At 46.2% G+C, this 132930-nt stretch overlaps 2 protein-coding genes, 1 non-coding gene and 3 pseudogenes across 3 annotated transcripts in view; 3 read left to right on the forward strand and 3 right to left on the reverse strand.

The window, feature by feature from the left end:
* Positions 1-8547, forward strand: part of EPCAM (epithelial cell adhesion molecule) — a 14134-nt gene extending 5587 nt beyond the window's left edge. Inside the window, exons 5-9 of the mRNA XM_062210198.1 lie at positions 2724-2787; positions 3603-3704; positions 4446-4649; positions 6368-6412; positions 8121-8547. Coding sequence (XP_062066182.1) covers positions 2724-2787; positions 3603-3704; positions 4446-4649; positions 6368-6412; positions 8121-8162 — 457 coding nt within the window. The 3' untranslated portion in view covers positions 8163-8547. The remainder of the gene's footprint in view (positions 1-2723; positions 2788-3602; positions 3705-4445; positions 4650-6367; positions 6413-8120) is intronic.
* A 4975-nt stretch (positions 8548-13522) lies between these two features.
* On the forward strand, positions 13523-95071 carry MSH2 (mutS homolog 2). Its single transcript, XM_062209401.1, has 16 exons — positions 13523-13793; positions 22674-22828; positions 27971-28249; positions 29327-29473; positions 33590-33739; positions 35929-36062; positions 46400-46599; positions 61585-61694; positions 75938-76061; positions 78052-78202; positions 80975-81072; positions 85076-85321; positions 86346-86550; positions 89352-89599; positions 92828-93003; positions 94632-95071. The coding sequence occupies exons 1-16, from the start codon at positions 13583-13585 to the stop codon at positions 94797-94799; spliced, it is 2802 nt and encodes a 933-aa protein (XP_062065385.1). The 5' UTR covers positions 13523-13582; the 3' UTR covers positions 94800-95071.
* Positions 40523-40626, forward strand: LOC133773075 (U6 spliceosomal RNA). The gene has a single exon (XR_009867861.1). It is a non-coding gene; the product is annotated as a U6 spliceosomal RNA (small nuclear RNA).
* LOC133773071 (U6 spliceosomal RNA) lies at positions 60519-60618 on the reverse strand (annotated as a pseudogene).
* A 19639-nt stretch (positions 95072-114710) lies between the features above and the next one.
* On the reverse strand, positions 114711-114927 carry LOC133772316 (phosphatidylinositol N-acetylglucosaminyltransferase subunit Y-like; annotated as a pseudogene).
* Positions 114928-115217: 290 nt separating this feature from the next.
* LOC133772317 (protein preY, mitochondrial-like) lies at positions 115218-115546 on the reverse strand (annotated as a pseudogene).
* Positions 115547-132930: the final 17384 nt, after the last annotated feature.

A 132930-nucleotide genomic window follows, 5' to 3' on the forward strand; every position in this document is an offset into this window, starting at 1 on the left:
TTTTAAAGATTTATTTATTTAATTATTTTGAAAGGCAAAGTTACAGAGAGGCAGAGAGAGAGAGGAGTCTTCCATCTGCTGGTTTACTCCCCACTTGTCCACAACAGCAGGAGCTGTGCCAATTGGAAGCCAGGATCTTGGAGCTTCCTCTGGGTCACCCACATGGGTGCAGGGGCCCGGGGACTTGGGCCATCTTCTGCTTTCCCAGGCCATAGCAAAGGGTAGATTGGAAGTGGAGCAGCCGGGACTTTAACTGGTGCCTATATACGATGATGGCACTGCAGGCAACAGCTTTACCCGCTATGCCACAGCGCTGGCCCTGGTACATTTTCTTTTTATATGTGTATGTGTATGTGTGTGCTATCTCTATGTATAAATAGTCAAAGATCAAAAAGCTTTCTCTTATATAACCACTGTGCAATGATCAAATTTAGGAAATTTAATATATTGTGCCAGTTTTCTGATTGTTATCCTTTGTGGCAGTTTTCTCCCCTTTGATCCAGACCCCAATCCAAGATCACATATGACACTTAGTTGTCTTGATTCTTGAGTCTCTTAATATGGAGTAGTTTCTTGGCTTTTGTCTTTCATGACATTGCCATATATATATATATGTGTGTGTGTGTGTGTGTGTGTGTGTATGTATATAGTTATTTATTTTCATTTACTTTAAAGGTAGAGGAACAGAAAGAGAGATCCCTCCATCCATTGGGTCATTCCCTAAATGGCCACAATGGCTGGGCCAGGTCAAAGCCAGAAACCTGGACCTCTATCCAGGTCTCCCACATGGGTGGCAGGGGCCCAAGGACCTGGGTCATAATCTACTGCCTCTTAGGCTGCATTAGCAGGAAGCTGGTCAGAAGTGGAGTGGCTGGGACTGAAACCAGCTCTTCTTTTTTGTTTGTTTGTTTGACAGGCAGAGTGGACAGTGAGAGAGAGAGAGACAGAGAGAAAGGTCTTCCTTTGCTGTTGGTTCACCCTCCAATGGCTGCCGCGGCTGGCGCGCTGCGGCCAGTGCACTGCGCTGATCCTAAGGCAGGAGCCAGGTGCTTCTCCTGGTCTCCCATGGGGTGCAGGGCTCAAGCACTTGGGCCATGCTCCACTGCACTCCCGGGCCACAGCAGAGAGCTGGCCTGGAAGAGGAGCAAACCAGGACAGAACCCGGCGCCCCAACCGGGAATAGAACCCGGTGTGCGAACCCGGTGTGCTGGCGCCGCAGGTGGAGGATTAGCCTAGTGAGCCGTGGTGCCGGCCCACCAGCACTTCTATAAGGGATATGCAGGCACCCCAAGCAGCCCCTTAACCTGAAGCTCCACAGCATGCTGCCCTGACAGTTATTTTTGAACAGCATGGGAATTGTTTTATGGGATATCCCTCAGATTTGAATGTGTCTGATTTCTTAACTGAAAGCTGATTTTTGACAGAGATCTCTCCCAAGTGGTCTTGTGTGTGTCCCTCCTTGTACTTTCCATCAGGAGGTGCGTGTGTCCCCTTGTCCCTTTACTAAAAAATTAACTTTGGTTAAAGTGGTGTCCACCAATTCCCTCCATTATAGAGTTATCATTTTCCTCTTTGTAGTCAATAAATCTGTTGGCAGATACGTGGATATCACGTAAATGTTCTGTTTCAAATCAACCGTTTCCCTCAACAGTTTTGTCACTGATGGATGATTCTGGACTGTACCAATTATTAGGATAGTAACAAAATGGCATAAAAGTTTTAACTTCAGTTAATGACAGTTCTAGACCTTGAACTAACTGCTTACTTAAGAAGTAGAGCTTTAGGGTCAGGCGTTTGGCCTGGTGGTTAAGACATCAAAGTCCCCTATCAGAGTCCCGGGCTCTGTAGCAGGCTTCAGCTCCTGATTCCAACTTCCCACAGTGTAGCCCCTGGGAGGCAGCAGTAATGACTCAAGTAGTTAGGTTCTTTTCACCCACATGGAAGGCCTGGATTGAACCCCTGGCTCCCAGGTTTGGCCTGGCTTAGTCCCAGTCCCTATGGGCATTTGGGGAGTGAACCAGAAGTTGAGACTTCCCTGTCTCTCTCTGCCTGTCAAATAAATAATTAAACAGTAGTGCTTCTTGGGAAGGCATTTAGCCTAGCCATTAGCATGTTGGTTAAGACACCTGTATCTCATGTAAGACCCAGGTTTGATTTCTGGTTCCTGATCCTGATTCTGCCTAGCTAACACCCCGGGAGGCATCAGATGGTTCAAGTAATTGGGTTCCTGCCACCCAATTTGGAGAATGAGTTCCTTGGCCTTTTGGGGGCAGGTTGAAGTTGCCTGTGTGTCACTCTGTGATTCAAATTAAAAGGAAAAGAAGGGGCTGGTGCTGTGGCATAACAGGTAATACCAACACCTGCAGTGCCGGCATCCCATATGGGTGCTGGTTCACTTCCCGATCCAGCTCTCTGCTATGGCCTGAGAAAGCAGGAGAAGATGGCCAAGTCCTTGGGCCCCTGCACCCACATGGGAGACCCGGAAGAAGCTCCTGGTTCCTGGCTTCAGATCAGCCCAATTCTGGCCGTTGCAGCCATCTGGGGAGTGAACCAGAGGGTAGAAGAGCTCTCTCTCTGCCTCTGTGTCTGCCTCTCTGTAACTCTGCCTTTCAAATAAATAATAAATATTAAAAAAAAGGGAAAAGAAAAAGGAAAAGTAGTTCTTCTTATTGTTGGGTGTACAAATTTCTTTTTCTAAAACATAGACTTCTAATTATTTACAGTGCACTTCAGGAGCTCATCTCATCTCGTTATCTGCTGGATCCTAAATTTATCACAAATATTCTGGTATGTTCCACCCTACCCTCTGGTAAATGAGCTTTAGCAGAAAGTAGTGGGAGAGTATAGTTTGAATATAAATGACAGTTTAAGTCCTGGGCACTTAATGTGAAATTCCTGTTATTTTTTTTCCCCATAGTCAAGGAAAATTCCAGTTTTACCATTAAAGAAAATGTAGTGCCTCTTAGCATCCCTAAAATGTGCCAGTCTCCTTACGCTGGGGACCCTTTCCACATTTCCTTGTAGCACACACTTGCTTCATAATGCTATTCTGCTCCTGTTTAGTCTGGGTTAAGGAACTAGTCCTTCCCACTTACCTTTCCTTAAAGCTTCCAGCTCTGCTAAAACAGAAAAAAATACTTGAATAGTGTGATGGAACTCCTTCAAGGTGATGCGAATTTGTTCTTAAATTCCTCTGGATTAAAACTGATACCATTTTTTAAAAAGCACTTTAAAGGAAATATACTTTCCCTCTAAAATGAGACCACAGTAAAGGCATGCTGGATTGATTATAAAATAGTTCTAATACAAAATGGCTACCTTGGTATCTTGTTTTAAAATCTTTTCAAAACAGAAAATTCTCGTAAAAAAGTTGCATTGTAATTATGTTTGGTTTCATTCCTGAGTTGTCTCCCTTGGACAGACTTGGAGACCTCCCAGAGATTTTTCAGAGAGCAGTGAATCTAATTATCCACTATGGAAAGGAGCACTGATGCATGTAGATTACAGAAAGACAACACTGAGTATTCTGTTTACTGAATGAGGATATTGTCTTATAATTTTGATAGTATTAATGTTAATTTATATTTTCCATTTTTCCGCAGTATGAAAATAATGTTATCACTATTGATCTGGTGCAAAATTCTTCTCAGAAAACTCAGAATGATGTGGACATAGCTGATGTGGCTTATTATTTTGAAAAAGATGTGGGTATACCTTTGCTTTATTCCTATATTCAGAAATATAATACCGTTTGTCACGCTGCAGTGGGTTTAAGATCTTTTGTCACCTTTTTCTCTGCATACAGAGATGAACCATACCTCCAAGTGGTTCTTCTGCTGTATTTACATCTTTAAATAAATTAACTGTGTCCTGCTTGTCACTCACGTACCTTTCTTACTTATGTATCTGTTCCTTCTTTCAAATTGTTCTGTCTAGACTATCTTCTCTTCCTTATATTTTTATTTATTACCTCCTTGGTAGTTTGAGTGTGTGTCCTCCTCCTGTTATAACATACGTAAACAAGAGTCTGCGTTGAAAACAGTGGTGTCACTGATGTGATTAAAGTGTGTTATTTATACTTTAGTGTTTCCTGATAAAATGTGAGATTTGCTTGAAAGTAATTTGGACTGGGTGGAGGGTGGGGGAGACAGAAGGAAGAACAGATGAAGGACGATGGTCCATGTGTTGTGTTGTCACATCTGCGTGATGGGTACTTGGGCTTCATTGCACAACTCTTTTTTAGATGGTCAAAGATTTCCTGAAATAAGCAGGTTTTTGTTTTGTTTGTTTGTTTTGGTTTATTTATTTATTTATTTTACATTTCAGAGGATCATATTGTTAACACCGAAACATTTTTGGTAGTAGTTCTTTGGGTAAACAGTTGAGTAACTATATGTGGCCACGGTTAGATTTCTTTTTTAATGTTTTTCTCCTTTTCCATGCAGGTTAAAGGTGAATCCTTGATCCAGTCTTCCAACAAAATGGAGCTGAAAGTGAATGGGGAACAAGTGGAACTTGATCCTGGTCAAACTCTAATTTACTACGTTGATGAAAAGGCCCCTGAGTTTTCCATGCAGGGCCTGAAAGCTGGTATCATTGCTGTCATTGTTGTTGTGGCACTCGCGATCATTGCCGGGGTCGTTGTGCTGGTGAGTGCCGGGAATGACAAGGCATGGTTAAGGGGTTCTTCAAAGAACAGGGCATAGAAGGAAGTTGCAACCATGCTCCAGAAGCATGCGAATGAAGCAAATGTTTCCTTTCTTAGAGTGCTATGGAGTGAGACGATCCTTTGCATTTCTGGTCCCTTTTTGACAAAAACCCCCTTTTTTGAAGAAAGAGGAGGTCCTGATCTGAGAAAAGCTGGCTGCTGAGCACCTCACAGGCCGCCATCAATTGTATAAGGCTGCAAATGACCAATGTTCTTCATCCTGCAAACAGCTCAGCACCTCTGCCAGGATTAGTGCAAAGTTCTCAAACTCCCAAGCCCTTCCATGACATGTAACAGCAGAACAGTGAAAGTTAGCATCGAAGAGCTGGAAGTGGTAAATATGCAGCAACAGGTCCAATTGCAGATTAGCAAAGTGAACTTAGGGCTTCTGAGGAAGAAAGGGCACCTGAAGGTGAGGCGCGTTCTCGGCAGGTGAGGATGATTCAGCGTCAGGAAGTCTTACAGCACAAGGGCAGGCAGAAGTAGATTGGAGGGTTTAGGAGTCTCCACACTGTCCACACTGGCTGTCCATCTGGAGGCAGACAAAATTGGACTCCACTTCACCCTTCTAGAGCTGGCCAGCTCCCGAAGTGTCTGGGAATGGCATGTCCAGAGCACGGTGGTGTGGAAGGAATCAGGCAGTACCCCCACACTCGATCAGACAAGTTCCAGATGGATTCCAGTTTAATGTGAAAAACTAAAACAGGTCTCAAGAAAATTAATTTAGCAAATTAATGACCTGAATGACCTATAGTGTGGGAAACCATGAAAGGCAAGAAATCTAGACTCCATAAGAGGAAAAATATATGCATGAAAGTACTTCAAAAAGTTCATGGGAAATGGCATTTAAAAAGATAAATTTATTTTGGTACAATAAAATTTTGAAATCCATACATAATTTTTTCAATGTATTCATTTTCCAAAAACTTTGAAGACCCTGTGTGTGTATATATACACTGTTATTTCATTAAAATTAAACATTCTGTACGGTGAAGACACTGCAATGTATAAAATACTAGTGGTAGGCTGGGCAAAGTGTTCATGATGCATAAAACAAACATGGATATTATACATAATGTCCAAAGAGTTGTCACAAATTGGGAAAACCTAAAGTATGGCAACAGATCTGGATGGATAAGTTATGGAAGAGGAATTTCAGATGGCAGATAAACACTTGAAGATAAATCACAGAAACCTAATTATCCCATAGAAATGAAAGTGCAGGTGCAATAAGGAAACATTCAGGATACAAGCACTGCAGTGTTTGCTTGGTGATTCTGAAAAGCAAGTCATATCTGTCCTATCAAGTAAACGGTGGGAATGAATTCAATCTGTATCTTTTGAACTAGAAGGGTCCATGGTGTTGATAACAGGCTGTACAAAGGATGACATTACGTAATTCCCTGCATTCATATAGTTGTACATCAAACTTAAATTTCAGTGAAGATTATTAATTGTTTTCTTGGTTGTGTGTGTGTGTTTTGGTTCATCTTATTGGTTTATAGTAGACATTTTTTGGTTTAATAGCATTTATGAATATATTTTTAAATCAAATTTATTCAGATTGGAATCATGTCCATTAAAAGCATATATGTCAATTTAGACCAACCTCTGTTTTAAGAGCAATCCTAAAATAGTAATACTTTTTCTTCCATTCAGGTTATTTCCAGAAAGAAGAGAATGGCAAAGTATGAGAAGGCTGAGGTAAATGGATTATTTAAGTAATTAAAAGGCCCTGCTCTTACTCCTCCTCACTACTGAGGTTTCTTGAGAGAAACTCACTAGCTAACAACCTGATCGACTGATTTGATGTTTTAGTGTGTTTCAGTCAGAAGATTTGGATGTGAACACATTTGTCCTTGAACCATATCCTTCTTTTCTGGATACTCCCCAATTTTATTTATGTACCAGTTACCAGCTGCCTAATTTTGGGGGCACTGTCTGAGAAATGTGTGCAGACTTCAGAGTGTATTTGTATAAATGAGAGGTGTGAGGCTGCCACTGGCATAACATGGCATATTTTACAGTAAGCTTTTTTTTTTTAAAATCAGTAGAAGGGATACACTCTTAAAATTACAATAAAAGTATAGTCAATACAGTAATCAGTAATAGCTGCTTGTCAGTATCTAGCATCCTGTACTGTGCATAATTGTGGGATTGTGCTATATTTTTATGTGAGCGGCAGCACAGGAGGTTGTCTATACCACCACAGCCACTAGCACATGAGTTGTGTGTTGCACCACAGTGATAGGGTGGCTGTGATGCCACACTGCTGTGTATGCAGTCCGTGGTTGACTGAAACAACCTTCTGCAGGGCATGACTATAATCTATTTTTTTAGATTGCTTTTTTAATTTGAGAGGTAGAGTTATAGACACAGAGAGGGAGAGATAGAGAGAAAGGTCTTCCATTTGCTGGTTCACTCCTCAAATGGCCACAGCGGCAGGAGATGGACCAATCTGAAGCCAGGAGCCAGGAGTGTCTTATGGTTCTCCCATGAAGGTGTAGGGGCCTAAGCACTTGGACCATCTTCCACTGCTTTCCCAGGCCATAGCAGAGCTGGATTGGAAGAGGAGCAGCCAGGACATTAAAGAGCACCTAGATGGGATGCCAGTGCCACAGGTGGAGACTCAGCCTACTACACGACAGCACTGGCCATATATATTTGATTTTTATTTATTTAATTGTATATGTGCCACTCACTGGTATTTTAGCAAATAACAAAGGAATAATGAAAAACCCAATAGAACCAGGGTGTTCTAATGTTTTCTTCTCATTCCGTAGCAGATCATCTGTTTTTTTCTTGGTAGATGACGGCAGTTCTAGGGTGCTAGTCCTGAATTGAACTGGAAATAGGCAAACAGGATAGCTTTGTGGTGTTGTAGTTAACCACAATACAGGCTCGGGTTTGATGACTTCTTAGCTGGGAACGGCCTAACTTCTGTGTCTCCACATTTCCTCATCTGTACAATAGGAAAGATAGTACAGACCTCTTACAGGGATCCAGTAAAGCTGTCTGCGGAGTGCTGGTCCCACATTTGCCACATGGCAAGATGTTTGGGAACAGCGGCAGGAGTCGCTGCTCAGTTCTACCTGTAACTCACTGTATGACTGGGCACATGTTGCTTAACTGAGCTTTTGTAAAATGAAACACTGGTAATAGAGAATGAATTGATTCTTCCTAGCTGTAAAATTAAGTATACAGTTAGTAAAAACAACAACAACAACAACAACAAAACTTATCTTAAATACTTAGTTTAAGTGCTTCTTTCCTTGGTTACATTGGCCACTTTGTCTCAAATAGTATCCTGGATCGTGCATTGAGTATGTGCTTCCTTGTAATAAGGTTTTCTCCTTTTTTATTTAAATGAACTTACATGTTTTAAAATTTCTAATTCTTCCTTCTGTTTCAGATCAAAGAGATGGGTGAGATGCATAGGGAATATGATGGATAATGACTAATTTGAAGATTAACTGCAAGAAGGAAGATTAGCAAATGGACTCAGATGACAAATGTGTGAGCATGGGACGAGGAATGATCTTTGAGGGTTGCTATTTGGTTAGTTAACATCACATATTTGTGATAGTGAAACCTGTACTCAAAATATAAGCAGCTTGAAATTGGCATTACCAATCTTAAAATTTGACCACAAGTGTTTTGTAGGTGAAGATCTGATAGGAAACCCAGAACCGGTACGACATAGTTATTTATGTGTAACATTCAGGGGTGTGCATGAAATACACTTCCACAGAGAGAGTGCAATGACCACCTCACCATTTGTGATTCAAAGCTGCCTTTCTGTTTACTTTGAGTCTTGTACATACAAACTTTTTTTATGAACTATGAAATAAAACATTTTTAAATTGAATTTCCTAACTGAATCACATTGAATGCTGTTCACTGCAGATGTAGAACCAAGTGATGGAGCAGCCCTGGGTAATGCAGGGAGCTGCCAAGCCAGCCACCAGAGCTAGGAAACAGTCCTTCCTCCTGCGGTGCCTCTCCTGCGCCCTCTGCTGACAGTCCTTCACATCAATCTTCACAGAGCAGGAGAAAAGGAATTTGGGACCAAGAGGCAATAAATCAAAACTGATACACTCTTCAACCCATCGCCTTTAGTCTCCATCCTACATACTCTTTTTTATTTTAAGATTTATTTATTTATTTTAAAGTCAGAGTTACACAGAGAGGAGAGGCAGAGAGAGAAAGAGAGGTCTTCCATCCGATGGTTCATTCCCCAATTGGTCTCAATGGTCAGAGCTGGGCCGATCAGAAGCCAGGAGCCAAGAGCTTCCTCTGGGTCTCCCAGACGGGTGCAGGGGCCCAAGGACTTGGGCCATCTTCCACTGCTTTCCTAGGCCACAGCAGAGAGCTGGATCGGAAGTGGAGCAGCCAAGCCTCGAACCAGTGCCCATATGGGATGCCAGAGCTTTAGGCCAGGGTGTTAACCCACTGTGCCACAGTGCCGGCCCCTATTGTATATATTCTGAGGCAGCTATTTTTTGAAAAAATATTTATGTGAAGGGCAGAGATACAGAAAGAGGCGGAGGTTTCCTATCTGCTGGTTCACTTCCCAAATGCCTTTAACAACTGAGGCTGGGCTAGGCCTAAGCCAGGAGCCTGAAGCTCCATCTGGATCTCCCATGAGGGTGGCGGGGGTCCACATATTTGAGTCATTCCTGACTGCCTTCCCAGGCACTTTAGCAGGAAGCTGGAATGGAAGTGGAACAGCCAGAATTTGAACCAGTGCTCCAATGTGGGAAGCCAGGCTGACAGGCAACAACCCAGCCCACTGGGCAACAACACCAGCACCTTGCTCCAGGTTCCATGGCCTGGCTGTGGCGTAATGGGTAAAGCCACTGCCTGCAGTGCAGTTACGGGTGCTGGTTTGAGTCCCGGCTGCTCCACCTCTGATCCAGCTCTCTGCTATGGCCTGGGAAAGCAGAAGATGGCCCAAGTGCTTGGGTTCCTGCACCCAGTGGAGGAGACCCGGAGGAAGTTCTTGGCTCCTGGCTTCGGATTGGCTCAGTTCCAGCAGTTGCGGCCATTTGGGGTGTGAACCAGCAGAAGGAAGATCTCTCTCTCTCTCAGCCTCTCTCTAGCTCTGCCTTTAAGTAAATACATAAATCTTTAAAAAAAAAAAATAAAAACCTCTGCTTTGCTTGCTATCATTCTCCATGTGGAAATTCTTCTTAGGGTAGGACTAGAACTGGCATTGTCTTCCTCCTGTAACACTAGCACTGTGGTCAGGGACAAGTTATTCCACTTCTACACATTTTGGTTTTCTCATTGTAAAACAATAATAATAACAATAGTGTCTGTGAACTACTCTATTGGACTCTCAAATTGGGTTTGGTCGCTGGATGTGCAGAAAGCCCATCACTGACATCGGGGTGGTGGAAGAAAGTAGGTATTTAGTGACAGAGCACAGAGCCTGGCAGATGCTGCTTAACTCCTGAGCTCCCCAAGGGGTTAGAGGTGAAGGTTCTTAAGGGCCGAAGTTGGGGTTTGAGAGGTGCATGACCGGCTTGTGTCCGCATTCCTGGTTGGTCAGTGATGCTGGTGGCCTCCCTCTGATAGCTCAGCAATGCCATGTTCTTCAGGGAACTTTTTAATTTTTTTTTAAAGATTTATTTGTTTATTTGAAAGAGTTACACAGAGAGAGGAGAGACAGAGAGGGAGCGATCATCCATCCGCTGGTTCACTCCCCAGATGACTGCAATGACCAGGGCTGGGCCAAGCCAAAGTCAGGAGCTTCAGTTGGGGCTCCCATGTGGGTGGCAAGGGTCCAATCACTTGGACCATCTTCTACTGCTTTTCCCAGGCCACATGCAGGGAGCTGGATCAGAAATGGAGCAACTGAGACCGGAACCTGCACCCGTAGGGGATGTTGGCTTTAACTGCTATGCCACAACACTCCCTAGGGAATTTTTATAATGGCCAGGTAGTCCTTCGGTTGGTCTCGGGAACAGGCAGGTGGTGGTTACATTCAGCCCCAGACATGGAATTCTCTAAAACAAAATCCCTTCACATGTCAAATGACTTCTTGAGTCCAGTGATTACAAGCCTGTAGGGCTGGCTGCACCACTTCCTTAGTTCATTGGTTAATCCTAAGGAGTGGACAAGGATATGCTGGACTAAGGGGGACAGGTGACAGGCTGGGTCCTGCTTATATCTTGCCTCTACATTAGGGACATTTGTACAGGGGTTCTGTCTCAATAGTTCATAACACCTAAGGTTGCCAGATTAACACAGGAAGCATATGTAAAACCAAATAAATATGTAAATATTCACACCAGTCTTTCCGGAGCTTAGTAAGAGAGATGAACAGATGCACTCCTAAAACACTGTAAGTTTTATAATAAATGTATCATTAAGCACCTCAGAAGACAATGCTACTAAGACTGGCCAGGCTTTCCCCAGGAGACACCTGAGTTGAGGACTTAAGGAGGATGACTTGGAGTTTGCAATACAAAGGACTGGGCATGGCTCTGCTGCTGCTGAGTCAAATCTGTGTAGCAGCCCTCAAGACGAAGGGGAAGGAAGTTCACTGCTCCAGATCTACGGCTGGGGAGTGGAAGGAATGCTGCTGAGCTGTAGACGATGTTGCTGGGAAGGTAGTCTGCAGTCACATAATGCAGACTTTCTCAGCTTCCCCAAGGCATTTGAAATTTTAAAAATATTTTTTTATTTTACTTGAAAGGCAGAATTACAGAGATACAGAGGAAGAGAGAAAGAGAGATATTCCGCCTGCTGGTTCACTCCCCAAATGGCCGCAATGGCTGGAGCTATGCAGATTGGAAGCCAGGAGCCTGGAGCTTCTTCTGGGTCTCCCATGTGGGTGCAGGGGCCCATGGACCTGGGCCATCTTCCACTGCCTTCCCAGGCCGTAGCAGAGAGCTGGATTGGAAGTGGAGCAGATGGCACTCAAACCTGTACCCATATGGGATGCCAGCACTGCAGGTGGCAGCTTTACCCGCTATGTGGCTTGGCATTTGGATCTTAACCAGCAGGCCAGTGGTTTCTAAATTGGGCTGATGGTCAGGAATACTCAAGCTGTTTTGAAAAGTGGAGCGGGGTGGGTGGGTGGGGGCGGCATGGTGGCACAGCTGGTTAAGCTGCTGCCTCTGATCTGTATCTGACTGCAGGCTGGAGTTCTGGCTGCTCTGCTTCTGATCCAGCTTCCTGCTAACACTGGGAAAGCAGTGCAAGACAGAACAAATCCCTGCGCCTCTGCGCAAGACCCAGGTGGAGCTCCCAGCCCCAGCCTGGCCCATCACGGGCTACTGTGGCCATTTGAGAAGTGATCCAGTGGATGGAATATCTCCTCTGTCACTCTGCCTTTCAAATAAATGTCTTAAAAAAAGATTAAGGGGCCGCCACCTGCAGTGCTGGCATCCCATATTGGCGTCGGTTGAGTCCCAGCTGCTCCACTGTTGAGCCACTTCCCTGCTATGGCTTGGAAAAGCAGGGAGGATGGCTCAAGTCCTTGGGCCCCTGCACCCACATGGGAGACCTGGAAGAAGCTCCTGGCTCCTGCCACTGCAGCCATTTGGGGAGTGGACCAGCATACCGAAGACCTCTCTCTCTCTGCCTCTGATAAATAAATAAATCTTTTTAAAAAGATTAAAAGATGTTGGAGGGCCCCTCCCTCAGAAATTACAACCCATTTTACGGGAGCGGGGATCAGGAATGTGAATGAAAAGTCTCTAAGGCAACTCTGCTGAGTTAAGTTTTGGGGCCATTTCCACAGGGCGTGTGAGCCAAACAGGAATGTGTAATACCCTTCTTAAAGGAATTACCTCAGGATGGATCCCGACCTCCCTCAGCTCTTTCCCTCAACGTTTTAAAAAAGTTCAACTCCCCTTCTGCATGTTTGGTAAACACTTATCTTCTAAAGCACCATTCTGGCTACCTACAACATTCATTATCTGAACCCATGCATTAGAATGGAGACGGGACCACCCAGTGACGCGTTTTATTGGTGATCCTCAGAGCCAAGGACAGTGGGGCACATAGCAGGCCACTACAACAGGTTTTTTTTTTTTTTAAAAGACTTGTTTATTTGAGAAGCAGATTTCCAAAGAGGGAGACGGGGGGGGGGGGGGAGGGGGGGTGTTTCATTCCCCAAATTGCACCGATGTCTAGGGCTGGGCCAGGCCAAAGCAGAGCCAGAAGCTTCTTCCAGGCCTCCTCCGCTGCTTTCCCAGGCCATTAGCGGGGGCTGGATGGGAGTGGAGCAGCCGACTCCAGTGGGCTCCCAGCAGACGGCTGCTTTACCGGCCGCGCCACAACGCCGGCCCCCAGAAACAGAACGGACTAAACAGCCAATGAAAGAATTCGGTTGCCGGGGAACAGTAGGTAGACCGGAGACTAAACACGTAATCCCGACGCTGGCAGTCTACTCAGGGCACAGCTTAAGAACAGACTGGGATGAGGACGAAGGCGAGCTTTTGTTTTCAAGTTTCTTCCTGATTTCATTCCGGCCACTTAATAAACTCGCTACCTGCCGGGAAAGTCCCACCTGGTCGCCGCCTAGCCTGGCCATCAACCACCTGCGTTCCAAGCTAGCAGCGGCGAAACTGCGGGCAGCGCCATCCTGCCACGGCTTGGCGTCTGCGGGTCTGCGCGTGACTTAGCCGCAAGCATGCGCAGTAGGCAGAGTCCCCAGCGTGCGCGGGAAGCTGGACCGCGTCCGCTAGCGATTGGAGGCCGCGGCGGACGCCCGCCCACCGAGACTCAGCGCTGGATGCTGATTGGGTGTATCCGCAGAGGTCGCACGCCGCGCTGGGGGCGAGGGAGGGGAGGCGGGAAACAGCTTGGTGGGTGCAGGCTCGCGCGGTTCCCTAAGCCGGGAGGCGGAGAGCTTCCGAAATGGCGGTGCAGCCGAAGGACACGCTGCAGCTGGAGAGCGCGGCCGAAGTCGGCTTCGTGCGCTTCTTCCAGGGCATGCCGGAGAAGCCGACCACTACCGTGCGCCTTTTCGACCGGGGCGACTTCTACACGGCGCACGGCGAGGACGCGCTGCTGGCCGCCCGGGAGGTGTTCAAGACCCAGGGGGTGGTCAAGTACATGGGGCCGGCAGGTGAGGCTCGGAAGGGGCCCGGGGGCAGCGCCAGCGCCCCCTCAGGGAATGGGCTGCGGGCTGCCTCTCCCGGGCGGAGGCTGGGCCCGGGGCGGGGACGTGGGCGCCGGGCGGAGGATTCCGCTTCCTCTCTGGCCAGCCTGGCGGGGCAGGGACAGTCCCCTCAGCCCCGCGGCCCCTGGCGCTCCGGCTGCCCGCAGCGCTCGCAGGTGTTCATACTCCGCTCTAGTCGGTTCTGCAGCACCAGGAGGCAGCGTCGTGCTTTTCTGTCACCCACATCAGTGTGCCCCCACGACGCTCGGTGCGCGCAGACTGGCGCGGAGGGAGGTGTGGCCCGCGGGCGCTGAACTCGGCTCCGGTTACTAGCTGTGCCCTGGGGCCGGGCTGGGAAGCAGCATCCGGTGCTGTTTGCCCCCGGGCGGCTCTCTTCCTGGAAAGCTGCTGAATGATCAGAGGACCCTGGGTGGGCTGGGTGTTCCTGCGAGTGAGTGTTGATCTGTGACACCGCGAAGAGCCTTCTCGGGGAAGGGAGGAGTTGGGGGGAAGAGGGGTTCCAGGCCCGACGTGTAGGTGGAGCGCTACCGACAGGTGTTTCTGGTTCGCACCTTAGGTTCACGCAGGGTCATGGGCACAGGAAAAAAAGGCGCCGCCTCCGCTTTCTTTAAAGAGCTCACCTTAGTGGACGGCAAGGCAGAAAGAGTTAAAGGTGAAGATTCTGTGGAGGTGAGCGCCACACGCAGTTGGCCAAGAGGCGTAGAGGCAGGATCGCCAGATTTCATTTGCGCCCTGGAGGAGTAGGAGTTTGGGGGCGTGGAGAGAGCCCTGAACGAGGTGGATTGGTACTGCTGGTGTGCAAAATGATGAGTGAGGATGCGAACCCAGATAGGTGGACTTAGGTGGCATAAAGCTTTTTATGTTGTGCTGACGTGTTGGATTTTTACGCTGTAGACAGTGAGCGGGCTGAAGACTTCTCAGTAAACAACATTTGGGCTGCAGGGTGGCAGAGGGTTTAGAAGGGGGCAGGAGTGGAGGTGTAGGATCATTTGAGACTAGCTTCACAGTTGATGATGATCTTAGCTGTTTTCCAAAATATTTTTTAAAATCTTAACTTACTTTCATCTACTTGAAAGGCAGAACTACGGACTGATTGTGGATGGGGGGCGGGATCATCCATCTGCTGATTCACTCCCCAAGGCTGCAACAACCAGGGCTGGGCCACGCTGAAGCCGGGAGCCAAGAACTCCTTCCAGGCCTCCCATATGGGTGGCAGGGGCCCACATGGGCCATCATCTGCTGTCTCCCAGGATGCATTAGCAGGAAGCTGGTCAGGACTCTGATATGAGATGTGGGTGAGGCAAGCATGGACCAGCTGTATCAGAGCCCTCACCCCTGCTTTTCAGTTTTCAGAGATTATATGAAACCTGTTAAAGGATAGTTCACATAGCTGTCTTGTCTTTGTATTCAGTTTAGAATAGTTTTAGCATTTAAAGCTAGGTGAAAAGCTCCAAACATACTTGTATGGTTTGGATTACTGATTTTTTTCTAAGCACCATTGAATTTAATATTTTTTGTCTAATTTGGGGTATAGAAGGAATAGTAGATATTAAGTATAACATCTGCTTATTGGGAAGGGAATTTCGTATGAACATCCAGGTATCTTTTTATATTGGAGCATAGATTTTTTAAAAAAATGGTTTTGTGACTTGAAGATGAAAATGTAAGAGTTTACTAGGGATACTTTTTTTTTTTAAATTCAAGAGTATTTCTTTTTTTAAATATTTATTTATTTATGTTTTGACAGGCAGAGTGGACAGTGAGAGAGAGAGACAGAGAGAAATGTCTTCCTTTGCCGTTGGTTCACCCTCCAATGGCCACCGCGGTTGGTGCACTGCGGCCGGCGCACCGCGCTGATCTGATGGCAGGAGCCAGGTGCTTCTCCTGGTCTCCCATGGGGTGCAGGGCCCAAGCACTTGGGCCATCCTCCACTGCACTCCCTGGCCATAGCAGAGAGTTGGCCTGGAAGAGGGGCATCCGGGACAGGACCGGTGCCCCAACCGGGACTAGAACCCCGTGTGCCGGCGCCACAAGGCGGAGGATTAGCCTAGTGAGCCGCGGCGCCGGCCTAATTCAAGAGTATTTCTAATACAGTAATCTAAACAGGTATCTCATCTTATGGGTTGAGAATGTAGTTGTAGGTGAATTTTACTTTTTTAAAGATTTATTTATTTATTAGAAAGGCAGAGTTAGAGACCTTGCATCACTCCTCAAATGGCCTCAACAGTGGGGCTGTTCCTAGCCAAAGCAGGGATCCTGGAACTCCATCTGTGTCTCCCACGTGGATGGCAGGGTCCCAGCACTCATCCACCATCTGCTTCTTTCCCAGCCACATTATCAGGGAGCTGGATTGAAAGTGGAGCAACTGGGACTTGAACCAGTATTGCAGGTGGTAGTTTAATCTGCGCTGAAAGGCAGGCCCTGAGTTTTACTTTTCAAAGAGATTAGGAAGTAAATATGTTTCTCCCAAGGATCTATTTTTTTTTTTAAGATTTATTTATTTATTTGAAAGGCAGAGTTACAGAGAGGCAGAGAGAGAGTGAGAGAGAGAGAGAGAGAGAGAGAGAGAGAGAGATAGTCTTCCATCCGCTGGTTCCCTCCCCAAATGGCCACAACAGCTGGAGTTACACCAGTCAGGAGCCAGGAGCTTCTTCCCTGTCTCCCACATGGGTGCAGGGGCCCAAGGACTTGGACCATTTCCACTGCTTTCCCAGACCATAACAGAGAGCTGGATCAGAAGTGGAGCAGTCCGGCACCGCGGCTCTCTTGGCTAATCCTCCCCTGCGGCACCGGCACCCCAGATTCTAATCCTGGATTGTTCCTCTTCCAGTCCAGCTCTCTGCTGTGGCCCGGGAAGGCAGTGGAGGATGGCCCAAGTGCTTGGGCCCTGCACCTGTATGGGAGACCAGGAGGAAGCACCTGGCTCCTGGCTTTGGTTTGGCACATAGCGCCGGCTGCAGCACACCAGCCATGGTGGCCATCTGGGGGGTGAACCAACGGAAAAGGAAGACCTTTCTCTCTCTCTCTCTCTCTCTCTCTCTCTAACTCTGCCTGTCAAAAAAAAAAAAAAAAAAAAAAAAGTCGAGCAACCAGGACTTGAACCGGCACCCAAATGGGATGCTGGCACCTCAGGCAGTAGCTTTACCTGCTACGTCACATCGCCGGCCCCTCCAAGGATCTATTTCTAACATTGGAGAAATGCTAAGGGTACTGTTTATCTGAGTATATAATGGCTGTGAAAGATGGGTAATTTGTTACTAGACATTGATGGAAATACTGAAGAAGAGAGAGTGAAAACAGAAGTGCGTGACAGTTTGATGAAGGATGCCACTTGGACCGCCTTCATCCCATGTTAGAGAGCTTGAGTTTGAGTCCTGGCTCTCTGCCTGCTCCTCATCGCAGAGTCTTGGCAATGTGCAGCCTGAGAGACAGCAGGTGATGGCTTACAGGCTGAGTCCCTGCTACTCACACCGTACATCCCCACTGAGCCCCGCCCTCCTCGCCCAGCTCTGGCTGTGGTGGGCATTTGGACAGTGAAGCAGTTGGATGGTGGATCTCTTTAATGTCTCACTGGCTCTGTCCTTCAAATAAATAAATAAAAACTTGGAAAATGTACCATGGTTCTTAAAAGCTGGGGAACCACCCAAGGTGCAATGTAACCGAAGAGTTTTTATAATGTGTGCTGATGTAAGGCTGCTAATACTTTGTTGGGAGGAATCTTTCGTTTGACTGTCATGTTGGTAAAGTGTTAACAAAACTTCCTTTGCTGCCTGTCCCCCACGCCCCAAAGAAGGCTTTTATTTAAGGAATACAATTAGGTTTAGGATGTCTGCTGTTTCTGGTTAGCATTGCTTATTGCAAAAATGACCCCAATTGGTAAATTACATAAATACTAGATAAGGACTCCATACTTCAGGCTCTGAATGAGGTGTCTCTGATGACTGTCAGGTCCCTTATGGGGCTCCTGGCAGCCATGCATACACTAAGGTGGCCTCTCCTTGCACCTGAGCTGTCCTGGGAGAAGGGTGGTGTGGATTGCCATGCAGCCTGGTGCTGTGCGCTGAGAGGAATGGGTGGTGCTGCCCAGCTGGCAAGTGGTCGCTCCCAGTGGGTTGATGCCACGAGTGTGGTTCTTGTGAGCCTGAATGCTTAGTTGAACCTGGAGGTGTTGCATTCACTTACTAGTTTTTTGTTTTTTTTGTTTTTAATGTTAATCATCTTATGAAATGATTTATATCAAATGGTGGCTGGACAAAAAAAAATGTAACCTTTAGTTGGCACCCAACTTTTTTTGGTTTGTGTTTGAGATTCTGCTGGTCTGTGAGATGCCTGGCAACTATTGTTAACTCTGGATTTGAGCTTAAAACAGGCAAGATGATAAAGTTACAGTGCTGGTGAGAGTATGGTGAGGTAATATTCTTACATACTACTGGAATGTGTTCTGACTTTCTGGATTGCAGTTTGTATTAGTCCTTAGAAATCTTCACAGGTGGGGCCAGCACTGTGGCACAGCGGGTAAAGCCCTGGCTGCAGCGCCTGCATCCCTTGTGGGCACTGGTTTGCATCTCAGCTGCTCCACTTCTAATCCAGCTCCCTGCTAATGTGTCTAGGAGAGCAGCAGAGGATGGCCCAAGTGCTTGGACCCATGTGGGAGACCCAGAAGAAGCTCCTGGCTCCTGGCTTTGGATTGGCCCAGCTCCGGCCTTTGTGGCCATTTGGGAATGAACCAGTGGATGGAAGACCTCTCTCTTTCTGTCTCTGCCTCTCTGTAACTCTCTTTCAAATAAATAAGTCTTCAAAAAAAAAGACATCTTAGTTTAAAAAAATCTTCACAGGTATATGAAGAATTCCTTCAGTTTAGTATTTATTTCAGTTTATTCAGTATATTCAGTTTAGAGGAAACACCAATACAAGACTTTATAGAAGAGATTTAGATGTCTGATAAATGTGTGACAATGTCCTCGATTCTATTAGTCATCACTGAGATACAAGTTGAAACTACAGTACGATTACACTACCTTATCACCAGAATGATTAAATCACAATCAGCTAAGTGCTGAGGGTTAACAGGGAGGTGAAGCCCCTAGAACACTCCTGCACACCTGGTGGGAGTACAAGGTACTGTTTCAAATACCTTGGCAAACTGTTCGGCAGTGTCTACTAAAGCTGAGTGTACACATAGCCCTGGCTCAGAAGTTTTTTGTTTTGTTTTGTTTTTTAGATTTATTTATTTATTTGAAAGAGTTGAGAGAGAGAGAGAGGGGTCTTCCATCTGATGGTTCACTCTCCAGTTGGCCGATGTCAGGAGTCAGGAACTTCCTCTGGGCCTTCCCACACTGGTGCAGGGGCCCAAGAACTTGGGCTGTCTTTCACTGCTTTCCCAGGCTATAGCAGAGCTGGGTTGGAAGTGGAGCAGCCAGGACTTGAACTTGCACACATGGGGGATGCCAGCACTGCAGGTGGCAGCTTTACCCCGCTATGCCACAGAGCTGGTACTCCCTCCACCCCCAGCAGTTTGTGTTAGCAGTGGAAAATAGACCTAGCAGAAAGCATACATAGATATTTACTAAAAGATAAGTACAACAGTGTCCACAGCCCTAAATTAGAAACCACTCAAATGCCAGTCAACACTAAGACACATAAGTAAATTTTATTTATTTATTTATTTATTTTTTTAACAGGCAGAGTGGACAGTGAGAGAGAGAGACAGAGAGAAAGGTCTTCCTTTTTGCCGTTGGTTCACCCTCCAATGGCCGCCGCGGCCAGTGCGCTGCGGCCGGTACACCGCGCTGATCCGATGGCAGGAGCCAGGTGCTTATCCTGGTCTCCCATGGGGTGCAGGGCCCAAGCACATGGGCCATCCTCCACTGCACTCCCTGGCCACAGCAGAGAGCTGGCCTGGAAGAGGGGCAGCCGGGACAGGATCGGTGCCCCGACCGGGACTAGAACCCGGTGTGCCGGCGCTGCGAGGCGGAGGATTAGCCTGTTGAGCCGCGGCGCTGGCCAGTAAATTTTATTTATTCACACAGTAAAATACGCTGTGCAATGAGAATGAACAATACTGCATGCAAAAAATATGAATGACTCATAAAAATTATGTTTGTGAGAAATCCAGGCATAAAAGAAAGCTTACGGTTTGGTGCCTTTCATATCAATACAAGGATAGCAGAAGTAATTTACATATGCTATGACAGGTCTGTGCAGTACGTGCCCTTGCTGGGGAAGGGGTAAGTGACAATCTGGGAAGGGGAACAGAAAGAAAAGCCAGGGGCAGCTATTGCAGTGCAGCAGATTAAGCCCTGTTTGGGATGCCCAAATTCCCTGTCGGCGTGCCAGTTCAAGGCCTGGCTACTCTGCTTCCTATGCAACTTCCTGCTGCCGAATCCTGGAGACCTCATGTGATGGCCCAGCTGTTTGGGCCCCTGCCATGCATGCAGGAGATCCAAATGGAGTTTCGCCTGACCTAGCCATGCCTGTTGCAGCCATCTGGGGAGTGAACCAGTGAGTGGAAGATCCCTTTCTTTCTTTTTTTTTTTTTTTTTTTTTTTTTGACAGGCAGAGTGGATAGTGAGAGAGAGAGACAGAGAGAAAGGTCTTCCTTTTTGCTGTTGGTTCACCCTCCAATGGCCGCTGCGGCTGGCGCATCTCGCTGATCCGAAGCCAGGAGCCAGGTGCTTCTCCTGGTCTCCCTTGCGGGTGCAGGGCCCAAGCACTTGGGCCATCCTCCACTGCCTTCCCGGGCCATAGCAGAGAGCTGGCCTGGAAGAGGGGCAACCGGGATAGAGTCCGGCGCCCCAACTGGGACTAGAACCCAGTGTGCCGGCGCCACAAGGCGGAGGATTAGCCTGTTAAGCCACAGCGCCGGCCCGTATGTGCCATCTTAAAAAAGTCAAATACACAGTGAGTAGAGCTGGTTGCTAGGGACGGGGGGGGGGGGGGGGAAGAGGAGGGGAGATAGGGGTCAGTTGCAGTTATGTAGGATGAGTAAGGCTAGGGAGCTCATGTACAGTGCAATATTACATACTGGGATTTTAGTAGATTTTAGGTGCTCTTACCTCAAAAAAAGGTATCTGTGAGGTAATGTGTTAACCCGCTTGGCGAGGGTAATCATTTCACTATATGGCTATCAGAATATGCCATGTACCATAAATACGTACAATCTAAAAATGACCAGAGGTGAATCCCGTAAATTATGGCAGCAGACACTTGAACAGCGTTCTCTGTCTGTCTACCCGGATACTAACTTCGGATATTCCTTCTGCAACCTTCAGTTCAGCTCATCTCTCTGCTCAGTGTCTTCCTCATAGCTTTTTGTTTTGGCTCTCTGACCCAAACAGTTGTTGCGCTCTTCCTAAACCTTTATGCTGTCCATCCTCAGTCCCCACTCCATGTATAAAGTTGACCTGTGTGTTTGACCGCCTCACCTGCCTGTGCCTGAAGCCGGGTGCTCCTTAGAGCCTTGCTGCTCCAGATGGGACATAGACCAAAAGCATCAGCGTCACCTGGGAGTGTGTTAGAACCTCAGGACCCAAGGCCCCCCTGCAGATTTGCTGCCTTGGAATCTTGACTTAAGGACAGGCTGAGGTGTGATTCATACATACATTCATACTTCTTGAGAAGTCTTTTTTATTTATTTATTTATTTATTTATTTTTTGACAGGCAGAGTGGACAGTGAGAGACAGAGAGAAAGGTCTTCCTTTTCCGTTGGTTTACCCCACAATGGCCGCTGCGGCCGGCGCACCGCGCTGATCCAAAGCCAGGAGCCAGGTGCTTCTCCTGGTCTCCCATGCAGGTGCAGGGCCCAAGTACTTGGGCCATCCTCCTCTGCACTCCTGGGCCATAGCAGAGAGCTGGACTGGAAGAGGGGCAACTGGGACAGAATCCGGTGCCCTGACTGGGACTAGAACCTGGGTTGCTGGCGCTGCAGATGGAGGATTAGCCTATCGAGCCGTGGTGCTGGCAAGATTTATTTTTTATTGGAAAGTCAGAATTACAGAGAGAGGGAGAGACATAGAGAAAAAGATCTTCCATCTGCTGGTTCACTTCCCAAATGGCTGCAATGGCCAGGGCTAGGCCAGGCCAGAGCCAGGAGCTTCATCCAGGTCTCCCATGTGGGTGCAGAGGCGTCCATCTCCCGCTAGTGTCCCAGGAGCATTAGCAGGGGGCTGGATTGGAAGTGGAGCAGCCGGCCGGGACTTGAACCTGTATCATTGCAGATGGCAGCTTAACCTGCTGTGTCACAGCACTGGCCTTGCCTGCAGAGTCTTGAAGAGCACTGTGATTGCTCCCACTCTTCACATATTGGGCCTCATCACTTTTCCCAACAGTTTTTTACCAGTCGACCTTGTCTCTTATTATAGAAATCATTCGTAAAGAACTCCCTCAGTTTCCTGCCTTCCAGCCTGTCTCAGAGTTTAAGAAATATACCAGGTTTATTGAAATATGGTTAAGGTAAAATACAGTTGACCTACTTCAAGTCTGTTTGCAGTGGTTTTTAGTGTATTCTCAGAGTTGAGCAGCCATCACCACAGTAAACTTGAGTACGTCACTCCAAGGAGAAACCTTAGATACCAGTCGCAATTTCTCATTCTTTTATTTTCATATGTTTTCCAGAATTTATTTTGCTGTGTAATCTCCACAGGAGCAGGGGCATAAGTCTGGTCACTGTTTTATACCCTTCACCTTCCAGAGTCCCTGGAGTTGAAGACCCAGCTTTTGACTGAATGAATGGTTGGGAGGATACTGTAACTTGGAGAAGCATTATGTTAGAGTTATGAACACTTACTTTGAATTATCAAATGTATAAAATGTATTTTTTTTTTTAGGAGCAAAGACTCTGCAGAGTGTTGTGCTTAGTAAAATGAATTTTGAGTCCTTTGTAAAAGATCTCCTTCTAGTTCGTCAATATAGAGTTGAAGTTTATAAAAATAGAGCTGGAAATAAGGCCTCCAAGGATAATGATTGGTATTTGGCATTTAAGGTAATTACCTTCCTTCTTAATGGATTTATTAGAAGTAGAAAAAAGTAGAAATGTGAATGATTCAGCTGTGTGTTAATTCGCAGTAAATATTGGAATAAATTAATGGTTCAAGTGTTAGAGAGGTGAGATTTATTCTTGAAAGGGATTAAATGTGGCTTGTAGTCAGCAGATTTTGTTTCTTTTTACCTCTGTTCCTAATGGGTGACCTTGGCATATTCTCCAGTTTTGTCCTCTTTTTGTATCTGTTTCTCAGGAACAGTAAAATTAGATTTTTAAGAACCTTTCTGACTTTAAAGTCCCTTCAGTTTTTTTATTGTGAGGTTTAGTATAATATTTAAACATTTGGTATTGGAGCTGCTTCAAATTAACTATTATTCAATCTTTAGTCCATATTCCTTTCCCGACTGCCTTGTAAATATAGATATTTCTGTGGATTATATCTGGGAGAATTTAGCATACTACATTATAGAATTTCCAGAAATTTTCAATACTGCTTTCATGGCCTATGTCTTGAAAGATTTTAATGGAGACTTGAGGGTACCACAGATGGATGTTTTCTATTCCCCTAAAAGAATTTATTAAGTAGGGGCTGGCGCCGTGGCTCACTTGGTTAATCCTCCACCTGTGGTGCCGGCATCCCATATGGGCCCCAGGTTCTAGTCCCAGGTGCTCCTCTTCCAGTCCAGCTCTCTGCTGTGGCCCGGGAGTGCAGTGGAGGATGGCCCAAGTGCTTGGGCCCTGCACCCGCATGGGAGACCAGGAGAAGCACCTGGCTCCTGGCTTCGGATCGGCACAGCGCGTCGACCGTGGCAGCCATCTTGGGGGTGAATCAACAGAAGGAAGACCTTTCTGTCTCTCTCTCTCACTGTCTAACTCTATCTGTCAAATAAATAAATAAATAAAAGAATTTATTAAGTAACAAAGTGTGGAATTACAAGTTCAAGGTATTGTCATCGTTGTTAACTGATCACACTTTACTCTCTTATGTCCTGTGAGAAGTTTTCTGGCAAAAAGAATTCTTACAGGTGATATTTTTAAAAGATTTATTTATTTATTTGAGAGGGAGAGAAAGAGAGATATTCCATCCACTGGTTTACTCCCCAAATGGCCGCAACGGCTAGAGCTGCGCCAATCCGAAGCCAGGAGCCAGGAGCTTCTTCCGGGTCTCCCTCATGGGCATAGGGGCCCAAGGATTTGAACCATCCTCCACTGCTTTCCCAGGCCATCAGCAGGGAGCTGGTTCAGAATTGGAGCAGTTGGGACTTAAACTGGTGCCCATATGGGATACTGGTGCCACAGGTGGAAGCTTAGCCCACTAAACAGCCCCGGCCCCAGGTGATTTTTTTTTTTTTCTTTTTTTTTTGACAGGCAGAGTTAGACTGTGAGAGAGAGAGAGAGAGAGAGAGACAGAGAGAAAGGTCTTCCTTCTGTTGGTTCACCCCCTAGATGGCTGCTACGGCTGGTGCGCTGCACCGATCCGAAGCCAGGAGTCAGGTGCTTTCTCCTGGTTTCCCATGCGGGTGCAGGGCCCAAGCACTTGGGCCATCCTCCACTGCACTCCCGGGCCACAGCAGAGAGCTGGACTGGAAGAGGAGCAACCGGGACTAGAACCTGGGGCCCATATGGGATGCCAGCGCCACAGGTGGAGGATTAACCAAGTGAGCCACGGCGCCGGCCCCCAGGTATTTTTTAATTTTCACCATTTAAATCAGAGGGAAAAGAATATTAAGATACTTTTTAAAAATGTTTTATTTATTTATTTATTTGAGAGGTAGAGTTACGGTTAGTGGGAGAGACAGAGAGAAAAGTCTTCAACCTGCTGGTTCACTCCCCAAATGGCCACAACGTCCTGAGCTGCGCCAGTCCGAAGCCAGGATCCAAGAGCTTCTTCCAGGTCTCCCAGGTGGATGCAGGGGCCCAAGCACTTAGGCCAATTTCTACTGTTTTCCCAGTCCATAGCAGAAAGCTGGATTGGAAGAGAAGCAACTGGGACTAGAACCAGCGCCCATATGGGATGCCAGCGATGCAGGAAGAGGATTAACCCACTGTGCCACAGCGCCGGCCCCCCATGTTTTTTTAAAATTTATTTGAGAGAGAGAGTTACAGAGAGAGGTCTGCTGGTTCACTTCCCAAATGGCTGCAGCGGTCGGAGCTACGCTGATCTGAAACCAGGAGCTTCTTCTGGGTCTCCCATGTGGGTGCAGGGGCTCAAGGACTTGGGCCATCTTCTGCTATCCCAGGCCCCTAGCAGAGAGCTGGATTGGAAGAGGAGCAGCCGGGACCAGAACTGGCGCCCATATGGGCGCTTTAGTCCAGGGGTTTAATGCACTGTGCCACAGCGCCAGCCCCAGGCTGCTCCTCTTCTCATCCAGTTCTGCACCTGGGAAATCGGTGAAGGATGGCCAAGTCCTTGGACCCCTGCACCCACATGGAGACCTGAAAGAAGCTCCTGGCTTCCTATCGGCTCATCTATGGCCGTTGCAGCTATTTGGGGGAGTGAACCAGCAGATGGAATATCTTTCTCTCTGTTGCTACCTCTCTCTATAACTCTTTCAAATAATAAAATAAACCTAAAAAACGTGCATTTCTACACACTTTGAAAATCCTTCATGTGTGTTAGAAAATTGTGTTTGTGATTGAATCTTTGCTTTTTTGATTTGATAGCGATACCACTTATTTTTCTATCTCAGTTTACATCAATATATCATTTAATTTTTTTTTTCATTTTTTTATTTTTGACAGGCAGAGTGGACAGTAGAGGGAGACAGAGAGAAAGGTCTTCCTTTTTGCCGTTGGTTCACCCTCCAATGGCTGCCACGGTAGGCGCGCTGCGGCCGGCGCACCGCACTGATCCGATGGCAGGAGCCAGGTGCTTATCCTGGTCTCCCATGGGGTGCAGGGCCCAACTTGGGCCATCCTCCACTGCACTCCCTGGCCACAGCAGAGAGCTGGCCTGGAAGAGGGGCAACTGGGACAGGATTGGTGCCCCGACCGGGACTAGAACCCAGTGTGCCGGCGCCGCAAGGCGTAGGATTAGCCTACTGAGCCACAGCGCCGGCCTACATATCATTTAATTTTTAAAAAATTTATTTGTTGGAAGGCAGAGTTACAGACAGAGAGGAAGAAAGAGAGAGAGATTGAGAGATCCTCCATCTACTTGTTCACTACCCAAATGGCCACAATTGTTAGGCCAAAGCCAGGAGCCTGGAGTTCAGTCTGGGTCTTACACATGGGTAGCAGGGGCCTAAGCATTTGGGTCATCTTTTGTTTCCCAGGTGCATTAGCAGGGAGATGGATCAGAAATGGAGAAGCTGGGAGTAGAACCAACACTCATTTGGGATGCTAACGTCACAAGTGGTGGCTTAACCTGCTGTGCCACAACACTGGCCCTGATCAAGATTTTAATCAACAGTTCTGAGAGACTTGGAATCATGAGAATATAAGTAATTATCATGATTATGGATGCTAAGGTCTATTAGTGGTTGCTGGTTGATTAAATTTGGTTCTTAGTATGCTCATTTGGAGAGCTATTCATGTCCTATGACTTGAAATACTTGGGATCAGAAATATTTAGAGTGCAGGTTTTTTTTGATTTTGGAATTTTTCTGGGGTTGGAACCAAGTTTAAGCATGAAATTCATTGTTTCATATATATCTTACACACAAAACCTGAAAGTAATTACATAAGTCTGTACCTGAAACAGTTTTCATGGTTTGGAATTTTCCACTTGTGTATTACATCAGCACTCAGAAGGTTATGGGTTTTGGAGCATTTGTGATTTTGTGTTTTGGGGTTAGGGTATCATAATCCATCAGTTGCTTCAGAAATGCCTGATGTTAACAGCACCCTCCCAGCTTCTCAGTGGGTTGAAGTATGTAGTTTCACCCACTGTTTGATACAGGTCAGTCAGAAGCAAAGAAATTTGACTGTTTAGTTAGCATATTAAATCTTAAGAGATTTCTAATTTTTTAAAAATTTATTTATTTGAAAGGCAGAGTTAGAGAAAGAGACCTTCCATCCACTGGTTCACTCCCCAGATGACTGCAATGGCCAGGGCTGGGCCAGGCCAAAGCCAGAAGCTTCATCCGGGTCTCTCCTATGGGTGCGGAGGCCCAAGCACTTGGACCATCTTCTGTTGCTTTCCCAGGCACATTAGCAGAGAGCTGCAAGTGGAACAGCCAGGACTTGAACCGATGACCATATGAGATGTTTGTGTTGCAGTAGGCAGCTTAACTTGCTGTGCCACAGTGACAGCCCCAGGGTTTCTAATGTTTTTGAAATATTGAAAATAGATCAGGAGTGCTGGTGCTGTAGCATAGCGGGTAAAGCCACTGCCTGCAGTGCTGGCATCCCAAATGGGCACCAGTTTGAGACCCGGCTGCTCCACTTCCAATCTAGCTCTCTGCTATGGCCTGGGAAAGCAGTGGAAGATGGCCCAAGTCCTTGGGCCCCTGCATCAGTGTGGGAGACCTGGAAGAAGCTCCTGGTTCCTGGCTTTGGATCGGTGTAGCTCTGGCTGTTGCAGCCAGTTGGGGAGTAAACCAGTGGATGGAAGACCTCTCTCTCTCTGCATCTCCTCTCTGTGTCACTCTGACTTTCAAATAAGTAATAAATAAATCTTTAAAAAGAAAATAGATCAGGGTTCCTTTACTTGGAAATCATGATCCAGATCAGTCGGAAATCATGATCCAGATCAGTCTCGGCATTTTACAAATAAACATGTTGATTTAGGGAGATGAAAGGTTAATATTGAAGCCAATAATACTGTTCTAGTGATACAGCTACTCTGTGAATGAATAGGTAGTTTGACAGATGTAGAAATGCAAGCATAGCATTAACAAGATCACTGGTTTGGATAACTTAATGATTTTGTGTGTATAAACCTACTTGCTAAATTTCAACTGAAAATCACCTCTGATAAGAATTATTTTAAAATAATGCGCCAGTGTTCTGAAAATAATTGGTAAAGGGAGAATACTCTTGTAGAAAGTACTATAACAAGTAAGGTATATAATTACAAGAAATTATTTTAAGAAATCATTTCATTAATAAAATTCATCATTGTTGGCTGATACTTGTTTGCTTGTAAAACTTTAAAGTATGTTCAGCAGTTTCTTAGAAATTTTCTGTGTTTTTGCTTAGGCTTCTCCTGGCAATCTTTCCCAGTTTGAAGATATTCTCTTTGGTAACAATGATATGTCCTCTTCCATTGGTGTTGTGGGTGTTAAAATGTCCACAGTTGATGGTCAAAGGCAAGTTGGAGTTGGATATGTTGATTCCATCCAGAGGAAGCTAGGACTGTGCGAGTTCCCGGATAATGACCAGTTCTCCAATCTTGAGGCTCTCCTGATTCAGATTGGACCAAAGGAATGTGTTTTACCGGGAGGAGAGACTGCTGGAGACATGGGAAAACTGAGACAGGTAAGAACACCAAGCCTAGTGATCTAGGAGACTCCAAGCCTAGGAAAGTTTCTTTAATTAACATGATACTCTTGAAGGGAAAAAATAATTTAAGTCATTTTTTTTGTATCTAATCAAAATTTTTTTTGGGGGGATTTATTTATTTACTTGAGAGGCAGAGTTGCAGACAAGAGAGTGAGAGATGGAGAGAGAGGTCTTCCATATGCTGGTTCACTCCTCAAATGGCTGTAATGGCCAAAGCTGGGCCGATCCAGAGCCAGGAGCTTCTGGTCTCCCACATGAGTGCAGGAGCCCAAGCACTTCAGCCACCTTCCACTGCTTTCCCAGGCCATCAGCAGGGAGCTGGATCGGAAGTGGAGCAGCCGGGACTAGAACTGGCACCCATGTGGGATACTGGTGCAGCAGGCAGTTGCTTAACCTACTAAGCCACAGCTCCAGCCCCTAATAAAATGTTATATTGTGGAGAATGTCTTATCTTTTGAAGAAACTTTCTATCTTTAGCAGAATATCAGAAGCAGTTTCTTGTCTAAGACTTAATCTACCTCTTGTTCTTTCTTCCTCCTTTATGAAAGAATAATTATTACACAAAAATTACTGTAGTTAGCATGCATTTATCAATAAGATGTAGTGCTGTAGAATTATTTTTTGATTAGTTTGAATGGACCTTTGGCTGCTTCTTTTGCTGAGTCTTTTAGCCAGATTTTGATTCTGCCATTTACAGATTCATAGTTTCTTATTTAGGTGTTGCCTAAGGGATGCTGTGCCCCCAAGGACACCTCCTTTTGTGGGCCTCAGATACCATAAGAGGTAGCAAAAATATGATGGCAGTTTTATGTAGATGGTGTCCAAAGCAATTTTCCTTTTTTTTCTGAAGAGTTTTACTGTTGAGACTTTAAAAAATCCTTTTTGTACATAGAACTGCAAATTTCAGTGAAAATTTAGCTTATAGATTTAAAAAATTTGTTAATACATGGTGCATGTTGTATAAAGATTTAATGTGGGTTAACTTGTTGTCACTTTGTCAGTGTTACAGTTTTCCTGTTCTCATAGTCATTGAAAATATTTCTTGTAAAACAGGTTATTCAGAGAGGAGGAATTCTGATCACAGAAAGAAAAAAAGCTGACTTTTCTTCAAAAGACATTTATCAGGATCTCAACCGGTTGTTGAAAGGCAAAAAAGGAGAACAAATGAATAGTGCTGTGTTGCCAGAAATGGAGAATCAGGTATGTGGATTACAAATGTGCATTTATTCATAAATTATAATAGTGATATTTTAGAAGGCAACTTCTGCAGCATCTTAGAACTTATGCTGTATTTATGATGAAATTTGTGGAAAACTGAAGGAAATGATTAGAAAGATATAATCTTAAATATGGTTTCACTGTATTTACACCACGTGTATCCCTGGGGTATGGAAAGGTTTTCATAATTTGACCAGGTAAGCTAGATTACCTGGCACTGAAGTAGATGAGAAAGCTCCTTGGCTAGAGGGGAAGGAAGACCTGTTTCCTATCTCAGCTTTATTATGTGCCAGCCGTGGGGATCCCTAGTAAATGACTTCACGCTTCTGTTAAATAAGGCTAAAAGTGCTTCCCTTAAAGCATTGTTATGAATATTATAGTAAGGGTGAAAGTACATACAGGACATAGTAATTTTATATTGCTACATCTAAGTCATTTGGCTCAAAATTGGCCTTGGTTGTGAACCCTCAGTGGTATAAATGAATGTGCACACAGTGTAACTTTTGTCAGATTTTCAGTTGGTCAAACCTTAAAGGTGGATATGGCTTGACCTATGTGTTATTATGGCAAAATATTGAAAACTATTGACTAGGTATTTGTGGATTACTGGTCAGTAAAATGAAAAAAAATTGTACTTCTAATTATTTAAATAAGAGAACAGGCTTCATAACTGCATATCATTTTCTTTTTTTTTTTTTTCAGAGAATATAAATGTAGTTTTATTAAGACAAAAACCGACAGTGTGGTATGAAGTTTACATTTAAACAAAGTTTTCGCAGAAACCTAGCACATGCCTGCAGAGATTTTACAGTGCAGCTCTAGATGCAGGTCTAGACCTTGTCAAGAACTGATGGATCTTAGGGATCAAGACGGAACATCTTGGGTCTCAGTTCATTCTTAGGATGAAAAAAACGATTTGGTGTTTTAAAGTAAACCACTGCCCCAGTATGAATGATTAGTTGTCTTCTGAGACCAGGGCTTCTGAAATCATTCAACCCTTGAATAGTTTCAATGAAACTTGTGCTGTCAGTGACTGAACCCTGCGATCCATGGTTTCAGAGTTCAAAATTCAAAACAAACAGAGGCTTCAAGAATTCACTACCTTAAAAGCATGGGTCCTTGTCTTTCCCTACTCTACCATCTCCTGTACCACTCTCTTCCCCTCTTCCAATACCTCAGCCAGTGTTTGGCTGGATAAGCTGATACAGCTTCATAATTGGAAAAGAAAGGGTCTTGTCTAATTTCAAGAATTAGTGCCTTTAAGACAGAGTGATCTGTCTGCCTGTGTACACTCTCCCTCCCCAGTCAGTCTCCATCTCCAAAACGGCAGCTTTGGTAACTTTTTTTTTTAAGTTCATTTTCATGAACTTTTCTTTATTTTTTTTAAAGATTTATTTATTTATTAGAAAGTCAGAGTTACACAGGGAGAAGGAGAGGCAGAGAGAGAGAGAGAGTCTAACATCCACTGGTTCACTTCCCACATGGCCAGATGGCTGCAACGGCTGGAGCTGCGCCGACCCAAACCCAGGAGCCAGGAGTTTCTTTTGGGTCTCGACAATAAAGAACTCTTTTCACCACATATTCCTCTTCCTCCTCTTCTAGCACCTCCTCCACTTTCTTCTTGTTTGTTTTTTCCCCATAGTGCCTGTCAGCTTTCTGGTGTAAAGGGTGACGCTGCTCAAAGCGGTGCCCAAGAGCTCGAGAAGAATTGAAGTCACACTCTGGGCCGGCCCAGGGGAGTGCCGCCCAGAAAGCAACAAGCTGGGTGGCCACAATCAAGCCCCTCACTGAAGTGGCACACCGCAGGCCCCGCAACTGCATATCATTTTCAAAGTAGTTTAAAGCTAGAATGAGCTGAAACAACCGTGGTTTGTTTTTTTTTTAACTTTATTTGAAAGCCAGAGCAGGGGCCAGTACTGTGTCAAAGCAGCAGTGCCAGCATCCTATGTTGGTGTCAGTTCAAGTCCTGGCTTGTTCCACTTCCAGTCCAGTGCTCTGCTGTGGCCCAAGTCCCTGGGCCCCTGCACCTGGGTGGGAGACCCAGAAGAAGCTCCTACCTCTGTGTAACTCTGACTTACAAATAAATAAATCTTCACAAAAAAAAAAAAAGTGGAGCAGCTGCTGGGACTTGGACCAGCCTGCATACAGGATTATGGGATGTTGGCACTGTGGATGGCAGCTCAGCCCAGTGCAACACAGCACAGGCCCCGTAAGTAAGTCTTTTTTAAAATATTTATTTATTTATTTGAAAGTCAGTTACACAGAGAGGAGAGGCAGAGAGAGAGAGAGAGGTCTTCCATCCACTGATTCACTCCCCAAATGGCCAGATGGCCACAATGGCCAGAGCTGCGCCAATCCGAACCCAGGAGCCAGGAGTTTCTTATGGGTCTCCCTGCCTTCCAGGCGCTTCAGCAGGAAGCTAGATTGAAAACAGAGGTGCAGGGACCGGCACTGTGGCGTAGTGGGTAAAGCTGCCACCTGCAGTGCTGGCATCCCATATGGGTGCCTGTTTGGGTCCTGGCTGCTCCACTTCCGATCCAGCGCTCTGCTGTAGCCTGAGAGCAGTAGAAGATGGCCCAAGTCCTTGGGCCCCTGCACCCACATGGGAGACCCAGAGGAATCTCCTGGCTCCTGGCTTTGGATTGACCTACCTCCGGCTGTTGTGACCATTTTGGGGGTAAACCAGCAGATGGAAGACCTCTGTTTCTCTCATTGCTTCTGCCTCTCTCTCTCTCTCTCTTTCAAATAAATAAAAATGTTTAAAAAGAAAAGGAAAACAAGCCGGTGCCACGGCTCACTAGGTTAATCCTCCGCCTTGTGGCGCCGGCACACCAGGTTCTAGTCCCGGTCGGGGCACCAATCCTGTCCCTGTTGCCCCTCTTCCAGGCCAGCTCTCTGCTGTGGCCCGGGAGTGCAGTGGAGGATGGCCCAAGTCCTTGGGTCCTGCACCCCATGGGAGACCAGGAGAAGCACCTGGCTCCTGCCATCGGATCAGCGCGGTGCGCCGGCCGCAGCGCGCTACCGCGGCGGCCATTGGAGGGTGAACCAACGGCAAAAGGAAGACCTTTCTCTCTGTCTCTCTCTCACTGTCCACTCTGCCTGTCAAAAAAAAAAAGAAAAAAAAAAAAAAGAAAAGGAAAACAAAAACTGAACATAGCCCACCCAGCCAGCATGTGTGAAGCAGAGTATTACTAGGACCCTAGCGGCCCCCTCATGCTTCATCATAGTCATTACCCCAGCGGGTGTAATCCTGGTTCTGACCTCTGCTGGTGTCAATCACCTTGCCTGTTTCTGTAATTTTATATAAGTGGAAAAGAGAGTATACAGTCTCTTGTCTAGTTTCTTTATTCAGTATTCTATTTTAAGATTTCCCAGTGTTTGAATTTAGTTGTGGATTGATTGTGGTCAGATGCATTGTCGCAAAATATTCTAGTGTAGCTGTACCAGAATTTATCTATTTTATTCTTTTTTTTAAAATCCATGGCCGGCGCTGCGGCTCACTAGGCTAATCCTCCGCCTTGCGGCGCCGACACACTGGGTTCTAGTCCCGGTCGGGGCACCAATCCTGTCCCGGTTGCCCCTCTTCCAGGCCAGCTCTCTGCTGTGGCCAGGGAGTGCAGTGGAGGATGGCCCAAGTGCTTGGGCCCTGCACCCCATGGGAGACCAGGAGAAGCACCTGGCTCCTGCCTTAGGATCAGCGCGGTGCGCCGGCCGCAGCGCGCCTATCGCGGCGGCCATTGGAGGGTGAACCAACGGCAAAAAGAAGACCTTTCTCTCTGTCTCTCTCTCACTGTCCACTCTGCCTGTCAAAAATTTAAAAAAAAAAAAAAAAAAAGTCCATTTTGTTCTTGATGAGCATTGAGTGATTGCATTTTGACTATCATACGTTATGTTGCTGTTAGAGGTATTTTTCTTTCTAAACTTCATTTTCTAACCATCAGACATTTATTTAAATTTTTATTTTTTTGGTTTGGATTGGGAAGAAGTACCAAGGAAAATGATAGTGTTCAGAAATCATTTTTATTTTGCATACATTTTTTAAAAACCTTGAGTTAATCTTGTGATGATAGGAATCTTATTTTCTATTCTTAATTTTAGGTTGCAGTTTCATCGTTATCTGCAGTAATCAAGTTTTTAGAACTCTTATCTGATGATTCAAATTTTGGACAATTTGAACTGACAACTTTTGACTTCAGCCAGTACATGAAATTGGATATTGCAGCTGTCAGAGCCCTTAACCTGTTTCAGGTAAAAAAAGAAGTGAATATTGAGTTGTTAAATGTTTTCTTAAATACATACTGAAGACTCTTATGAAGGAACTTAAATATTTTGAAATATTGTTATGTTTAGTATAGAAACTAGTAGATTTTTAAAAATTATTTATTTTATTTATTTGAAAGGGAGAGTTACAGGGAGAGAGGGGGAGAGAGAGTTTTTCCATCCATTGGTTTACTCCCCAAATGGCAACAACTGCTGGGGCTGGGCCAGGCCAAAGCCTGGAGTTCCATCTACTTCTATCTGGTGGCAGAGGCTCAAACTCTCGAGCTATCTGTTGCTGCTCTCCCCAGGAAGCTGGATTGGAAACAGTAAATGGGACTTGACTCTCCACTTCCTATGGGATGGCAGTGTTGTAAGGCAGCTTAACCCACTGTGTCACAAAAACTGGCTCCCGGTGCTGTGGCTTAGGAGGTTAAGCCACCGCCTGTAGTGCCAGCATCCCATATGGGCACTGGTTTGAGACCCGGCTGTTCCACTTCCAATCCAGCTTTCTGCTATGGCCTGGGAAAGCAGTAGAAGATGGCCCAAGTCTTTGGGCCCCTGTACCCGCATGGGAGACCCGGAAGAAGCTCCTGGCTCCTGGCTTCAGATCGGCACAGCTCCAGCAGTTGTGGCCGATTGGGGAGTGAACCAGCGGATGGCAGACCACTCTCTCTACCTCTTCTCTCTCTGTGTAACTCTGGCTTTCAAATAAATTAATTAATTAAAAAAACAAAAAAACAAAAAACTGGCCCCTAGGGAGGTAGTTTTGAATTGTTATATTCTGTTTGTGTAATTCCAAATATATGCATAGTATTTGTCCTTGTTTGTGAAGCATTTCTTTCTTTCTTTATTTTATTTTTAATTTTAACACCTTATTTGAGAAGCAGAGATACAGATAGACACAAATAGGAAGTTCTCATTTGCTGGTTTTCTCCTCAAATGTCTGTAATGGCTAGGGCTAAATTGGGCTGAAGCCAGGAGCCAGGAACTGAATTTAAGTCTCCCATGTGGGTGGCAGAGACTCAAGCACTTGAGGCATCCCAGAGTGCACATGAGCAGGAAGCTAGAGTCAGGAGTCGAGCTGGGACTTGAAGACAGGTACTTTGATATGGGACATGGTTACCCAACTGTTTGCTTAACTGCATTGTCGAACACCTATGCTGAATTTTATATAGTAACAACAGTTCTTTAAAATTACATTTGGAGGGGTCTAGCATTTGACTTAGTAGTTACAGTGCCAGTTTAAGACAACCACGTGTAGCCCGTGTTGGTAAAGCTGTAACCCCAGCATTCTGTGTGGGTGTCAATTTGAGTCCCAGTTGCTCCACTTCAGATCCAGCTCCCTGCTGAATGTCCTGGGAAAAGCAGCGGAGGATGGCCCAAGTGCCTGGATCCCTGCCACCCACGTAGGAGACCTAGAAGAAGCTCTGGGCTCCTGGCTTCTGTGTGGCCCAGCCCTGGGCCATTGTGGCCACCTGGGGACTGCATCACAGCAGATGGAAGATCTGTCTCTTCCTCTCTGTAACTCTGCCTTTCAAATAAATAAATCTTAATCTTAAAAAAAAGAAAAAAAAAAAAAAAACCCTACCACATGCCTGTGGGAGTACATGAGTTTGGTTCCTGGCTGTGGAACTCAGTTCCAGCTTCCTGCAAGGACAGACCTGAGAAGCAGCAGGCTGGCTTGAGTAGGCAGGTCCCTACCCCTGCGTGGGAGATCTGAGTTCAGTTCCTAGCTCCAGACCCCTGCTTTGGCCCAGCCAGACCTGACAATTTTAGTTCTTTGGGGCGTTAACCAGCAGATGGGAGCGCTGTCTGCCTCCTGCCTCTGTCTCACTTATCTCCTCTTCCTCAAATTTAAGCAATAAAAAAGGAAAAAAACTTTAATAAATTAACATTTAGACATGATTTGTATCTAAAACTTCAGTACTTTTAAATTGCTTTAGCTTGGGTAATGTACAGCTAAAATTAGAGATTGATAGGTTGAAGACTGATCTTAGCAAAAGGAACTGTTGTGGAAGTTTCTCACTTAATATTTGTATATGTGCTGCCGAAGCGAGCACTCTCAGTTAATATTTGAAAGGATATTATGTGATGCTGTTACCAAAATGACTTAGATATTTCTTAGGGCACGGTGAGGCTTTTACCAATGAGTGTGCCATTTATTTTTCATTTACCAGGGCTCTGTTGAGGATACTAGTGGCTCTCAGTCTCTGGCTGCGTTGCTAAATAAATGCAAAACCCCTCAAGGACAACGACTGGTTAACCAATGGATTAAGCAGCCTCTCATGGATAAGAACAGAATAGAAGAGAGGTATATTATTAGTGAATACTTTTTTTTTTTAGTTTTAAACACCTTGTAGTTATTCTAATATGTAATTTTGCACCCATATGTTGTATTTCACTGTATAGATTGATAAAAGAACTTTTTTTTTGCTATAAAAAAGTAAACTTTTATTACAGAGGTATAATACAGTATTTTATAGCATGGACTTGGGAGCCTGGGTGCCTTGGTTCAGACCTGTGTGTTGAGTAGGTTACTCAGCCTCTGTGTCATACTTGCTTCACTTTTTTTTTTTTTAAGATTTATTTTTTCATTCATTTGAAAGTCATATTTATGTAGAGAGAGAGGAGAGGCAGAGAGAGGGAGAAAGAGGTCTTCCATTCGATGGTTCACTCCCTAGATGGCCGCAACAGCTGGAGCTGCGTTGATCTGGAGCCAGGAGCTTCCTCCAGGTCTCCCATGTGGGTGCAGGGGCCCAAGGACTTGGGCCATCCTCCACTACTTTCCCAGACCACAGCAGAGAGCTGGATCGGAAGTGGAGCAATCGGGTCTTAAACCAGTGCCCATATGGGGTGCCAGCGCTCCAGTCCAGGGTGTTAACCCGCTGCGCCACAGTGCCGGCCCCATTCCTTCACTTTGAAAATGACGTTACTGGGGCTGGCACTGTGGCATGGTAGGCTAAGCCTCTGCCTGTGATGCCAGCATCCCATATAGGTGCTGGTTTGTGTCCCAACTGCTACTCCCCTGATCTAGCTCTCTGCTTATGGTCTGGGAAAGCAGTGGAAGATGGACCAGGTGCTTAGGCCCCTGCATCTATGTGAGAGACCTCGAAGAAGCTCCTGGCTCTTGGCTGCAGATTGGCCCAGCTTTGGTTGTCGTGGCCATTTGGGGAGTGAAACAGCAGATGGGAGCCCTTTCTGTCTGTCTCTCACGTCTGTATCTAACTCTACCTCTCAAATAAATAATATGTTGAAAAAAGAAAAAACATAATGACATTACTAACATGCCAGTTTCATAGGGTTGTTAGGAGGATTAGATGATTTAATATGTATTAAATACTTTGAAAAGAGTTTGGAACATACAAAAAACATTTTTCATTGTTCTAGAAGATATTTAAAGTGCCAATGCACATTTTAAAAAATCATTGAAAATGGGGAAATTAAAAGTCAATTAGAAACTCCTGGCTCCAGGCTTTGGCTCAGCCCAGCTCCGGCCATGGCAGCTTTTTGGGGAATGAACCAGCAGATGGAAGATCTTGCTAGCCCTCTGTCTCTTTCTGTAGCTCTGTCTTTCCAATAAACAAATCTTTTTTTTTTTTAAATACTTTTTTATTGAAAGTAATGCTTGTGAGGATAGTTTTTTGGGTTAGATTTTGGCTTATTGTAAAATCTGCAGAGTAAGAGGAAATGTTCTTTTGTTTATCTTGGTAGATTGTTGGGTTTTTTTTTTTTTGTTTTGTTTTGTTTTTTGACAGGCAGAGTGGACAGTGAGAGAGAGACAGAGAGAAAGGTCTTCCTTTGCTGTTGGTTCACCCTCCAATGGCCGCTGCAGCCGGCGCACTGTGCTGATCCGAAGCCAGGAGCCAGGTGCTTCTCCTGGTCTCCCATGGGGTGCAGGGCCCAAGCACTTGGGCCATCCTCCACTGCCTTCCTGTGCCATAGCAGAGAGCTGGCCTGGAAGAGGGGCAACCGGGACAGAATCCGGTACCCCAACCTGGACTAGAACCCCGTGTGCCGTTGCCACTAGGCGGAGGATTAGCCTTTTGAGCCACGGCGCTGGCCCAGATTGTTTGTTTGTTTGTTTGTTTGTTTTTTTGACAGGCAGAGTGGATAGTGAGAGAGAGAGACAGAGAGAAAGGTCTTCCTTTTTGCCGTTCGTTCACCCTCCAGTGGCCGCTGCGGCCGGCACGTCGCGCTGATCCGAAGCCAGGAGCCAGGTGCTTCTCCTGGTCTCCCATGCGGGTGCAGGGCCCGAGGACTTGGGCCATCCTCCACTGCCTTCCCGGGCCATAGCGGAGAGCTGGCCTGGAAGAGGGGCAACCGGGACTAGAACCCGGTGTGCCGGCGCCGCAAGGCAGAGGATTAGCCTGTTAAGCCACGGCGCCAGCCCAGATTGTTTTTTTAACTAGTAAGTAGGAATGCTTGTGGTTTTCAAGGCCATGTGTTGAAATTCCACACAGTGGGAAGAAAAAGTTATATTCCTTATTCAGGGTTTTATTTGATAGTCCCTTTGTTTTTATGTATTTATTTAAAAAATTTTAAAAAGATTTATTTATTTGAAAGGCAGAGTTAAAGGGGAGAGAGGGAGAGATAGAGATTGTCCATCCACTGGTTCATTCTCCAAGTGGCCACAATGGTCAGGCCAAAGCCAGGGTCTCCCTCATGGCTGCAAGGGTCCAAGCCCTTGGGCCATTTTGAGCTGTTTTCCCAAGCATGTTAGCAGTGAGCTAGATCAGAAGTGGGGCAGCCAGGACTCGAACTGGTGCCCATATGGGATGCTGGTCCCTATTTTATTTATTTTAATAGTAAATTTTTATTTGATGGACAGAGAGAGCCTCCATTTGCTAATGCATGCACCGGTTGCCTGTGACAGCTAGGACTGAGTCAGAACCTCAATCCAGGACTCTCACATGGACTGTTACTTCAGTCCTCACTACTCCCTTCTCAGGGTCTTCATTAGCGGGAAGCAAGAGTCAGGAGCCAGAGACAGATATTGGACACCAGGTACTCTGATGTGGGATGTGTGTATCTTAACTGCTAGGCTTATCGCTCGCTTCATCCCCTTGTTGTTTTTTTTTTTTTAATTTCTTTTTTAGATTTATTTATTTATTTGAAAGATTTACACAAAGAGAGAAGGAGACGCAGAGAGAGAGAGAGAGAGAGAGAGAGAGAGAGAGAGAGGTCTTCCATCTGGGGTTCACTCCCCAGTTGGCCACAACAGCCAGAGCTGTGCAGAGCCGAAGCCAGGAGCTTCTTCCAGGTCTCCCACGTGGGTGTGGGGGCCCAAGAATTTGGGCCATCTTCTACTGCTTTCCCAAGCCATAGCAGAGAGCTGTATCGGAAGTGGAGCAGATAGGACTTGAACTGGCGCCCATATGGGATGCCTGTACTGCAGTCAGTGGCCTTGCCTGCTGTGCCACAGCACCAGTCCCATATTTATTTATTTGAAATTCCAAGTTAGAGACCATTCTCTGGTTCATTCTAGAGGGTTGCAGTGGCCAGGGCTGGGCCAGGCCATAGCCAGGAACCAGGAGCTTCCTCCAGGAAGCTTTCTCCCATGTGGATGCAGGGGCCCAAACACTTGGGCCATCTTCCACCACTTTTCCCATGCCATTAGCAGAGAATTGGATAGGAAGTGGAACAGCCAGGACATGAAACGGCACCCATGTGGTATGCCGGCAGTGCAGGCAACATCTTTACTCACTATACCACAATGTTGACCCCTGTTCTTTTTCTTAATATCATTACTTTTTGGATGGTTTTCTAGAAGATAAAGTGATAGGAATGTCTTCATTCTACCCTCTTACTTTATAAATGAGGAGTTTATTTTAAAGTATATGGCCGTGAATTGAATCCCATTTAAGGAAAGATTTTTTTATTTTTGAATTTTTTTTTAAAGGGAAAGGTTTATCGATGGGAATCTGACAGGCTGGAGGGAGAGGGGAAGATTTTTTTTTTTGAACTTCTATTAGAACTGACATTGAAGGGAACGATGCTGTGGCGTAGTGGGTAAAGCCGCCACCAGCAGTGCCGGCATCCCATATGGGCGCTGGTTCTAGTCCTGGCTGCTCCACTTTCGATCCAGCTGACCTATGGCCTGGGAAAACAGTGGAAGATGGCCCAAGCCCTTGGGCCTTTGCACCCATGTGGAAGACCTGGAAAAAGCTGGCTTTGGATCGGTGTGCATTTCTGGCCAATGCGGCCAGTTGGGGAGTGAACCAGCAGATGGAAGACCTCTCTCTCTCTCTCTCTCTCTCTCTCTCTCTCTGTATGTCTCTGTCTCTCTGCCTCTTTCTCTGTGTAACTCTTTCAAGTGAAATAAATCTTTAAAAAAAAAGAACTGATATTGGAACAAGTGTGATTTTTGAGTCTGGTGAATGCATTTTAACAGTGATTTAGGAAACTAAAAATTATTCTAGAGTGCTCACTTCTGTTAGTGTTTATATGAGAATTGAAATGATACAGAGAGAGGCGAGCTGTGGCACAGCAGGTTAATGCCCTGGCTTGAAGTGCTGGCATCTCATATGGGCACCGGTTTGAGACCTGGCTGTTCCACTTCCGATCCAGCTCTCTGCTGTGGTCTGGGAAAGCAGTAGAAGATGGCCTAAGTCCTTAGGCCTCTGCACCCACATTAGAGACCTGGAAGAAGCTCCGGGCTCCTGGCTAAGGATCGGTGCAGCTCTGGCCATCGCAGCCATCTGGGGAGTGAACTAGCAGATGGAAGACCTCTCTCTCTCTCTGCCTCTCCTTTTCTCTCTGTGTAACTCCAACTTTCAAATAAATAAAAAAATCTTAAAAAAAAAAAGATACAGAGAAAATTAGCACAGCCCCTGAGAAAGGATAACATGCAAATTTGTGAAATGTTCACCATATTTTCCCCCTTGTTTCTCCATTTTGGGTTATTTTAATTGCTAAAATGATAAGACTTTAAAAATTATTATAGTAGACGGCACCGTGGCTCAATAGGCTAATCCTCTGCCTGCGGCACCGGCATCCCAGGTTCTAGTCCTGGTCGGGGCGCCAGATTCTGTCCCGGTTGCTCCTCTTCCAGTCCAGCTCTCTGCTGTGGCCTGGGAGTGCAGTGGAGGATGGCCCAAGTGCTTGGGTCCTGCATCTGCATGGGAGACCAGGAGAAGCACCTGGCTCCTGGCTTCAGATCAGCGCAGTGCAGCGGCCATTGAGGGGTGAACCAACGGCAAAGGAAGACCTTTCTCTCTGTCTCTCTCTCTCACTGTCCACTCTGCCTGTCAAAAAAAAAAAAAAAAACCAAAAAACAAAAAAAGTTATTATAGTGTTGAGGAAGAGGCGGTATAGGGGTGTACTGCCTGGCACTTTGTTTAGCCCCTCATCAAATTAGAAATTATGTGCAAGGACCCTGTCCATGGTGCTGTGTTTTTCACCTGTTTTGTGGCAACTCTTGAATCCTCAAGGTTTGCACAGACATGTGTGAGTGTTGTGGTTTTTCTTTCCTCATGTTCACTGGAATCTTTGGTGTCACATTTCTTCAGTTAGAATTCTGAAAGGATCTTTTCCAGAGCCAGTCATTCCATTTTACCTCTGGTTACAGTTCTTCCCCATTCCTTCCCTGCTCCGGTTTTCTTCCAGTGTGCTCTGTACTTTCTCCCTTTGAGTCGCTGCTGCTGTTCTCCCCAAGTAGTCTCTCCCAAATCCTATTGTTTCTGCTTTGGAAAGGGTTTTGCTTTTTTTATTTGAAAGGTAGAGTTAACAGTGAGAGAGAGGGAGAGACAGATCTTAATTTTCTGTTAGTTCACTCCCCACATGGCTGCAAGACCAGGGCTGTGGCAGGAGCCTGGAACTGCGTTTGAGTCTCCCTCACGGTGCAGGGGCCCAAGCACCTGGGCCATCTTCCACTGCTTTCCCAGGTGCATGAGCAGGAAGCTGGATCAGAAGCAGAGCACCAGGATTTGAGCTGGCTCTCATGGGATGCTGGCATTGTAGGCAGTGGCTTAACCTACTGTCCCACAGTTCTGGCCCCTAAATCCTATATCTATAAATCCCAGCTATGTATACTATAGGTCAGTTAAACACAACCAAATTAAAGTTTCCCACTGCATAAGCATTCCTTGCTTTCTTATCAGTGTACTATTTCACTTTGTTTCTTTGTTTGCATGTCAATTGTTAACTCAGCACTGGCTGGAATGGAAATGTGCTCCCTTCTTTCACCAGATTGGTTGTTTGCAAGCATCTTCCTCTCTTGCCCATTATCTTGTTTTAATTTTTTGTCTTCCTCAGGCCTAGTATGGTAGCTGTTACTCACTGTATCAGATGATTGTTTCGGCTGTGTTAACCCAAGTGAGGAACAGATAGACAATCAAAAACTGGATGCAGTTCTTTAAGTATCAGACATGTTACCTACATGTATGTAGGTTGTCATGGAATTCGAGTCAACTGTTCTTATAATGAGATATCAGAAAGGACAGTTGTGATGGTAAAATAACCAAAAGCTTCTTAGCTAATTTTGTTGGAATTTTTGGGATTAACTGACCTTAAAAATTAACTTTGTATTCCAGTCATTTGCAGATTAATATTGCATGCAATTGTGCACAGCTGAGTAATTTTATAGAGTAGGATTGGCAGGTGTACTGTGTTATGCCAACAGTAATTTTGATAGTTCTAAAATTGCGATTTAGAAGTGAAATTGTCATGGAAACAGCAGAACAATCTTTTTTGTTCTTACTTCTTTTAGCCAGAAACATAAACTGATACTGTAATTATTTCTGAATTGGTACACTGAGTAGACTTTTGAAACTAGTGATTTATTAGGCTTTAAAATGATATCTGGACCAAAGACTAAGGAGGCTGTTTATACATTATTTTGTGCTGTGTTTTTAGAAGCTTTTTCACTGCTTATTTTTTCCTTTAGTTTTTATTTATTTTTTACTTATTTGAAAGTCCAAGAGAGGGAGACAGCTCCCATTCACTGGTTCACTCCTTCAATAACCACAACAATTAGATCGAGTCAGGCCAGAGCCATGCAGCTGGGAACTTACTCAGTCCAGGTCCTCATGTGAGTGACAGGGACCCAACTATTTGAGCCATCACCTGCTGCCACCTAGAATGTACATTATTAGGGAACTGGAATGATGGAGAGTGGAGCTGAGATATGAACTCGGACTTTTTTTTTTAAGACTTATTTGAAAGCGTTACAGAGAGAGGGGGAGAGACCAACATCTTCATCTGCTGGTTTCAACGGCCAGCACTGGGCCAGACTGGAGCCAGGAGCGTCTTCCTGGTCTCTCACTTGGGTGGCTAGGCCCAAGCATATGGGCCATGTTTTGTGCTTTTGCAAGCACATTAGCAGGGGACTAGATTGGAAGTGGAACTGGTACTCAAACTGGTGCCCTTGTGGGATGCTAGTCTTGCAGGCTGTGGTTTTACCCTGCTATTCACAACTCCAGCCCCATGTCACTCCCTCTTTGTGCCTTTCAAATAAATCTTAAAAAAAAGAAATATTCCCTATGAATTTTTATCATTTACCTGAGAATAGCCTAAGGATATGGGAGTTGCAGGGAAAGAAGAGAAAAAGGAAGATGAAGGGGTGCATGTTTGGCCTGACAGTTAAGACGCCAGTTAAAATGCCCACATCCCACATTGGAATGTCTGTATGTATGTGGTCTGTGATTCTGGCTCCTGACTCCAGCTTCCCAATAAAGCAGACTGTGTGAGCCAGCAGTGATGGCTCAAGAGCCGAGTCTCTTGTCACCCAGGTGAGAGACATGGATTGAATTCTGGGCTCCTGACTTCAGTGAACCGGCAGATAAAAGGTTTGCTGTGTTTGTATGTCTGCTTTAAAAAAAAAAATTAAACATTTATGTATTTGAAGGAGTTACACAGAGAAAGGAAGAGACAGAACTCCATCTGCTGGTTCACTCCCCAAATAGCCGCAGTGACAAGACTGGGACAGCCCAAAGCCAGGAGTCAGGAGGTGCTTCCTGGTTTCCCACTTGGGTGCAGGGGCCTAAGCCCTTGGGCCATTTTCTGCTGCTTTCTCAGGCACATTAGCAGAGAGTTGGATTGGAAATGGAACAGCTGGAACATGAACTGGTACCCATATGGGATGCCAGTGTCATACGCATTGGCTTTACCTGCTATGCCACAATGTCAGCCCCTCTGCTAAAAATTTTATTAAAAAATTTTTTCACAGAAATTAACTTTTTAAAAAATTTTAATAGTTTTTAAAGAGTTTTTAACAGTGTGATTTGTAGATACAATTCTCTCTCTCTCTCTCTCTCTCTCTCTCTCTCTTTCTTTCTTTCTACTTGAAAGGTAGAGTTACAGAGAGAAAGGTCTTCCTTCTGCTGGTTCACTCTCCAAATGGCCACAACTGTTGGAGTTGGGCCAATCCAAAGCCAGGAGCGAGAGTTTCTTCTGGGTCTCCCGCGAAGGTGCAGGGGCCCAAGCACTTGGGTCATCTTCTACTTTCCCAGGCCATAGCAGAGAGCTGGATCGGAAGAGGAGCAGCTAGGAATAGAACTGGCGCCCATATGGGATGCTGGCACTGCAGGTAGAGGCTTAGCCCACTATGCCACAGTGCTGGCCCCAGAAATAAACTTTTAATCACTTAAAAAAAAAACCCTGCATAATATATAATAAAAGTAGATATTTCCTGAAATCTGCTTTAATTATATGAGCCTATATGTGCTAGTTTTTTTTTTTTTAAAGATTTATTTATTTACTTGAAAGAGTTTCTCTGAGAGAGAAGGAAAGGCAGAGAGAGAGAGAGGTCTTCCATCCAATGGTTCACTTTCCAACTGACTGCAATGACTGCAGCAGTGCTGATCCAAAGCTAGGAGCCAGGAGCTTCTTCTGGGTCTCCCATGCAGGTGCAGGGGCCCAAGGACTTAGGCCATAGCAGAGAGCTGGATTGTAAGTGGAGCAGCCAGGACTTGAACTGGCACCCATATGGGATGTCAGTACTGCAGGCGGCGGCTTTACCCACTACACCACGCACCGGCCCCATATACTAGGTCTTCATGTAAAAACAGCACTTGCTGTGGGTTACAGTGGGAAGAAAATGAAAAGCCACTGATTTCCAATGAATTGCACAAACAGTATGAGCTACATGTTGTATAGTTGTTGAAACAAGCTGAGATTCATTTACTGACTTTGGGGAGCAATAAAATTATTTCAGTGTTTTAATTAAAAATTTTTGGCTTTGTGCTGTCAAGTTATTTTAGAAAGCATTCTGAAAATGTATAAGACCCTCTGATACAAGAAATAATTAAATTTGGTGACATTCTTGAACTGTAATTTTATCAAACATTACTGTTTGCATATACAATAATATATCAGAAACAGTGTCCCAGTAATGAATTTTTTTCTTTCATTGAAGAAATGTCATCTGAATAAAAATTAAACAAAATTTGTTGTGTTTTTGTATTGTGTAACACTGTTAGAGTGCACATTGATTTGACTGTTAATCCAGAAATGCTTGTCTTGGAATCTCACAGAGCTTTCCACCCTCGAAAGCATAGGCAGGGAACCTTTTTTCTGCTAAGAGCCGTTTGGATATTTACAACATCATTCAAAGGCCACACAGAATTATTAGCTTAAAAATCAGCCTGCTGTACATGTATTGAGTTTTGTGTCCTGCATGTGACTGACTCAGCAGGGCCAGACCAAATGATTTTATGGGTCATATAGACCAGGGGCCAGATGTTCTTTGTCCTTCTTCTAAAGAAAGTTAACATCAGGGCTAGCGCTGTGGTGCAGCGGGTAAAGCCGCTGCCTACAGTGCCGGCATCCCATATGGGTGCCAGTTCGAGTCTTGGCTGCCCCACTTCCGATCCAGCTCTCTGCTATGGCCTGGGAAAGCAGTAGAAGATGGCTCAAGTCCTTTCACCCATGCACCCGCATGGGAAGACCTGGAGGACGCTCCTGGCTTTAGATCAGCGCAGCTCAGGCCGTTGCCGTCAATTGGGGAGTGAACCAGCGGACGAAAGACCTCTCTCTTTCTCTCTGCCTCTCCTTCTCTCTCTCTGAAACTCTAACTTTTAAATAGATAAATAAATCTTTAAAAAAAAAAAAAAAAAGAAAGTTAACACCTCAGAACAGATTCAAGCCTCTTGCATATAATTTTTGAGCTTATTTAGTGGGGATTTACATGGGTACTTTAAAAAGTTTGTGAAAAATGCATGGATTTCAAAAATTGTTGCAGCAATGTAAGCTTTTTTTTTTTTTTTTTTTTTAAGATTTATTTATTTAGTTGAAAGGCACAGTTAACAGAGAAGCAGGGGCAGAGAGAGAGATATCTTTAATTCAGTGGTTCAATGGTTCACTCCCCAGATGGCCATAACACCCGAAGCTGTGCCCGTTTGGAGCCAGGAGCTTATTCCACATCTCCCACATTGCTGCAGGGGCCCAAGGACTTGGGCCATCTTCTACTGCTTTCCCAGGCCCCAGCAGAGAGCTGGATTGAAAGTGGAGCAGCCCGGGTTGAACCGGTGCCCATATGGGATGCCAGTACTGCAGGTGCTTTACCTGCTGTGCCACAGCTCTGGCCCCAGCGTCGTAAACTTTTAATTCCATTTTTCCATGAATATTTTGAAGTCCTTCATTGTATGTACTTGACAGATTTTAATGTTGTGTTAGAATACTTATAATTCATTCTAATGTAATTTATTTCAGGTTAAATTTAGTGGAAGCTTTTGTAGAGGATGCAGAATTGAGGCAGAGTTTACAAGAAGATTTACTTCGTCGATTCCCAGATCTTAATCGACTTGCCAAGAAATTTCAAAGACAAGCAGCAAACTTGCAAGATTGCTATAGGCTCTATCAGGGTATAAATCAACTCCCAAATGTTATACAGGCTCTGGAAAAATATGAAGGTAAAATATTATTTTGATTTTTCTTTCCCTTGATTTTTACAGTATATTTGGTAAATATATTAGTGCTAGTGACTTCCTCTTACAACACATTGTTTTTATAGTAGGTTTTTATTGCCCTAGGCTTCATGGCAAAACCCAAGAATCTTGAGACAAGTTAGAATTTTGGTTTTTAGAAGTGAATGCTAGGGTAACTGAGTTGATGAGTAATAGGCATATTGCATTAATAGTGGCACTTAAATAGGGTTTAATTGCTAAGGAAGACCTAGGACCCCTCATGACAATGCTTACGTATCTAAAATCGATTATGGGAGAAGATAGGTTTCAGCAGCAGCATAAGGGAGGGATGTGCATTGTAGCCAAAAGACTGTCATAGTCCATTTCCAGAGAGTTCAGATGCAAGTTCCAGTTGTCCTTCCTTTGTGAAGTCTGTGGTGGGGTGCACTTCCTCTTCCAGATCAAGATGTGTGTTCAGAACACCTTGGAAGCAGGAAGCCCAAAATGTAGTCTTGACTGGACTCTTGATATTTTTTGCTGGTCAAGTGGGCATGTTACTGTTTGATAACTAGCCTAGACAACAGAGCCCTCTTGGCATGGGGTTGGAGCTCACTGAGACTAGGCATTAATCACAGTAAAAAATGGTGACAGGCTGAACACACCAACCTGAATATCTTTGGACCCATGATTGCAAAATAGCATTTTTTAATCAGGATGTTTGCTGCTTTGACCAAGGATCCTTGCCATGAGGGAATCTTGAACAGCAGATTAGTATCAGACCTGATGGAATTAACCCTCACAATGCACTTAGGAGATGAAGTAAAAACTGAGCGTCTTATTGCTCTAAGAACTGATGTCAAAGTGAAATTATTAGAATAAAATGAGCAGTCACATAGTTGATTAATAAAATATTAAGTAAAATCAGTTTGCTTGACAAGCTTGGTTTTAAACTTTAATATGTTTCTACAACAATTTTAGCAACTATATTATGTCTAATATGTAAAGCATTTTGATTTTTACATCTGGAAGCATTAAAACATACCTTTTAATATTATGAGAAAGCTCTGTTCTCTTGAAAACACTTAAAAAACTTCAACTTTATAATGACAGGATACAAAATAAGTATGAACTCAAATCTTATAATTTTTCCCTTTGCCTACCAAATGTAAAAGGTAGCTAAGTGCTTTTCTTCTTAAAGAACTTGTGTTAGAAAAAGTATTTTCATTCTAGTCATGGTTCCTCATTAGTCTTGTTAGATTTAAGAGCTCTTTCATTTATTTCTACCAAAGTGAAATAAGATATTAGATTACTTTTTATTTGAAAGGCAGAGTCTCTCTCACACACACACATACAGAGAGAGAGAGAGAGAGAGAATAAGCGAGGGAGAGATCTTATGTCTGCGGGTTGACTCCCCAAATGCCCTCAATAGCTGGGAATGGGGCAGGGCAAAGCCAGGAACTCCATCTAGGTTTCTCATTTGGATGGCAGAGACCTGTGTACTTGGGCCATTATCTGCTGCCTTCCCAAGCACAGTAGCAGGAAGCTGGATTGGAAGCAGAGTAGCTAGGTCTTGAACCAGCACTGTAATATGGGATGTGGGCATCCCAAACAAAGTCCTAACCTACTGCACTGGAACACCTGCCCCAGAAAATAGAACTTTAAATTTCTGTTTCCACTTTGTTTAGCTATGACATAGGCAATCATTTATCAATCACGTGCCTTGTTTTTCCCATTCTATAAATAAATGTCTTCTGTTAGTTTTTTCTGACTTCATATCCTTGGTCAGGTTTCAATAGAATCAAGTGGAAACATATGTGATTGACAAGTATGAGAGAGAGAATCAGGACTTGATTATGGAGATGTGCTTTTTAAGCAGTTCATTCTCAACCGCCATCAGCTATTTTGAAACTTTTCTTACACATACACATCTGTTCCTGAGAAAGTACTGGCCTTAGGAATCCCCTCCCCCCCTTTTTTAAGATTTATTTATTTTGAAATTCAGTGTTAGAGACTGAGAAAGAGATCTTCCATCCACAGGTTCACTCCCCAGGTGGTCACAATGACCAGCACTGGCTAGACTGAAGCCAGGAGCCGGAGCTTTTTCTGGGTCTCTCATGTGGGTAGCAGGGTCTCGAATACTTGGGCTTTCTTTCGCTGCTTTAGTAGTAGGCCATTAGTAGGGAGCTGGGTTGGAAGTGGAGCTGCCAGGATATAAACCTGCACCCATGTGGGATGTCAGCACCTGCTGTGCCACAACACTGGCCCCAGGAACTCCCTTAATTTCTTGTCCTAATGTCCCTTATCTCCCATTTCTCTTAATCTTGCTACTGCTCTTTACTACCAAGTATTTTTAAATGTTCACATCTATACTATTTTAAAGATTGGTTTATCTTGAAAGGCAGAGTAACACACGCACAGAGAAGAAACTTCCTTCTGCTGGTTCACTCCCCAAATGCCTCCAATAGCCAGGGTAGGGCCAGGCTGAAGCCAGGAACAAGGAACTCCATCTAGTTCTCCCACTGGGTGGCAGGGGCGATAGCAGTTGGGCCATCCTGTTGGCTTTCCCACATGCGTTAGCAGGGAGCTGGATTGGCAGTGGAGCAGCTGGGATTTGAACCAGCACCCGTGTGGGATTTAAGTGCTGCAGACAGTGGCTCAACCCTCTGCACCACAGCGCTGGCCCTAAATTTTTATATTCTAATTTTGTTTTTAAAATTTTGGAAGGCAGAGAGAGATTCCTCCACTAGTTCGCTACCCAAATGTCGGCACAGCCAGGGCTGGGCCAGGAGCAGGAACTTGCAGCCTCCCAGGGCATGCATCAGCAGGAAGCTATAATCAGAAGCAGAAATTGGAATCTAAACCCACACACTGCAATGTGGGATGTGGCTGTCCCAAGCAATATCCCAACTGCTGTGCCAAATTCTTGTCTCCATTTTTATTTATTTGAGAGACAGACACAGAGAAAGAGATCAAGACCTTGCATCAGATACTTGAAATGGCTGGGACTGGTTTAGGCCAAAGGCAGGAGCCAGGAACACAGTCCTGGCCTCCTGTGTGAGTGGCAGAGACCCAATTATTTGATGCATCACTGCTGCCTCTCAGGATCTGCATTAGCCAGAACTGGGGCCAGGAGCCAGAGCAGAGTATGGAGCCTGTGTACTCCACATAGAATGCGGGCATCTTACCTCGGGGCTATTGCCTGCCTGAGTGTGACAATCCTGATCTTCCTGAATCTCCTCTCTTCATAAGATTGTGTTAAACATTTCTGTGTTCCTGGTTGTCTTATTTTATGGATTATTCCTCTCTAGACTTAATATTTGTCTTCCCCTTGAGAATTCCCTGTCTCCCTTCTGGACCTGTTTCAATGAATACCAGGGAATTTAATGCTGGGATTCTTTTTAATGAATAAATTTATTTGAAAGGCAGAGAGAGATAGAGGAAGATCTGTGTGGTAGTTCACTCCCTAGATACCCGTAACAACCTGGTGATACTGGCCAAAACCAGGAGCCCAGATCTCAATCAAGGTCTCCCGTGTGGGTGTCAGGAACCTAAGTGCTTGAGCTACACCTGCTGCCTCCCAAGGTACGTATTATAGATTCAGAGCCAAGACTTGAACCCAGATACCCTGATATAGGATGTGGGTATCCCAAGTGGTGAATTTCTTTTAAAGGCTTATTTTACTTATTTGAAAGTCATAGAGAGAAGTAGAGCCAGAGAGAGAGAGAGAAAGGTCTTCCACCTGCTGGTTCACTCCCCAAATAACCGCAACGGCCAGAGCTGAGCCTATCTAAAGCCAGGAGCCAGGAGATTCTTCCAGGTCTCCCAAGCGGGTGCAGGGGCCCAAGAACTTGGGCCATCTTCCACTGCTTTCCCAGCAGAGAGCTGGATCAGAAGAGGTGCAGGCCGGTGCCGTGGCTCAATAGGCTAATCCTCCACCTTGCGGCACCGGCACACTGGGTTCTAGTCCTGGTCGGGGCGCCGGATTCTGTCCTGGTTTCTCCTCTTCCAGGCCAGCTCTCTGCTGTGGCCTGAGAGTGCAGTGGAGGATGGCCCAAGTGCTTGGGCCCTGCACCCCATGGGAGACTAGGAGAAGCACCTGGCTCCTGCCGGCTGCGGCGGCCATTGGAGGGTGAACCAACAGCAAAGGAAGACCTTTCTCTCTGTCTCTCTCTCTCACTGTCCACTCGCCTGTCAAAAAAAAAAAAAAAAAAAAAAAAGAAGAAGAAGAAGAAGAAGAAGAAGTGGAACAGCCGGGTCTTGAACCGGTACCCATATGGGTTGCCGGTGCTGCAGGCTATGGCTTTAACCTGCTGCACCACAGCGCCAGCCCCAGTGATGGATTAACTGCTGCAACAAATGCCTACCCCAAAGATGGGATTCTTGAGTGAGTTACTAGAAACTTGCCAAAATTTTATGAAAAATTTTGTGTATATATTTTTTGGGAAAAAGTTATGTTTCTATATTTAAAAAAGATTTATTTGTTTATTCGAAAGGCAGAGTTAGAGAGAGAGAATCTTCCATCTACCCGTTCACTCGTCAAATGGCTTCAATAGCCAAGGCTGGGCCAGGCCAAAGCCAGGATCCAAAAGCTTCCTCCAGGTCTCCCACATGGGTGGCAGTTGTCCAGGGACTTTGGCTATCTTCTGATGCTTTCCCAGGTGCATTAGCAGGGAGCTGGATCAGAAGTGGAGCAGCCAGGATTCAAACTGGCACCTGCAGGGGATGCTGGAGCTGCAAGCTGTGGCTTGACCTGCTGCACCACAACACCAGCCCCAGGATGTATTTTCTAACTTTGAACAGATCCGGTAGTTCCTTGTTATTGCTGGGATACATTCTAAGACCAACAGTGCATTACTTAACCCTGTGTGAGGGTCTTCAAAAACTTCATGGAAAATGTGCATTGTCTTTTAATCCATTTTCCATGTATGTACTTTTTATAGTACCTTTATATACATTGTGGTTTTTTCCCATAAATATATACTTTTGATAGCATTTTATAAATTAGGCACAGTAGGAGATTAATAATAAAGTAGAATATAACAATGCATATAATAAAATAGCCATCTGATAAGAATGTGGTCTTTCATATTGTCCTTTTGGACTATACTTAACCTTCCTGTGATGGTGTAAGGTGACACAGTGCCCATATACTGAGATGAATGATGTACGTTTTGTGACATCATTAGGTCATTACTGACCTTGTGCTGACACATCTGCTCTGGTAACTCTGGATCATAGAGCCCCCACAATGCTGGTAGTTGAGAATCCTCAGTAGTTATTTTTGCCAAAACTTGTAGAAGAATATTGTAATCAGAAGTTGCTGTGTCTTTTTTTCTTAATTCATCTGTGTTACTGTGAAAGTTAAAATCCATGGTGATTTTTAATGCAGCATTCTATCTGAGAATCATATTCCATAATTTGAAACTCTTCACTGTGTTCTATGTTGCTGGTTCTGCCCATTTCTTGGTTTTTGTAGAGGCCCTAACAAGTTCTTCCAGTTCCTCATTGTTAACACTTACTGATGGTTTTGTGTGTTTGCTTCGTCAAGCGTGTCAGCAGTTCCTTCTTCACCAACTCAACTTGCTGCATGGTTGATTTTCCTGACTTCTCCATTGATCTCAGAGAATTCTTTGAAGTCATCCATAACTTCATACATTGTTCTTCCAGCAGCCATTTGCAGTTTCTGTTTTTAATTCACTCACTGTACCTTTGATGACTGTGACTGCATCAGCAGCATTGAATGATTTTCAGCAGTGCTTTATGTCCAGATTAGGGTCTGCATCAGTTGTTATTGGATGCAATCAAATACCAAGTGGTTGCATGTGACCAGAATGACCTAGTCAGGGGGCTGACCTAGTAAGGTTGTATTGGGAATTAAAAATACAAGCTCAGTATTTTCATTTTTCATAGCAGAAATTTAGGATAGCCAGGTACATTGTTATAATAACATTTTAAATTCCAACACTTCCTCTTGTTAGAATTCTTATGCTTTGGATTAAGCATTGGTATAACCATTCCATGAATAAGATGGCTTTCACTAATTTTTTTTTAAAGATTTATATATTTATTTGAAAGGCAGAGTTATAGAGAGGCAGAGGCACAGAGAGAGAGAGAGAGAGAGAGGTCTTCCATCCACTGGTTCACTCCCCAGATGGCCAATCCGAAGCCAGGAGCTTCTTCTGGGTCTCCCACTTGGGTACAGGGGCCCAAGGACCTGGGCCGTCTTCCACTGCTTTTCCAGACCACAGCAGAGAGCTGGATTGGAAGTTGAGCAGCCAGGACTGGAACCAGTGCCCATATGGGATGCCGGCACTGCAGTCAGCAGCTTTAACTGCTGTGCCATAGCGCTGGCCCCATGTTTTCTGATTATATTGCCGAATCATAAGCAGATAATTTTGTACTGTTTTAAGAGCAGATGTGTTGGGGCCAGCGCCGTGGCTCACTTGATTAATCCTCTGCCTGCGGCACCAGCACCCCATGTGGTTGCCAGGTTCTAGTCCCGGTTGTTCCTCTTCCAGTCCAGCTCTCTCTGTGGCCTGGGAAGGCAGTGGAGGATGGCCCAAGTGCTTGGGCGCCTGCACCGGCGTGGGAGACCTGGAAGAAGCACCTGGTTCCTGGCTTGGGATCAGTGTAGCTCTAGCCGTGGCAGCCATTTGTGGGGGTGAACCAACAGAAGGAAGACTTTTCTCTCTGTCTCTCACTGTCTAACTCTGTCAAATAAATAAAAAAATAAATAAAAAGGAGTATCCTTTAAAAAAAAATAGCAGGTGTGTTGTTCATTCTGTACACTGTGCTTTTATCGTACACCATGCAGCAATGCTACACAGTTCCAGAGTTATTCCATCTTCCTATATTTTATGTCCTGGGGCTTCATTTGAACTTTTATGAACGTAGCTTCTATTGGATATGTTCCAGAAAAGCCCAGTTTCATTGCAGTGTCAATCTTGGCTTTGGAGTGTATCCTTTCACCTTAATCAACTTCTTCAATACTGTCATAAATGTGGCAGCAGCTTCTTTATTGGCATATGTGGCCTCCCGTAATTTTACAGTTTTTCAGTCCAAACCTATTTCTGGATCTGTGTAACCATCCCACACTTGAAGTAAATGGCTTGGTATCCCTTGATTCAGGCAGATCCTTTGCTGGTCTTCATGCAGGCTCAGTACTGCCTGCTGCAGCGTGTCACGGCCATCCAGTGTCTTTACTGTTCGTGTTTTCCACCCACAGATTTGATACCATTTTCATCTTCACCAGGCAGTGACCATGCTTTTTTGCAGTTTGATGTAAGACAGCAAAACTAGCACAGATTTCCTTTCCCTTCTCTACAATTCACAGATGGAAGACTCATTCTTACTTAATCCTCGCAACCTCAGGATGATTTGTTTTTCTTATTAAATCAAGTACTTTATTACTTAAAGAAAGCCTTTTATTGTTTCTCTCTGGCATATTTGAATGCCGGCATCACTTTCCTTGTGGTTTGGGGCCATTATTAAGTAAAATAATCACTGAGCGTGGTGTCACAGAAGTCGATCAGGTGGATATTGTGAATAGTGTGTGTGTGCTAGACAAAGGGATGATTGCAGTCCCAAGCAGAAAGGAATGAGACAGTATGACATTTCCTGATGCTGCTGGAAGTAATGCGCAATCTAAAATGAATTGCTCATTTCTATAATTTCTATTTAGTATTTTCAGACCACCGTTGAATGTAGATTAAAAAAATAATGGAAAGTGAAACCATAGATAAGGCAGGGATTTACTGTATTCCAAAGCATATTCCCCCTTCTCCCCCGCCAATAAGAGTGAGAATGTGCTCTGCGCATTCCTTGGGTGATCTTTCTGCTTGGGGTAACTATGGAAGTTAGGCATTGGAGTGGAGTGTGGTTTGGTTCTTTCTCTCAACCTTTCTGCATGTGCATGGCCCAATAGAAGGTGGGGGTCAGCATTGTGTTGCCACTTATGATGCCAGCATCCCACATGTGCGCTGGGCTTGAGCCCCGGCTGCTTCACTTCTCATTCTGCTCCCTGCTAATGTACCTGGGAAAGCAGCGGAAGATGGTCTGAGAGATTGGACCCCTGGATGGAATTTCAGGCTCCTGGCTTCAATCTGCCTGTTGCAGCCATTGGGGAGTGAATCAGTGAATGGAAGATTTCTCTGTCTCTCCCTCTCCCTGTAACTGTCTTCTAATAAATAAATACATCTTTAAAAAAAAAACTAAATCATGCTTAAAGTTTTTTAAAAAATATTAGTATGTATCTTCTGACATTTCATTTTTTAAAAGATTTTATTTTATTTATTTGAGGGTCAGAGTTACAGAGGGAGAGATGGAGAGAAAGGTCTTCCATCCACTGGTTTACTCCCCAAGTGGCCACAACAGCCTGAGCTGGGCTGATCTGAAGCCAGGAGCTTATTCCTGGTCCCCCATGTGGGTGCGGGGGCCCAACCACTTAGGCCATCTTCCGCTTTCCTAAGCCAGAAGCAGAGAGCTGGATCAGAGTAGGAGCCTCTGGGCCTTTAACTGGTGCCCATATAGAATGCAGGCACTGCGGGCGGAGGCTTAGCCCACTGTGCCAACATCTTGTAATTTTATCTTTTGATGTGGCTCATGCTATTTTAAGTTATTCCAGAAAAAGCCTTAAGTAATATAAATTCACAAACAGTAGGGGGCAGCAACAGTTTAAAAAACATTTGTGTTGTGATTAAAATTCTCTAAGTCTTCTTTCTCATCTAAGAAACAGCTATTTGAAAAGATACACTTGTCCTCTTATTCCTCAGATATTTTAAAAATCAAAATTCTGGTATAAAATCTAAATTAACAGTGCTATACATCTTTGGTAAATTTGTGATTGTACTTGAAACGGCTTCTCCAGGTATCTAAATTATTTTGGTTTTTTATGAATTTTGTAACAGCTGTCATAATGAGATATGTAAGCTCACTTTTTTCATTTATCCAGTTAGTCACCAGATTCTGTCTAGTATACACCTTCAGTACCCCATATTTGCTATATTCCCTCCCCTCATTGAACCTGTGATGGTCTTTGTTAGTGCATCTAACAAATTAGTTGATATTAATTGCTTCCTGTAACCTACAAAAGAAAGTTCATTTCTTCACGTGCCTGGCCTCTGTCTCGCTATTGAGCTGGCCTGCACTCCTCATGTGTGCCCTGTGCCTCAGCACGGTACTCCCAGTCTCCACGTAGGCTGTGCCCTTTAAGCTTTTGTGCATGTTTTCCTCTGCCTTAAAAGTCCTTTACTCTCTCTGCATGGGGAGGCAGCCTGTCATGTTTCCCCCATTTGACAATAAACCTTTTCCCTTTAAAAAAAAAAAAAAAAAGTCCTTTACTACCTTGTCTGTGTGACAGACCCGTACTGAGCTTTGCAAGATTGAGCTCAGTTGTCACCGTTCTGTTCTCATGCACAGTGGGAGGTTTCTTTATCTAGTTTTCATAGCACTTGGTGCTTGTCTGGATTGCTTTTTTAATTTTTATTATATTCATTTGAAAGGCAGAGTGACACAGAGAGAGGCATTGATCTTCCATCTGCTCTTTTACTTCTCCAGTGGCCACAAATGGCCAGGCTGAATGTAGGATCCTGGGAGTCTATCCAGAGCTCCCATATAGGCCAGGGCCCATGTACTTAGGCCATGTTCCACTGCTTTCACAGGTGCATTCCAGAGAGCTAGATGGGAATTGATGCAGCCAGGACTCCCTGCTGTACCACAAACTGACCTCTTTGTGTGTGTTTGTGTTTATTTTCATCCACTTGAAAAGCAGAGAGGGAGAGAGCAAGCCAGCGCTTCCATGTGCTGGTTCACTCCTTAAAGGCCTGCAACATCCAGATCTGGGTCTCTTCACCTGGATGGCAGGAGCCCGAGTAATCGGGCCAGCACTTGGTGCTTCCCACGTGCATTAACAGAAAGCTGGGTTGCAGGTGTGGTGGGTTCATCAGGCACTTTGATGTGGAATGTGGGTGTCCCAGGTGGTATAACCTGCTGCACCGTAGTGCCTGCCCCGACACTTCACATTTGATGCATTTAAGAAGCTAACGGTTATTTCCCAGTGTGATCATTGAAATCCGTAAGTTTTCTCTCTTTTCTCTCCCTCCCCTCTCCCCCTCCCTCTCTATCTCTCCTCCCCTTTCCCTCCTCCCCCTTCCTTTCCGTCTCCTGACCTCTGTCTCTGTCTCTCACTCGCTTTCTCCTTCCTCGCCCCTTCCCTCTGGTCTGCTGGGTTTTCTCCAGTAAACCCTTTCCCTTACTCCAGTGTCTGGTGTGTTTTGAGGGGGCCTTACAGTGTTTAACAGGAGGTGATACTGGAATGAACAAAGCCCTCACCAACCAGGCAGTCAGCCAATTGATGCTACAGGGATATAGTCAGCTCCCCACCCAGGAGACAGCGGCTTGAGACATCGCCCCATGCTGGCAGAGAGTACCTCATTGCCCCATGTCAGCAGGAAGTAGCTCTAAAGGCAGATCATCATCCCTCCACCCCTCCTGGACTCTTGCTTTATATAAAAAACAAAAGAGGGGAATGTTAGTAAAATGGCGCAGTCTATGTGGCACCATCTATGCCTCACTCGCCATCTTAGGTCCTGGCCCTCAGGCTTTGGTCCTGAGCCCATGGCCCAACCACCGCTGTCAGCTCCACCCCCACCTTCATGGGATACACTGCTCCTACTTCCCTGCCTGCCCCCCAGCAAAGGTTTAACAGGACCTGTTCCTGAACACGTTTGTCTCTCTTGATTTCTCTCTTACTCTCTTGCCCTCTCCCCACCCCAGCCTGTCAGGCTTCCCCCACCCAACAATAAAACTTTCCTTTAAAAAAAAAAATCCTTAAGTTTTGTGTTTATTGAAGCTGATGACCAGTGACTGATTGCTTCATTAGACTTTCCTTCCTTCCTTCATAAAATCATTCATTCAGCGAAGAATTTCAGATTGCCGACTTTGTCAAACATTGATCTAAGTGATAGAATGGTGGCTATGACAGATGAGGTCTCTGTTTTGTGGAATTTCTGTAATTCTTAGGAAAAGAGTGCAAGTTGATGCCACCTGACACGGGGCACCAAAATGTTAGGAAAAGAGGCGCAGAACAGAGAGAAGGCAGGTTACAAATCTACAGCCAGACTGAATTTATTCAGAGAAAATAAATCCGCAGAGATGACCAACTGCCTGCCTGCACGTTGATGGAACACGTGTTAGGAGGCCCAGTGGTGGGTGACCAACTGCTGGTGTGCACAGACTGGACATGCAGTAGAGGGCCAAGATCCCAGCAGGCTGGGCCTTATTTTGTCTTTGGAGGCCTAGGGATGGGGATGGGGATGGGGGTGAGGTAGGGGTAGGGACAGCAGGTGGAAGTAGATTCCTCCATATTGGTATTTCAAGTGGCGCTGGGCCTTGAACCTGAGGAAGAATGTGTGGTGAGAGGAGGGTGGAGAGGGTGAGGACAATAGGGTGTGAGATCGAATTGACATTCAGGGGCAAGGAATAAAGTCTAATATTATCTCTCTTTTGGGCCATGAGCGAGAATGGCTGAGGCTCATGTCTTTGTTCCATCAGTAACAGTGGGAGGAGATAGATAATTAGGAAGCAAATGAGCAAGATTTTCAAATATGTAATAAGTATAAAACAGTGATGTGATGAAGTGACTGAGCAGGGCACCATGGAGACATTGGCAACTCTAGGGTTCAGTACAAATTCCAACTAGGGCAGAAATTCAGGATGCTAAGTGACAGCTTGAAGGCTAGGGAGCAGGTTGCTCAGAAGGTTTATCGATTCCGAGAAGAGCTGGGGCAAAGTAAGCCCATGTATTTGAGGTTGTGTTGAGGGTGATATAGGTTTTGAAGTTGTTCATATTTCTGTAGTAATACCATAAGTGTTGTTGGAAAACCTTCAAAGTTGTATGATAGAAAAATAACAACCTATGGAAAAAAGGGTTGAGGCAGACCTTAAATACATGAAAATTTTTAAACCATTACTAACAAAATCACTGACAAACTTTAATACAAACAGTTACCTCAGTTGAGTCTGTGCCCAGCACCATCCCCAGGCAGTTTTTGTAGCCTGAGAATTTGAGCCTCTTGTTGCTACCTTTGAGCTGCGGGTCCCTGAGGGGTTTTGGCTCAAATAATAATCAGCTGCATCAAAATGAAAACTGAACCAGGCTGAAGAATTCACTCCCCCTCCCAACCCACACTTTGGCAAATATTTGTGTATCCTTCATTTATACTCAACTTTTCCACAGATAATATAGGGGGAAACAGAGTGGCCAACTACTGTGCTAAGACTTACTCTAGTTATGTGAGAGCTTGCTCTTGATTGTTTCAAATTATGAATAGGAGACCATATGAACCAAAACCATGGCCTCTGATTTGCTGCTGTAATTCCCCTGTTCACCAGTGAGCTATTTGAAATAACCAGACATTGAAGCACAACAGACACTATGTGGGCTAAGTGTTGTTTGTAGTCTAAATAGTGTTTCACACATATCTACTATTTCCTAAATATGTGTAGATGCTGTTGTGATTAATAATAAAGCATGAATTTCTAAAGCAGTTTTGCTGACTTGGTAGCTTCTCATCTTTTTCTCAATTAAGAGCTACTGAAATTTCAGGGAAAAATAGGAACATTTGGAGTGAAATGTGGAGTACTATGTAACACATATAGAATTCTAAACAAATCTATCAGAGATCAGAAAAAAAAAACCCTTGTGATTTGCCAATAGAAATGCATAGTATTTCTTGTTGAGTTTCTGTGAACTATCACACAGTTTGTGTACAGTTATTTCATTTATTCATCTTCTGAATATATATATATATATATATGTTTAAAAGATCTTACTTATTTGAGAGGTAGAGTTACCGACAGAGAAAGGGAGAGACAGAGAGATAGGTCTTCCACCTACGGGTTCACCCCCCAAATGGCTGCAACAGCAGGAGCCGAGCCGATCAGAAGCCAGGAGCTTCCTCCGAGTCTCCTACATGGGTGCAGGGACCCAAGCACTAGGGCATCTTCTACCACTTTCCAGGCCATAGCAGAGAGTTATGTGGAACAGCTGGGAAGCTGAGATGAGAACTGGTGCCCCTGAGTAGCTATTTTTTTTTTTAAAGATTTATTTATTTATTTGAAAGAGTTACGGGGACAGGGGTGGGTCTTCCATATGCCGGTTCACTCCCCAGTTGACCGCAATGGCCGGAGCTGCGCCGATCCGAAGCCAGGAGCCAGGAGCTTCTTCCAGGTCTCCCATGTGGGTGCAGGGGCCGAAGGACTTGGGCCATCTTCCACTGCTGCTTTCCCAGGCCACAGCAGAGAGCTGGATCGGAAGTGGGGCAGCCGGGTCTTGAACTGGCGCGTCAGGCCAGGGCATCAACCCACTGTGCCACAGTGCCAGTCCCCTGAGTAGCTAATGTTAATACTTCATCATCATACAGATATGGACAAGGGGGTTCAGAGTAAACATGTGCAAGCTGACAAAGCCAGTAGGTAGCAGAACTGGAATTAACACCTGGCATCTGGATCTCTGCTGCCTTTTTTTTTTTTTTTTTTAATTTATTTGAAAGGCAAAGTTACAGAAAGAGGAAGAAAGAGATACATTCTATCCATTGGTTCACTCCCCAAATGGCTACAATTGCCAGGGCTGGGCTTGGCTGAAGCCAGGAGCCAGCAGCTCCATCTGGGTCTCCCACCTGGATGGCAGGATCCCTTGGAATTAGGCCAGCACCTGCTGCCTCCCAGAAGGGAGCTTGATCAAAAGTGAAGTTGCCTGTACTCCATGTATGGGATGCTGGTGTCACAGGCAGCCGCTGAACCCACTGCACCACAACACCAACCCCCTCTGTTTCACATTACATACTGTTGCTTCACTTACTACTCCTTACATCATTTCCCTGGGATGTATGAGTACACTTAAGTAGCTATCTAACAAAACAACAACAACAAAAATGGAACACCTGATGAATTTGTGTGTCATCCTTGCAAAGGGTCTGCTAATCTTCTCTGTATCATTCCAGTTTTAGTATTTTTAACCACTGTTTTTGGAACATTACACTATAATATAAATTAAGAATATAAGAAGTTAGGTCTTATTTTAATGGTTTTGGCTTTGTGTTATTAAATCTACAAGAAGTGAATTTGCGATTTTCATTTAGTTGTAATTTTAAAGTAATATTTTTGTATCTTTAGTACTTTTGAAGGTTTCAGACTAGCAGTGAAGGCAGTGTTTTTATTAGTGGGAGGTTTAAGCACTAGATCACCTCTTTCTTTTTTTAAAACTTTTTTTTTTTTTTTTTTTTTTTTGACAGGCAGAGTGGATAGTGAGAGAGAGAGACAGAGAGGAAGATCTTCCTTTTTGCCGTTGGTTCACCCTCCAATGGCCGCTGCGGCCAGCATATCTCGCTGATCCGAAGCCAGGAGCCAGGTGGTACTCCTGGTCTCCCATGCGGGTGCAGGGCCCAAGCACTTGGGCCATCCTCCACTGCCTTCCCAGGCCATAGCAGAGAGCTGGCCTGGAAGAGGGGCAACCGGGATAGAATCCGGCACCCCAACCGGGACTAGAACCCGGTGTGCCGGCGCCGCAAGGTGGATAGATCACCTCTTTCTATAAAGTGAATTGAGTCCTAAGTGCATTTGAATTAAAACACTTGAGTTGATGATGATTTTGGAGATCTACTGAACTATGAAGATATTTCCAATGAGTTCATGGAAAATGTAATTAAAAGGTAACATTTTGGTGCAGATTTTGAAGTCCTTTGCAAATGAGGGCTCTTCAGAAAGTAAGTGAAAAAATATATATTATAGAAAGAACGCATGGGTTTAAAGAAAAGTCTTGCACCAAAGTACATATCCTTTATTGCATTTTCTATTAACTTTTTGAAATACCCTCTTATTTGTGCTTTTTTGGATCAAACAGTGTTCATTATATCACAAGTTCTTATGGTCTGAAACCTGGTATTTTTTTAAAATGAGAACTTTTGTTTTATTTTTCTTTTTGCTTTCTTTTAGGAAAGCACCAGAACTTGTTGCTGGCAGTTTTTGTGACTCCTCTTATTGATCTTCGTTCTGATTTCTCCAAGTTTCAGGAAATGATAGAAACAACTTTAGACATGGATCAGGTAAGCAGTATACTTTCTAACTCGAGTGGTAGAATATTTTTGAAAAGTAGTGATGTTTTGGAAAAGTTTCCACGGTTTTTTAGTGTCTAATTTTGGTACTTTAGCATGGCATCTTTGGAGACTGGGTGTACAATTACGAAACAGATGGAAAAAAAATTTTAAAGAATTGTTTCAGTAGGTGAGAATAAAGATTAACAGAATATTGTACACAACTGGCCTACTTAGAGAAAATGTCGCAGATGATTTTACACATGCATCTCAGTTTTGTTTTAACATGAAAAGAAAGGGAAAATAACAGTTGCTGGAAAAGGGAAGAGTAGAGATAAATGTAGGACGTAAGAGAAGACTTCTCTCTCTCTCTTTTTTTTTTTTTTTTAAGATTTATTTATTTACTTGAAAGTCAGAGTTACACAGAAAAGGAGAGGCAGAGAGAGAGAGGTCTTCCATCTGCTGGTTCACTCCTCAGATGGTCACAATGGCTGGAGCTGCACGAATCTGGAGCCAGAAGCTTCTTCCAAGTCTCCCACGTAGGTACAGGGGCCCAAGGACTTGAACCATCTTCTACTGCTTTCCCAGGCCATAACAGAGCTGGATCGGAAGTGGAGCAGCCGGGTCTTGAACCAGCACCCATATGGGATGCCAGCGCTTTAGGCCAGGGTGTTAACCCACTGTGCCACAGCGCCGGCCCTGCCTCTCTTTATTTTTTATGTTGGGAAGTTCTCCTGAATAATTGTCAGGTACTTGTATAACTAAGAAGCTAACCATGACTCTAAATGCTGTTTACTTCCAAATTTCTTATTAGTTTCTGACATTTAGCGTTTAATATACGTGATCAGTACTATCAAGCCTTAACAATTTTAAACAGCAGTTTGTACATACAGTGGGAATAGTTTGTGAAATATTTGAAACTATCCTTTTATAAAAATGAATTTGAAAGTAAAATCTAGGAAGTGGTAAAGTTATCTGTTAAAAATGTATGTAAATTAACATGTTGAGAACACTGAATATAAAGTTTTAAATTGCATGACTTTAAAAAGTAATAATTTGAAGCTTTTTCTAAAGGAAAATTGCATGTACTCATGTTTCTCATGTGAAGATGTCCAGAGAGATGAGTCCTGGCGTTCTTTGCACAAGAAAGAATTGAGGCGTGAAGCAGAGAGCAAGGTCGCAGGGTTTGATTTGGGGCTAGGGTATCCATCAGATGGAAGGAACAGAGAGTTCCCAGTCCCTCAGACTGTTAAATGGAGAGAATACACCTGGTAAGGCCAGCAGGGCGGCAGGCTCAGCGGAGAGCTGAGTGTGCGTGGTCTTTGTTCAGACTGTGGCTTATAAAGAAAGGGTCCGGTTCCTTCTCTTTACTTCCTCTCCCTTCTCTAGGACAAAGGTTTGCTGTATGTAAATTAGGAAAATTTCTCCCCAGGTCTACCACAGGTTTATCAGACTGGGGGAGTCTGGCCCTGGGGTGCCTGTCTTGGAGGCAGGATGTAATGATTTTACTGCTCTATGTTACCAGGCCAGGTTACCCATTTGGTGGAGGAGGGAGCTTCCCTTGGAGGAAGGGCTGGGACCACCTGGAAAGTTATGATGGTCTGGGCAGGATTTGGAAGTGTAGATGCTGGGCTGCTTCCAAAGTGATTTCCTGCAGATGCCAGGTTTCCTCTCTCTCACACACACAGGCTAATTTCTAACTTCCTACCTAACAAAGGTAAGAGTTTTAGTTGCTGATTGTTAATCTTCTTAATGCCTGTGTATGTTTGAGTTTAAGTGATATTGATTTGTTTTTACTGGATCATTAAGTCTTACAGAAATTAAATCCCATTTACTCTGTGATCTCTGGGATTATTTTATTTGTCAGTAAAGAGGAGACAGTTTGAAGCCACATCCAGACCAGGTGCACGCACTGCAGAGAGTTGCCAGAGAACACACAGCAGACAGAGAGCCCTTTCCCTTACAGTCCTAGTGGTTTATGTAGTACAAGGTGGTGGGAATGGGTTTGGGGGTCTGAGCCAAAACTGGGCCTGGGCTAGTTCTAAAGGCCCTGTGAGATCACAGTGTGAGCTGGGAGAGGTTTGGGCTGAGGCTGAGCTGCTGAGTTGGGAGAGAGCCTGGGAGGAGTGGAAGGATTTTTGTCCTTGCTCTGTGGAAGACAGTGCACCTGATAGTCCAGGCCGGCATCCAGGAAAGGGCTGAGAGCACTGTCTGCATTCAGATTGCAGTTTTTATGATGTGACTGTGGGTCCCCTGTTTCTTCTCCTCTCCTCCCTCATATGGGAAATTGTGGGTTAGGGGATTTCTGAGGTAGACTTCCCAAAAATCCTTTCTGGATCTTACCAGCACAGTAATAGCCTGCTTGGTGCAGGGCAGGGGAACTTCCCTTGTGCTGCCCCCAGGGGGAGAGGGCTGAACCCTGTCTAACAGGGTTACTTTAGGTATAATTGCTTCTCTGCTTTCAGGGCTTGTCTCCTCATTCCACTGCACAAAAATTCACCTCTTAACACACAAGCTAATAGCTACCTAGCTACCTGAACAGTTGTGGCCATGGAAGTGCTATGGCCTGGGATAACAGTAGAAGATGGCCCAAGTTCTTGGGCCCCTGCACCGGTGTGGGAGACCCAGAGGAAGCTCCTGACTCTTGGCTTCGGATCGGCGTAGCTCCGGCCGTTGCGGCCATCTGGGGAATGAACCAGCGAATGGAAGACCTCTCTCTCTCCTCCTCCCTCTCTGTAGCCCTTGTCTTTCAAATAAATAAAATAAATCTTTAAAAAAAGAGAGAGAGAAATAGAAATATACCTGCCAGACTAGGTAGGCATCTCAGTGTTACAGAAGGAGGACCTAGGATGTTACCTAGAGGAATTTCCGCATGGATAGGACAGTGAGCAAAGCGAGATTTGTTTAAGTCAGAAACCTCTTGCTGCAGTGTCAGGAGAGGGGATCCATGAGAGGAAGACCTAAGAAATTTGTCAAAGTAGGGTCTTTAAAGCACAATTCAGGGGAGCAGAATAATAGCCAACCAGAGGGATTTGTATAAAACCCACTAGAGAGCTGGAATTGTAATCCTTTCTAAACCACCAGAAGAGTAGGATAGGTAAACTTCATCTGTGTTCTACTGATAAAACTAGATGGAAGGGTGGGATCTCTACTTCCTTGCTATTCTCATGATAAAACTGGAAACTCAGAGGACTGGGTCTTTCTGTCTTGCTAAATGCAGCTTCTAGGGAGAAGCAAGCATCTTGTCCACTTTATTTATTTCTTTGAAAGGCAGAGACAGAAATCTTTCGTCTGTGGGTTCACTCCACAAATGGCCACAATGGCCGAAACTGAGCTGATGTGAAGCCAGGAGCCAAGAGCTTTTTCTGGGTGTCCTAAATGGATGGTAGAGGCCCAGGGACTTGGGCCATCTTCAGCTGCTTTCCTAGGCACATTAGCAGGGAGCTGGAAGTGGAGCAGCTGGGAACCAGCACAGTGCCAGCCTCATCTTGTCCTCTCTTAAAAGGGACCCTTCTTCCTCTTCCTCATTCCAACAAGGACCTGACCTAAACTGTCTATTAGCCATCCTCACAATGCTAAAGAATTTCCACGTGGATAGTGATAGTGAGGAAAGCAAAAGCTTTACTGAAAGCAGGGAGACTCCTGATGGCAGCAGTCAGAAAGGGAGGAGTTGCCAAAGTAACTTGCAAGTAAGGGCTCTTTATCATATGAAGTGGCACCAAAAAGAGTGTCTTTCTCCTTGATTGGATAGTTTAAAGGATTGAAACTATGTCCAATTGGCGGGACAGAAAGGATCATTGAAGTTTACACTTTTGATTGGACTGTGAAGGTAGGGGATAACAACCAGGGAGGTGGGAACAGAAATTAGCGTCCAATTAGCAAGCCACAGGTTCTTCTCTCATCTTTTATATTGAAGCCAGGTACTGCCTTACGCAGCACCCAGGAATAAGTAGGCAATTTCTTCCCCTACTCTTGCAGGGACCCTATCCCTAACTGCCTAACTCCTCATCTCATATCAGGAAAGGGATGTATTCTGAGAGTATATACCTAACAGACCACGAAGACCTCGAAGTATAGAACTCAGAGCCCAGTCTATATTCAGATTGCAGTGTTTATGGATATGAATATGGATACCCCTGTTTCTCCTCCCTTTCTGCTTTTGGGGAATTGTTAGGTGGAGGAATTCCTGAAAATCTAGGATCTTAGCACAGTGTTACTGCACCTAATAGATCCCTTGGTGCAGGGCTAGGAAGATTTCTCTAAGCCAGAACCCAACTCACAAGATTATTGAACAAGAGCAATTACTTTAGATGTCATTATTCGTCTGTTTTCAGGGCTTATTTTCTCATTCCATCACACAAAAACTATTTTCTTTAGAAGTTCTCATTTTTTTTTGGCCTCTCTTACACACATAGGCTGATGTCTGCCTAGCTAGCTTAACACAGGGCAAGAGGGATGTCAGGAACAGCTGTTGTCTGGTGTTTGCATGTGCCAGTGTTAACTGAGCATAGTTCTGCCCACTTGCTACTTAAAAGCCAATGTAGTAGTTGGTACAAGTGTTAACAGGGAAGCAAAGTGTTCTTGTCTTCCTGCAAGAAAGAATTCAGGCATGAGACAGAGAGCAGTAGAAAGCAAAATAGCAAGGTTTATTAGGGTAGGGACATCCGTAAGGATGGATGGGCACCTCTCCAGACAGAACCTGAGAGAGAATGCGCAGTCTACATTTAGGCCAGGAGTTTTTAAGGGGATGAGTCTTGCCTTCCTGCCTCTTCTCCTGGAACAAAGGACTTTTTGGTTGTAAATACGAAAAATTCTTTTCTGAGCTTTCCCCTGAAGTTATCAGACAGGGGAAGCCGGGCGAACCCCCCTTAGAGGAAGGATGGTTATTGGGTAGAAGGGGAAGGACCCCCTGGAAGGTCAGGATCTGGGCAGGATGTTTAAAGTGCAGATACTGGGCTGCTCCTGGAAGGTTAGTGGATGCTGGACCTTAGGCCTTTGTCACACACACGTAAGCTCATTTCTGACTTCCTACCTAACACAAGGAAATCGGATTTATCCAAGTGGTCAGCAGCTTGAGAGGATGGTGGCCTTTGGTCACAAAAACTGCATTAAGCTCTTAGGTTTAGCAGGAGGGCTTTTCAAAGGAGAAAAGAAAATTAAGGGGGGTTATGGAGGGTAATGAGTTTTGTTGGCTAGGGTAGAATCTACCCACTCAGTTCTGGTAATCTGCCTGAAATTGGCCATGTGGTGGTTTGTTTGGCATCCAGTGAGTCAGTTTAGAGCTGGTGGTCATATTCTTTCTGTATCAGAGGTTTTGCAGTTTTAGCCCATCTATAGTCAGTTTCTAGAGCTCTTAAGTATTATTTATATGTTTAGTTAAAGTCTGATTAGCTGCAAATATAGAGGGTTCTGGTCTTTTGTACCCCCAGAAAGGAGAGACAGAAAAGGAGATGGAGACCGACTTCAGCAGAGACAAGTTGCTTTATTGGAAGCAAAGAGTTGGCCACAGTCTGTTCTTGCAAAGAGACTGCACATTGTGTGCATTTGGGTAGTAGGGAATTTGCCGCAGGTTGGGGGTGGGGTGTAGAAGGCAGCTGGCTGTAGAGTAGGGGGCTCTCTGAAGTCTCTGGGAATTTCCCCCTTATAGGTTTCCTAGCTGCCCTGTGAAGCTTACCTGTTTTCTATTTGCATTGCAAGGAGTTGAGAAAGGGTCAGGGTAGGCACCGAGGATCTGGATGAAACAGAGGAAGTGGCTTGGGGGTGGGGAGAAAGGGAGGAGGGGAAAGTCCTTTAGCAAAATCAACGGTTTTTGTTAAGCAAAATGGAAGAAAAAATAGAAAATGGGCCAGCTGAGTACCAGCTACCACTAGGGTGCTGTTCTGAAGCTGCAGGCATTCATATTTATGGTGTGTATTGTCTTAAATCAAATTCTTAGTTTAAAACCTTTTCTAGGTGATCTTGTATAGTATCTTCATTTTCAGTTACAAACCTTTAAATTTGTCTTTCAGGTTATAAGGAGAATTCAACCCTTCACTGTCATTGTAGTTCCTTGTAATGAATTTAGGTATTTGAATTACATGATTCAGAACTGCTTTGAGGAAATCTCCAGGGACTATCAGTTGTTTCACTGAAATTTCTGAAAGCTTCTCTCACTGTTTGCCAGTTGTGGCCCTAGGAGCTCATGCCATGAAAGGACCTGGAGTGACTTGAGTGGTTTGGTTATTTTGGCTTAGCTTTGTGTAAAATGCTTCAGGTGTTTTTGTGTAATTCTTACAGAAAGACTTTCTATTTTTTTTTTTTTTTAAGATTTATTTACTTGGAAGAGTTACAGAGAGAGAGAGAGAGAGAAAGGTCTTCCATCCAATGGTTCACTCCCCAGTTGGCTGCAACGGGTGGAGCTGCACCAATCCGGAGCCAGGAACCTCTTCTGGGTCTCCCTCATGGGTGCAGGGACCCAAGGACTTGGGCCATCTTCTACTGCTTTCCCAGGATTGGAAGTGGAGCAGCCGGAACTTGAACTGGCGCCCATATAGGATGTCGGCTCAGGAAGCGGTGGCTTTACCCACTATGCCACAGTGCTGGCCCCAAAGACTTTCTGTTTTGGAAGTAAACACAGATGAAAGGTACCTCAAGGGGCCGGCGCCATGGCTCACTTGGTTAATCCTCTGCTTGTGGCACCGGCATCCCATATGGGATTGCCCAGCTTCAGATTGGCCCAGCTCCACTTGTTGCAGCCACTGGGGAGTGAACCATTGGATGGAAGATCTTTCTGCCTCTCTCTCTCTCTCTGTAACTCTGCCTTTCAAATAAATCTTTTAAAAAATTTTAGATATTCATCCATATGATTACAATTCCTTTGCTATTCATTCTTTCTTCCTGTGTATCTTTCAGAAATTCTGTTGTTAGAGGTCCGTTAGGTTTTATTTCTTTGAAAAAGTCTGTATTTTACCCTCGTTCTTAAAGGATGCTTTATCTGGGTGTACAATTCTAGATTGGCAGTTATTTTCCCTTGATCCCTGTAAGATTGTATTGTGCTGTCCTTTGGTTTGGGTTATTAATGTTTAGAAGTCTTGGTTCCAGATACTGATTCCTTTTATTACTTTGTTGTGCTCTAAGGTGGTTTTCTTGTTTTTTTTTTTTTCTCCCCTATTTGGATTATTGTGGTTTTATTCATCAGAGAATTCATGCCTTTGGTGTGTTCTAGAGAATTGCCAGTTAGAATCTTTTTGAATATTGTGTTCCTTCCTCCTTGTTTTGTAAAACTATGATTGGACATATGTTATCCTTTTTCTACCATGTGTCTAAGTGCTGCTCTCTTTGTAATTACTTCAGATGTTCTAATTCACTGGGTATCTTTTCAGCACTAATATGTTGTTTAATTATTTCATCACTTTTTTTCCCTTCATATCAGTTACATTTTTATTTACTTATTTTTTTTTAAGGATTTATTTATTTGAAAGGCAGAGGTATGGAGAGGCAGAGACAGAGAAAGAAGTCTTCCATTCGCTGGTTCACTCCCCAGATGGCCACAGCAGCTGGAGTTGAGCTGATCTGAAGCCAGGAAGCTTCTTCCTGGTCTCCCACACAGGTGCAAGAGCCTAAGGACTTGGGCAATCTTCTACTGCTTTCCCAGGCCACAGCAGAGAGCTGAATTGGAAGTGGAGCAGCCGGGACTACAGGTGGCAGCTTTACCTGGTATGCCACAGCGGTAGCCCCTGAATTTTTTTATTTATAAAAGTTATTTGGGGCCTGGTGATGTGGCTCAGTGGATTAAGTTGCTGCCTGCAGTGCCAAGCATTCCATATGGGCACTATTTGAATCCTGGCTGTCCTACTTCAATCCAGCTCCCTGCTAATTTGCCTGAGAAAGCAGAGGAAGATGGCCCCAATGCTTGAGCCCTGCCACACAGGTGGAAGAATCTCTTAGTTTCAGCCTGACGTAGGGCCAGCTGTTGCAACCATGTGAAGAGTGAACCAGCAGATAGAAGATCTCCCCTCTTCTTTCTCTCTTGTGGCTCTGCCATTCAAACAAAATAACTAAATTTTTTTAAAAAAAGATGTTGTCTCCTTTTTAACTCTGTCTAGTGTCTCTTATTTTAAAGTGATTTTTTTTTTTTTTTTGCTCATATATTCCATTCTCATCGTTTTCTTTTGTGAAGAGGTTTTAGCAAGAAGCTGGATCAGAAGAGGAGGTGGGACTCAATTCCAGGTACTCCTATGGGATGCTAGCTTCCCGAGCAGCAGCTTAATCCTGCACTGCAACATCTGCCACTCTCTCCTATATTTCCTTTTCTTTTTTTAATTTGTAATAGATATTTATTTGAAAGGCAGAGTCACAGAGATCTTCCACCTACGGTTCACTCTCCAGATGGCTGCAACAGCTGGAGCTGGGCTGATCCAAAGATAGGAACCAGGAGCTTCTCCCAGGTCTCCCATGTGGGTGCTGGCGTCCAAGGACTTGGTCCGTCCTCTGCTGCCATAACAGGCACACTGTCAGGGAGCTGGATCAGAAGTGGAGCAGCCGGGACTCAACCTATATAGGACACTGGCACTGCAGCTGGCGGCATCCTTATCCACTACGCCACAACGCCAATACCCACACTCACTCCTGTATTTCTTTAAATATTTTAAATATTTTACATCTAAATTTTCTCAGATTTTAATGTGTTTCTTGTTTCTCCTGAGTCTGTAGTTTTTTTTTTTTTTGTTGTTGTTGTTTTTAAGATTTTCTTTTTTTATTTTTATTTTTATTTTTTATTTTTGACAGGCAGAGTGGACAGTGAGAGAGAGAGAGAGAGACAGAGAGAAAGGTCTTCCTTTGCCGTTGGTTCACCCTCCAATGGCCGCCGCGGTAGCGCGCTGCGGCCGGCGCACCGCGCTGTTCCAATGGCAGGAGCCAGGTGCTTCTCCTGGTCTCCCATGGGGTGCAGGACCCAAGCACTTGGGCCATCCTCCACTGCACTCCCTGGCCACAGCAGAGAGCTGGCCTGGAAGAGGGGCAACCGGGACAGGATCGGTGCCCCGACCGGGACTAGAACCCGGTGTGCCGGCGCCGCAAGGCGGAGGATTAGCCTGTTGAGCCACGGCGCCGGCCTTAAGATTTATTTTCTTATCTGAAAGGCAGAGAAGGAGGGAGAGATAGAGCTTCCTTTTGCTGGTTGACCAAAACTGCCAATGCTGTGCCAAGCTAAAACCAGGAGCCTGGAACTCCATCGTGGTCTCTCACATGGGTGGCGGGGGCCCAGGTATTTGAGACATCTTCTGCGCTTTCCCAGGCACATTAGCAGAGACCTGGATCCAGAAGTGGAGCAGCCAGGACTCCACCTAGTGCATGTGTGGGATGCCAGTGTCAACCACAGCACCAGCCCCACCCACAAAAACTTCTTAAGTTTTATTTCTCATCCTGAAGTTTTCTCTGTTTAATAGGGTTAAGATTTAGCTGCAACTAAAACAAACAAACAAAAAACAATCCAGAGTAGACAACAGTGGCTTACAAAAGAATAGTGGTTTAAGTTATGTAACAGTCTGAGCATAGCAACACTGGACTTTCGGGGCCAGCAGCTCTGCTGTATCTGGAACCTGTTCCTTCTCTTGTGGCTCTACTCTCAAGGGTATTGACTTTACCTTCAGAGCCCAGGATGGAGGCCACCACTGTGGTGTACCAGGTAAAGCCACTGCCTGCAGTACCGGCACCCCATATGGATGCTAGTTCAAGTCCCAGCTGCTCCACTTTCGATCCAGCTCTCTGCTATGGCCTGGGAATGCAGTAGAAGATGGCCTAAGTCCTTGTGCCCCTGCACCCACATGCCTGGCTTCGAATTGTCCCATCTCTGGCCATTGTAACCATTTGGGAATGAACCAGTGGATTAAGACCTCTCTCTGCCTCTCTGTAACTCTGCCTTTCAAATACATAAATCTTTAAAAAAAATAAAATAAAAATGCCGGCGCCGCGGCTCACTAGGCTAATCCTCCGCCTTGCGGTGCCGGCACACCGGGTTCTAGTCCCGGTAGGGGCACCGATCCTGTCCCGGTTGCCCCTCTTCCAGGCCAGCTCTCTGCTGTGGCCAGGGAGTGCAGTGGAGGATGGCCCAAGTGCTTGGGTCCTGCACCCCATGGGAGACCAGGATGAGCACCTGGCTCCTGCCATCGGATCGGCGCGGTGCGCCGGCCGCAGCGCGCCTACCGCGGCGGCCATTGGAGGGTGAACCAACGGCAAAAGGAAGACCTTTCTCTCTGTCTCTCTCTCACTGTCCACTCCGCCTGTCAAAAAAATAAAATAAAATAAAATAAAAAGCCCAGGATGACTTTCCGTCGTCTCTTCATTCTAGCCAATGGGAAAATACAAAGGGGGAAATGGAAGGCATTCTGGAAATGTATTATTCCTCCTCACCTTCTGTTGGCCAGATTTTATTCATGTGGCCCTCCTAGCTGCAAGATAGGCTGGGCAGTGTATTCTTTATTTGAGTAATCAGTTCTTTACTGTAGGAGGAGTACTAGCAATGACCAACAACCAGCAGCAGCCTTTTGACTGTCAACATAAGTAGTAGACATTTTTAATGCCCTTGTGAAAGTAGCTTTTATCTAGTTTTCAGATAGGAGATTCTGCCTCCTTGTTTCCTTTCCCTTGGGCCCAGACTGATAAAAACAGGTTTCCCTGTTGCCGTTTATCCTGAGGCGGTTTCTGAAAATGGTCCCCCCTTGTTTTACGCCAGGGACTCCGCAAGGGCTCAGAGCTCTAGTTTTCTCCAACTCAGCTATATATATTCACATTTGGGAAAATTGCTCCTGATATTTTTATTTTCCATTCTTAATTCCTATATCTCTGGTGTACATTGTGATTACATTACCTTTCAGCCTTACCAGTGCACGTAATTTAATTCAACAATATCTTTTCTCCTTTGCTGTATTATATCTATGCCTTCTTTATCCTTTACATCCCATTTGTTGGTTTCATCATCCTGTTTTTTAGTTCCAGGCTTATGTTTGTTTTGTTCTGCCTCCATTAGTGTAGCTAATAGAAGGCTGTGTTTTTGGTGGCGAAGTAGGTGGAAAATGATAGAATTCAGATGTTGTGTCTGATGGGTTGGAGTGTCTTGCTGGTGATACAGTTTATTGTTGCACGTTGTCTGGGGGAGAGTGCTGTATTAGTGAGGATGGCCACCTTCGTTAGAGCCTAGTTGTTCACGTGTGTCTCCCCAGCAGCCCTCTCGGAAGAGTCCTTTCCTATCTGAGCAAGGGCAACGTAAGGACCCCGCTCCCCTGTTTCTCTTGAGATTGGGATAACAAGTGAGGATTCTCGGGGCTTTGCTGCTTCACCTCTGTCAGCCTCATTAGGACAGTTCCCTGCGGCTTTAGTTCTCCCTGGCATTACCATAAGCCCTGGTCCTTGTTTGTAGATAATCTTCATTACCTGTTTAAAAAGTGTAAAAATTATATTCTGTTGACATACCATTGTGCAAATATTGTGGTGTTTTTTCAAGTTTTACTGTAACATAAATTTTTCAGAGATTTTATCCAGCCCTGTGTTATTTTGCTTCTGCTGCGTTATTTCCTTAGGTTGAATTCCTAGCAGTAGAATTGCTATGACAGAGTATACCAAATATGTTTGAGTCTTATATTGCTTTCTTCATTTTAAAGGTTATACCAACTTGGGTTCTCATCCGAAAAGAGTGTATATGCTAATACCGTTAAAGCCTTACTAGTGTTTGGTAGTGGTTTCTGTTTTTTAAAAAAAAAAAAAGGTGTAGTGAGATCACTGCCTGCCATGAGGAACATACTATAATGGTATCTCAAGGTTTTTAAAATATTCATAACCTTTATTATCATAACACTTTCCTGTGGGTTACTGTACTAATTTTCTTCTCTGTGAGTTGTTTTTATACTTGCTCATTTAATGACCTTGATGTTTCTCTTATCCATGCAAATACCTTTACAAAAGAAAATGCCAACTGTTATAATTTTCCATCTTATCAAGCTGTTTTTATAAATTTACTATCTTCTAGATTAAGCTTATTCAAAAATTTATATTTTAATTTAATATTTTATATAGTTGAGTCATTGATTTAAATTGAGAAAAGTTCATAAATATTTTGTTCCTTTTGCTTGCTTTCTGTAATTTTGATTTTAATTGCATATTCGTTATAAAGTTCACTTTTAGAATGTGAAGATGTGCTCTGATTAAATGGAAGGCAATTAGAAGCAATTTCTCTCAACCTCATTTATTGAATCTTTTTGTCATCTTGTTTTAGAAAAATTGACTCACTCTTTTACATTAAGCTTTTATGTATAATTTGTCTACCTAATGATTTTTAATTCCTCATAAAGATAGACTTTTTCTTATTTTAAATGCTCTCAAATTTTAGTGATTTTGTTTTGTTTCAATAAAGGATTCCTATTGAACAATTACTAAGAGTGAATAGCTGTAAAGTTTTGGTTTTGTTGTTCCTTTTCATTACTTCTTGGCCTTTTGACTAAAATCAAGTATAGTTTTCTCTTTAGTTCTTTTAAATCTGCAATAGAAAGTATCTTTGTAAGTGTTCTTTATTATCAAGGTTTTGTATCTAAATATTTTGTGTTTGTTTTTGCTATTTTAAATGAGATCTGTTTTTCATTATGGTTTCCTCCTGGTTATTGCTGGTAAGAATTCAGTGAAAGAAAGAATTTTGTTTTAAAGATTTTATTTATTTATTTAATTGAGAGGGAGAGACAAGAGAGATCTTACATCTGCTGGCTTATTCCCCAAATGGCCAAAACAGCCAGAAATGGGCCTATCTGGAGCCAGGAGCTTCTTCTAGGTCTCCCACATGGGTGCAGAGGCCCAAGCACTTGGGCCATCTCTTGCTGCTTTTCCCAGTCATATTAGCAGGGAGCTGGATTAGAAATGGAACAGCTGGGACTTGAACCAATGACCATATGGGATGCTGGCACTGCAGATGTTGACTTTACCCACTGTGCCACAGTGCTGGCACCACAGGAAATCACCCGTTTTATAAAGTATTGAACATTCTTTTGGTAATGTTCATGGAAGATTTTTCAAACATTGTTTAGGAATATTATTTATAATAAAGAATACTCAAGGGGATCTATATCTCTTTAACACTGTACTGTTTCAGATGTACTTGATACATCTGGAACTCTTGAGTTCATAATAAACAGAACTTTACATTTCCTAACATTTGCTTTTATAAAGATCTCCCATCTACTGGGTCTCTTCCAAATGCACACGACAGCTGGGGTTGGGTCAGACTGCAGCCAGGAGCTGTGAACTCAGTTCAGGTCTTCTACTTCATGGCAGGGACCCAACTACTTGAGCTGTCACTGCTGCTTCCCAGGGTGCTCATTAGCGGGAAGGTGGTGTGAAGCGTGGAGCTGAGACTTGAACCTAGACTGTACAATATGGCTGCAAGTGTCCTGAGTGTCAGTTCAACTGCTGCACCAAAGGCCTGCCCATATATATATATGTATGTATATTTGAAGGACAGAGTTACAGAGAGAGGTCTTCCATCTGCTGGTTCACTCCATAGATGGCTGCAACGGCCGAGCTGAGCTGATCCGAAGCTAGGAGCCAGGAGCTTCTGGCAGGTCTCCCACATGGGTGCAGGAGCCCAAGCACTTGGGCCATTCTTTTACTGCTTTCCCAGGCCATAGCAGAGAGCTGGATCGGAAGAGGAGCAGCTGGGACTAGAACCAGCACTCATATGGGATGCTGACGCTTCAGGCCAGGGCTTTAACTCGCTGCGCCACAACGCCAGCTCCTATATATATATATTTTAAAAGATTTATTTATTTGGAAGACAGAGTTACAGAGTGAGGGAGAGACAAAGAGAGAGGTCTTCCATCCACTGGTTCACTCCCCAGATGGCCACAATGGCCAGAGCTATGCTGATCTGAAGCCAGGAGCCAGAAGCTTCTTCCGGGTCTCCCACGTAGGTTCAGGGGCCCAAGGACTTGGATCATCTTCTACTGTAATTCCAGGCCATAGCAGAGAGCTGGATCAGATGAGGAGCAGTTGGGACTAGAAATGGCACCCATATGGGAAGCTGGCACTTCAGGCCAGGGCTTTAACCCACTGTGCCACAGTGCCGCCCTCCCCCCCCTATATTTCTTAATGACTTGAGATTTCTTAATAGTTTTGACTAAGTGAATCACTTAACTCAAAATGTTAGTCAAATTTAAAGTAGAAGAAAATATTTCACTCATGATGATCATCTTTACCTGTTGTTTACACAATATAGACAACTCTTGTTCTGCTTACAGGTGGAAAACCATGAATTCCTTGTGAAACCTTCATTTGATCCTAATCTGAGTGAATTAAGAGAAGTAATGGATGACTTGGAAAAGAAGATGCAGTCAACACTAACAAGTGCAGCCAGAGAGCTCGGTAAAGATACATCTTTGGAGGCTTGAATGATTTTGTTGCCTATGTAGTGTCTGTACTGGTGTTGAAATTATTTTAATAACTCCCCACCTCAAGATGACCCCACATTGCTGCTAAGCAGAAGTGTCCTGGCAGGGTCGTGCATGATATCACACCGAGAGAGGAGGAGAGGCAGAGAGAGACGAGTCTTCCATCCAGTGGTTCACTCCCCAGTTGACCACAATGGCCAGAGCTGCACTGATCCGAAGCCAGGAGATAGGAGCTTCCTCTGGGTCTCCCACACGGTTGCAGGGACCCAAGGACTTGGGCCATCACCTACTGCTCTTCCAGGCCATAGCAGAGAGTTGGATCGAAAGTAGAGAAGTTGAGACTAGAACTGGGGTCCACATGGGATGCCGGCACTGCAGGTGGCGGCTTCAGCCACTACACCACAGTGCCGGCCAATGCATGATATCTTAAAAGCTCTATTTTAAATATCACCCCCACTGGAAGTCTGATTCTTCTAGGAATATTTCATTGATTTGCCTTTAGAGTTTCCAAGTATGTCATTAACATCAACTTTTTTCCTTTGAATCCCTCTTTACTTTTTATTTACTTTTTTAAAACCTTAATTCTGAGATTTTTAAATCAACAGCAGTTTTACATATTTGTGAGTATGTGACATTTTAGTAGAGGTCGACAGTGTGTACTGATCAAATCAGGGTGAGCACCACCTTTTCTCCCTCTGTCATTTATGACTGGAGTTCTAGAGCTCCTCTTTTCAGTTTGCTTAGAAAACATGTGATGGGCGGCTGGTAAGCATCGTCAGTCCGCTGTGCTGAGCAACATCACTGATATCTCCCTGCCCCGGATTATTGGAACTTATTTGTGCTAGATACCTTGCACACATTTGAATGAATAAATGAACCCTAGAATATTCTAACTAGAAAAGCCCTTGGGGAAATAATGTTGAAATTTTCAGAGAATCTGATAGGGATATCCTTTTAATAGAAATATATACCTGTATCTACATTTGCAGAAAAAAATTTGGAAAAAGTTTTTTTTTTTCTTTTTTTCTTTTTTCTTTTTTCCCAAATTTGAAAGAGTGGCAGAGAATGAGAAACAGAAAGATTCTTTATCTGCAACTTCATTTCCAAAATAGTTGCAATGTGCTGGTCTGGGCCAGGCCGAAGCCAGGAGCCAGGAATTCTATCCTGGTCGGCTGTAAGGGCGGCAGGAGCCCAGTTATTTGGCCCATCTTCTGCTGCCTTCCCAGGAGTATTAACAGAGAGCTAGATTGGAAGCAGAGCAGGAGCCCAGATTTGAACCAGCACTCAGAAACTTGCATTTCAATATGGGATGCTGGCATTACATGCAGAGGCTTAACCTGCTATGCCACAGCACTAGCCTAGTAGTTTTCATGGACTGTGCATATATAGACAGGATTTCAAATTAATAACCTTTGCCTTAAAGCTGTGAAAGACCAGCCTTCTTCATTTCATAGCTAAATTGTCTTGAGTTAAAATTATTGTTGTGTTTTCTTAGCGATTTTTGACTTACTGGAAAATTCAAGTACCTCAGATTCCTGTGTTTCACACCTTGGTAGTATGGAGAAAGAATTGTATTAACAGTTTGTCCTAGTGTACATTAATAATTGCCTGCTCTTGGTCTGTTTTGTTGACTGCTAATGAGAAAATTAATGGCAAATACATCTGTTGAAATTAAGTTTAATTCCATTTTAGAATTAAATATGCTGCTTTAAACTCAGAAAACAACTTTCATATCAGAAGCCAACATTCATGAGGTGAAAGTTTAAGGATTTAATAAACATACTTGATTCATGTAGTTGCTGAGTGAATTGGAATTGATTTGGATTTTACCAGTTATTTCTAGTATGTGTTATGTAATACAAGTATGTTTCTCACTGTTGAGGTTTAGCGACTTTAAACATTTATCTTGAATGATGGCTGTAGATATTTATGACATACCTTCTTCTTTCTTCCTCATCGTGAAGGCTTGGACCCTGGCAAGCAAATTAAACTAGATTCCAGTGCACAGTTTGGATATTACTTTCGAGTAACCTGTAAGGAGGAAAAGGTCCTTCGTAACAATAAAAACTTTAGTACAGTAGATATCCAGAAGAATGGTGTTAAATTTACTAACAGGTTTGTAACTCTATATTCTGGGGTGCTTTTGTTTTTCTTAAGATTTTGTTTACTAATTTATTTATTTGAGAGGAGAGTTAGAGACAGACAGAAAGGTCTTCCTTCTGCTGGTTCATTGCCCAAATGGCAGCAGTGAAGCCAGGAGCCAGGTGCTTTTTCTGGGTCTCCCACACGTGGATGCAGGGGTCCAAGCACATGGGCCATCTTCTACTGCTTTGGCAGGTGATATCAGAGAGCTGGATCGGAGGAGGATCAGCCGGGACACAAACCAGCACCCATATGGGATGCGAGCGTCGGTCACTATATTCTGTTTTTAAGTCTTTGGTAGTTCCATGGATTTTCTGTTAAAATGTGAATGTTCTGATAAAGAAATTTTTCCTTATTTTTTGGTAAGAGGTGCCTCATATTCACTTGATAAATAACGCACCGCTTCCTTCCACCTTGACCGGAGTGGTATTTGAGTGATTTTAATAGTGCTCTTTCACTTACCTGTCTCACCATTCTTGTGTCAGTACAAGGTAGACTGTTATTTATTTCATTGTGTGTTTCCATATCTATTAGAGCTCATTCTCCCTGTGTCTCTGCTTCAGTTTTTTTTCCTGAGAAAATGTTGTTATTTATTGAATTAAAAAATTCTTCTGATCTTTGAACTGGATGAATGGCTTTAATGAGGCCATTCACTGAATTTTACAAATTTTTGGGTCATACTTCATGTTACTCCACAGCGCCAGCCCTAGTTTTCCTTTTTAAAAACCTTTAGCACATGGGGCTGGCGCTGTGGTATAGTGGTTAAAGCACCTCCTACAGTGCCAGCATCCCATATGGGCACGCCAGTTCAAGTCTTGGCTGTTCTGCTTCTGACCCAGCTCTCTGCTATAGCTTAGGAAAGCAGTGGAAGATGGTTCAGGTCCTTGGGCCCCTGCACCCGCACAGGGGACCGAAAGAAGCTTCTGGCTCCTGGCTCCTGGCTCCTGGCTTCAGATCCGTGCAGCTCTCTGGCTGTTGCAGCCAACTGGGGAGTGAACCAGCAGATGGAAGACCTTTCTCTCTCTGCCTCTCCTTTCTCTGTGTAGCTCTTTCAAATAAATAAATAAATAAATTAAAAAAAAAAAAAACCTTTATCACCTGTTATCCACAATGAAATCTGGAGTCTGTTTTTTTTTTTTTTGGACAGGCAGAGTGGACAGAGAGAGAGAGAGAGAGAGAAAGGTCTTCCTTTGCTGTTGGTTCACCCTCCAATGGCCGCTGCAGCCGGTGCACTGCGCTGATCCGAAGCCAGAAGCCAGGTGCTTCTCCTGGTCTCCCATGGGGTGCAGGGCCCAAGCACTTGGGCCATCCTCCACTGCACTCCCGGGCCATAGCAGAGAGCTGGCCTGGAAGAGGGGCAACCGGGACAGAATCCGGTGCCCCGACCAGGACTAGAACCCGGTGTGCCAGCGCTGCAAGGTGGAGGATTAGCCTATTGAGCCACGGCGCTGGCCTAGAGTCTGTTTTGACCTATCACTCACCTCCACTTTGCTATCTTGACAGCTCGTCCCTTCACACTGTGGTCTTCTATAATACCTTTGCCTCTTGCTTTTCTCCCTTTAATTCTTTTTTATTTCCCCATTTCATAGCAGTCATTTTATTCTGTTACTTGCCCTGTATTGCTCTTAAGTTGCATGTGTCTTAGGGAAAAACAGAGAAAGAATTTTCTATCCGCAGCGACCAGGGCTGGGCCAGTTCAAAGCCAGGAGCCTGGAACTCCATCTGTGTGTCTCCTGCATGGATGGGGGGAGTTCAGGTACCTGGGCCATTTTCCACTGCTTTTCCAGGTGCATTTGCAGGGAGCTGGATCTGAAGCAGAGCAAGCCAGGACTCCCATCAAAGCTCCCATATGGGGTGTGGGCGTCACAAATGGCAGCTTGACCCACTGTACCACGATGTCAGGCCTTTACTTTGTTCTCAGTTTCATTTACTTCTTTAATGCCAGTGAATGTTGTTTTCCTCATTTCATTCTCATCTTTCTTCAGTATTTTTTGTCTTCAACCAATATAATTTTCAAGTTACTCAAAAGATAGTTGTCAAAACATTGTATTTTTAAGGCCGGCGCCGCGGCTCAACAGGCTGATCCTCCGCCTGCAGCGCCGGCACACGGGTTCTAGTCCCGGTTGGGGCGCCGGATTCTATCCTGGTTGCCCCTCTTCCAGGCCAGCTCTCTGCTGTGGCCCGGGAGTGCAGTGGAGGATGGCCCAAGTGCTTGGGCCCTGCACCCCATGGGAGACCAGGAGAAGCACCTGGCTCCTGCCTTCGGATCAGTGAGATGCGCCGGCCATAGCGGCCATTGTGGGGTAAACCAACGGAAAAGGAAGACCTTTCTCTCTGTCTCTCACTGTCCACTCTGCCTGTCAAAAAAAAAGGAAAAAAGAAATCAAAACATTATATTTTTAAAACTTTCAGTATCAAAAGATATGCACAGTAAAAACATAAAACGTGTTTGTTTACATTTAAGAGGGAGAATGGCCATATCCTAAATGTGGATTGCATTTCATTATTTTTTGTTAGAATTTTACTCAAGAGGTTCACTTGCTTGCTGTAGTAATGATTGTGCCTCTGTGCTAACCCTAACAGTGTAAAAGCACATTAATAAGTTGAACTGCAGCCACATCTATCCATAATGAGTTGCCCATTTTGTGCTTGTGTTTCTGTTGTTATTGTTCTGATGCTTTGTAAGGTAGATACTTGGGTATGTTTTATATAATGTTTTTAATGAGCTATTGCCTTGATTTGCAGTAAATTGTCTTCTTTCAATGAAGAATATGCTAAAAATAAAGCTGAATATGAGGAGGCCCAGGATGCCATTGTTAAAGAAATTGTCAATATTTCTTCAGGTAAAATTTAGTAGAACCAGTACATCCAGGGTTCTAAATGTGACCTCATTTGGTAACTGATAAGCATCAGGATGTTTGAAGAGTGTTTTGTTTTGGGATGCATTTTGTAAGCCATTTTGTAAGCCATCCTACGCTGTGACTAATTATGTTAAGCTACCTGTAAAAAAACTTATTATGGTAGGAAATGTAACTGGAAATTACCTAAACTTTAAGTGCAGACTTAGGAATGAGAATAGGCTAAAAACAATAATTTACATAAGAGCAAAAAACTTGTAGTTATAACAAGGAAAAGAAAAACCAACAGCTACAAGGCAATAATGTCTTGGATTGTCTGTGGGCTCATGCTGTAGGATATGGAAAAAGCATAACTGAAAATATAAGTAAGAAGAGCCTTATTCAAAGTCCATTCAAGAGACTGTTAGAGGAGGTTTTTTGAAAATGAAAATGATAGTGTGAATTGGCCCCTTACAATGGAAGGAATGTATGTTTAACACAGGGTAGGTGGTGATGTGTTACACTGAAAGACCTTGCCCACACCATGTGAATGTTGACTGTAACCTTTATTATGCCTTTCAAAATATCCTGACAAACCACATTAAGCAGGTGATCAAAATTAGCATCACCACTCATGCCACAAATGAGTTACGTGCTTCCTGGGGTGATGCAGAAGGGAGGACGCGATATCACCTATGTAGAGTTCTTGATAAGAAATATTTAACCTGCGTATAAACAATCAGATAAATTTAGAATGTGGAGTTTTTCTTGTTTGTTTGTTTTTAAGATGATTTATTTGAGAGGCAGAGTTACAGAGAGGAAGAGACAGAGAAAAGTCTTCCATCCACTGTTTCAGCTCCTTAGACAGATGCAGTGGCTGGAGCTGGGCCTGTCCAAAGCCAGGAGCTTCTTCCGGGTCTCCCATGTCAGTGCACAGGCCCAAACACTTGGGCCATCTTCTGCTTTCCCAGGTCATAGCTGAGAGCTGGATTGGAAGGGGGCATCCAAGGACTAGAACCAGCACCCATATGGGATGCTGGCGCTGCAGATGGAGGCTTAGTCCACTACACTGCAGCGCCATCCCCAGGACATTCTTTTTAAAGGCCAAACTCTTTAAAATGCCAGTTCATGAAGCAGAAAAGGAATGGATAATGTCCTAGGCTGAGAGGCTTAAAGAGATAGAACAGCCAAATGCAGTGGATGGTCATTGATGGGATACAAGATTATGGTTTGGAATTGAGGAGCAGGTATGGAGGACACTATTGGGACAAATTGAGAAAGCTTAATATGTGATGGTATGATAGTGTCAGATTTCTGGGGTATATTAATGGCATTGTGATTAAGTCAGCGGCTATCCTTGTTCTCGGGATAAGTGTGATGAATTATTCTGGAGGAAAAGAGCCCTTTTTTGGTGAAAGCTGTGTGCATATATAATTCTGAAATTATTTTACTATTATGGCTTTTCATAGGAAATCAGAAGGAAACCCAAGACTTAAAGGGTTTTATTTTAAAATGCTTTGTGTATTGGTGTTGAGATGAATAGGATTGATTTAGAAGGATTATATTTTTTTGGTGGTGTCAGATAACTAGCACTATAATCTAGCTGAATTGTGTTCCTGAGCCTAGGTTGCATGTTTAAGAACCACTTAAACATAATTTATTTAAGCTGTTGCATCTTCCTCAAGAGAAGTAAACTTAGCCAGCATTCATTAAGCACCTAGCTGGTTAAAAGTTCTAGATCTTAACATTTAAATTGAAGGCTTTATACTTGGAGTCACCCTTAATTTATGTAAAGGCTCATTGTCATACTTTTCTGTATTGTTAAAAAGGGAAAAGTGTTGTTATTAGAAGCCAGACGATGTGAGATGTTCAGTACTGTATTGCCTCTTAATTAAGATTTTTTTTTTTTAACTTGGGTGTATTCTTGTCTGTATGTTAGATATCTTGGGGCAAGCATTGTGATATAGCTGGTAAAACTGCCACCTGTGACACTGGCATCCCATATGGGTGCTGGTTCATGTCCCAGCTGCTCTGCCACTTAACCAGCTCCCTGTCAACATCGAGGGAAAAGCAATGGAAGATGGGCCAAAGTGTTTGGGAGACCACGTGGGAGATGGGGATGGAGCTCATGGCTTTGACCTAGCCCAACCCTGGCTGTTGTGGCCATCTGGGGAGTGAGCCAGCAGATGAAGATCTCTCTCTCTCTCTCTCTCTCTCTGTCCCTCCATCTCTCTGTAACTCTTTAATAAAATAAATAAATCATAAGAAAAAAATCTTACAAGTTTGGGCTGGCATTGTGGCACGGCAAGTGAAACCACCACTTGTGATGCCAGCATCCCAAAACTGAGTGATGGTTTGAATTCTGGTTACTCTGCTTTTGATCCAGCTCCCTGCTGACACACCTGGGAAGGCAACAGATAATGGCCCACGTACTTGGGCCCCTGCCACCCATTCGGAGAATGAACCAGTAGATAGGAGATCTCTCTTTCTCTGTCTTTCTCTCTGCTGTCTTTCAGATAAATAAATAAATAAATAAATAATTGCTGATTTAAAAAAAAAAAAAACCTTTTAATTAATTCCTACTCATTCCTATTGCCACAAAAGGAAAGTGTGAATACCTCCTCTTAAAAACAAGTCTGTTAGAATAAGTTTTAAAATTGTGGTGAAACAGAGGAGGATAATTATTTGTACGTTTTCATTCATGAGTTAATTTTTATTGTCAAAGCATTTATCACTTTTAATGGAAATGAAAGAATAAAATAGAGTCAGATTTCCTGCCAGTTGATTAAACTCATAATTTAGTAATCTTTCTAAAATTATGGACATCTTCTCCTGAATGTCCAGTGAAGTGTGGATATGTGTGATGACATGTGATATTCTCTGTGACACTGGTTCTTTTCCACCAACTCCCCTTCCTGTTAGCGTTTAGAATCCAACCTGGAAGTTTTGACTGCTGTGTTCCTCATTGTGATTTGTCTGGAATGTGCCTGGAACCTTTTTTTTTTTTTTAAAGTTTATTTATTTATTTGAAAGGTTAGAGAGAGAGAGAGAGGTCTTCCATCCGCTGGCTTACTCCCCAATTGGCTGCAAAGGGCGGAGCTGTGGCTGATTCGAAGCCAGAAGCCAGGATCTTCTTTCGGGTCTCCTGCCTGGGTGCAGGGGCCCAAGGACTTGGGCCGTCTTCCACTGTTTTCCCAGGCCATAGCAGAGAGCTGGATAGGAAGTGGAGCTCCTGGGACTGGAACCAGCTCCCATACGGGATGCTGGCACTGCAGGCTGTGGCTTTATCTGCTATGCCACAGCGCCAGCCCCAATATTCTTGGAACTTTAATGTGTATAGTAACTTTTAGTTTTAATGCTCTTGCAGAATACTTCTACAGTCTTGAGAATGTTTTAAGTGATAATTAGGGATCTAAATTTATGTCAAAATTCTATGCGTGTGGTGGTGATGGAAAACAACTAAGCTCGTCTAGTAGCCTTGTGGGCAGTCTGTACATGCACGGACCTTGACAGTCACGTGACAGCTCGCTGCATGGTGCTCATTTATTTCTTACGTTGACGGTGAGGTGCTGTCCTAGTTTCAGATTCTGAAAATTGAGGGAAAGATTTATCTTGGTTGAGTGTGTGCTTCAGATATTACTTCTCTTTCCTTACCAGTGTTTTTTGAAAGCTTTTTCTTGTTAATATTTTAAACTCTGTCTCATTTTTTAAAAATGCCTTCTTTTTTTATATTTTACTGGGCTTTGGTAAGGCAGGGCATCACACTATTTTGAAATCTCTTCACAGTGGGGAAGACTATAGAAGACTATAGGAGTTAAAGACCTTTTAACTTTTTAGATGTTCCTGTCAAATTTTCTTAAAGTAAACTTTTGCTAATTTTTGAAAAGTTAATTATTTAGGAAATGGGTTTTGGATTCTCAAATGGGGAAGTTACATTTGTTCTTATTCTTATATCTTTTTTTTTTCTGTCCAGTATTGCTGTGTACATTCTGTTTTTATTTTTCTATAGGCTATGTAGAACCAATGCAGACCCTCAACGATGTGCTAGCTCAGCTTGATGCTGTTGTCAGCTTTGCTCATGCGTCCAATGGAGCACCTGTTCCATATGTACGACCAGTCATTTTGGAGAAAGGGCAAGGAAGAATTATATTGAAAGCATCCAGACATGCTTGTGTTGAAGTTCAAGATGAAGTTGCATTTATTCCTAATGATGTGCACTTTGAAAAAGATAAACAGATGTTCCACATCATTACTGGTAAAACACACAGACACACAGAAAAACACCTAGTTTATGGGCTTCTGGGGCAGGAGTGAGGGATAATATTTTCTTTTTAAACGTTGGAGTAGAAATATATTTAAAATTAATGAAGAAAATCCTAGTTAAATGTTAAAAAAGGAATATGTTATTTGTTCTAGATAATACATGTTCACATTTTGATTAGAGGGTAGATTTGGAAGGAGGGATAAAGCTTATGAGGGAATCTTGAGTTTGTATACAGGTGTTTCCAGGGGTTCAGAGCATTTGAAAACAAACATTGCTTCCCTCTTAAAACTTAGCTTTGAGCCATTCTCTTCAGCAGTGAGATCCTTGATGGTCAGGCAGCATTTGGCTTCAGGTAGCAGTGCTTTTAAGAACTGGCACTGTGTGAAGTGAGGATAGTAGTCTATGCATTGACCAGTACAGTGGGACTCAGCTGAGGTGTTTCTGAGAGCATAATCATGTTCTAGAAAACAGAGGGTGTAGGGGTCTTTGGACATACATATTTGGGAAAGGGTCAGTGATTGTATTCTGCTTTTCCAAATGAGTCTTCAAGTTGTTATCATCATCTGACCCCAACAAGTGAATGGCACATTTTTCAAAAGAAAGATCATGTCTTAGGACTTCTGTGTAGAATTTAAGCTATTTGGCCATAATGATCCATTTACTAGTAGCCCCTTTATTAATGAGTAACAGTGTTAATTAGTCAATTAGGCCTGTGCTGCTTTTCTGAAAGTCATTTAATTGGCCTGCAGGCTGTTCTGTGAATGGTAGGGAAATGTATAGTCTTTCTAGGCCGAGGTCAGATTACAGGTAACAATGTATTTTTCATGGCTGCTTTTGATGAAGAGCCCAGTATAATTGTACTGTAGTAGGGAGTGGTGTGGGTGCTGATTTTGTCCACATTTCTCAGTTCCTTGCATAACATATCAGTGTGAGCTAGGTGGCTAATCACTTATGCACACTTTAGGACTAAGAAGAACAAAATTAACAATCTTGGTTTTTTTATTTTGTTTTATAGGTCCCAATATGGGAGGCAAATCAACGTATATTCGCCAGACTGGGGTGATAGTACTTATGGCCCAAATTGGGTGTTTTGTGCCATGTGAATCAGCAGAAGTGTCCATCGTGGATTGCATCCTGGCTCGGGTAGGGGCTGGTGACAGTCAGTTGAAAGGCGTCTCGACGTTCATGGCTGAAATGTTGGAAACTGCTTCAATCCTCAGGTGTGTGCGTGTTCTTTTCCCTGAAATCAGAAATGAATGTCCCTATCTGGTGAGAACTCCATTTGCAGATTTGCGTATTTATAAGACATCTGAGACTATTTGTCTCACAGTTCGATAGTTTTCCTCTGACCTTTAAAAGGGTTTTTGAAAACTACTTTTTTTTTTTAAGATTTATTTATTTATTTGAAAGTCAGAGTTACACAGAGAGCGAGCGAGATCCAATGGTTCACTCCGCATTTGGCCGCAGCAGCTGGAGCTGCGCCAATCTGGAGCCAGGAGTCAGGAGCTTCTTCCTGATCCCCCATGCAGGTGCAGGGACCCAAGAACTTGGGCCATCTTCTTCTTTCCCAGGCCATAGCAGACAGCTGGATGGGAAGTGGAGCAGCTGAGTCTTGAACCGGCACCCATGTGGGATGCCGGCGCTTCAGGCCAGGGCGTTAACTCGCTGTACCACAGTGCCGGCCCCAAACTACTTTGACTTTTAAAGCTATTTGGTTTCTACAGGTGTTTGGCATAGCAGTTAAGGTATTGGTCTGATATCCGGGTGCTTGGTTTTGATAATCAGTTATGGGTCCTTGCTGCAGCTTCCTGCTAATGCAGACCCTGGAAGGCATTGGTGGGGGCCCGAGTGATTGGATTTCAGATGCCTATGTAGGAGACATGAATTTTGAGTTCTCGATTCCTGGCTTTGTTCTGGCCCAGCCCAGGTTATTATAGGCATCTGAGGTGTGAACCGTTAGATGAGAGCTCTCTCCTTTCTCTGCCTATATGTCTGCTGTTACTCACTGTCTCTGTCTGAACCTCTCAAATGAATCATTTTCTATATTTATTCATTTGAGAGGCAGAGAGACAGACATAGAGAGCCTCCCATCTGCTGGCCCACTCTTGACTGTCCATAATGGCCAAGCTGAAGCTGGGAACCAGGGACTTAGTTCAGGTCTCCCTTTTGGGTGGCAGGGACCCAAATATTTGAGCCATTGCCTGCTGCTTCCCAGGGTATGTGTTAGCAGGAAGGTGGACTCAGGAGTAGAGTAGAATATGAGATTCAATGCTCCCAACCAGTGATTTAACTGCTAAGCCAAATGCTTGCCCCTTTGAAAAAAATTTTGACAAAAGTTGTCTCCTTAAGATTTCTTATATGGGGCCAGCGCTGCGGCTCACTAGGCTAATCCTCCGCCTGTGGCGCCAGCACCCCGGGTTCTAGTCCCGGTTGGGGTGCCAGATTCTGTCCCGGTTGCTCCTCTTCCAGTCCAGCTTTCTACTGTGGCCCGGGAGTGCAGTGGAGGATGGCCCAAGTGCTTGGGCCCTGCACCCGCATGGGAGACCAGGAGGAAGCACCTGGCTCCTGGCTTTGGATCAGCGCAGCGCGCCAGCCGTTGTGACCACGTAGGGGGTGAACCAGCAGAAAAGGAAGACCTTTCTCTCTGTCTGTCTCTCTCACTGTCTAACTCTGCCTGTCAAAAAAAAAAAAAGATTTCTTCTATGGGTGAGTATTTAACAGAGTGGTTAAGTCACCACGTGGGACACCTGTATACTGTATTGGAGTGCCTGGATTCCTGGCTGTTGTGGACATTTGGGAAGTTAACGTGTCTGTCTCTGCCTTTCAAATAAACACACACTAATAGTAATAATTTTAAAAGATTTCTTATAGTACATTACCTTATATATCTCCCTACTACCATGCTTTTGCTTGTATTGTTCATACTACTTAAAATGGTCATTCTTGCCCTTTACCCAAATCCATTCTAATCTTTAAGACCTTAATGATGGAAATTCTCCTATAAAGATTTTCTAAACTACTTTGCATACAGTAGGTCCTTAGTTAATTATGTGTGGTTTAACTTCTAAGAAGTTCTATTGTTTATGAGCAATTACAAAAGCAATATAAATGTTATAGTGATTATGCTGTAGATTAATATTTATAACTGAAAGATTGAAGACTTTAGTTGGCAAATCACAGAAAAAGAAGTACATAACCAACAAGCACATGAGAGACTGTCAGATTTGCTGATAAAAGACTTAGATTTGGTTAAAGTTAGAAAAGAATGTTGACATAAAGAATGGTAATATTTGGTTTTGGTAGGGCTTTGGCAGTCATACACTTTGATGTGACCACCAGGAAGAATGCAGGTGCTCTTGGCATCAGACCCCGGTCCCATCTTCATCCAGTTTTATTTTTAAAAAAATCTTGGCTGATTGCATTGGCATGGAATGAAAGATAGTGGCTTTATTTGGAAATTCTTTATTTATTTGAAAGAGTTACACAAAGGAAGAGAGGCAGAGGGAGATTGATCTTCCATCCAGTGGTTCACTCCCCAATTGGCCGCAATGGCCGGATCTGTGCTGATCCAAAGCCAGGAGCCAGGAGCTTTTTCCAGGTCTCCCACGAGGGTGCAGGAGCCCAAGCACTTGGGCCATCTTTCACTGCTTTCCCAGGCCATAGCAGAGAGCTGGATCAGAAGTGGAGCAGCTGGGACTTGAACAGGCGCCCATATGGGATGCCAACACTGCAGGCTGCAGCTTTACTCGCTACACCACAATTCCGGCCCCAATTACTGTTAATTTGATGGTAACCCAAAAATGTATTTATTTTTCCTTCCATTTAATTATTTGTTCATGTCTGTGCCCATTTTTCTTAAAAGTCTTTGTGCTTTTCATTTACTCTGTTGAATTTTTTTTACCTTAAGATTATTACTCTTATTATGTTTGTGGCATTTTTTTCTCAGTGTATTGTCTTAATTTTGTGTTTGCATTACCTCATTTTGTGTCAAGGAAATTTTCACGTGGTTAATGTTTTTCAGATCTGCAACTAAAGATTCTTTAATAATCATAGATGAATTGGGAAGAGGGACCTCTACCTACGATGGATTTGGGCTAGCATGGGCTATATCAGATTATATTGCAACCAAGATCGGGGCTTTTTGCATGTTTGCAACCCATTTTCATGAACTCACTGCCTTGGCCCATCATATACCAACAGTTAATAATCTACATGTCACAGCCCTGACCACTGAAGAAACCTTAACCATGCTTTATCAAGTGAAGAAAGGTGAGTATCTAACACTGATGTACTTGTGAATTCAGAACATGACAGTGCAAAATTTAGTAGGCTTGACATTGTTAATTGCCTAATTTCTTCTGAGTTACTATGATCATTGATTATTTTAAAGAGCACATTTACCTATTAACTCATAGTCTGGGGTCAGAAACATTGATACATTATCCGTATTTCTGTGTCTGCAGTAGGATCACTTGTTCTAAAGCAGTGGTACAAAGAATAATCTAGACTCTTTTTTTTTTTTTTTAATACTTATTTATTCATTCATTTGGAAGGCAGAGTTAGAGGGAGCGATTGAGAATTTGATTTTCCATCTGCTATTTCACTCCCCAAAAGGCTGCAACAGCCTGGGCTAGGCCAGGCTGGAGCCAGGAGCTTCATCCAGGTCTCCCACAGGGGTGCAGGGGCCCAAGCACTTGGGCCATCTGCTGCTGCTTTCCCAATCACATTAGCAGGGAGCTTGATCATTAGTGGAGCAGCTGGAACTCGAACTGGTGCACATATGAGATGCCAGCTCTGCAGGCAGTGGCTTACACATTGTACCACAGCGCCGGCCCTGATAATCTAGGCTCGAACATCAGCACACATAATTCTTCCTTCCTTCCTTCCTTCTTTCCTTTCTCTCTCTCTCTCTCTCTCTCTCTCTCTCTCTCTCTCTCTCTCTCTCTTTCTTTCTCTTTCTCTTTATTTGATTTACAGAGAGAGGGGAACAAAGAGATCTTCCACAATGGTAGGGGCTGGGCCAGGAGCCTGGAGCTCCAATCTGGGCTCCCATATCTGTGGCAGGGGCCCAAGGGCCATCTTCCTCTGCTTTCTCAGGCTCATTATTAGGGAGCTGAATTGGAGTGAAGCAGCCAGGACTTGAACTGGCTCTCATGAGATGCCAATGTCCCAGGCAGCAGCAGCTTAACCTGCTATGCCACGGCGCAGTCCGAGTCGGTTCTTTTATCCTTTATTACTTAGGCTTCAGTTGGAATCCTTGTGAGTTAAGTTTTTGCATTATTATTGCTAGGCATTTAGCATGAAGTTGTGGTTCTGCTCTTAAGTCATGTTTGTGTTGTGTGTACCCTAGAAATGGCTTCAGAATGTATATATATATATTTTAAATTATTTATTTATTTATTTATTTATTTATTTTGACAGGCAGAGTGGATAGTGAGAGAGAGACAGAGAGAAAGGTCTTCCTTTTCCATTGGTTCACTCTCCAATGGCCACTGCGGCCGGCGCATCTCGCTGATCCGAAGCCAGGAGCCAGGAGCTTCTCCTGGTCTCCCATGCGGGTGCAGGGCCCAAGCACTTGGGCCATCCTCCACTGCCTTCCCGGGCCATAGCAGAGAGCTGGCCTGGAAGAGGGGCAACCGGAATAGAATCCGGTGCCCCAACCAGGACTAGAACCCGGTGTGCCAGCGCCGCAAGGCAGAGGATTAGCCTGTTAAGCCACGGCGCCGGCCTCAGAATGTATATATTTTAAGGATTATTTGGAAGGCAGAGAGACTTAGAGACACAGAGTTCTTCCATCTTCTGGTTCACCCAGCAAATGCCAATAATGCCTGGGACTGGACCAGGCCAAAGTCAGGAGCTAGGAACACAGTCTGAGTGTCCCATGTGAATAGTAAGGACCCAGCTACTTTAGCCATTACCTGCTGCCTCTGAGGTGTTCATTAGTAGGAAGCCAATGGAGCTGGGACTCAAACGTAGTTACTCTGCTATGGTATTCAATGTAACTGCCCTACATTTTTTTTTTACAGTGGTGTATATATAACAGAAGCTCCACAGTAAACTTTGCAGGCGTCATTTGTACTAAATGCTTAGAAAGGATGTCTTGACCCAGTTTATTTCCAGCAAATGGGGATGAAGATAATCTGCCTCGTCTATAAATTTACTAGTGATTTGTATCAAAAATCCATTGTCATTTAAGTTTTATTTATTTGTTTGAAAGGCGGAGATACAGAGAGAGAAAGAAGGAGGGAGGGAGAGAGAGCTTCTTCCACTGGTTCTCTTCCCGAATGACCAAGGCCAGGCCAGGCCTAAGACAAGGAGCCAGGAGCTTCCTCTGGGTCTCTCCCATGTGCATGCAGAGCCCAAGCACTTGGGCCATCTTCAGCTGCATAAGGAGGGAGCTGGATCAGAGGTGCGGCAGCTGGGACTTGAACCAGTGCACATAAGGGATGTTGGCACTGCAGGCAGAAGCTTAACATACCACTCAACAGCGCGGGCCCGTGTAAAGTCTTAAATGCATTTATGCAGCTGATTTTCCTGAGTGTCGTCTCTAGAAATGACATGGGCAGATCCAGAGGACAGACTGTTCACTGGTAATAAATCAGTATATTTTGAATTAAATACTAGTCCTACTTGTGACACTTTCACATGCATCAGGATTTTTTCTTAGTATTTTAGTTTCTCATGCATTGCGAAAACCAGAGATGTTTTGGTTAATTTTTCTTCAAATTAAGATTTTTTTTCCCTAGGCCTATAAGGATTATTTTTTTAACTTTTCCTCTGCATTTTTATTTTTCCTACTACATTTGTCAAAGATAAAATATAATACATGGGCCAACACTGTGGCATTAGCAGATAAAGCCACTGCTTGCAGTGCCAGCATACCATATGGGTGCTGGTTCAAGTCCTGGCTACTCCACTTCCTTTCCAGCTCTCAGGTATGGCTGGGGAAAGCAGTAGAGGATAGCTCAAGTGCTTGGGCCTCTGTACCCACATGGGAGACCAGGAAGAAGCTCCTGGCTGGTGCTGTGGCGTAGCAGGTAAAACCACTGCCTGCAGTGCCAGCATCCCATGTGGGTGCTAGTTCAGGTCCTGGCTGCTCCATGTCTGATCCAGCTGTGGCCTGGGAAAGCAGTGGAGGATGGCCCAAGTCCTTGGGCCCCTGCACCAGTGTGGAAGACCTGGAGGAGGCTCCTGGATTGGCGCAGCTCTCTCTGTAACTCTTTCAAATAAATAAATCTTAAAAAACCAAAATGTACAGTGTGCCATGTCAGTTTTTATTGGAGGCTTAATTAAAATTTCTTTAAGTTACTCAGAAACATTTGGCTAATGTTTTTGAAATAATCCTGAATTTAGTTTCCTAATGATCGCTTCTCGGCCTTTTGGCTAAGATCAAGTGTGTAGTTTCCTAATGACAAAGTGAGAATGATAAATTCCATTTACATAAATTGCTGACTCTTTGCACTCTGTTCCCTCTTCATTCCCCTAAATTTCTTCTAGGTGTCTGCGATCAAAGCTTTGGGATTCACGTTGCAGAGCTTGCTAATTTCCCTAGGCATGTAATAGAATGTGCTAAGCAAAAAGCCCAGGAACTTGAGGAGTTTCAGAATATTGGAGAATCACAAGCATATGATGGAATGGAGCCAGCAGCCAAGAAGTGCTACCTGGAAAGAGAGGTTTGTTAGTTTCTTTTTGTAGTCATCTTATCTCTGTGTTTTATAAACCAACTCACCAAGATGTTTTTTCGTATATGACTCTAGCTTTTAGCTTTTGACCATTTGTTGGCTTTCATTTAAATTTTTTGTTTGTTTTTTAAGATTTATTAATTTGAAAGGCAGAGTTACAAGAGAGAGGGAGATCTTCCATCTGTCGGTTCACTCCCCAGGTGGCCCTAATGGCTGGGGCTAGGCCAGGCCAAAGCCAGGAGCCAGGAGTTTCTTCCAGTTCTCCCATGTGGGTGCAGGGGCCCAAGTACTTGGGCCATCTTCCACTGCTTTCCCAGTCGTGCTAGTAGGGAGCCAGATGGGAAGTGGAGTGGCCAGGACTAGAACTGGTACCCATATGGGATGCTGGCATTGCAGGCAGAAGCTTAACCAGCTACACCACAATGCCAGCCCCCACTTACTTTTTTTTTTGCATGGCATTGAATCTGGTTTGTCATTTTTGTTTCTGTACTATATATATCATCTGTATGAGAGAGAGAATTTCAAGTATCAGTATAGATTTAAAATGAATACATGAATATTAATCTAGGGTTAAAATTAGTCATTCAAATGAGCCACAGATATCCAAGAACATCTTTGATCACCTCATAAATGACTAGATCAAGTCCAGTTAAATTGCATATTTATTTAGATAGGATAAAGACAAATATGAAGACATAATTTCTGAGTCTTGCCCTTCAGTTAGATTATAGTTGAGATAAGAATAATGAATGTGTCAGGCTAATGTGATATGTGACAGATGTTTATTTTTTTTAAAAGTTAAAGTCGTTAGTTTTCTTTAACGATGAAAATAAAAGTATCTTAATTTGCTTTCTGTTCTGGTCACATTTACTGTAGCATAGATTGTGATAGCTTTTTATTTGTGAACTTTTATTCTTACTTGAATGATAGATGTCTGCTATAATAATAAAAAATGTACATGGGTCTTAATGTGTTGTGCCTCTACAAGCAGGAAAAATATATCTATCATAGTTGATAATTTTTTAGGTATTGTAGGTTGCCATCGTAAATACGGAATTGTCTTTGTATTAGCACTTTAATGTAAGAAAATTGTAACTCTGATATGGACTATATACATGTTAACTCTTTAGTTCTCACAACAGCCTTGTGAGGTTGGTAATATTATTCCCATTTTATGGATTAGGAATGTAGGTTTAAGGAATTAGCCCAACAGTCACATGGCAAGTGATAACCATGTTGTTGGGAAAGACAATAACTGGGCAGTAAAATAAATAAAGCAGAAGCATCCTCTGTTATATGCACATTAAAGTGTCAATTACTGTTCATACGTACAGTGTTCTTGTAAACCTTGAGCCCCTCCCCCCAAGATTAACTTTATGTATTGGTTATAGATTTGAAGAGATTTGGGAACTGCTAAAATTTTAATTCCTTTGTCTTCCCTAAAAATAAATTTAGAAGGGCTTTGCTCTATAGTTTAGTAATTGCACACTTAGAATAATGAAATTGTTCTTTAAGTATTGAGTGATGTGTTTAGAAATTTATTGTAACAATTCATTGCTGTCTAATGTGACTTTTTAAAGACATTTTAATGACTAATGGAATGTTCACTTGTTTTTCAGCAAGGAGAAAAAATTATTCAGGAGTTTCTATACAAGGTGAAGCAAGTGCCCTTTACTGAAATGTCAGAAGAAAACATCACAATAAAGTTAAGACAGCTAAAAGCTGAGGTGATAGCAAAGAATAATAGTTTTGTAAATGAAATCATTTCACGAATAAAGGTTACATGAAAGTACCACCAATGAGATGAAGCTAATATTGATAAGCTATTGTCTGTAATACTTTTGTATTGTTTTCTATTAATGCTTTTTCCATAGTGTTGACTACTGATGCCTATGGGCTATAAACTTAAAATACTTAGTAATACTTTGCTCTGAGTTCATTTTCAGAGATCCTTATTTTGAAAAATGAGAGCTGTACTGAGGACTATTTAAAAAGACGTGGGCAATAGTAAGAAATATGCTGAATTTTATAAATAAAATCATGTAGTTTGAGAATTTGAGATGTTGTGTTTATTTCAATATGACTTTTTACATACTTATTCCCAGATGATATGGAAGAAACAAGTACTCAGAAACCTGTAGAAGTAGGCGCTCAATACTGGAAAGTACCATGGAGATAATTTCCAGTGATTTTCAGAGTATCCGTCGATTGGCAGAAGCCAGGTTGTCTGCACGTGAATTGACCAAGGAACTTACACATCTAGAGTCCCAGTGTGATCCTCCACCCTGTCTTCCATTCTCCTACTTACCAGTCTGTGATGAGACCTAGAGATCTGGATTGTTTATGTCCCCCCCCCCTTTTTTTTTAAAGTTTTATTTATTTGAAAGAGTTACACAGAGAGAGAAGGAGAGGGAGAGAGACAGAAAGGAGCCTCCCATCCGCTGGTTCACTCCCCAATTGGCTGCAATGGCCGGAACTGTGCTGATCCGAAGCCAAGAGCCAGGAGCTTCTTTTGGGTGTCCCACATGGGTACAGGGACCCAAAGGCTTGGGCCATCTACTGCTTTCCCAGGCCATAACCGAGCTGGATCAGAGCATCTGGAACCTGAACCGGCCCCCATATGGGATGCTGGCACTGCAGGCGGCGGCTTTACCTGCTATGCCACAGCGCTGGCCCCAAGTCCCCCTCTCTTTAACTTTCCCAGGGATCATCATTCTATTCCAAGCTTCCATGAGCTTTTTTTTTTCTTTAATCCCACCTGTGATGAGATCATGCAATACTTTCTTTGCCTACCTAATGCCACTTAATGTAATGACATGTTTTCTCCCAAGTGACAGGATTTCTTTATTTTTAATGACTGAGTACTATTCCTCTGTGTGTGTGTGTGTGTGTGTGTATGTATGTATCACATGTATCACATTTTCTTCATCAGCCGATGCATTTAGGTTATTTCTGTTTCTTGGCTGTTAGGAATAGTGCTGCAATAAACACAGGAGTACAGATGTCTCTTCAACAGATTGATTTCAATCCCTTTGGATATTTACCCAGTAATGAGATTGCTGAATCATGTGGTAGTCTATTTTTAAGTTTTTTGTAAAACCTCCAAACTGTTTTTTCAGTGACTGTACTAATTTAGATTCCCACCAGTGTACAAATTTCTTTTTTCTTTCTTTCTTTCTTTTTTTGACAGAGAGAGAGAGAGAGAAAGGTCTTCCTTTGCCGTTGGTTCACCCTCCGATGGCCGCCGCGGACGGCATGCTGTGGCCGGCGCACCGCGCTGATCCGATGGCAGGAGCCAGGTGCTTATCCTGGTCTCCCATGCGGGTGCAGGGCCCAAGCACTTGGGCCATCCTCCATCTGCACTCCCTGGCCACAGCAGAGAGCTGGCCTGGAAGAGGGGCAACCGGGACAGAATCCGGCGCCCCAACCAGGACTAGAACCCCATGTGCTGGCGCCGCTAGGCGGAGGATTAGCCTAGTGAGCTGCGGCGCCGGCAAGTGTACAAATTTCTTTTCTTCACATCCTGGATAGCTCTTGTTAGGTTTTGTCTTTTTGGTAATAGCTTTCTTTTGTTGTTATACAAAGCTACTTTTAATACTTTGGGGTGTATACCACAGGAATAAAAAAAAACTGGGAAGAAGTAACCTCCTCCCCCCCCAAGAGTGGCCCAGTGTGGTGGGGCTCCTGAGGGGGATCCACTGCAGACTCCCAGAGGGAAGGGAAGCCAGGAGTACTGGGACCTGTGAGCGCTGCAGGAGGAAACGCTCGGTGGGACTGGCTCCAGGCACACAGGCCAGCAGCAAGAGGGTTGGACACAAAGCCACAAGCTACCTGGGCTCCTCCTCTTTCTCATTTGCCTTACTCTGCTTCTGCTGCCAGATCCCTCTGCCTGTGGGCGCTTTCCCTTAACCGAGTCACTGTGCTTTCATATTCTTCTGGCTGGTGAGTTGTTGATGGTGACTGGGTAGTGCAACGGCAGCAGCTCTGGTTTGCCTGCATTGTGTCCCCTTGTTCTCTGACTGGTAATAGCCATCCTAGCTGGAGTGAGGTGATGTCTCCTTGTGGCTTTGACTTGGCATTTCTCTGATAATTAGTGATGTTAAGCATATTTTCATGTACCTGTTGGCTACTCATGTCTTTCTTTGAAAAATGTCTGTTCAGACATGTTGCCCATTTTTAGATTGGGTTATTTGTTCCTGTGCTGTTGACATTGTTACATATTGTGGTTATTAATGCTTCATCGGATGATATAGTTTGCAGATATTTCCTCTCCTTCAATATGCTAATTGTTTCTTATGCTGTGTAGAAGCTTTTTTAGTTTGACAAAATTCAATATGTCTATTTTTGTTTTCGTTGTGCTTTTGGGGTCCTACCCTGTCCATTAACATGTCCCAAAGTATTTTCCCTATGTTTTCTTCCAGTAGATTCATAGTTTCAGATCTTAGACTTAGGTCATTAGTTTTGTGCTGCTTTTTGTATATAGTGAAAGATAGGGGTCTAGGTTCATTCTTCTGCATGTGGCACCAGATATTGAAAAACTATTCTTTCCACAATGCATGTTCTTAGCAATTTGTGCAAGATTAGTTGGCTGTGGATATATGTAGGGTGATGCATAGGTATAATTTTAGACTCTTCATTCAGTGAGTTTTCTTTCTTTTAATTTAATTTAATTTAATTTTATTTTATTTTATTTTTGACAGGCAGAGTGGACAGTGAGAGAGACAGAGAGAAAGGTCTTCCTTTTGCCGTTGGTTCACCCTCCAATGGCCACCGCAGTAGGTGCGCTGCGGAAGGCGGAGGATTAGCCTAGTGAGCCGCAGCGCCAGCTCAGTGAGTTTTCTACCTTCAGATATTTTCTTTGTACTTAGTGTCTCTTCTCACAGTCTGAAGAACTTCCTTTTGCATAACTTACAGGGCAGGTCTGGTGGTGTCTGTCCTTTGAATCTAAATGAGCGCTTTGCTGGGTATAGTATTCTTGGTTGGTACTTTTTTGCTTCAGCAATGTAAAAGTGTAAGGTGTCTGCTGAAAAGCCTGTAGTCATGTAAATTGGAACATACTTGTGTGTGTGTGTGTGTGTTTTTTTTTCTCTTGAAGCTTTGAGAATACTCTTGTTGACCTTTAACCTTGGAGAGCTTTATCACAAATCTTATTGTAGACTTTGTTGAAATGAAACTGGTGACCTCAAACCTTTCTACATCTGAATAGTTGTGTCTTTAGGTTTAGGAACTGTTCTGTTGTGTCTTTGAATACATGCTCTGGTCCTTTAGACTTCTCAAGTCCCTCTTGAATTCTAATAACTCATTTGTTCTTTTAAAGTTCCCAAAGGCTATCTTCATTCTTCCTTCCATTCTTTTCTCCTGTTCCTGTGCATTTTCAAATAGCCTGTCTTTGAGCTCACAAATTCTTTTTTTTTTTCCCTGAAGATTTATTTACTTATTTGAAAATCGGAGTTAGAAAGAGAGACAGTGAGATCTTCCATCCACTGGTCTACTCCCCAGATGGCTACAATGGCCAGCGCTGGGCCAGGCATAGCCAGGAGCCTCATCCTGGTTTCCTACCTGGGTGGCACGGGCCCAGACATTTGAGTCATCGTCTGTTGCTTTTCCAATATCAGGGAGCTGGATTGGAATTAGAAGAGCCATGACACAACACCAGCCCCACGAATTCTTAGGTTTGATCTCTTCTGCTATTGAGGCTTTCTGTTGTGTTTATAATTTTACTTAATTTACTTTCCAGCTCAAGAATTTAAGTTTTTTTAAAAAAATTCCATCTCTGTTAAATTGCTGTTAGCATAATACATTGTTCTTTGTGTTCTCCTGAATTTTCTTAAAATTGCTAACTTTTTAAAAACATTTTTTTAAAGATTTATTTATTTGAAAGGCAGAGTTAGAAAAAGAAGGCTTCCATCTGCTGGTTCACTCCCCAAATGGCCATAATGGCCAGGGAGCTAAGCTGATCCAAAGCCAGGAGCCTGGAGCTTCTGGGTCTCCCACGTGAGTGCAGGGGACCAAGAACTTGAGCCATCTTCTGCTTTCCCAGGCCATGGCAGAGAGCTGGGTCAGAAGTGGAGCGGCCTGGACTCAAACCAGCGTCCATATGGGATACCGGCACTGCAGGCGGAGACTACACTACTGGTACGCCACAGCGCCACCCCAACATTGCTAATTTAAATTCTGCATGTATCAGTTGCTATCTGATCAGTTGTGTTCTTTTGTTTATTAGTTGAGGTTTTGATTCCCTAAAGTTTTCTTTTTTTTTTTTAAGTGTGGTAATTACAGTAGCATTTTTTTTTTCTTTGAAAGCAAAAAGAGAGGTAGAGAGGTCTTGAATCCACCAGTTCACTCCCCAGATGGCTGCAGCAGCTGAAGCTGAGCCGATCCCAAGCCAAGGGTCAGGAGTTTCTTCCAGGTCTCCCACATGGGTGCAGGGACCCAAGCACTTGGGCCATCTGCTGCTGCTTTCCTGCTGGGAGCAGCCAGGACTCTAACCGGCCCCCGTATGGTTTGCCAGTGCTGTAGGCAATATTTTTACCCACTATGCCACAGTGCTGGGCCCTCTAGAAAAGTTCTTGATGTTTGTTGATATATGATACCATCTGTGCATTGAAGGATTAGGAATTTTTTCTAGTTATAGTATGTCCTTATTTGTGCCTGTCTTCTAACACTAGGTGGCACCGTAAGTTGTGGCCTGCCACAAGTCTGCGATTCCTGTGTTGCTGTTTGAGTGCCAGGAAGGACTGCGGACCCGCGTGTGTGCGCTGGCCTGGCGCTAGAAGCCTTTGAGCTTTATCCGAAGCTGAATCTCGCTGGGACAGACCCAGCACTGAGCTCCAAGGCAGAGTCCTGTACTGTCTGTGCATCCTGCTCACAGATGGAGTCTCCGTTGTCTACTGGAATTGCGGGAAGGGCGGTGGAGGTGATCCTTGACAGGCCTGGTGCCAGGCTTCAGTCTGAGGTCTGTACTCAGGTCCTCCCCCAGCAGGAGGTGTGGGGAAAGCTGCTTGGAGCTGGGGAGCTCCTTCCTGTCTGTCTTCCTCAGTGTGTCTCCTTGTCATTGTACTAAAACAGGGCTCTGGTTCTCGCCTAGATTCCTTGGCTCTTGCAAAGGTGGCTTGGTGTGTGACTAGCTGTCCAAATTGGTGTCTCTGTGGGGAGGTGATTGCTGGCACATCTTTACCTGTCCACCATCTTGCTTTACCTCCCCTCTCTTTCAAATAAATTAAAATAATTAAACATTGAAAAAAAAGTGGCTAGTTTTACAAAACGTGATGGTGGAAAAAAGTAATTAATGCCAATGGGATGGTGCAGTATCCATAAAGGAAACAATGAAATTGGACCTCTATACTATATCATATATAAAAATTAACTCCAGTGAATTTTAGAACAGATGTACAAAGTAAAGCAAGCTTTTAGGATCAGGAGTTTGACATGGCTGGTGCTGTGGCGTAGCAGGTAAAGGTGCCGCCTGCGGTGCTGGCATCCCATATGAGTGCCAGTTCAAGCCCTGGCTGCTCCACTTCCGATCGAGCTCTGTTATGGCCTGGGAAGGCAGTAGAAGATGGCCCAAATCTTTGGGCCCCTGCACCTGTGTCAGAGACCTGGAAGAGGCTTCTGGCTTCGGATCGGCACAGCTCAAAAAAACAAGTTTGGCACAGTGGTTAAGCTGCTGCTTGGGATGCCCATGTTCCATACTCGAGTGCCTGGGTTCCAGGTGCAGCCTCGTTGTTTATTCCAGCTTCAGCTAATCACCCTGGGAGCCAGCGGTGATGGCTCAAATAGTTGGGGCCCTGCCACCCATGTGCAGACTGAGTTCCTGGCTCCTATCTGGCCTGGCTCAGTCCTCGCTTTTGCTGGCACTGAACCAATGCATGGGAGATCTCTGTCTCTCCCTCTGCCTTTCACATAAAAATAACTCTTTGAAAGATTATCAGCTTAGATTTACTTATTTCCTTTGGGATTTTTGTTTGTTTATTAGTACGGGTGGGGGAGTGTGTTCCCATCTGCTGGCTCCCTCTCCAAATGGCCAGGGAACTGGATCATGTGAAAGCCTGGAGCCTAAACTCTCCCATGTGGCTGGCAGGGATCCATGTACTTGAGCTGCCCATTCCTTGCTGCCTTTGGGGTGCTCATTAGCAGGAAGCTGGAATGGATATGGAAGGCGGGCATCCCAAGTGGTGCCCTATTTGCTGCACCACCTGCCCATCCATTAGGCTTTCTGTCTCACACAGGTGCAGAGGACCAAGCACTTGGCTTATCTTCTACCTCTTTCCCAGGCCATAGCAAAGAGTTGTGTTAAATTGGAGCAGCTGGGTCTTGAACCGGTGTCCATATGGGATGCCAGCGCCAGCCCCATCCATTGGTTTTATAGTTTTGTAGAAGATAGGCTATTTTTGTCCTAGACTTTGGGAAGAATTTCTTAACAACACAAAAATCCCATGTAAAGTTTGATACGTGCAGAATATTTTTTCCTCCATTAAAAGGCACCACTGATGTGGGTATTTAGCCCAGTGGTTAAGATGCCACCCAAACTGCCTGCGTCCCAGGTCAGAGTACTTGAAGTTGATACCCATTTCCTGCTCCAGCTTCCTGCTAACGCGGGCCCTGGGAGGCAGTGCTGGTGGCTCCCATAATTGGATTCCTGCCACCCCTGTGGAAGACCTGGATTCAGTTCCTGGCCCTGGTTCAGCACAGTCCCAGCCATAGTGTGCACTTGGGGAGTGAACGAGCATTGGGAGTTGTCTCTGTTTCTTTCAAATAAGTAAGGAAAAGATCCCGACAAAGTGAGAAGATGGAGAAACATATGCATTACACATAAAATATCAACGGATTTATATCCAGAGTAAAGCACTCTTATAGAAACACTCAGAAAGGGGGCACCTTCCAATAGCAAAAAGACAGCCTGATTTTAAGGTAGGCACGGAAGCTAGCAACTGACCTTAAGTAAGCAAGATCCAGGAAGGGTCCAGATCAGGTCAAAACCACGATGAACCACTTGAGGTAGCCAAAGACCAGACCTCAGACGCTAAGTGCTGGCATAGATGCCAAGAGCTGAGAACTCACACTACTGAGAACAGAAGACAGTGCGGCTGCTGTGGAGAACAGCCTGGCAGCCCCTCCAGTGTTCTCAACACTCCTAGCTCTGTCTAAGACGAATACAAATGCGTGTCCACACAGGGCGGTACAACCCACATGCCCAGCGGTGAGTGCACGCGTGACCCTGTCCTGTGGAAGGGCGGAGGACAACGCACAGCACGACGTAGGGGAACCCGTGACCCGTACTGCCAACGAAGCCGGTGACAGCGACTGCCTGGGCGTGGGGAGCTGCTTCCCCTGGCCCGAGGACTTGTTGCTCTGTGTAGAGATAAAGAGGAAAGTCCGAATCAGTGCAACAGCGAAAAGGAGCGGCCGAAGCGCTCCCAGGCGGGGCCTGCAGGGAAGAGGTACCAGGGCTGGGACTCCAGGAAGTTTTCCTCCGCCCTTACCTGACTGGCCCCTCACCTAGGGTCGTGTTTGGATTGGCCCCTGTGTCAGTAACTGGGTCCCCCACCTCTGTTCACGGGCGCGGGGAGGGGTCGGTGCTTGGATCCCGCCCACCTCTGTTTGCCTGCACCTACCCTAGGTGCCACGTCGCCCCTCCTGCTCCCTACGGGTAGTGTAAGTTGTGTTTTCTGACATCGTGTTTTTCCCAGGGCGAGGGCGTGGAGTTTTCCCGGAACTTGTCCAGGGCACTCTAAGTCTTTCCAGAATAGGGAAAGTTCTAGAGACAGGAAGTAGGTTGGCAGTTGTTTTGGGCTGGAAGGATGGAGTGAGCTAGAGGGTACAATATTTCTGAGTTCTAAAACGTGATGAATTGGTCAAAACCATCGAATTATTAAAGGGACGAATCCTGTGGTATATGAATTACAATAAAGCTGTTTTTTGGAAAAACTCAGACTTCGCCCAAGAGGAAAATTGAGCGGGCCGTAAATATGAAGAGGTTTAAAATCACCAGACAGAAAAACGAAGACAAAAACCACAGCAGGCTACCCCAACCCGGCTCCTCACTGCAGCCTGATTGACATGGGGTTCAGGTGTGGTGGGCCGGCTGCTCAGGGCGCGGGCTGTCACTGCTGGTGGCTATGAGATTTTACCTAGCAAGGCTGGAGACAATGCAGCAGCTCTGCTCTTACCCCACGTGTGTGTTCCAGCTAAGGCTGTGCACGTGGCTGTGTGATACCTGGACCAGAATGTTCCTGGTAGCCTCCAACTAGAAACCTTGCCGTGAAAATGAACAGCAGCTACGCAAGCGAACGGACGAACTGGGCTGATGACGTAAGTCAGGAGAGTGGCGTTCTTTGTCTAGGGGCTTGGGGTGCTTTTGGGAGGGGCAAATTAGGACTTCTGGGGGCGGGGGCCGGTGGTTAGAGCATTCTGGCTTTAGACCTGAGTGGTGCATTCGCAGGTGCTCACTTTGCTGTTATGATGGTTGGATTATGCAGCTCTGTTTGATACACTTAAGTTTTGTGTGAGGACCGATTGAAACTTAAAAACAGGCATCCTTTAAGATAGTCAATTTACCGTGCTCTTTTTCCTTATCATCATTGGAAATTTAGAGTGACTTGCATCAGTTTTTCTTTTCTGGATATTGAAAGCTTGGGAAGAAGGGAAACTGAAAGAAAAGCTTCAATGTGGAAATCTCTTCTGGTTTACAGAGTCGTGTAATCATTTATAAGTGAAAAAAATTATGTAATTCAAAAAGCAATTTTTAAATTCCAGCGAACCACTTGATTCCTTGGTTAGTTGTGAAAGAGTGTTTTTAGACTGCTGCACAAAAGCCTGTTGAAAATGGAAATCAGCTCATGCTTCTAGTTGTTAGGGCTACGAGAAATGCAGGAGCCAGTGTTGACTCTGAGAAATCAGGCAGTCTATGGAGCTCTGATGAATCAGGCCGCTTCAGCTCTCTAAAGAGACTTTGTGTTTCATTCTTGGATGGGTTTGAAAATGAACAAAACACGTAACAGATCTGCCCAGGGTGCTTCGGACTTGGGCTGTACTTAGGACGTGAATGTGCCGAAACCACCAGGCCTTGGAGGAGACCTTCCTTCCTTTTGCAGTGGTGGGCGTCAAGTGACCTATGAACTAACTTCTGACCTGACAAAGACAGGTGACCTCTTAAAGCGCTCACTGCCATGTGGCTTGTTTTCTCTTCCCTGCTCAAACTTGGACTTGGAAAGCATTGGAATAAACCTGTAGGTATTATCCGAGACTTTGGACCCAACCACACTGTTTCAGTGAAATCTGTTGGCCATATAACCATGTTTATGAGAACATGACTTGTTGCATTTAAAAACAAATGCTTTATGGGTGTTTGTGTGTGTGCGTGCGTGTGTGTGTGATTAACTGGATTGTTTCCCCCTCAAAATACTGTTGTCAAAGTTGTAATGGAACAGGGGGCAAATGTGTTAGGGTGGGTGTGTTTCAGAGTCTCAGGCTCCAGTGAGCTTGCTCGCCAGGTGACGAGGGTAGATATATTTAAGGAGTAACTTTCTCCCCTTAAAATCTCAGTGTTCCATATACTAAGCACATCCTGTTAGACTCTTGAGTATTAAATACATCTTCTATCCTTGGTCTTTCTGCATTTAGCTTTTTTGGGAAGTGTGTTTTTACCCTCAGCATATGGTATGAGCTGCTGATTCAGTATTGAATAGCTCTTTAAGCTTGTTAGTTACATTCTGTTGATTAAAATGGAGTCAGGGAAAAAAAACCAGTCCCTCATCTGAAATCAATTAAACAATGCTAATTGGCTTATGGGGAAGAAGGGATGAGTAAAGAGAATGTTCGCATACAAAGGCACGCTCTCTCTCACTGCCTCCCCAGATTTTTGGAGGTTGGGGTAAGGCTGGGGAACTTGGTGGAACTGCCCAGAACGACACATCTCGTTTTAGACTAAAGCTGGAAGGGCAGCTCAACTGCCTGATGTCGTCCCCTCTCCTCCCACTTTCCTTGATAGGTGGCGCTGCTGCTTTGTCTCCCTGCTCTGCGTCTGTGAATGTCCCGTGCTCACGCGCTGCCCGGGAACTTGCTCCTTGTGTCGTGACCCTGGTAGGTCCTGGTTGCTGGCCTTAATCAGCGCTTCCTGCTCTCTCTGCGGAGGGAGAGAAAGCACCTGCCGTGTGTCGCCGCAGCAGTTTTTCTGCAGCCTCTTGGAAGAGCGGTGTTTCCTGGTCTCAGAAGACCAGGACATGCTCAAATGCAGGGCACGTTGGCGGCTTTCCTCTTTGTTGCGTGGTTTGTCCAAGTGGGAGTGCCCACGCACATTTCACATCCGCACACATGGAAAATTCAATAGTGGCGTGGACCAGGGCGCTGGTGGGAGGGGAGTGGGCTTGACGGGGCTGCCTTCATCCTGTTTCTACACTAAGCCAGCAGAAGACCACCCTGTCCTGTCGCTGCCTTTGGTTTACCTCTAAGGGTAAAGAGGGATTCGAAACTCCCTTAAATCATTACGTTTAGAAAGAGGAAAAATGTGCCAGTGGACAGTTCCCCGTTGCAACTGGCGAGTAACTGCTGTGTGTCCTTGGCGTTGGGTGTCTACCTGGCCACCGCAGCCACTGCCATCACCTCGGTTATCCATCACACTGTTACTGTTTTTATTTCCTGGAACTTTAACACTTATCTTAGCAGTTAGATCAGTCTTATGAATGACATTGGATGGAAATAGCTTAAAGCCAGGTTAAGTATAAGTAGAGCTAATTGAGACCATGTGGCCATTTTCAGTTCAATGAAATTTCTTTCTTTCTTTTTTTTTTTTTAAGATTTATTTATTTTACTTTTTTCCTTGAAAGAGTTACAGAGAGAGAGAAGGAGAGGCACAGAGAGAGGTCTTCCATCTGCTGGTTCACTCCCCAGATGGCCACAATGGCTGGAACTGTGCCAATCTGAAGCCAGGAGCTTCTTCTGGGTACAGGGGCCCAAGGACTTGGGCCATCTTCTACTGTAATCCCAGGCATAGCAGAGAGCTGGATCAGAAGTGGAGCAGCCGGGACTCGAACAGGCACCCATAAGGAATGCTGGCACTGCAGGCAGCGGCTTTACCTGCTATGCCACTGTGCCTGCCCCTCAATGCAATTTCACTATGCATTGCCCATCCAGTGAGGTGTATTTTACCAATACTTTTTTTCACATAATAGTTAGGACTTCACATTATTACAACTTGTGTGATGTTTTATTGCTAAACATTGTCTGACTCTGGCACATCAATGACGAAATGACTCCACCTTGAGTCCTTAATATTGGGAACATCAATGACAGTGCCATTAAAAGAAGTGCACATTCCAGAAACATCTTTGAAGACTTCTTGTGTCACACTGTGAATTCACAATTTTTAAATTATTTTTTATTTGAAAAGTAAAGTTACAGAGAGGCAAAGAGAGAGAGAGAGAGGTCTTCCATCCACTGGTTCTCTCCCAAATGGCCACAATGGCTGGAGCTGGACCGGTCTGAAGCCAGGAGCCAGGAGCCTCCTCCAGGTCTCCCATGTGGGTAACAGGGGCCCAAGGACTTGGGCCACCCTCCACTGCTTTCCCAGGCCACAGCAGAGAGCTGGATCAAAAGGAGAGCAACCAGGACTGGAATCAGCACCCATGTGGGATGCTAGCACTGCAGGCAGCGGCTTTGCCCACTAAGCCACAGTACCAGCCCCAGAACTCATGATTTGGCAGCACCTGTGAGTTTATTGGAACAGTGTCAAGTACTGTGGGGGTGGGAGATCCCCCTTAATGGAAAGGTGCCTACATCTACATTTTATAGGTGAGGAAACCTAGGCTGAGGGGTTCGCTGGCCCAGGGCAAACAGCCAGCAAGTGGCAAAGCTGGGGTTTGAACACCAGAATGCATGCTGTTATTTTTCCTCTCTTTTTATTTCAAAGCTTAAAATATAGTTAGGAATCTGAGAGGTACACGTGTGATAAATTTAAGTCTTCTAAATATTGTAAGTGTCAAAAGGAGTGGTGTAGGCATTGCCACAGGAAGCGAGAAAATAGACACAGGTGTGGTAGGGAGGGAGGTAGTCTTCCTGACTGTAGGCAGGTGCGTCTCGCCTGGCTCCCACAGGTGCAGCCGGAGGCGTGCAGCTAGCCCCTGTGGTCTGCGGGCTTGTTCATGCAAAGCCAAGTGAGCAGCCCCAGACATTTCCCAGTCACCAGATGTGGAGCAAGGCCCTGAGACTGGAGTCCCCAAGTCTTCTAAATGTGTGTGGAGATTGCCTGAGCCAGGCCATCGGCACTAAGCCTGGGGGTTCTCTTCATCCCCCTGCGCCGAATCTGTGCTTGTTGAGTTCAGAGGATGAAACCACACAGCCGGCACACGCGGCTGAGGCAGGCGGCTGGACGTGGGTTCTCACTCTGGCTTCGCTCCTTGGCTGTGTCACTTTAAGCTGGGCACCCCCCGCCTTGGTTCTTCCCTGAAACTGTGATTTATGGGGGTGGGTCCTGAGAGACCTCAAAGGCACACCTTCAGGGCCAGGCAGAGATGGATAACGCGGAACAGTGGGGTTAAAGCAGGTGCCCCGACCACCGAGCTTTCGAGAATGTCGGATCGCTGCTGGCCATGCTGCTGTGTCTTTTGGTCTGGCTCTGGCCAAGGCTCACAAGTTTGTAACCCTGGGTGCTGTCTAACATAAAGAACTTGGAAAACAGAATTAAAAGGAAGTTCGTTTTGGTGCCAAAAAATGTTGGAATCCGTGCATACGAGGGGTCTTCAAAGAGTTCATACAGGAGCGGGCATTTAGCCCAGCGGCTCCGAAGCCCGCATCCCACGTTGAAGCACCTGGGTGTGATTCTGACCCGGGCTCCCGAGTCCAGCTCCACGTAGGTCCTGGGAAGCAGCGCTGATGGCTGCAGCCCCAGCCCAGCCCCGGCGGTCGTGGGTATCTGAGGAGTGAACTTTCTGAGGGACCTGCAGAGTTTCCCTACGTGCTAGGAGCCTGTCAGGGCGGGTGTTGGCCTGGCAGTTAAGATACCTGTTGAGAGGCCTGCATCCCATATCGGAGGGCCCGGGATTGATGCCCACGCCGGCGCCTGACTCCAGCTTCCTGCTAATGCAGACCCTGGGGACAGTTCAAGTCATCGGTCCTGCTGCCCACGCTGGAGGTCGGAATCGCGTTCCCAGCCCCCGGCTGTGGTTCCAGCTGAGTGTTTCCAGACCGCCACAGGCATTTGAGTGTGGGAGCATGTTCTCCCTCTCTCCCCCTCTCAAACTAAAAAAAATAAAAATAAAAAAAATTAAATAGCAGCTCAAGCTTCTGCAGCAATTAGTCTTTTTTTTTTTTTTTTTTTTTGGACAGGCAGAGTGGATAGTGAGAGAGAGAGAGACAGAGAGAAAGGTCTTCCTTTTTGCCGTTGGTTCACCCTCCAATGGCCGCTGCGGCCGGCGCATCTCGCTGATCCGAAGCCTGCTGATCAGCTTCTCCTGGTCTCCCATGCGGGTGCAGGGCCCAAACACTTGGGCCATCCTCCACTGCACTCCCTGGCCATAGCAGAGAGCTGGACTGGAAGAGGGGCAACCGGGACAGAATCCGGCGCCCCAACCGGGACTAGAACCTGGTGTGCCGGCGCCGCAAGGCGGAGTATTAGCCTGTTAAGCCACAGGCCCGGCCAGCAATTAGTCTTTGTCAGCATGCAAATGGCCACCCCAAAGTGGAGCCACCCCTTCCCTCCTCCTTTAGTGCCAGGCTAATAATCCAACTCAGGATTCTCCAACCAGCAGTGGACACTTGCTGCTTTTTTTTTTTTTTTTTTTTTTTTTACTAGTAAGCTGTTATCTAAGCAACCAAAGTACTTTGAGGCTTACAAAGAGCTCTTGATGCTGCTTGTATCTGAAGGCTTTTTGGTGACCACTTTGCAAGAATCAGACATGGAGAAAAAGACCCAGGGAATTCCAAGCAGACAGAATGGGGAAGGCGCCATCGGACACGTGATTGACAGAAACGCCAAGGTGGTTGGAGCAAAGCAGCACTTGCAAACCTTTTTCAGCCCAACGAGAGTACGTCCAGGCTTTGGGGAGAGCTTGTTTTAGTGGAAGTGAGGGAATAAAATATTTTAAGAAAAATAGTAAAGCAGAGAGTCTAAGAGAGTAACTGGTCTTTCAGTAAGATAATGTCTAAAATTGGAATATAAAGAAATAGCAATGTAAGCATCCATTGAAAAACAGGGAGATAAATGCTAGAAGATTCTGAGTGCAGCTTCCTCTGGGACATGGACCAGAACGGCACTGGCAAGGGGACTGCTGCTTTCTCACCGTAAACTTTGGGATAATATTGTTTGATTTAAAAAATACGTTTATGTGTTATTTTTTAGAGTCAGTATTAAATTGAAACTGAGGCCAGAAAAAGAAAGCTGCCTAAAAGAATATTTAGTCACTTACATTTGCACATTTATACTTTAGTAAAAGTCCAGAAAATACAATATCATACTCTTAACCCAGATAAATTGCCTTCTAATGTATAATGCCCTTCTCTTGAGGAGAATCTTAACTGACAGGAAAAATCTGTCCATCTTAAGTCAAGAAGTATGTTTTCACCATCAAGTATCTTCAAGACCCATAGAACTGTGATTTAAGAGAATTTACCACTAAAAAACGGGGGGTGGGGGAGGATTGGAGGAGAAACGCCCTTCCTAGGGCTGGGGGGAGAGGGGGAGGAGTGACTGTTCCCCCTTTCTGTTTCTCTGAGAATGATAGAAAGGTCCCCAGATGAGACTATGGTGAGAATTGCAAAACTCTGTCAGTGTACTTGGAACCACTGAGTTGCACTGTAAGTGGGCAGAGTGTGTGGTTTGTAAATTACAGCTCCAGGAAGCTGTTTTATAACAGTAGCTTAAAGATGTAATAATAGCCGACGCTGTGTCTCTGACATTCGGTTTATTCTCAAGAATCTATAAGGTGGACACTATTAGTATCCCATTTTACAAATGAGGCAGCTGGGGCGTGGAGAAGCCAGGCGACTTGTGTAAGAGCGTCCTACATGAGTGGATTAGGACAGAAGTTCTTACTGTTTCTCACGAAAAAGGAATCTGGCCGTGGGGCAGCCCAGAGCTGGGGATGTGGCTCTGCAAGAACCTGGGACCCTGGATCCATTGGGCGTGTTTCTCCACTGTGCACAGCTTCTCCTCTGCGGGTCACTTCATGGCCCAAGGTGGCTGCTGTGGTTCCAAACAAGGCATCCACATTTTAGGCAGCAGGGAGGAGGAGAGCACAAGGGCGCTCCCCTTACCTTGGCAGAAACAAAGGGCTGGGGATTTGGAGAAGCAGAGGTCACTGTCTGGGATGCCGCGTGCCGAGTTGGGGTGCCTGCTGTGGCCACCTCGCTTCTGATCAGCTTCCTGCCCACTGTGTACCCCAGGAGGCACAGGTGACGGCTCAAGTCCTTGGGTCCCTGCCCCAGTGTGGGAGACCTGGGTTGAGTTCCAGCCTCCCCAGCCTTGGCTGTTATGGGCTTTTGGGACGTGAACCAAGGGAAGATTCTCTCTGTCTTTCTCTGTCTCTCTACCTTTCAAGTGAAATTTGTAAAAATTAAAAGAAACACGGTGCTTCCCTGGTGTCTTTCTGGGGAGGACCACCTCACGTGTCCGCACTGGTGGAATGTCCAGGCCAGAATGCAGGAGCGGGGGAGGGTTCTGGCCGACTGTCCGCCGGCCTCTACCCCTGCCCCTCAGTCCCCTCCGGTCACCACTGCTTCTGGGGGCCACATCACATGGGCCCCTAGGTAAAGCAGAAGCAGGGGATGGATAGATGCTCGCGTATGCAGAAGCCGCTTCTCTCTGCCCCGCCTCCTGGGGTTGATTCAGCCGGAAATGATGACCTTGAGCGGATTGTGTCGGGCGCTGGGTCCAAGTGGCTGTTACTGAGCTTGGCCTCCCTTGTTTCAGGGCTGGTGAAGCCAACTTACTGAAGGGAGCCTTCGCGGCGCCCTGCTGTCTGCCATTTCTGCCTTGGGGAGAGAGCTGACAAGCAGAGGCCGACCGCGGGCAGAGCACAGCAGTTCCTGCTCTCCGGGGAGCTGTGTCACAGGCTAAGGGGCCGCGCGGGGGTAGGGTCGCCTCCAGGGAAGAAGGAGCAGGCCGGCACCCGCGCACCAGCGGCCCGCATCCTGCCTGCCACCTCTCTCCTGGGGCTTTTCCTCCCGACGTCTCTCAGGGGGCGTTTGTGGCCCTCTTAGGCTGTTTGGAACCGATCCTTCCTGCCTCCTGGGTCCTCCGTTTGTGGAGACTGACTTGTCTTCCACCAACCGCACGCGGGCCTCCGCAGCAGCCCTTCCCGAGTCTCTCAGTCCACAGCTGTTAGGATTTGGGGAGCCGAGCAGGCGTCACAGCCTGCCCTGGAGCTCGTCCCAAGGTGGCTCTTGCACTCATACTGTGGCCACCAGAGGTCCCAGGGACAGTTCCGAGAGGGCACCACCCCTGGCTGGCCCTGGAGACTTGGCCATTCATTGGCTTGAAGACATTATCTTGTATACCCCCCCATCCCCCCACCCCCGTGCCCCAGGAACCCAATAGCTAAGTAAAAAAAGCCCAGTCTCACCGGCCTGAAGCTGAGTGGCTTCCACTCCACGTGTAGCTTTCACTGTCCCTCTCCTGGACCTTTCAGACCTACGCCATCCTTGTCCTGTCCTCCCCACTGGTCCTGGCCAGTCTCACCCACAGCACCCTCATTACTTCGAACGGGCTGATGTCCATGCTTCCCGGCCTGGCCTACTCACCCATGACCAATCTGATCTTCCAGTGAGGCCCCTGGCCCGCTACCTGCTGGTGTTTGGCTCTGCCTGCACCGCCCTCCCCTTGCCCCGCCTGTCCCTGGTCAGCCTCTGTTTCAGGGATCCCACTCTCTGCTCTCGCTGAGTTGAGGCTCCAGCCATGTCAGGGCCCCTTCCCAAGGGCTTTGTTTCATGGATCCGTACATTCTCATGATCAGAGCTGTGAGGGGCTTCAGACAACTCCATCAAGTTCACACCCATGACTTAGGTGTAGGGAGACCAAGGACCCAAGCCCACACAGGTGGTAGATGGAGGGGACGGGCACCTGTATGCGCCTTCCCTGGGCACCCGGGGCAGGTCGGGCTACATGACTCCCACCACACCTCCAGTCCACCCATACAGGGAGGTGGTGTCTGGCGTCTCATTTGCTCACCGTCCCTTCCATAGTCCTAGCCATGGAATGGACCCGCAATCTGAACTGTCGTCAAGTTTACCTGTATATGCAGGTTGTGGGAAAGACAGCTGTTCTTCCTCTACCATTGTTAAACTTGAATGTTCCTCCAACAGTCTGTGGGCACACCCCCACCTCTCTTCATCTTCCCACACCTCACCCAGCAAAACTAGCGAAACATCAGCTGTGAAAAAAAAAAGTAGGTCAATAAAGACAGTGGGGGGGGGGAGCTATTGCACGCTGGTGGGGGAAAGGTACAAGACTGAACCACACTGAACTAAACACATTATTTCAGTTCCTGGAGTTCCTGAAGCCAGTCCCACCTCTGGGCTTCCAGGTCTGAAGCCAGCCCGTTTTAAGCTTCTCCAATTCTTTTTGTTTGTTTGTTTGTTTGTTTGACAGGCAGAGTGGATAGTGAGAGAGAGAGAGACAGAGAGAAAGGTCTTCCTTTTTGCCGTTGGTTCACCCTCCAATGGCCGCCGCAGCCGGCGCATCGTGCTGATCCGAAGCCAGGAGCCAGGTGCTTCTCCTGGTCTCCCATGCGGGTGCAGGGCCCAAGCACTTGGGCCATCCTTCACTGCCTTCCCGGGCCATGGCAGAGAGCTGGCCTGGAAGAGGGGCAACCGGGACAGAATCCGGCACCCCAATCGGGACTAGAACCCGGTGTGCCAGCGCCGCAAGGCGGAGGATTAGCCTGTTAAGCTACGGTGCCGGCCAAGCTGCTCCAATTCTTTGACACCAAGTGTCAAGTGGCATCCTGCAGTTCAGTCCAATTCCTCACTAACCCTCTGGAGCTATCCCAGACCCTGTAGGTTTTAAGGACTCAATCCTGCAAGGCTGTTGCCACTTCAGACACCAGCTACAAATGGAGTGCCCGGACTCCTCGCGTCTCTTCCCAGCTGGCCACACATTTGGTGGTCCCCCCCAGCCCTGCGCAGGGTGGATCATTTTCTGGAACAACTCATGGAGCTCAGGGAAGTGCATTACTTACTATTGCCACTTTACTATAAGAGATGCAAGCCAGGAGCAGGCCAATGGAAGAGATGCATAGGGCAAGGTGTGGGGGTGAGGGGGTGACTCAGAGCTACCACGTCCCTTTTGGGTGCACTGCTCTGCCAGTGCCTCAGTGTACCTGCCAACACAGAAGCTCCCCAAACCCAGCATTCAGCACTTTCTCGGGTGGTTTTTGAGGTTTTGGTAGGTCAGCACCGTGATTAAAACTGTTGGCCACTGGTGCTTGAACTCACTCTCCAGCCCCTCTCCCTTGGTGGTTGGGGTATGGGGCAGAAAGCTCCAACTCTGTAATCATGACTTGATTCCTCCAGAAGGTGTCTAGGGACCACCAAGAGTCGCTTCATTTGTGTAGACTTGGCTATGGCTCATAATGATGAACAGACTACACTGCTTTCCCTCAAATTTCTAGGGGCTTAGGAGCTCTGTGCCAGGAACTGTGGACACAGACCAAATCTATTTTGTGTGATAGCAGAGGTACTCCAAGTGCAGTTTCTGTTGCTTGTAACCAAAGGGTCCCTGGATGATTTCATGCACCAGTTGTGCAGAGAAAAACCCATGAGAGCTGACTCCTAATGGATTTTTTGTTATGGAAAGTATAATTTTACTAGTAATATAAGCATTTGATACCAAAGAAATGCAGGTGATTTTACAAACTAAGGATTCTTAAGTACATGAAATTTCCAGCTTATTTTACAGTTTTGTGTCACACTAGTTTAAATGCATTTCTCTATAACTACGTCAATGCAGGTCCTTTGAGATTATTTCAGTCATCCCTACCATGTCACTTAACCAAGAAGCCTGAAGCTAAACAAACAAAATTACAAGTGACCAACTTTTTTTTTTTATTAAAGATTTATTTATTTATTCAAAAGTCAGAGTTACACAGAAAGAGGAGAGGCACTGAGAGAGAGAGAGAGAGAGAGAGAGAGAGAGAGGTCTTCCATCTGCTGGTTCACTCCCCAGTTGGCCACAATGGCTGGAGCTGCGCCGATCCGAAGCCAGGAGCTTCTTCCGGGTCTCCCACACGAGTGCAGGGGCCCAAGGACTTGGGCCATCTTCTACTGCTTTCCCAGGCCACAGCAGAGAGCTGGATTGAAAGTGGAGCAGCCGCGTCTCGAACTGTCGTCCATCTGGGATGCCAGTGCTTCAGGCAGGGCGTTAACCCGCTGCGCCACGGCGCCGGCCCCAAGTGACCAACTTTTAGATGAATGGGGTAAGAAGTGGTCAGCAGATGAGCATTAGGGGTGTTAACCTCCAACAAGACACTGTTACAAGGTTCCTTCTGACGCAGCAGTTCTGTCAGAACCTTCAAAACACAGGGCTGTCAGAACGAGTACACTTACAGAAGCTCCTGCGGCTTCAGTCTCCCAGGCCCAATCCTGAGAAGCGAGGCGGAGCATCTTTCCTGCAAACGCAGTGTGTCCCCAGCATTTGCACCTAGTTAACTTTCGGAGGTGGATGCCCTGGATGTATCATGAGTCTGTATCCCACCTTGGCTCTGGCTCCCTTAGTTATGCCTGGAGAACTTAATCCCCATCCAGGTCCAGAGGTGGAAGAAGACGCACACTGGAAAGGTAAGGGCGGGAGCAGCTTGTAGAAGCAGAGGCTGGTGGTGCTGGTGCAGCCCTGTGCGAAACTTCCTTCCACAGAGGCCGGGTAGAAAAGACCTGCGAGAGAAATCAGTGGAATAAGAACGTCAGTGTAGGAAGAGACAGAAACCTTCTCTCCTCCCACCTAATACCTGCCACCTTGTGTTTTTTTAAAACTTTTATTTAATAAATATTAAATTTCAAAAGTACAACTTTCGGATTATAGCAGTCCCCCCCCCCCCCATAACCACCCTCCCACCTGCAACCATCCCATCTCCTACTCCCTCTCCCATCCCATTCTTCATTAAGGTTCATTTTCAATTCTCTTTATATGCAGAAGATCAACTTAGTATACTGCCACCCTGTTTTAAAATGGATATGGTATTGAGAACATTTTTGTTTGTTTGTTTTTTAAAAATCATGATCTAGTGCTGCTCTGTTTCTTCTTGCCTCTTCTCTTGATGGGTCATCCTTGCTGCCTGTGGTATCATGTTAGGAATCCCGTCAATGATTGGATAGGCTACTCCCAGCTCTTCCTTGATGAATTCATTTGTCGATGCTTCATATTTGAGTGGCTTCTTGGACAAGGGGCACAACAGGAACTCCAGCAGTGCCAGGTTGAAGGCGCTGGGTGCTGCCCTGCCCTCTCACTCTGATTTGCCAAAGACCACGACCCTGTCACGTGCAGGCACCTAAGGGCGACCTGGGATGCCTGCAGTGCTGGGGTGAGCCTGCCACGTGCTCCACTAAGCATGGTCCGGCTGCTAGTGACCGCTCCCCTGTGTGCCCTCCGCCAGTTGTGTGGCGTCCCCTCCTAATGGATTTTGAAAAGAAATATAGGATTCATATTTTTTTTAAAAAAAGATTTATTTATTTATTTGAAAGGCAGAGTTACAAGGGGCAGGGGCAGGGCTGGCACTATGGTGCAGTGGGTTAACGCACTGGCCTGAAGCGCTGGCATCTCATATGGGCGCCAGTTCGGGACCTGGCTGCTCCACTTCCGATCCAGCTCTGCTATGGCCTGGAAGGGCATTAGAGGATGGTCCAAGTCCTTAGGCCCCTGCACCCGCCTGGGAGACTCAGAAGAAGCTCCTGGCTTCGGATCGGTGCAGCTCCGGCCATTGCAGCCAAATGGGGAGTGAACCATCGCATGGAAGACCTCTCTCTCTCTCTGCCCCTCCTCTCTCTGTGTAACTTTGACTTTCAAATAAATACATAAATTTAAAAAAAAAAAAAAAAGAGGCAGAGGCAGAGAGAGAGGTCTTCCATCCATTGGTTTACTCCCTAAATGGCTGCAACAGCCAGAGCTGAGCTGATCCAAAACAGGAGCCAGGAGCTTCTTCTGAGTCTTCCACATGAGTGCAGGGGCCCAAGCTCTTGGGCCATCATCTACTGGTTTCCTAGGCCATAGCAGAGAGTGGGATCGGAAGTGGACCAGCCGGGATTCGAACTGGCACCCATATGGGATGCTGTCACTGCAGGCGGCGACTTTCCCTGCTATGCCACAGTGCTGGTAGGACTCCTATTCTGTGAACTATTCATATTCTGAATGCACCAGAGACATCTACCAGTTAAGGCAATGCTGAGGAATCATGCAGATCACATGCGTAGCTTTGCACACATGGGTTTGATGAAAGCAAGGTTCTATCAGCCACGTGTGACCACACCGCTTTCACAGAGACCAACAACTGCGTCTGTGCAGCTGTGTTGGTGCAGTGCAGCGAGGGCCACCTGGGGCATTCAGGTAGAATGAAACACATGTTAGCCGGCACCGCAGCTCACTAGGCTAATCCTCTGCCTACAGCGCTGGCACCCCGGGTTCTAGTCCCGGTTGGGGCACCGGATTCTATCTTGGTTGCCCCTCTTCCAGGCCAGCTCTCTGCTGTGGCCAGGGAGTGCAGTGGAGGATGGCCCAGGTCCTTGGGCCCTTCACCCACATGGGAGACCAGGAGAGGCACCTGGCTCCGGGCTTCGGATCAGCGCGGTGCACCGGCTGCAGCGGCCATTGGAGGTGAACCAACAGAAAAAGGAAGACCTTTCTCTCTCTCTCTCTCTCACTGTCCACTCTGTCAAAACAAACAAACAAACAAACAAAAAAAAAAACCACAAAAAACAAAACAAAAAACAAACCACTTGTGCAGAGGAGGCCCCACCTGCCCCTGGACCACAGCCACACTCATTTTCTGGGTCTGTAAAATGGGGGTCAGCACAGAACCTAACCTGTTAGATTTTCCTCTACAATGAGAATGTTACTGATCATGGAGGGGAGGGCGGTTGCCAGAGCGGGTCTCGTGGGTTCTTCTCAGCTTAGCATAGGAATAAAAAGCCAGGAAAACAATTTGCAAAGAGGCAGAAGCTTTTATTTGACTGGCAAGTGACAGAGAGAGCATCTGGTCTGAGAGGGACACTGGCTTTGAGGAAGTGTCCCAGGCTTTTAAGGCATTACTGTCTGTTCATTGGGTCCTCCTATTGGGGGCGCCCATCGGACAGGGCACTTCACATATGTATGTTGGTTGGCTTGGGGCCCAAGGAGACAGCAGGGCCTGGAGACTGTCCATCTCCTTAGGGGCTCAGACCCCCTCCTCTGCTAGCTCTGGGTGAAAGATTGAACCCACCCTGATTTAAGGCCACAAGGGCACACACGCAGCACAAGAAGCTATTAATGGGGGAGAAGCCAGTTGGCCTGGAGACAGGCTTTCCAGCCACAGCGGACAGCTTGCATGTGAAGGATCTTCTACCTATGTCTGAAGGGGCCCACAGACTCCCAGCCCCGCTGGGCGGCCTCAGAGAGAAAGCACAGAACTGCCAGGCTAAAAGGGTGCTGATCTCAGGCCCACTGGGGTCCAGAAGCCAGAGCAGTGGCTGCCTGGCCCTGCTCCTGCCTGCTGCCTCTCTCCTCCTGGCTGCCTGGGTGTTGTCTTCATCCCTGGGCTCCTTCATGCGACAGGCACGTGGCTACATCAGCGCGGTCAAATCCTCGCGCATTTTCTCAGAAGGAAAAAGTGCCCCTCTCTCTTCAGGGCTCCCATCTGAACCCCCAGCAGGATTCTGGCTGATACAGAAACCTGGGGTGGGAAAACTCCTCCATTCCAACAGGCACCAGAGACAGTGGAGGATCGAGCAGTTTATTAACACGAGCGGGCTCAGCTGGAATCACTTCCTGAGAACTGAGCTTCAAACTCAAGTTTCTTACAATATTTATAGGTTCAGCAGCGTCACACCTTAGCTGTTCCAGCATCCGTGGGTTTAAAATGCAGCCTGCGTGACTTAGGACCACACTTCCAATGGTCGGTGGGCCTGGTATGTTTGTAAAAAGATACCAGGGGCAGATGTATTAGGACAGATTTATGACTGGAGTTACAGAAGCCGAACTTAGGACGTCTTCCCTCCCTGGACAAAGCAACAGTGGGCAGCTGCTGCACTTTCCCAGGTTTGTGTTGGGAGGAAGGGTCCGCTTTTCTTTCTTTGTCTCTGGTTGCAGCCGTAGTTCCCCCTACTCAACCACTTCCAGGCTGAGGCTGTCCCAGAGCCACAGAGCCCTGTGGCCAGGCAAGGAGCGGCTCCCCAGAAGCTGTGGGGCGCGTCCCCAAGCACTCTCTCTGGCTCCCGCAGGCCTTTGTGACCATGCCTGACTTTGGGCTTTCTTCTCTGTGCTCGTAGAATGCACTTGCAGCCAGAATCCTGCGAAGTCGCTTCCGAGAAAAGCTCTTCGGGAGCTGTCTGCCCACCGCAGCATCGCACGGCCCTCGCCTGTCGTCAGCAAGAATCAGCAGAGCCGGATTTCCTCTCCCGCAGTGATCCCTTTTAGCCTTTTCCCACCATGCTCCTTGGCTGCCTGTTCCTCCTGCTCGTGCCCACCCTCCTAGTGCAAGACCCCATTGTGGGGGTTCGCCCCCATACCAAACGCCAGGGCTACCTTTGGAAAAGGGCTGTCCTTCCACTAATATCGTGAGCCATTTTTTTCCATATGGGTGCCTTTGAGGAATCAAAGGGTTCATAGGCAGTCAGGGTGGTCCCCTGGAAGAAATTTGGAATTTCAAGGTGCTTGCTTCCGGCTCCCCCAAAAGGTTATTTTCAGCAAGATCAAAATGTCTGTCCTCTTCCTTAGAAATCCCCCAATTTACCATAGTAAGCGAGTGCTGGTTCCTTCTGAGCTCACAGTTTATTGTGAAAACAAGTTACCCCCCCCCCTTTCTGGTTGTTTTTTTATTTTACTATGAACAAGCAGGTTGGATAAAAAATTGTAAATCAGAGGTCTTTTGTTGGCTTTGTCCCTATCTTATTGACTGAGAGTCCCCAAGATTGTGCTTAAAAACCTCATTGCCACCAGCCCTTTGGGTCTTCTTCTCTGGGAACCCTCTGCTTTGTGGCTCTGGCTGGAAGTTTCCAACTTGAATAAGTCCTTCTTTGCTTTCACTGCCTCATTGGCATGATAACCTTGACCATCTCTCCAGTGCCTCTGTTTCACCCTTGACACCATGACCCAAAGATGTGGGGCTGAGGGAGACAACTCAGACTCCCATGCTTCTTGATAGGAGCTTGTGGGGCCTGCAAGGGAAGACGTGGGGAAAGTGGAGCCGTGTCTGGCTCCCGGCAAGCCCTCAGTTAAAGCCAGCGGCCGGGGCTGGCGCTGTGGCACAGTAGGTTAATCCTCCACCTGCAGTGCTGGCATCCCATATGGGCACTGGTTCTAGTTCCGGCCGCTCCTCTTCCGATCCAGCTCTCTACTATGGCCTGGGAAACCAGTAGAAGATGGCCCAAGTGCTTGGGCCCCTGCACCCACATGGGAAGACCCAAAAGAAACTCCTGGCTCCTGGCTTTGGATTTGCGCCGCTCTGGCTATTGTGGCCATCTGGGGAGTGAACCAGCAAATGAAAGACCCCTCTCTCTCTCTCTGCCTTCTCACTGTCTATATTCTACCTCTAAAATAAAATAAAATAAAATGCCAGCTGCTGCTATGATTGTAATGAGAAGTGGAAAGCCAGGGAGCCGTGTGTTCTGTGCCCTGTGTGCTCTGTGCCCCATGTAAGAAGGGTGGAGGTGTTGGGGGGGCAAGCAGGGGCTCCTCCTGCCTTCCTTCTGCTGCATGCTCCGGGTGTGGCTTTGTTTGCTCCGAGCTCATCTCCACTTGGCTCTGCAGGAGCTGGCAATGGCACTGCAACAGAGAGTTCTTGGTAGTGGGGCACACAGAGCTAAAATCCCCACTGCACCCGAGGCCAGAGTAGGGGAACTGATAGTTGGAGCACAGATTTGTGGCTGGTGGGATGGTGGAAAATGGAGCCAGAAGCCTCTGAACCTGCGCTGGCTTTGAGTGAGGATCCGCCCCAGCCCCAGAGGGGGAGGGGCCCACACTGTATTCTGTTGGCCTCAGCAAGGGGTTCTCCTGCCTCAGGGCCTCCAAGGGTCCCTGGTGGCAACACAGTGTGTGAAATTTTTTCTCATTCACCCACTGCACACCACACTGTTTCACTGGGAGCCATTTCTCCTCCTTGTGGTGTGGGCAGGCTGAGGTGGGGGCGGGGTGCGGTGGGGTGAGGAGTGGGCCTCCCCTTCCTGACTCTCTTACACCTGCTGTTTCGGAATGGTCGGCCTGGCCCGCGGAGGCCGTCTTTAATGTATCCATCATCTCCTCATTTAGCTCATTTTGTTGGCTTCCAAATCCCTCATGGAAGGTTCAATTAAAATCTTGGAAGAAATCTAGGCTGTGTACATTGTCCTCAGTGGAGCGACTAAGCCGAAGGCAGTGAAAGGAAGGCGAGACAAAGACAAAGCCATCGCCTAGGTTAGGATAATGAGAATTGGAGGCATCTTCCTTGTGTGAAAGGGAAAAACCCTGGTGGTCTTCACCAGGGAGAGAAGTTTCAGCAAATGAGATGCGATTCTGGCGGTTGTCTTCAGTGGGTGCTCGAAAGGAGGCCTGGGAATGTTCACTCTCAACACTTTCTCTCTCCCTCTCTGGCTCGTGACACTTTCCACTTTCTACCAAATTATTTATATCCAGATTTTGATATTTAATTTTTGCTTCTGGATTATATGTTTGCACATGTACTTCTGCGGTGATTTGCAGTGGTTTGTACATAACAGGTACTCAGTTAATGATGTATAAATACGTGGATGGGTGGGTGGATGGAGGGGTGGGTGGCTGGGCGAGTGAATGGGGGATGAGTATATGGACGGATGGCCCCAGATGGTGAGGTTGGAGCAGGAAGAGTTGAGCTCGGAAGGGCAGTCGCGAAACTGACGTTCCTGAGTGTCTATACTAGATACTGCGTCTGCACTTCATTACCATCATTTCAGTTAAGCCTCACACCAATGCAGTCAAGTAAATTCGCTTTCCCATGTCTAGATGTTGAAATGGATTCTCAGAGAGGCTAAGGATGCACCTAAAGCCGCCCTCATCCGGGGCAGTGTGAGTGAAAACACCCACTGCTCCAGAGGTGGCCCAGCAGACACCGAGAGCTTTTTATGTTATTTACCCAGAAGCGTGCTCAGAAAGCATGTGGATCTTGGGTTAAAGTGGAGCAGGCTCAGCTGCAACCGAGAGTCTGCAGTGGGGCCTGAAGGAGATTTGACTCTCCAAGGCCTCAGTAACTTAAATGTCGACTCAGAGGTCCGTTCCCTCCTTGCTGGGTGGGAGAAGTCCAAGGGCAGAGCCAAGGCCAGGGTCATCTGGTCCTCCAGCCTTCACCCCCCAGTGGGCTGCAAACTACTCTCAAGCTTGTTGTAGAGCGCGGGAGCTCAGAGTGGGTGTTCCCTGGGAGGACAGCGAGGAGGCCTCTCCAGGAACGGTGTTTGCCAAGCCTGGCTTCACAAGGTGTCACCTGCAGAGGAGGTAGTTCTGTGGAGCTGGTGGGCACTGGTGTCTGGGAACCCAGACTGCACCGGGCCTAGAGGTGGGGTCGCTGGCATGCCTGCCTCAGCCTCCTGGTCCCAAAGCCTGTTGTCCGCCTGTTTCTCTCTGAAGCCTTGTCCGGGTAACCACTGGCAGCCCCACCCCTGATGAAAGAAGCCGCCACAGTTGCTCTGTCCTCTTTCAGGTGGGGCTTCCGGCCAGCCACAGTGCTGATTAGCCATGGTGTTCCCTGACTTGCCCTGGGCGGTAGCCCTCTCCTCCTATCTCTGGAGTACTGGTGAGGCCTGCCACCCTCCCTGGTAGCTTTTTTTTTTTTTTTTTTTTTTAAAGATTTATTTATTTGAAAGAGTTACACAGAGGGAGAAGGAGAAGCAGAGAGAGAGAGGTCTTCCATCTGCTGGCTCACTCCCCAGATAGCTGCAACGGTCAGAGCTGCACTGATCTGAAGCCAGGAGCCAGGAGCTTCTTCCGGGTCTCCCATGCGGGTACAGGGGCCCAAGGACTTGGGCCATCTTCTACTGCTTTCCCAGGCCACAGCAGAGAGCCAGCTTAGAAGTGGAACAACTGGGACTCGAACTGGCGCCCACATGGGATGCTGGCACCGCAGGCGGCAGGTTCACCCACAGTGCAGTCCCCCACCCCCAGCCCTATAGCCTTTTCGTAGCAGCCATCTGTAAGATTCCTGTATCAGCCGTTTGCACTGTAGCCACAGTGCAGACCACAGTTCCCCTTCTCCCCTGCTTATTTGCACTCCAGTCATACTGTGGAAGAAAAGTTTCTGCCAGTCACAACCCAGCTAGGCTCCTCATTTATTATTTTTTAAAGATTTATTTATTTATTTTGAAAGAGTTACAAAGAGAGAGAGAGAGAGAGAGATCTTCCATCTGCTAGTTCACTCCCCAGATGGCCTCAGTGGCCAGGGCTGGGTCAGGCCAAAGCCAGGAACCAGGAGCTTTTCTGGGTCTCTCACATGGGTGCAGGAGCCCAAACACTTGGGCTATCTTTTACTGCTTTCCCAGGTCATTAATAGGGAGCTGAATGGGAAGTGGAGCAGCCAGGACTTGAACCAGCGCCCATATGGGATGCCAGCATAGCAGGCAGCAGCTTAACACGGCGAGGCACAGCAGCAGTCCCCACCCTCCTCATTGCTACTCATGCAGCTGTCATAGTTGACATTGTTTGTTCACCTGTGTCTCTTGTGGGGATGAATTAAGGATTCGGGCAACCCCAGTCCACGTGCACCTCTGTGGGAGGATCCCTCGCCCACCTCCCTGTGGTGGGCTGGACAGTACTGCACCAGACGTTCAAGGTCCTTGTGGGCCTCAGGGTGGATGCTGCATCCTGGAACCCATCTCCGAGCTGGAGGACAGAGAGGGTCTCTTCCCACCCACCAGGGCGCCGGCCGTTTGGTTGCAGAGGCTCGAGACATTGGAGCAAGCCTTGGCACTTTGCAGGGAGAGTCTTCAGGCTCTGACCCTGGGATGCCACGTGAGTGCCCTTGGACCGAGCTTGTCCGTGACTCCACTAGCAAGAGAGCTCCAGGGAAGAGAGGCAGCCAGGACTACTCCTCTGGGGACTGTGAGGGGCTAGGAGGGAATTCCTCCGGCCTCCAAAAGAGGTGAAAACGAGGCTGATGTGGAGGTGATCAAAGTCAGAGGTGTGTGAAGGGTGGTGACAGAGGAGCCTGCTCGCTCACGGCGGAGCCTCATGGAATAGGTGGACAGGAACATGGCAGGGCTTCTGTGAGCGCCACAAAGCCAGCAAAGCCTGGCATTTGAGACTGAGGTCATTGGTGTCACTCTGCTGGGAGGGGACCTGGAGTGCAGACCAGCTGTGGCTGCCACTGTTCTTGTCCACTTTGGCGAGGGGCCTATGTTGGCATGACCTGGGGAGGCAGAGGCTACCTGGGCCCGAGGGCAGGCGTGTGTAGCAGCAGTTCACTCCGCAGGCTTGGAGTGCTGGGTAGTTTATGCCAAAGATGAGACTGATGGTGAACGCTGTCTCTGTTAAAGCAACGTTCTCCACGGCTACAGAGGGAAACGCCAAGGCTTTCTCCGGTGAACCTTGCAGATCCGCTCGTCCAGGCTCTTCCCACAGGGCCAGGCGAGCCTCCCTGGCATGCAGCTGGGGAACTAGAGCAGGGACCGCAGCGCCAGCGAGGCGTGGCTTCTCCTTGTGTGCAGCGGAGTGGGGAGCTCTGTGGTTAGCTCCAGTTGAATGCTTTCCTAATGAACACGGGAGGGGCCCTGTGATTAACTGGTCCACTAGACCACATGGAGGTGGGTTGAACCCTCCAAAAGATGGGGATAACGTTGCAGAAGAATGGGATAGGCGAAGGCTCTGGGACCTCCTCTGGGGGCAGGGAGTTTCAGTTCCAACCGTGACTGTGACCAACTTGTGGGGTTTGTTCCCACTCAGTGACACGCAACAGCACCTGGCCCAGGTGTAAGATGAAGGACTTTAAGAACCTCCTTTCGAGCAGTTTTAGCAGGAGGAGCAGAAAGAGGGGCGGTGGGGGGAAGAAGTCTGGTAACTCTGGCTGCTGAGTTTTTGGTCAACACAGTTCTTGGTCAATGTCGCGGTAGAACATGCACAAGGGGCCAAGGTGGAGGCTGCTGGGTAGCCTCTCGGGCCTCTCTGAGCCCTAGGTACGCCTGGCCATGCAGCTCTGATCTCCCTGCCTCTGTGGCCACCTTCTGAGAGGACCAGATTCCCCTTGGCTCTGAGCTCTCCACGGGGCCTAGCACAGAGCATGCACACAGGTGTCCATGTTTACTGAGTGAATGAGCAAGACACCAAACAAGTGGACAGGACAGAGCTGCGGTCCAGCAGGAGGGGTGTCTGGCCTCTGTGTGGGTGAGGTGGCAAGCGGCGCTGTGCCTGCTCCTAGCTGAGCCTCCCTTACTTCCAGCTGCAGAGGCCAGCAAATGCTCCTTCCGGGTCCCCTTGCTGCGTGGCAAGGTGAACGTCCGGACCAAAGGGAGCAGGCCTGGGAAGTTTTCCTTCTGGTCTGTCTTACTATACTGCCTGGACATAGGCCTTTAATAGACATGTTTGTGTGCCTGTGTATGTATGCATGTGTTTGGGCCAAGGCTCTCATGGACAAATACATGTGCTCCAAAGAAATCTCCATAACCCTGACATCTGGGGCAGCCATGGCGGGAGGAGCTCCCATTTTCCCCAGCAGTGCCCACAGGGCAGGGATGTTACCCACACAGGTCACAGGGCAACCACGTGCTCTTGCCCTGGGGTGGGGGCAGGATTGGTGCCCCGTGGTGAGCAGCAGAGGGAAGATTTCCATGCGGGACAAGGGAGAGGAGGTCATTTGGGGGCATGGTGGGTGGGGAAGGCCCCAAGGCCACCCAGGAGTTCAGGCTTTATGTTTCCAGAACTCTCTAGGGTTTCTCATGTCACAGACCTTTCTTTAATACCAGAAGTGTTCTGTAGATGCGGGCATTGTGGTGCAACAGGTTGTTGCTGCCTGGACACCCATGTCCCACACCAGTGCTGGTGCGAGTCCTGGCTTCTCTGCTTCTGACCCAGCTCCCAGCAGATGATGGCTCAAGTGCTTGGGCCCCTGCCAGCCATGTGGGAGACCTGAATGGAGTTCCCGGCTTCCAGCTTTCACTTGGCCTAGCCGCAGCTCTTGTGAGCATTTGGGGAGTAAACCAGCAAGTGGAAGATATCATTCTTTCTCTTTCTGTGTCTCTCTTCCTCCCCCTGTTACTCTGCATAAAGCTTAAAAAATGTGTTCAGTATCTGTGTTGTCCAGTGTAGTATTCACAATCATATGTGGCAACTGTGTACTTAAGATGTGATTAGACTGTAGAGCTGAAAACCCAAGTGAATTTACATTCATGTAAACTGGAGTAACTGTGTGGCTAGTGGCTACCTTATTGCAAGGGCAACCCCAGGATGGTACTTTCCTCGTCCTTGGGGAAGCAAGCAGAAGCAAGTGAGGACAAGGATGTGGCACCTGTGAAAGTCCCCTGGGGCCAGGTGTGTGTGTGGAAGCTGCACCGTCAGCAGGAATCTGGCCAGGTCTCTGCGGGGGACGGTCCTGTCCACCCTGCCTCCTATGGCTGGTCCTGCTCCACCGGATCCATAGAGAAAGACCTGGAACAAATGTTCCTTGCTGGGCCCAGCACTTGGTAGATGTTGCTGAATGAGGTCCTGATGGAAATCCCAGGGGAACTGTTACATTTTTTTTTTTTCCCCCACTCTCTTTCCTCTTCAGACCTAGAGTGACAGAGTCACAAGGCCAGCGCCTCACATGACTGCCGTGGGAGAGTGAGGGCAGGGGAGCTGCTGGCAGTCAGCCAGGGAAGCAGAACCAAGTTCTCACAGGGTCTTCTGCCTTCTGGTTAGGCTTTTCTTTTTCCTTTTTTTTTTTTTTTTTTGGTTGTTGTTTTCAAAAATATGTATTTATTTAAAAGGCAGAGATACAGAGAGAGAAGGAGAGAGGGAGAGAGAGAGATCTTTCATCTATTGGTTCACTTGTCAAATGGCTGCAAAATCTGGGTCTGGGCCAGGCCAAAGCCAGGATCCAGGAGCCTCCTCTGAGCCTCCCACTTGGATGCAGGGGCCCAAGTACCTGGGCCATCTTCCGTAGCTTTCCCAGGTGCATTAGCAGGGAGCTGGAACGTAAGTGGAGCAGCTGGGACTCGAACCAGTGCCATATGGGATGTTGGCACTGCAGGCAGAGGCTGAACCTACTATACCACAGTGCCCCCCCTGCCTTTTAAGATTTATATTATTTATTTGAAAGGCAGAGAGAGAGATACAGGCAGACAGACACCATCCATCTGCTGGTTTACTCCCCCAAATGGCTACATGGCCAGAGCTGGACCAGGCTGAAGCCAGGAGCCAGGAGCTTCTTCTGGGTCTTCCACATGGGTACAGGGCCCAGGTACCTGGACTATCTTCAGCTGCTTTCCCAGGTGCATTAGCTGGGAACTGGCTCACAAGTAGAGCAGCTGGGATTCGAATCAGTGCGCGTACGGGATGCCAGCGGGAGTGACTCACCCCAGCCTCAGCAGGCAGCCCTGGCACCAGCCTCGCTGCGACTCCTCCCAGGCACTGCTGCAGCTGTGTGTGATGACCCTTCAGTGTCCTGAACGTGAACAGGACCCCGCTGTCCTTACAGTCCCAGTCCCGCTTGGTATGTGGCTCCCTTAAAGAAAAGCAGTTTGTGATTCCCTTGCAGCTATCCCAGGCCATGTGACAACGTTCCGTCTGACTGCAAGGGAACAAATGTGGTGTATGTGACTTCGGGGCCTTGGCCTTGGAGGGAAGAGGTGTGTCCGCCACCTTCCTATTCCTTCTCCTTTTGCTAAAGTGTGGATGTTGATAGTGAATCACCTTGGGCCTTGGGAACGAGACCCCACCAGGAGAGATGGTGGGGCAGTAAGGCCGGGACCTCGATATGGGGTCGGTTACGCTGAGGAGAGAGGTGAACTGTCACCCCCTGAAGCCAGTGTCTCTTTGATCTGAGAGAGCAGCTGGTTTATCCTGGCTGCCCTGTTCCTGAGGAGCTCACCGGCCCTGAAGCTGCTCTTGCTGAGATCCCTGTCTCTGCCATTAAACCCAGAGGACACGTGGTCCAGCCCCTGTCTTATTCCCAGGGGCATCGGCACTCCTTTTTTTTTGTTTTTGTTTTTTGTTGTTGTTTTGACAGGCAGAGTAGACAGTGAGAGAGAGAGATAGAGAGAAAGGTCTCCTTTTTTCCATTGGTTCACCCCCAAGTGGCCTCTACGCCTGGTGTGTTGCGGCCGGCGCGCTGCAGTGATCCGAAGCCAGGAGCCAGGTGCTTCTCCTGATCTCCCATGGGGTGCAGGGCCCAAGCACTTGGGCCATCCTCCACTACACTCCCAGGCCACAGCAGAGAGCTGGATTGGAAGAGGAGCAACCGGGACAGAATCCAGCGCCCCAACCGAGACTAGAACCCGGAGTGCCAGCGCCGCAGGTGGAGAATTAGCCTAGTGAGCTGTGGCACCACCCCCCCCCCTTTTTAAAAAATATTTTATTTCATTTATTTGAGAGGTAGAATTACAGACAGAGAGAAGGAGAGAGAGGTCTTCCATCCGCTGGTTCACTCTCCAGATGGTCACAATGGCTGGAGCTGCACCGATCCGAAGCCAGGAGCCAGGAGTTTCTTCTGTGTCTCCCACACGGGTGCAGGGGCCCAAACACTTGGGCCATTCTCAACTGCTTTCTCAACTGCAGAGAGCCGGATTGGAAGAGGAGATGCCGAGGCTTGAAATGGCATCCATATGGGATTCCAGTGCTGCAGGCAGAGGCTTAGCCCACTGTGCCACAGTGCTGACCCACTCGCTCCTTTTTGAAACCCTTCCTCCCCGTGGCTCTGTGGTCTCTTGGGCTCTTGGCTTTCTCCAAAATCTTTGACTCCCTCCTACCTTACTTAGCCTGTATGTGCTTGTCTTCTGCCCGCCCCTTAAATTGGCTCTGGTCCCTGTGTTGTTTTTTTTGTTTTTGTTTTAAATCTCATTCTACACACTCAGCTGGAGTGATTTCATTCACCATCATTTTAGAAATCTATTTACTCATTGAAGCGTCAGAGCGGAGGGAACTTACTCTCCCATCCACTCTTCACTCCCTAAATGCCTGCAACAGCTGGGGCTGGAGCCAGGAGCTGGGAACTCAATCCGGGTCTCCTCCGGGCGTGGCCGTCACTGCTGCTTCCCAGGTGTGCATTGGCAGTGAGAAGACAGAGCCAAGAATCAAACCAGGCTCTCCGAGTACGACACAGGCATCTCCACCGCTGGACTGGACACCTGCTCCTGTTGATGCTGAGAATTTCCGGAATGTTTGTGTAGCCTGGCTCGCTGTTCTGCACTCCGGATTCATGAGGCCCCTTGCGCAGAGGAAGCCTCTTCTGGGATAGCTCGTGGGCCCCTCCAGCCCAGCTTCTCCCTCACTGAAATCATCCCTCCAGTCCAATCCCATTCCTAATCTCAGGTTCCCAGGCTCAGTGGCGGCACCACTGTCTACGCAGCTGCTCCCCCAGAAACTGGGGTCCACCTCTCAGGCTTCTCGCCCGCGTGCAGGCAAGGCATCCACCCTGTTTACCTGCTTCCTTAGATGTCCCTCAAACGTGTCCACATCTCTCCGTCCTCACCCTCCCTGCCCTGGTCCGCTCTACCATCCCCCGTCAGCCCCAGGCCTGCAGCTTGAGCTAGGCTTTTGCAACACAGGCATCCTTAAACCGCTACCTTTCCCAGCATCCCCAGGAGTAAGCACCCAGCTTTGCCTTGCTGTGACCTACAAGGCCCTGCCTGGTGTGGGCCCTCATCACCTCCCTTGCTCTGCACGCTCCAGGCCTGCAGAACCACACGCTGGTCCCAAACAAGCCCCTGGCTCTGGTCCTCTCACATCCGGCTCCTTCTGCCTGGCTCCCTGGGACTCCCTCTCAGGCTCGGCGTGGACAGCCTGCTCCAGGGAGTCTTCCCTGACTGGCCAGGCTGGGTGACCTGTCCCCAGCAGCCCGGACTGTCCATGGCCAGGGAATCTTCAGGGGACAGCAGAAATGTCTTTCTCACTGTTGCCTCTCCAGCCTCTAACGAGGGTGCCTGGCTCCAAACTAGATACATTTCTTCACCTACGTGCCCCAAGACAAAACAAGGGGAGACAACCAAATTCCCAGGGTTGGGGCATGTGTGTGGTGGTGATGGTGGGGTGTTAATGGAGATCGATATCTCTTCCAAGGGCCTGGCTAAGTTCCCTTTCCTTATCTGTTTGTCATGGGAAGGTGACCATGGGAGAGAGAAGGTTGGTAGTCTATCCAGGATCTCTGGGTGCAGTCCAAAATGTCAGAGGAGTCACGGGACATGCAGGGAATAGGAGGATCACCTGGACATGTTCATGCAGGTAAACCTGTACCTGTGCCCCTCACGCACCTGGGGCACCGCTGGAGAGCACGTGGGCATGCCCCTCCACCGCTGCAGCCCAGCCAATGGGTCTTGGCTGGAAGCCGGGCAACAGAAAGGTCATTTTTCTCCAAAACCCTGGAGGCCAGCACTCGCAAGCTGCTGGCATGATTCACAGGCAGATCACGAAATCAAGTTGGCATTCCTGACTAAAATTAAAGCAAACAAATCGGGGCTAGCACGGTGGCATGGCAGGTCAGGCTGCTGTCTGCAGTGCTGACATCCTGCATGGGTGCCGGCTTGAGTCCCGGCTGCTCCATTTCTGATCCAGCTCCCTGCTATGGCCTGGGAAAGCAGTAGAAGATGGCCCAAGTCCTTGGACCCCTGCACCCACGTCGGGGACCCAGAAGAGACTCCTGGCTTCAGATAGGTCCAGCTCCTGCTATTGCAGCCATTTGGGGAGTGAACCAGTGGGTGGAAGACTTTTCTGTCTCTCCCTATAAACTGCGCCTTTCGAATAAAAAATAAATATTTTTTAAAAATCAAAACTGCAGCCGGCGCTGCGGCTCACTAGGCTAATCCTCCGCCTTGCAGCGCCGGCACACCAGGTTCTAGTCCCGGTTGGGGCACCGATTCTGTCCCGGTTGCCCCTCTTCCAGGCCAGCTCTCTGCTGTGGCCAGGGAGTGCAGTGGAGGATGGCCCAAGTGCTTGGGCCCTGCACCCCATGGGAGACATGGAGAAGCACCTGGCTCCTGCCATCGGATCAGCGCGGTGCGCCGGCCGCAGCACGCCAATCGTGGCGGCCATTGGAGGGTGAACCAACAGCAAAGGAAGACCTTTCTCTCTGTCTCTCTCTCTCACTGTCCACTCTGCCTGTCAAAAAAAATTAAAAAAAAAAATCAAAACTGCAGGGGCTGGCGCTGTGGCATAGAGGGTAAAGCCGCCACCTGCAGTGCCAGCATCCCATATGGGCACTAGTTTGAGACCTGGCTGCTCCACTTCTGATCCAACTCCCTGCTAATGTGCCTGGGAAAGCAGAGGAAGATGGCCCAAGTCCTTGGACCCCTGCACCAGCATGGGAGATCCAAAGGAAGCTCCTGGCTCCTGGCTTCAGATAGGTCCAGCTCCTGCTGTTGCTGCCATTTGGGGTGTCAACCAGTGGATGGAAGACTTCTCCATCTCTCCCTCTCTCTCCTTATAAACTCTGCCTTTCAAATAAACAATAAATATTTTAAAAAAATCAAAACTGCAGGGGCCGGCCTTGTGGCATAGTGGGTAAAGCTGCTGCCTGCAGTGCTGGCATCCCATATGGGCACCAGTTTGAGTCCCAGCTTCTCCACTTCCGATCCAGCTCTATGCTTTGGCCCGGGAAAACAGTGGAAGATGGCCCCCAAGTCATTGGGCCCCTGCATCCACATGAGAGACCCAAAAGAGGCTCCTGGCTTTGGATCGGCACAACTCCAGCCATTTCGGCCAATCGGGGAATGAACCAGCGAATGGAAGACTTCTTTCTCTGCCTCTCCTTCTCTCTCTGTGTAACTGACTTTCAACTAAATAATTAAGTCTTAAAAAAAAAATCAAAATCGCAGTGGGAAGCAGTCCACTGTCTATAATGGTGTAGCTGCAGGAAACTTCTGGTTTTTCTTATCGTGCGATGTGCTGACAGCCCGGGCCATAGCCAGAATAGAGGGGAAGGCAGGGCTGCGAGCCCTGGCGGCCGCAGGGTGTTGGGGGCTGGGGCTGGTACGTGTGGGTTCATCAGTCACTGCATCCAGGGAGCAACTGGAAGAAAGGAAGAGGCAGAGAGGGCTGGTGGAGGGGGTGGGAGCCTCAGCGAGTGTGCGCTACGGTCCCACGTCCCAGCAGTGATGGGGTGCCGCTGAGAGCGAGGTGTGTAAAGGCACAGGCCTCCCCGGAAGGGGGCTCCCTGGCCCCTTGTCCTCGTGACTTGCTTCTTACAGCGCTGACACCTTGCAGCCTGGAGCACTCTCATCTACTTCTAAGATGCCTGAGAGGTGGGGGGATGGCACCCCTTCTTAGAGACGGGGAAACAGGCTCTGAGTGAGCCCCGTGACTGCCAGATCCAGAGCTGAATTCAGGCCTCCCGGGGGGCCTGGGTGGGTGCCCTTTGTTTGCAGTGGAGCGCCCAGACCCCAGCTGCCCATGGAGAATCACCAACATTCCAGGGCCTGCCTGAGCCGCTCCTTAGCCCCTGCAGATCAGACTCTAGGGGCTGGGGCCTGGACCTGGGCATCTTCTGCAGCAGAAGCCCACAGCCACGCGTGGGGCCACCTCTCAACTCCCTGTGCCTCGACACACACCTGCCCAGGGCCCAGGTAGATGACCCCGTGACTCCCCGGTGGTGGTGGTGGTGCTGCTGCTGCTGCCCCGTCTCCTGGGACCCTCGGGAAGGGAGGGTGAACAGAAGGTGGGCCAGCAGGCGGCGGACAAAAAGCACAGCACGAAGTGGTGGCAGGCTGCATTTTATTCATCGTTACACACCCTTCAAGTCCGCTCTTGGAGAGTGAACGCACTGTGGACACAGGCTGCAGGCAGCCTGCGCGCCCCGCCCCTCCTGAGAGCAGGCGGCAGAGACCAGGGTTTTGGGGTGGGGCACAGGGGCTCCTCCTCACTGTGGCACACGACTGGCTTCATGCAACAGCACTGTCACTCTCAGGGCTGCCTGAAGGTGCCAGGGCTGCTCTAGGGGCAAGAGTCCAGGCCCCGAGTCCATGTGGCTGGGCCCGTCCCGGGGATCGGAAGAGGCCTGGGTTGGTGCTTCCTCTGCTTGCTCCTTCCCACTGCATAGGGAGCGGCTGGCGAGCTCTTGACACAACCATGGCTGTAGCAAACCAAGGGCCCTACACTGTCTGGTTGGCTGTGCTGCCCCAACAGTGTGCATGTGGAGTTGTGCTTTTCGTTTTGTAAGGATGTAGAGTTCGAGTAAGACAGAAGTGTGCAGCCCACCACGCCTGCGGTCCCGGCCTGCGTGGGCCATGGCTTGAGGCTCCTCCTCTGGCCGTGAGGCTGCAACCACCCCGCACCCCAGAGCCTGCAGGAAGAGTGGATCTGCTGGGAAGCCCGCGAGAGGGGCGGAGGCTCCTGTGGCCACTCTTGGCTATTTCCAGGGTTGGGCTCGGGCGTGGATGCTGGCTTCCGTGGGAGACACAAGTCCGTGCACATTGCACATAGAACTCTTCAACACACAGAATTTTCCAGGGCCTGGTAGATTTCTAGTGAATTTTTAAAAATGGGAACTCTTTCTTCTTAAAGTAGCCTAGGCTGGGATTTTTTTTTTCCCTCCATGGCAAAAGGGGCTAGTGGTATTTTTTTAATTAAATTTTTTAAGGTGAACAAATTTCATGTATTTGCTAGTGGCTCTTTGTAAGGCTGGTGTG

This window comes from Lepus europaeus, chromosome 13, assembly GCF_033115175.1.
Source record: "Lepus europaeus isolate LE1 chromosome 13, mLepTim1.pri, whole genome shotgun sequence".
Classification (NCBI taxonomy): Eukaryota; Metazoa; Chordata; class Mammalia; order Lagomorpha; family Leporidae; genus Lepus; species Lepus europaeus.

What these genes read in the sequence shown, in the direction of transcription:
- MSH2 (XM_062209401.1), top strand. Translation starts at nt 13,583, where the DNA reads ATGGCGGTGCAGCCGAAGGACACGCTGCAGCTGGAGAGCGCGGCCGAA. An exon ending in AAGAACAGAATAGAAGAGAG is followed by an intron (nt 36,063 to 46,399) that starts GTATATTATTAG and finishes AATTTATTTCAG; the next exon opens with GTTAAATTTAGTGGAAGCTT. An exon ending in GGCTCTGGAAAAATATGAAG is followed by an intron (nt 46,600 to 61,584) that starts GTAAAATATTAT and finishes GCTTTCTTTTAG; the next exon opens with GAAAGCACCAGAACTTGTTG.